Here is a 130,598-nt window from a genome sequence, read left to right on the forward strand (position 1 = left end):
AATATTTATGTGTATTTTGTTTTTATTTTTATACAAATTTCTGCTACTTAATAAAAATTGAAATTCCTATGAAATTCTTCAAAAGCCAAAATGTTGTAAAATGAAAATGTAGTTAGTTACCTTTAATTCATATAGTAAAAATATTTTTAAGCATTCTTAGATCTTCACTAAACAATGTAAAATATCAAAATGCAAGTATATAATAAATACACCGACTACAAGAAGTAATTATAAATAGAATTAACATATGAAGTGTACTTTTAGCTTCTAATATTGGGAAGAGACCGAAACTTCAGGAAGGTATAGAGGTGATGGCCAGTGGTAAAGGGGCAGTAAGTTGAGTCATCAGAGTTTAGTTATCAGGAGATGAGATGAAGGATATAAAGGTTTAGAACAGGGAATGGCAAAAGCTGGCTTGTGGGCCAAGTGTAGCGTTAATATTTAAATCTGGCTCATTATGAAATCCTGTGCAGTGACATTTTGATCTATTTCTTACTTGATTTTACATACAAACTATTAAAAACAGCAGCACAGGTGCACATATATTGTTACAGTGTTTATGCGTGTAAATACGCATAACTAATACTAGCAGTCAGTCTAAACTAAGAATGCTAGATATGCTAGGAAGCATGTGGATTTACTGAAGAATATAGCTATTTCATTTGTAGCAGCTTTAATTTAGAAATTAAATAATGAAATATGTATACTGTTGAAGAAAAGGAAAAGTATCAGAAATGAGAGCTTAGGAAAAATATTTTACTTCTTTAAAAAAAAAAAAAAAAAAAAAAAAAAAAAAAAAACACCTGTTTTCTTTTCCTTTTTTCTTGTTAATGAAATCTTTTTTAATTTCCACACTTTTTCTCTCTTTTTCTCTCTCTTTTTAATCATAAGATATTTTATATATCTTCTTTTACATTTTACTTATTGTTAATGTTTTACATTTACTTTCAAATGTATAATTCAGTAATCATTGTATAGAAAATATTTTAAAAAATTCCATTCATTTTTATTTGACTTCTATTTAAATGTAATGTAATCACGAATGACAACACATATCGTTAATGTTGAAACTAAAAGTAAGTCACGGATTTCATTTTAAATATTTCAAAGATTTGCAAATTTGATTGTTATAATAAAAATCTGACACGTAACGCTTAATTTCAAATAAATATTTAGTCTGATTTTTCTAGATTCGTTTTCCTTACATAAATTCTTATAAAAATAAATTTTAAAATATATGAGTGGAATTTTTTTGAATCTATGTTCTTTGATTCAGGCATATTCATACTTACTAATTAACTCACTGAGCTTAACAGTGGCCAATAACCAATTAATTACTAGGCCACTACAATCATTACTGAGCGCATCTCTGGCCCAATAGTAAAGTCACTGAACGCTGGTAGTTTGACTTGGGTGGGAATTTTAGTGAACGGGTTGGCTGCATGGGCATTTTCTTGGTTCTCGATATTGAAACGGATACGAGCCATTTAAAAGACCTAGTTAGTTAGACGAAGGAAGATAGGTACAGGCAGATCCCTTAGATAGCTCTCAGGTACTTTGCCATAATCAAATAAATCAGACTAAACCAATTGTTAATTACTACATAAGATTAGACGATTAGATTACTAGATAAGATTGTTAATTACTAGATAAGAAAAATATTCTATGAATGTTGTAGTAAAAACGTTTATAGTTGATAATTTTCTTAAAATCCTATTTTTGTATTATAAAAGAATATCAGAAATGTGCTTATATAAAAGTTATTATAATTCCAGTTTAGAGATTATTCTGCCTTGCGAAAGTGAAATAAAAATAAATAAAATCAGCAGAATCAGAATTTATCTGCTGATGGAAAATTTGATTTATGCAAATTGAAATTCTTGAATTAAACTTGCTTAAAATTTGATTGCAGTATAGTATCTTAGTTACACATTTTAAATTTAGCTGTCAAAAAAATTAAATCTTTATTCCCAACTCAAAATTACTCTCTGTAGTAACAGAAATTTTTTTTGAATTTTTATAACTTTTAATTTCAAAATTAACTTCCTTCTGAGATATGATATTTTATTAGTATTGTAAACTTTTAAGAATAATTTTTTCCCCAACATGTTAACCCCAAAAATTTTTAAGAATGCAAATTTCGTAATGATTTAAATAATTTTATAAAATTTATATTCTTAAAAATGCAATATCTCTAAGTAGTCAGATTTTTTAACATAAATAAGAGTATTATTTCAAAAATATTAATGATTGAATCACCATTATGCCAACTGATGAGTACTTTTGGGATATTGTAATACAATGGTAAATAATATGATGAGCATTCAGGGCCAATGGTAGCACATTTTTCTGTTAAGTGCATTAGATGCAGTTTGTAAATTCTGCCACCCATTGCTTCCTTAATTTTTAAAAATTTATTTGCCTCTAAATTCTACAACAGCTACAGCCAGCCTGGTACACTGGCTGTAGCACCGGCCTTTAATGCATTCAGCAATATAAAAGCAGAAAAGCTGAAATAAAAATAACCAAAAGAAATCTGATGTAATCTTTCAGTCAGATATCTTTCAGTCTTGAATTATTAGCATTGTTTATTAATATGTGTCTTCACTGCATGTTAATAATGTTATAATATACATGCATGAGCTAAAATAATATGACCACTTTGCTTTGAATGTTTAGCTTAAAATATTATCATATTATCAGCCAAAAAATTGTATATTATGATTACTGTTTGGTTATCTTTTGTTGGTTCCATTAAAAGTAATGGGTATTTATGAAGGGTTAAATCATAAAGGATAAATTTCAACCACTCTTAGTTACAGCACTTTACCCCCTTAGGTAATCGGTGCAGTTAGCATGCTTTGTTAATGAAACATATTAATAAATGAAAGTTAAAAATATTTTTATTTAGTTGTTGTTTGTGATAACTGTCACTGATGCCTTAGGTGGCTACATATGTTGCTTATGCTTGGAGCTGCCCTCTGCTTAACATTTCAATAATTTATAAAGGTAGTGTCACGGATTGGTAAATGCTGTATTTCAGTTGATCTTGTAAAAGCTCTCTAAGATGACAAATGTAATAGAATGCTAAACTAATGAGAAATGTTTGATAATTTTTTTAACTGTGCTTGCTGAATATGGACTTTATAATGTGGGTCATTATCTTACTAGACTTTACATCCTACAAGCAATATGGCATAAAGTAAATCATAAATCATAGGTATGTGTAGCAATTAAATTTTGTTCTGTAGGAAAGAAAGAAGTTAGTGTGAAACGTGGTGGGTTTTTTTTTTTAATATTTTTTTATGGTATATCAGTTGGTTATTATCTCTTCTCATTTTTTCCCGTCCATCTGTGCTTTTTAATGCAACTTGTATATATGTGTGTGTATGTGTACAAAGTGAAAAAAATAATACATCTGGTGTCATCATAAAATAGAAAATCCATCCACAATCATCATGAAGATAAAAAAAAAAAAAAAAACTTCGGTTCTTTTCCTTTTATTTTTATAATCACCGTCCAGTTATGGTGCTGCTTGCCACTGCTGACATGGTTGTTGATCATTTAAAACATATAATTATAGGATCTATGCGTAAAGGAATATGTTTTTACATTAGTTTATAACTTCATTATCATTTAAAAAAATCATCTGTATAAGTAATTGCTAAATTGTTTTGTATGACATTCATATATCCTTGCCAAGTGTAGTCAGTTCTTTTCTGTATTTACTGCTTTGGCTTTATACGACAATCTGACGCTGATAGTCAATGCATTCTGTTTTACATTATTTTTAGTAATATCACCTTTTGTTGTATGATATATATATATATATATATATATATATATATGAGCAGTAAGTGGTGCATAATATTTTGGCTCGTCATATTGTCATTCTTTTTTATATGTATCTCTATGTATGTAGTTTTTCAATGTGTTTTGAGTTATGCTAATGTAATTTTTAAATTTTAGAGTAGGCAATGAATTTTCATAGTTTAACTGCTTATTGTACAGGGTAGCTATATTTATAAGTTATCCTGTTTAGACCTCCATAGAGCCCATTCTTGCTGACCTATTTCATTGAATCTTGGCAGATATGTTATATGGACCCTGGAGAAAATAAAACTTCAATAAAAAATAACAGTTCGAATTTCAACCACCAGGTGAGTAATGGGTGCATGAAGAACATGAACCACAAATGAGAAACACAGAACTTTATTTAATTTCAGCATTCTTCAATATGCATTCGATTTGCTTCAATCATACGTTCAAAGTGTGTTATAGCATGTTTACCTGTGGTGGGAAAGGTCAACTGCAGCAACAATCTGGAGCAACATTACATGTTATGTTTGCTTTCAGTTCGGGCACAGTCCGTATGCTTCCTCCATAGATATGATCTTTGAGGAATCCCCACAGCCAGAAGTCACAGAGATCCAAGCCTGAGAATGAAGAGGTCATGTAGTCAGAAAACTAATTCGAAATTACCTGATCATCTGTAAAGTGTGTAGGAAATACTGATTTTACTAGTCTGGTAATGTGAGGTGGTGCACGATCCTGCATGAAGACAGTAATGTCTAAATATTTTCATTCTTTTAAGGATGACTTGCTGAAGTTCGCAGTAATCGGCATCGTGCCAGAACATCTTTAAGGGCCTTGAGGAATTTTCTCCTCAAAGGAAAAAAGAGCCAATTATGAAATCATCATTAAAAACCACACCATACAGTAATGAAACAGGATGCAGAGACCATTCATGCACAGCATTAGGACTTGCAGTCGACGTAGAGAACTCTGCGAAGCTACTGGCTAGGATCTGTACCTAGGCAGTCTCGGCCACGGGGGTATAAAATTTATGAACTTGGTGGTTCTGAAGGCTCTGGGAAAGGTCACTTATTGGCCGGCCTCGGAGTCTGGCATGTCCTAGCGCGGCGTGGTGCTAGTAACCCGTGAGGATTTCCCCCGGGGTCGCTGGGTAATGTCCCGCTGCGACGGGCTCGCCCGAGCGACTGGCAGGAGCAATTGACGACCGGTGCCGCCTGGTGACGTATCCAGGTGGTGCGCGGCTCTGCTGGAGGGTAATAGTGGAGGTTGAACCTCCACGACGTGCCCGAAGGCAGAGTCGACCTGTAGTGAGCTAGTTCTCGGAACAGGGAAGCCCAAACCTATAGTACCCCATATGCAACAGTTTTGAGTATTGACTCTTCCATTTGAGGTAAAATGCGACTCTTCTGACCACAAAATGTTCCAGGGCCATGCATTGTCAACAGCTGTTCCTGGTCAAAAGAAAGCTAACAAAATCAGTGCATTTTTTCGGATCTGCATGATGCAGCTGTTGCAGAACTTGTATCTTACATGGATATCACTTTATAGCGAATAACAGAACTTTTCTTACTGTGAACCAAGGGATAGACAAATCATGTGACACTGCTTGAGTGTTTGCTAATGAATACTGGGAACTGAATGCTCTTTTGACCACGGCAAGTGCAATTTCTTCCACAGTTTCATTTGAAATCTCTTCCTTTTCCGCTGTCTCTTTCTTTCCTCTTCCTTCTATCCTTGCAGCACAAACAACTCCTTAGTCTCTTCAAATTTAGTAATTTTTTCAAACCCTGCGGCGTTGACATAGGCCTTTTTTCTAAGCCTTTCAAGTATTAATATTCTCGCAGTGCTGTTGAAAAATTACTGCCGTTCTGATAACAACTTGATCAGTAAAGCTTGATTTTTGTTCTCTAACGACATGGTGAAGAATGATTCTATGGCATAGATTACTGGCTTTTTAAAATGATCCAAATTTGTGTAACATTAGTTTTATATTGCATGAATAGCACCACCTGTCGGCCAAAATTTGAACTATTGATTTTTATTTCAGGTCCATATACACGTTTTGTTTTCCCCATGGTCCATATAATGTATGCACCAAATTTTAGTGAAATAGGTTTGATAGAATGAGTTCTACAAAGTTCTGAATAGGGTAACTTTAATTATAATCATCCTGCATATATGTTCATTTATATGTATGTGTTTTTATCTCTTAAAGATTCAGCAGTATTACAAAAGTTTTCCTTCAGCTTATTACTATAATATCAAAGGATTACAAATTTTAAACATGAGCATATTATTTCACTAATTCATTAAAATACAAGAAATTGTATGTAATTAATAAACAGTAATAAAACATTGTGTAATTTTAATAACTGAACCAATGTTTTTTTATAAGAATTTTTGGTGTCAAAAAATACTCTTTCATAATATGATAATATTATGAATTATTTATATTATGATTTCATAATATAAATAATGGAGTATTTTCAGATATCAACAAATACTCTCATAATTTCAGATTTCGTAGAAGTCTTTTTTTTAATGGCTATTATACTGTAATTACTGTTCATTGGGAAACTATTGCTCATTAATAAGGAGAAAGCTTTCATTTATATTGATTTAATTTTAATAATTTCTGACTAAAATAGTTATCTTTGTTGAAAATTTAAATAAAAAAACATTATTATTTTATGTCATGATTAAAACTGTTATGTGTATGCGTATATTTATTTATAGCTTGTAAAAGAAAAGAAAAAAAAACATAGTTTTGTATATTTTATGGAGAGAGTGAGTGGAAATAGATGTGTATTCTGAAAAGTTTAGAGCAGTGTATGAAATTTCTTGTTATATTGAATTATGAGAAATAAGAAAAACTACTCTTGAGTATTTGTAGGGATTTTGCGGAAAATTCTAATGTAAGAAATATTGGTTCATGGCTGGAAATTCATTTTTTTCACCGCTTCGCTAAAAAATATAATTAACAATTTCTATTAGATTTTTATCAACAACTTTGAGTTGTAGTAATTAATTCTATTTCAATGAAAAGTGTAACATATAGTGTAATTAATTATAAAAGAAAAAATTACACATTAATCTTAAATAAGAAAATAAAATTTATCACATTATCACACAAGTCATTATTATGTTGCAAAACAATTCTTGATTTTTTTAAATTAGATTAAAATCATAATTTGGAAAAAGAAAATTTACCTATCATCCATAAAAGTGTTTTTTTGATTGAATTTATAACTGGAATATTTCATAGTCTCTGTTTTCACTTCTGCTGCTTCTTCTTCTTCTTCTTCTTTTTTTTTTTTTTTTTTTTTTTTTTTTTTTTTTTTTTTCTAGTTTTTTTTTAAGCACTAAAGTAAAGTTTCATTTTGTAAACATCTGTTTTTTTAAAGCATATTTTTATATTATGCATGGCAAGGCATGATTTGGCTTATTTCGAGGTGTGTCAACAAAAGAAATGAGTATTTAAAATTTTACAGTTTTTGAAAGCTAATTTTTTACAATATTAAATCAAATATATTTTTTAATGTGATGTTAAATCAATATAAATGTTTGACTTGTTAATAAATATACTTAGTGAGATGTATGATTTAACTGATACCAGAAAAATATAGTTTTGAATATTTAGTATATTATAAGCTGATACAAAAATTTAAGCATTAAAACAGTTGCATTTGTTTTATTTATGTTAAATTAATTTTTTGTAAAAAAAAGATATCAGTGAAAAATTTAACCTGGAAACATTAAATTAAAAAAAAGTGTGTGAATGCAAGTAAGCATTAAAACATTGCCATTTGTAACCTTTTATCAGCTTGATAGTAAATTAGGATCATATTTGATTATGATTTATTTTTAGTGCTTCATAATATGTAATTCAGTTTAGTTTTTTGAAGGAATGCTTAATGATTCATTCTACCTATTAATCTGTAAAACAAGTAATTTACAGATTTAAATGGAATAGAGTGTGAAAAACATAATTTTATTTAAGCCATTATGCATTACTGTCTCAATGTAAGTACATATATTATTCCATTCTGTGCAAAATTCCAAGCTCTCATAAAGCTTAATTTAGTTCTATTATTATTATCATTATAATTTTACTACTAGTCATGTGATAAATGTCGTGAAATGATGCGTGAAATTTACAATCTTTTTCAATTTAAAGTTTTGTAGAAGCAATCAATAATTAATCTAGAAAATGTCTTCCATGTGCTAGTTTTATAATAAGCTACACTGATTTTTAATCAAATAGAATTAATATGCCCCTATTTATATATGTGTATATAAATGTCCAAAAGTTGTGTGAATGTTTAGAATGTAATTTTTATTTTGAAGTCGTAAAATGTCAGTATACTTATTTCTAATCGGTAAGCTATCTGATTCTAAAGTATGTGTATAACAGAGCTTTCGATCAAAGAAAATCATACCTGAAGTCTACATAACTTAGCATTTTGAATAAGAGCTTTCAGCACAAACTTAGCAAATTATTTTGCATTTTGTACTTTTTAATAATTTACATAAAGATGAAAGTGGCAATTGTTAAGCATTTTTGTACTGTCATGTCTGTAGTGAAACATTTCATGTTAGTTGTAAAGCTGTTTATTATTTTATTATCTGTTGTTGATTTGCACAGGTCTGTAATTGTAGCTCTTATTTATTCAAATATTGCTAATCAAAATAAATAATTGTCTGAAATATCTTAAATGAAGTATTACTCAGTTGCAAATTTTTCTAATTTAAAAATTAATTTTTTTTCAGCATATACTTTTTATGTCAAAATTTAAATTCATCTTTCTCATTCAATCAATATTATATACTAATATAATGTGCTATAAGAGAAACATAATTAACAAGGAAATTTAGATTTACCATATATATTTGTACATAATTTTTGGTACTCTGTTACCTTTTTTCATATTCAATATTTAATGCTGTATAATTTTTAATACAGATTTTATATACTGAAAATATTTTTAAACAATATAAATTTCAACTTATCACTAAAAAATTCCTATTTAAAATGCTAATCTGTGATTGTAACTATTTAATAAAAATGTATCAAGCACAATCACAAATATTTTTTGCTGTTGTGATGCTTCCATGTGCTCAATGTCTTGTCAGCATGTGCCAATAATGTAATGTACAGTGATTATAATAATGTAATGTATTGCTGATGTATAATGCAATATTTATATCTGTTGATATGGACTTTTGTAATTTAACTGTTTCAAATGAGATTTCTGTGATGAACGTAGTTTATAAACAGAATGTATTTAAATTTACTTACATTACTTTATATTACTTAAATTTACTTACTTGTATTGAATTTGTGTTTTGCATTAAAATTATTACATTAAATTTTTAATCAAAATAAAAACTTAAATTCAAATTTTAATGTCTGAATACTTTCATCTAAATACATAATTATAAAATGTATACTAATTGGCTAATATATATATATATATATATACTAGGCTAATTCTATTAATTATATTATTATGAACTGTGCACACTGTACAGAATGTCATTCTTAGTATTGTGGAATACATTACCAATGCATTTAATTAAAAAAACATTTGAAGCATGCTTCATAGACATTGAAAATGATGCTGCAACGTTTAATATTTAATAATTTCTAAGTGGTAACATTTAAAATTTATTACTTTGTAACTTGTGAATGGCAACACTGCTGAATACATGTAAAAATAGAACTATGCTGGTATTGCAGTTCATTGTAATATATAATATTCTATGATTATAAATAAATAGTTTAAAAAGTTAAAAGTGTACCCTCTTTATTTTATATAAGGTCAGGCGTGTTTTACTTTCAAAATGGAAAGTTTAGTCACCAGGACGGATGAAATTTAATGAAAATCTCACTTCAGACTGGCAAAGATGGCTGCAATCTTTCGAAATAATGAAGTAGCCAGTGGATTACATAAAAAAGAAGAGAAAATAAGAGTTAAATACTTTTTTTCATGTAATAGGAATTCGCGGTCTTGGAATATATAATAAATTTTCTATAAGAAAAGGTAATGAAATTAAGACAAAATTTACGGGATGTTGTATATCTAAGAAAAATAGTACATATGAAAGACATTTATTCTTTACTGAAATTAAATCGCGTCAGAAACAGTATAGCGACATGATTTTAACCCTAATAAAGAACGCACTTTGGCAACAACTTGGAATTATACAATATAATTATGTTTCCCATATTGGCAGTTAAGTACCACTTTCCCTATAGTATCCATTTTATTCCCAAAGAATGTAACTAATCTTTTAACTTCGGACTTTCGTATAGGAACATTTTGCAATTTCATATTACTTTTAGAAATAACATTCCACATTGCTCCAGTATATAACTGCAAATTAAGTTTATTTTCATTCACATTAACGTCAATAATTCATTTCTCGTCTTTGTTATCCGAACTAAGGTTTAATTTTATGTAGGTTGTTGCTTGTTACCTACATAAAATTCTAAATCTTCCTCAGAATCATGATTTAGTAATTTAATTTGTTTCTCTTTTTGGTTTACCTTTATAGTTTCATTTTTTTATTTTATAGCTTTTACACTGATTCGCGAAATGATTTGCCTTTTTACACTTATGACAGATTTTTCCATATGCTGGACTTTCGATATTCATAAGATGTTCCACATTTAGAATAAACTTTTGTCCCTTGTTTCTCAATCAATTCTCTTGTTTCTCAATCTCTTTTATGTATTTTTATCATGTTTAGTTAGTTTTTTCCACTAAATTTAAAACAATTTCCTCATCTTTTATTACTTTCATTTGATGTGCACTTATTTCTGCATATATCAAGAATTTTTCCTAATGCTAATTCTGCTTCGTATAATAAATAATCTTGCTCTCAGTACATCATCTTTAATACCGCAAACAATTTTATTCTTTGTTAGACTATTCGTTAATTGTACAAATTCACATGCTGTAGCTTTATTTCAAAAGTCAGTTACATGCTTATCTACGGTTTCCGCTGTCGCTTGATTTCTAGCACAGAATAAATGTCTTTCATATGTAATATTTATCTTAGGTACACAACGTTCCGTAAATTTCGTCTTAATTTCATTTAATTTCTTTACCTTCTTGTATAGGAAATGTATTATATATTTTAAGACCGCAAATTCCTTTTACATGAAAAAAAGTATTGACTCTTACCTTCTCTTCTTTATTTTATGTAATCCACTGGCTACTTCAAATATTTCGAAGGCTTGCAGCCATCTTTGCCAGTCTGCAGCCAGATTTCCATCAAATTGCATCGGCTCTGGTGATTTTAAACTTCCCATTTTGAAAGTAAAACACTTCTGACACCATATAAAATAAAGAAGGCTCACTTTTAACTTTTTAAACTATTTATTTATAATCATAGAATATTATATATTACAGTGAACTGCAATATCAGCATAGTTCTGTTTTTACATATATCCAAGCAAATTAAAATCATGTCTGCAACTAGGTTTGATTCAAAAACTAATGTCTGTTAATACTAAAGTCTTACTGGGGAATACAAAGAGGTATTTGAAGGCTGAGGCGGTTTGAATGTAGAATATGAAATCCAGTTAAAACAAGATTCAACACCCGTAATTCATCCTTCAAGAAAAATACCCATAGTTAAACAAAATAAAGTGAAGAAATAACTATAATGAATTGAAAATTTAAATATTATTGAGAAAGTAAGAGGTTTATCTCTCAAGCAAAGCTTTTCACGAGTTTTCATGGATCTGCCAAATACTTACAGACCCCTTGACGAAAATTACAGAGAACGGTGAAACAACTGAATGGGTAAATTCAAGGGTCAACTGTTGCCAAACCGAAGAAAATAGGTTTAGATCCTAGAGATTTAAATAAAGCGATATGTTTACCATAGATTCTTACTAGAAAGCAAAAAGTAAAAAATATTTTCTGTTTAGATGCTAATAGTGTTTTTTGAAAATCCAGCTTGATGAAGAATGTAGTAATTTGTGTACATACAATTTTTACCTTTTGACAGATACAAATTCAAAAAATTACATGTGCATTCGTCAAGTGGGTGAGTTTTATTTTTCTTATGAATCTCTCATGCTGTAGATCATTTGAACCCAAGTCCTAACATCAATTATTTAGTGCTTCACGTGCCCTGCAAATGCACTCCTGAACTGCATCATTTTATTTTCATCAGTGTTTATTTAAATGTATTTAGTGCTTCACGTGCATTGCGACTGCATTCCTGAACTGCATCATTTTTTCATCTGTGTTTGTATGTATTATTGAAATGGCTACTAGCGATCCCCCAACGGCTGATGACAAGCAAATGGCTCGTGTTGCTGTAAAATCCGACCCCATTTTACCGTAATGATCCCAATCTTTGGTTTTTTTCAGTTAGATGCTCAATTCAAGCTTGGAGGTAAAACACGTGATGACACGAAATTTTATACCGCAACTTCTGCCCTCGACACCGAAATTCTGCAGTCAGTCCGCGAGGTAGTTCTGAAACTACCCTCGAATAACAAATATGAGGAGTTGAAAAATAATTAATTTCAGTATACGAGGAGTCTGAAAATACCAAACTAAAGCAGCTGCTGCAGGATTTGCAACTTGTCGTTATACGCACATCCCAGTTATTGTCAAAAAATGCAGGTACTTGCAGGTGACAATTTTAAATCGAATGTTTTACAATTATTGTGGCTCAACCGTCTCCCCAGCAATATCCACTCTATTCTTACCACTAGTAACTAGAATCTACCCCAGATGGCAGACAAAATTCATGATGGTCTCCAGCCACTAGCAATTAAGCATCCCAGTGTTCATATTTCATCGCTCCAGCAAAAAATTCAGGAATTATCATTTTAGGTCGCAGCTTTACAGACACGATCTCAGTATCACCCGCGCGGCAGATCAAGGTCAAGGAACTGACATAATAGGAATTATCAACGCTCACAGTCCAATGAGAAAAAAGAAATTTGTTTCTATCACTCACGATTTGATTATAAAGCGCGTAAATGTAAGCCTCCATGCACATTCCAACAAATTTAAATTAAGTGGACCGTCACTCGAAACCACAAGTGGCAGTAGCCAGTGCATTAGTCGATTATTTGTAACCGATAATCGACTAATGCATTTGACTTGTCAGGCAGGCGTTTTCTTGTCGATACAGGTGTGAACATTTCAGTTGTACCTCTCTTTTGCCGAATCAAAACGTCCGCCGGGAAAATTAAACTTATTTGCAGCTAATGGATCAAAAATCGCAACTTTTGGAGAGATATTAATGTCTTTAAACTTAGGTTTGCGTCGCAAATTTCAATGACCATTTTTCATAGCCGCCGTTTATAAATCGACGCTTACTCGACTCAGTCACACAATTGTCTGCTGTAGATCGTATTGGAAATGCCGCTAATTTTGGAATTAAATTAATTGCCAGTAATTCTCCTTTCCACAAACTACTTCAGCAGTATCCTAATGTCATCCGCTCGGTAACCGGAAAATGCACAATACCGCCGTGCTGACTGCAGTATTGTGCATCACATAGAGACTACTGGACCACCAATCTTTGCCAAAGCAAGGTGGTTGCTTCCTAAGAAATTAAGGGCCGCAAAAGAAGAATTTAAATATATGCTTGAACAGGGAATTTATCGGCTCTCAAACAGTTCATGGGCCAGTCCACTACACATGCTTCCTAAGAAAAACGGTGACTGGCGTCCTTGTGGAGACTACCGACGTCTTAACGCAGTTACTTTGTCTGACAGATATCCAGTTCCTCATATTCAGGACTGCATGCAAGATTTGGGTGGCAAAAGTGTTTTTTCTACGTTAGATGTGACTTGAAATTATCATCAGATCCCAGTCAATCCACCTGATCTACTAAAATGTGCTGTCATAACTTTTTTTGGATTATTCGAATTTCCTATTATTACTTTTGGGTTGTGTAACACCGCACAAACGTTCAAGCGTTTCATAAAAGAAGTCCTCCGTGACTTAGATTTTTGTGTGCCATATTTGGATGATATTCTTGTAGCTTGACAAATGAAAATGAACACGTTGAACACCTTCGTTTAGTTCTTGACCGATTTCAGTCTTATGGTGTCAATCCATCAAAATGTGTTTTCGGAAAATCACAAGTATCATTCTTTGGTCTCCTCTTTGGTCTCTTTGGAAACAGTCTTTCATTTCCTCGGAGGGTGTTCGCCCACTTAGTGATAGAGTTACTGCAATACAAAATTTCCCAGAACCCAAAACTGTCTAGGATTTGCACCATTTTCTGGCCATGTTGAACTTTTATCATTGTTGCAAAGCAAGCGCCTTTCCATACATATTTAATCGGCAGCAAAAAGAAAGATACGCGGCCAATTATTTGGTCGGCCGAATCTCGCACAGCCTTTGTACAATGTAAGGAGGGCCTAGCGTCGGCAAAAACTCTTAGCTACCCTTCTAAGCATCCGTTGCCATTAATGGTTGACGCGTCTGATTCAGCCATGGTTGCGGTTTTGCAACAGCTTATAGACGGAGCATAGAAGCCACTGGCCTTCTTCTCAAAAAAGTTTTCTGCAGCACATTCGAAAAATAGCACGTATGATCGCGAACTTCTTAGTGCGTGTGAGACAGTTAAACATTTTCGTCATATGGTGGAAGGTCGAGTGTTTTCTATCTATACCGACCACAAGCCTCTGATTTTCGCCTTCCAACAAAATCCTGACAGGGTCTCCCCCAGGCAAATGCGTCATCTCGATTACATAGCGCACTTTACAATTGATATTAGGCATGTTGAAGGCTTTCAAAATACGGTTGCTGATGCTCTGTACAGAATTGAAGAGGTTCAGTTGCCTTCAACAACAGATTTTTCCGCCGCTGCAGAATGACAGAAAAAAATATCCAGATTTACAAAATCTTTTATCTGACAAAGCTTCGCACGGACTTAATTTATTACCTATGCAGCTGGAACCAAATCTTTAGCTGTACTGCGATCTGCGGGACAATGTGGTGCGGCCATACATTCCACTGAAATTTTGACTAGGTATTTTTAGCAGCCTTCACAATTTATCACATCCTGGCATCAGAGCTTCCCGCATGTTAATTCAGCAACGTTTTGTGTGGCTTGGCATGCAGAAGGACATCGCTTTATGGACTAGAGCATGCGCAGACTGTCACAGGTAAAAAAATCCACAGACACACTCGAACTCCATTGGAACACTTTAGTTACCATCTGCTCGCTTTAGCTATAACCATATCGATTTGATTGGAGCCTTACCTCCATCACAAAGTTATAATACCTCCTTACGTGTATCGACAGGTACACGCGTTGGTCAGAGGCTATCCCTATTGTGGATATGTCGGCTGATACAGTATCCAAAACATTTTTTTCCTCGTGGATCTCAAGGTTTGGAGTACCCGAGTGCATTGCCACGGACTAGGGACGACAGTTCGAGTCTCAATTATTTACTGCATTAATGAAATTCTTAGGAACTAAAAAGATCCGCATTTCACCGCACCATCTGAATTCCAATAGACTTGTCGACAGATTTCATCGCTGTCTTAAACATGCCCTTAGATGCCATACTTTTGTTCACTGAGTTGATAATCCAGGCCTCTATAGATATTAATTGTCGCATTCCACACACCGCGACAAAAGAATAAGTGCTGCTTTACTACAAAAAAAATCAACCAATTGTGTATACTTTCAGAGCTGTAACGAAAAGTCAGAAAAATTATGCCCACATTGAGAAAGAACTGTTAGCTACTACTTTTGGATGTCAGTATGTATATGACAAGCGTATTACAGTTGAAACTATTATTAACCGTTAGAAAGCATAACAAAAACACTTCTTTTTAAGGCACCTCAGCGATTGCAAAGAATGCTGTTAAATTTACAAAAATATGATCTAGATGCATGTTACAAAAAGAGGAAAGATTTACTAGCAGACACTTTAAGTAAAGCATATTTGAATACAACAGAAGAAGATAATAATGAAAATACAGAAATTTCTGCGCTGATTCCAGCATCTGATGACAAAATTTATGAGCCGAAAAAAGAAAGTGAATGTGATGCTACACTAGAGTGCTTAAAGAAACATATTCTAAGAGGTTGTAGAGTCATTAGGTTATTTCGAAGCATGAGAGATGAAACGTGAGCAACGCCTTCGCCAGGATTCGAACCACGAACCTCTCGAATACGCGCCGAGCGTGCTAACTACTACACCACGAAGGCATGCTAAGAAGGCGTGAGAAGTACCTTATATACTCCCCCTTTTAAAGGGCGGCTAGGGATTAGGAGACCCAATCGTCAAATCCTGGTGATGGAGAATTATCATCCACCACTTTTTTAAGCTCGTGCGCTACTGTAGAGGCATTAGACTATTTCGAAACAGGATATGTGTAAACAGGATGTTAACGGTGTTTCTGTTCAACACCCGAAGGTAAAACCAGTTATGGTCCAACTTGATACTAAGTATTATGAATTTTTGAAAGTATTAAAAAGAGATACCGAGTATGATGTTGCAGGGAGAGTTACCGGGGACTTCCTGAATGTCTTCTCAAAGTTTGGAGTATGGTCACCGTGTCATTTCAGATTATCTGAATGAGAAGCGAATCTATCACTACGTGATCACTCAAAAATTTGAAGGGACCATTAAAGTAATATTTAAAAGCCTGTATATTGATCTGTCTGCTTACGAAATAGAAGAGAAGTTAAATAATCTTGGATGCGAAGTTAAAAGTGTAATCGAAATGCATAAACTGAAAATGAGGTTTCCAATGCCCCTGTTTCAAATGCAGCTAAAAAAAGAACCGAGTATCTAACAGATATGCTAAATTACTAATTTCTTGTATATTAGTATTAGTGTTGAACCCTGCAGATTAAAGGAGGTGTGTGCAGTGCCACAATTTCCAACACTTCAACCACTCTTCCGAGGTCTACGAGTAAATACCTATATGTGTCAAATGCGCCGCTCTGCATAAAACCGAAAATTGTATTGCAAAGCGGCTCGTAGTTGTGAAGTGCTGCAATTGTGGTCTCACTGGACATACTGTAAACTATAGCGGGTGTTCGAAATTCACTACTAATTATTCTTAAACTATTACTACAAAACATGCTAAAGAAAGTATTTTTTAAAGTCAGCGCTAGGGATAATACTACTGGTGCGTCTTATGCTTGCACTCCTTATGCCAACGTGATCAAAAATGCTAACTTATCTGATTAGGTTACTGAAAAAACTTTTGCAAACAGACCAAACCAATGTTCGGAATACTATTCGGATTTTTTAGACTTTCATTTTTTGAACGAAGTGTAAACCGTGTATAATGGCATTTCCCTATTTGATGTTGTTGAAAAAAAATCAGAATTTCAGCTCGTTTCCTGAAACGAGCTGAAAATTCAATTGATAAGTTGTTTGTCTTATTTTCTGTGTTCGAAGATATTTTTAGTTCTCCCCACATTAATTAATGTTTGGTAATCTATATATATATATAATTTTTTACTGTTATTACACGGAATGCAAATGGATTATCCCGTAAGATCGATGAACTTCGGGACTTTACAAATGAGTATTCCCCTGATATTATGTTCCTAAAAGAGCCCAAGCTTAGTCTTACTAATCCAATTTTTGATGCCAATTATAATATATGCAGATCCTGCAGACCTCCTCAGAGACGAAGGAACTTACGAGGAGGGGGGAACTGCACTTTATCAAAACGATGCATTCCATATCACTCTATTACTATACCACAGCTTTAGTCGTTGAGACCTCAGCTATTACACTTACAACAAACACTTTTATGACATACACATTTGTCTTCACTTATATCTCTCCAAATCGGAACTCCACATCTGTTACAGCAGGTGTGAGAACTTGACTTACACTTGAAAATCGCATTGTTATAGGTTAAGATTTGAATGCATGACACCTCGCGTGGAACTGCTGTAATTCTAATAGCACAGGACGCGTAATTTATGATTTGACCACTTCGGCTGTAGTACGCATAGCAGCTCCAAGAACCCCAGCACAATTTAGTACTGGGTCCAGCGGTATTCTTGACATCTTCCTGCTCATAAATACCAGTTATCCACTGGATATTTCTGTGTTAGATGAATTATCTTATGACCACAACCCGGTCAGAATTATCTTGGAAATCAGCTATTATATTACACCAGACCACCAGACAAGAGCCCTTGTTTCTGACTGGGGAATTACGTCAAAGCTCTAAACAACATTCACTATACTCTTCCACCTGTAAATTCGGAGAATGACATTGATAGTTTGATCAAGGCATTCACGGATGAAGTTATTTGTGCTCATAAAAATGCAAGCAGAACCCCAAACCATAAATAAGTAAAGAATTACAAAAGCTAGTTAAAACGCGGAATGCTGCGAGAAGGATTTTTTTTTTTTTTTTTTTTTTTTTTTTTTTTTTTTTTGAAGAGCTAGATATCTTGATGATTAGAAGTACCGAATAAATCGTCTCAACGACACCATCAGCTCTCTTGCTATGGCTTAGTCTGAATACGAATGGTCTAGCTGCTTAAATTCGCTTTTCACGGATGATGACTCTATTTGGAGAGCTGTTTCTAGCTTTAAAAAGTTCCTCAGTAAAATTCAGCCTCTTAAAGGCCCCAGAAGGAACCACTATACTAAAACTGAAAACGTAGAACTTTTAGCACAGAATATGAAATATCAATGTTGCACAAGCGACATTCAGAAGACAACAACAGGACGTATTGTTTCTGATTTTCACTCCAATTATACAGCAAATTCACACACAAAGAACATTGTTCCAGTTCAACCGTCGGAAGTTTGGTTATGTTAAAAAACTCAAACCCAAGAAACGTCCAGGTGTGGACAAAGTTACCAACAAGATGGTAGAGCTGTTCTCCAGTTGTTAATGTGGTTTTCAAGCTGATGAAGACATTTATCAATCTCAGGAGGCAGTATTTTCCCGTCGCTTGGAAGATAGCTACCATAATTCCAATTTTTAAACCTCACAAACCAGTCACTGTTTCCGAATCTTACCACCTGATCAGTCAACTGCCTCGCCTGAGCAAGCTTATGAAAGCTGTAATTCTGAACAGAATTCAAGACCACTTAGAGAATAACATTATTTTTTCTCAACAGTTTGAGTTCGGTAGGAATCTATCAACATTGAATCAGCTATACAGAGCTGTAGAACTGATGTCGGCAGTGCTTCAAGCCAAAAGATCACTGGAGCACTCTTCATCGACATATCCAAGACTTCCGACCGTATTTGGATGAACGCTCTCTTCTACAAAATACACAATCTGGGCATCCCACATTATATAACTCACATAACTAAATCCTACTTCTCAGGCAGACACTTTGTCGTTCGCATGTCTGTCACATACCCGTGCTGCCGTGCTATCTTAGCCAGTGTACCACAGGTGTCATTATTGAAGCTTACACATTTTAATATTTATTTCGCGTGTACCCAAAACTACACTAGCATTTTATGCTGATGATATAGCGATCCTTTCTCAAAGTGCATTTGTTAGTCCAGTTATCCAACGTTTACAGAAGCACATATAGGCACCTGAGACCTGGCTAAATAAATGGAAGATCCAAGTGAATGTCGACAATGCTGTGGTTATTCTATTCACTCCAAAAAAGAAGATCGACCAAAAGCATTATATGGCTACACTGCCGTGGGTTATGCAAATCCCATATCTTCTGGTGATCCTCACTCTTATCTGGTTATTGCGCGAAACAGTGTTCTATCTATTGATAACAAGTTGCTCATCTATAAATCGATTTTGCTCCCCATGTTATGCTAGTCTGTCCAGTCTGGGTGAGCCTACTCTTATCGCACCAACAGAAACCAGTTGCAAACTGCCCAAAACAATGTTCTCTGGCAGATTTCTGACTCATCTTTATATATCCGTGATAACATTATCTTCGAAGAACTAAAAATTGTTTAACTACGAATATATTATTATTAAAGATTTCATGAAAGGCAGAATAGTCTCAACAATACGGAAATCTGGATTTAGAATTATAACTATAACGATGATACGAACAAAAAACGATCCTTGGACATCTTAAAACCCCTATTATTATGAAAAAAGAAACATACTTGTATATTTGGTTATGGCTTTTATATTTTCTTGTACCTTTATAATGTATTTTGTATTGCTGTAAATGTATTATTTTCATTAATCTTGATAAACCGTTACTTGGGTTTTACTCGTGATATGAGCTTTCTCATTTTGAATGCCCGCACATAACTAGATATTTTTACCCGTGCATCCATGAATTCTAAAATACACAGAGTTTGTTTCTTGAGAGTCTTGTTGTTACACAGTCTTGTTTTCTTATGTAAAGTTGTTTAGGGGTATAATGGATACCCTCCTCCTAATGGACGATAATTCTCGCCCTCATGGAGCAGCAGAATGACTGATTATCTTGAAAGCCGAGGAATCTAGCGGATGGAATTGCCGACATACTCTACGGATTTTAAATTCGATAAAACATACATGTAAAATGCCGACTTGCATCACTGCAGCCTCTCACGTAGCCCTTTTCAGAGCTTCAAGGAGCTATGCATCTGAATGCACTTTGTTATCTAAATCTATTGGGAAACCTAATACGCAGCATGGAAAATTACTGTAAAGCTTGCGCTTCGTTCAGGTGTGATCTCACACCTTATTGATATTTTCCATGTATCTCTAAAAATTTGTAGCATTAACTTTTCCCTTTCTGGCACTTTATACCACATTTCCTATGTTTTTATTTAAATTTAGTTCTTGCAGAAATTAGTAGTTCTGCATTTTGGAAATACGTAAGGCATGACAGAATGAAAATCTTGAGCAAATTCTATGTTCTTATTTGCAAAATCATTCAAGTTGCTTGAGATTTTATCAGCTGCTTTTTTAATTTTTACCCCCCATGCAGTGTCCGAAGAGTGAGCACAGATAAGTTCCATTGCAAAAACGGGTTTCAGAATTCTGTTCTCAATTTTTGAGTTTTCTTTTCGAAACTTTTGTTGATAAGAAAAAATTTTTTTTCAATAACAAAGATTTTTACTTTTCAATTCCTTCGTTTACAGTCCCAATTAATTTTGGTTAGAAGAGGTCAAATTTCTGCCGCAGACTTGTTATTTCCTGCATCTAAAAGACTTCCCCACTAGATAGCAGTTGACCTTCAATAAAGAAGTATTAATGGATTCGATTGTTGTGACAGTCATTTCTTTCATTTCCGCTACTGTACTAAGCGTCCAGTGATATTGACAGCATCCACATAATTATAACTTGCTTGCACTATCCCTTTCCTAATTTAAGGCACAGTCGCAAGCATATCCTTTATATAATGTTGTAAGGATTATGTTAATTTTATTAACAGTTAAATTTTAAGTTCCTTTCCTGTCAAATTGTTAACTTTAACTTACTACTTCCGGTTTGGCCACTCTCTCTCTCTCTCTCAAAGCTGTTATTACGCTCGGCCGTACTCAGGCCCTTGCTAAGCTTCGTAGTCAAATAAGTTAAGGAGCCAATTCGTTTTGAATCTTGATAGTTTCGGCTATATTTCTTTAGTTAATCTTAGTCTCTTAAGTTCAAGACCTAGTGTCGGTACGCGGTAAAAATAAAATGTATTGGCATAATGTTTTGTGTTATTCAAAAGAGAATCTTTCTCTGTACAAGATGGCGTATTTGATTTTTTTGTTTGAGCTAATTTTTATTATTTTTCAGATCATTAAAATGGAGTGTCAAGTCGACAAAAATAAGCATTTTCACCTTCTTCTTTTTGCATTTATTCGACGCGCCAGTGCTGCAGAAGCTGCCCGAGAGATTTGTGAAGTGTATGGAGAAGGTACAATGCTTGAACGAACTGCAAGAAATTGGTTTGCCAAATTCAAAAATGGAAATTTCGACCTAGAAGACGCTGCTTTTTCCGGACGACCGAATGAGTTTGATGAAGAGCGTTTGAATAAATTTCTGCACGAAGACGCGCGTCAAACCACTGTAGAATTATCCGAACGAATGGGTTGTAGCCAAATGACTATAGTTCGACATCTTGGGTCTATGGGGAAAGTTCAAAAGCTCGGATATTATTGACTAATTTAAAGTTTTTTGTTTTGTTAAAATAAAAAAAAATTTAATTTTAATTAAAAAACGGCTATTACTTATGTTTCAACCCAATATTATTCAGTAGTCATTTTTCACCGATTACGGTAATAGTTGTCCTCTTCTTTAGCCAATCTTCCGTATTTCTTTCGAATTCCAAATAGATCTGCCATATCAAACTGAGATCATTATAGTTGTCTTCTTCGTTAGCCAATCTCCCATGCTTCTTTCGAAGTCCAACTAGATCAGCGGTATCAAACTCAAACTGCATGCACAATCTGAAAACGGCTGAAGAAGAATTTTTTTTTAAAGTTTTATTATGAAATAGAAAATACTTTTATAAATAATATGAAATGGTTATGAAATAGTTTATTACGAAATAAAAAATTTCTGTAATATAATGACATAAATTTTTAATTTCGCTAATTAAATTTTATTAAAACATGAATAATAATAATAATAATATTGCAAAGGAAAAAATTCAAATTTATATTTGTTTTCTCACTTATATTTTTTTTTACCTTATATTGTACTTTTTTCTTCTATTTTATTTGTTTACAAGCCATTTTTATAGGTCACACTTTGTAATTCAAATATAGTGGCAGCTAAATATTAAATTCTTAGATTGACGTTTCTTTCAAATAATTCTAACATGTTTAATTAATCATTAAATTACCTACTTTAATTTAAACTAAAACAAATTTAGAAAACTTTCTAGTTTTCATAGAAACTTTGACAAGTGGAGCAATACCTAAACTCCTTCTCTTATTTATTAAATTTTTGTACATATGTGTCAATAATTAGATGCGTCTTTGTTTCTTACTATAGCCTGACACTTAATGGCATTTCGATTCTGATAAAATTAGTAGCCTTGGAGAAATTTTACTAGAAATTATCTTCACCAAGGACTATAGATGCTCATCAGTCAATCGGGTTCTTTTCTTATCAGTTTTCAAATGTGTTTTCAAATGTGTTCAAATGTGTTTACTGTGTAAAATTTTTTACCTAATGTAAAAATTACCTAATGTAATACATTAGGTAATTTTTGGAAGCAGGCAAGAGAGATTGAAAAATTAGCAATGTCTTCGCCGGGAATCGAACCACGGTCCTCTGGAATACCGGCCCAGCGTGCAGAACCACTACACCACGAAGGCACGCTAGAAAAGCGGGAGAAATACCTTATATACTCCCCCTGTTAAGGGGTGACTAGGGTTTTTAGGGGACCCAATCGCCAAATCCTAGGTGCGGAGAGTCATCCTCCACAACCCTTTTAGTTCGGGCGCCACTGTAGAGACATTAGGTATTTTTTGATAGCAGGCAAGATGAAAAATGAGCAACGCCTTCGCCTGGAATCGAACCATGGACCTCTGGAATACCGGCCCAGCGTGAAGAACCACTACACCACGAAGGCACGCTAGAAATCGGGAGGAATACCTTGTAACTGTTCACATAAATGTCCTGCTAAATAAAGCTATTTTTCTTAGCACAAAAAGTCGTAACTAAGCTTGTTTATTTTTTTAAAAGTATGAATAAAAATTAATAAAATCTGTGTCTTCAAATCTTGAATAAGATTTAAATCGCACTGTAAATTAATTAACTTCATTTGTTCATTTGCCGATTTTCTGGTTCGTCATTCGTTTTTGTTTTTAATGGAAACAACAACAACAACAAAAAAAAAAAAAAAAAAAAAAAAAAAACCTCGAACTTCAAATAACTAAATTCTTCGAATCTTTGCACCACTATTTTTTAAACAAATGTATGATTGAAATGCCTTTGCTGGCCACCAGTTTGAGACTATTGAACTAAATCTCAGTTCTGACATCACTTATGTGTAGTTAGGAATCCCTGTTTGAACATCTAAATCAAGCATATCAAACTCATTATTTTAAGTAGGTCAAATAGTCATCACTGTAAAACAATGTGAATCGCAAAGTTAAAAATTACCCTTTTCATATATAATGATGTATTTAAAAAGTGACTCAATCCCTAAAATCCTACCTAATACTGTATATTTTTTTAAAATAGAAAGAATATAAGGAAATCTGCGTAGTTAGATGGATACCTATCCTTTCATTCCTGACTTCTGGTAGCTTTCACCTGCAACCAGCTTTCGAATATCTGGAAACCCTCTGTTCGCATTAGTGATTTTCAGTACACAAGTCAGATGAAAGTCTGTTAACTTGTATCTCGCTGGAGACTTTCTCCTTTTTATTAAGGGAGAAACGTTGTTCACACTGAAACTTGCTACGAACATGGAAATCATGTACAACACAAATTTGGAGTTACCCAGGCAAGCATTTGTAAAATTTAGGGATACCCCCTTCACTGAATTTTTTTTACATCTGAGTCGCACTGAATTTCTATTAATTTTATCTTTAAATGAGTAAGGAATTTTCTCTTTCCTTGTCGTAGGCTTTCGTGATGTACTTGGAATTCACGGCCGGCTAGCAAATGGAAGTACCTGAATTCGAGGTATTGCTGATGAAGGTATTGCTAATGTTTCATGTTTCCTGCTCTGAAACAAGCTTAATAATTTTACAGATAAGCTTGAAGTTTTTCACTGTCAGTTGGAAAAATATTCTTGTAAGAAAAGTTTCAAGAATTTTTTTAGTACCCGAGCTTATATATGCGCCCCATTGTTAGGTGGAATTTCAATTTTTATTAAGATATGATAACTACACATATTTAAAATTTTCGCAAAGTTAACAGACAGTCACAGAAAAATGAGTCAAGGGTTATTTGTTTATCTTTTCTTGAATGATACTTTTCTGTAATTACATTTGAAATTTTTATAATACTTTGGCTGAATGATAAAGTCGTATTTGCAGGAAGGATCAGTAGTTTAATGTTTTTCAGAACACTATCAGAGGGGTGTTCAGTAGAGTTATCCAACAGCAAAGCTACTTCTTTGTTTTTCAGTTCTCTGTCATATCTGAGTTTATTCAGAGCGTGTTTCCGCTAGCCAGCGCACGTTTCATTGCTGTCTTGCTGTTACGCTAGCACGCCCTTTGGCCATTTCGGATTATTGTCTCGCCTGTTAGGTTTTGTTGAGTCAACCTAAGTTAGCTACACTTTAGCGTGCTAATCCAGCACTATTCTAATTATACATTGAATAGATTTATATTCTACGTTTAAGTTTCACCACAAGTTGACAGTGTTATTGTAAAGCATGAAGATCGTGTCTTTCTGTTATTAGTTGGAATTAATAAAGGGTTATTTTCACCCTTCTTCTGTGCTGGTATTTCATTCATGCCTGTGCGAGAATTCGCCAGTTTCACTGTAGGATCTAGTTTAGTTTAAGTGGAATAGAAGAGACAGATCTTACAAACTGAGTTAACCATCCAAATGACAGTGGACTTCGTCCCTAAACCAAACCATATTCTCATCACATTCTTGTTTATCAATCATATCAACAACAGTGTTGGTGAAACAAAAGCCGTTCATTGGCAAGGCATTCAATGGTTGATGAGTTTGAATTTTGTAGCAAAGGCAGGTCTTGGAAAAACAATTGGTAACAAAGTCTCTTGATTGATTCCGACTTGTTATGAAGCTCGTCTGATCGATGCTCTTAAGTGTTTTGAGACACAATTCGTGTTTTCTCGATATTTTCAGGTGTTTTCTCGATTGCTCGATGACCAACATTGTCAGCACTGTCATTACAAGCACTACCAGTTCTCTTGAACTTTTTAATCAGATTTGGATCAGGTGGAGGATAGTATTTCATGTTTCCTTTACGGAAAATTATTTCCGTAGTTTTATCAGTGTTAATTTTAATCCTCCAAAGGGTGAGCCATTTTTCTAGTTTTATGAGATAGTTTTGGAGTTGGTTTCTTACGGCGATAACTGTGCAGGCTTTAGTAAGTATGGCGGTGTCATCGGTAAAGAGTGCAAGATGAACAGAAGGGTCTTTAGGAATGTCTTGTGTATAAATATTAAAAAGGTACGGCGAAAGTGCCGACCCCTGTGGACACCAGCATTGATTACTCTGGTGGTAGAGTAAGCAGTACCGATTTTGATTCTGAATGTTCTGTTGCTGAAAAAAGAGGCTATTAAACGAATAAAATGATCTGGAAAATTGAGAGTGATCAGTTTGTAAATAAGGCCTCGATGCCATACCCTGTTAAAAGCTTTCGCGATATCAAGGAATATAGCTTGCAGTTGTAGCCTTCCGTGATAATGTTGATAACTCTAAGAAGTTGGTGGCAAGTGCTATGATGATTACGAAAAGCGAATTGTTCTTCTGGGAGAAAATTCATGGAAGGGTGAATTTTTTGGATGTGGAAAAGTAGGATTTTCTCAGTAACTTTAGACAGATGGCTAAGTAAACTGATAGGGCGATACTTCTGTGGTAGAGTTGGATTTTGTTACGGTTTAGCAAAAACAATTGCTTCCATGAGTTAGGAAAATGAGCGAATTTGATAATGTTGTTGATTATCTTAGTTAGGCAGGTAAGAGAGTTGATCGGAAGATGCTTCAGTGCTTTAGTCGAGATGCCATGGTGCCCTGGGGCTTTCTTCGTTTGTAAGGCGCTGATGGTGTTGGCAACGACTGTTGGGGTAGTTAGGAAAGTGAAGTTGTACGGAGCAGGGGTATTAAGGAAGTTATTGACCACCTGGTTGACCCGTTCAATATGGTTATTGTCGTACGGAGTGGGATTTAGAGTGAATGTATCTTCCATATAGTCCGCAAAAGATTTAGCTTTATCTTCTTCTGCATATGAAATTCCACTAGGTCCATGGATAGGTGGAATAGGTTTATAAGGTTTTTGGAATTTGCGGGAAATGTCAAATAGGGAATTGTCCTCTATAGCTAGGTTATTTAGGAAATTGGTCCATTTTTGGTTTTTGAAGTTCTTGATTCTTCTGTTGATTTCTTTTTGCATAGAGTTTAGTTCGTGTTTCAGTTGTGGATCCTCGGTGGTTTGCCATCTTTTACGGATCCGGTTTTTCTCTTTAATACTATTTCTTATATCGGCAGGTAGAGGGAGGAAAGGCTTGTTCACATAAAAAGTATTGGTGGCTTCCTTTAAAGCAGAATTGATTCAGTTGGTAAATTTTGGGACTTCGTGTTCTAAATCTCCTTTATTGTTGATGCATGGGTTACCTTGTATGGAGTTATTCAGAATTTCAGAGTATTTGATCCAATTTGTAACTCCTATACTTCTGTCAAGTTAGGGGATGTATTTATTAATGGGGATTTCAAATACAATGGGGTTGTGGTCAGAAGACAGGGCTGAAATTACAGAGATATTGCGTCTGTTAGTAATATTATTTGAGATGAAGAAGTCAATTGTGGTGGTGCTATGGTAATGGGTGGGCTCGTCTGGAGCATGAATGTTATAATTATTTGATTGAATGAGTTTAAATATGTCATTTCCTTTTTTGTTAGCAGGTCCTTGGTTCCAGCAGAGGTGTTTGGCGTTGAAGTCACCTCCGACAATGGTAGAAGTATTAGAATTAAGGAGGTGAATCAATTCTTGTGCGCTGGGATTATTATTTGGTGGGATGTATATATTAGAAATTTTGAATTTTTTATGTTCTATTAAAATTTCTATTGTGTTACTTTCGAAAGTGGTGCTGGGATTAGGAATTTGAGAGTGTTTTATGCTCCTTTTAACAAATGTGATGATGCCACCGCCTCTTCCTGTCTCACGATCCGTACGGTAGGTGTTATAATTAGCATAAAGTACTTTGAGTGCTGGTTTAAGGTGAGTCTCTTGTATGAGTATTACGTCAGGTTCAATTTCAATAATGAGGTTGGATAATTCATCTTTTTTATGGTAAAGACCGTTTGCGTTCCAAGAGAGGATTTTTATGTTGCACCTATTCTTGAATTTATTAGAATTAAAGATGATTTCCTATTTTTTCAATGATTTCGACTATTGCGATTATTTTATCAAGAGGTGATTTCTTGGTTTTAATGTTTTTGAGTCCTTGTATCACTATTGTCCAGATTGTTTTTAGCGAAGAGAAGTCAAAGAGGTCTGACAGGGAGGATTCTGCGGTGCTGGTAGTTTCTTCTGTTGGATTTTCGTTTTGAATGGAGGTTTGAGCGAAATTTTCGTTACTGTTAGATGTCAGCGGAGGAAAGTCTTGTCTTCTGTTAGTCCAGGAATTGATTGCTGGTGGGTTGGAACTGAACTTGTTTGTATTTTGGCCGGACAATTTGAGAAGTTGGCTGGGTGAGGACCTTTGCAGTGATAACATATGGCTGGCTGTTCGCGACTATGGGTGCATTCTATAGGTTTATGATTGTCTCCGCAACGGACGCATACCCAGTCTCTGGTGCAGAGCAGGGAACTGTGAAAAAATCCTTGGCATCTATAGCATTGTGGAGGGCCAGGTTTCTTGCGTAATGATTCTATTGATACGTTCATATAACCTATGCGTTTGATTTTGAATACTTCCTTATTTTCTTCTGATTTTGGTATATGTACTAAGAAAAGCGGCATTGGTTTATTTTCTTTTCTGGTTCTTAATAGTGTAATAAAGTTAACCTTGAATCCTTTGTCAAGTAGTTCTTGTGTGATGGTTTGGGGATCTGTGGTGATGGGTAAGCCTCTTATTATGACTTTTAAAACTCTATCTACGGCCAATAAGTAGGTGTGGGCTTTAACCTTTGTTTCTTCAACTATTTTGCGAATGAATCGATGTGAGTCAGAGTCTGCAGGCTGTATTTCAAGGCGGCGTCCTTTTAAGGTGCCAGTTATCTCTTTTCCGGTTTGCTTGTTTAAGTTTTTTAAGAATTCATCCGCTTTTGGTACGTCATCTACGACAATAATGAACACTTTATCAATTCTGCTTGTTTTGGGGCTGGAGTTTGGTTTTCTATTTGCGGGAATGGTGTCACTTTTGTTTGGTTCGTCTTTTGGGGTGGTAGTGAGCTGAGTGGCTGATTCATCTTCGTTGTCCAAATGCATGTCGTCTATTTGGTTTTCTAATTGTTTATATCGATTGCTGGTTTTGAGGGAAGGCTCCTCATCGGAGTCAGAATCCGTTTGTCTATGGCGCAATTTTCTTTTTCTTTGTTCTTTGAAACCACTAGTGGATTGAAGTATGCCTCAGAATTTTTTAATCTCTTCAAATTGTTTAGCGAGCTTTTCGTTAGAGGTTTGTAATTCGTTTATTTTTGCATTGGCCATCTCGTTTTCCTGCATACGCAGTTGATTAATGGCTTTTACAAGGAGAAAGTTTAGTTCTTTTTTATCACTAGCGAACATAATCACATTTGGGTCGTTACGGATATCTTGGATATCTTCCACCAAGGATCTGGTAGTTTCGACGTCATTGGATAAAGTAATTTTGTGACTTAATATTTGGAGAACGTTGGGTTCATCATTGAGATGTCTCATGTGAGGATTTTCTGAGTTTGGAGGTGAATTTTCCATGTTTGTATTATTATTAGTTACATTTATGTTTGTTGTGTCATATTAATTGATCATGTGAGGCAAATAGGTTGGAAAAAAGGCCTAACTAGAGGCCGTACCCGAAGGTACCCTTATCAGCACGGTGAATAAAGAGAATCAGAAGAAAGAATAAAATACGACCTGTTTTATCCAGCGAAGGATGCAGCAGTGGATGCATAATGTAGTGATATCAAAATGTGGTATTTCAAGGAGGCTTATAAGGGAAGAGAAGGGGTGACTTTAGACATGCAAGTAGACATCAAAGACCAACAGAGAGGCATAACAGGACAGAGCGATGAAATACAATAGTATAGCAATATCCTAAAATAAAGTGGCCTCATAAAATGTTAAGGAAGTAGACTACCAAATGAGTACGTGTAAAAGCAGTGCAGAAGTGAGAGGTGAGTGCATATAAACACCTAAAAATGTGAATCAGGTATGCAGGTAATATGGAAAATAGGAGTGTCAGGTGGCGAAGTTAATCTCGGCTGAGGTGAGCCGCGAGTGGACGATAAATTTGATCTTCTTGAAGTACTTGATAGTTTAGCACTTGTAAATTGCATACATGATTACAATTAAGGACCTTATTAAAGAAATTTTTATTTATGCGGCTCAAGAATTCAGCCACTCTTTCAATCTTAAGATCTTTCTGTAGCGTATCATTGTTTACGAAGAAATGGGGGTCAGTAATGATTCTGAGGTATTTATTCTGAGTGAGCTGCAATTTGGCTATATCCTTTTGAAACGCGGTCAACTCAGGCAGGCGATGCGTTTGAGAATATTGGTCTGATCATAGCAGAGTAAATACGAAGTTTCTTTTGCAAGCTAAGCTTCGAGAAGTTTCCGATGAGCGGTCTTAGGCTATTAATTGCAAATATAGCTTTTCTCCGGGCGTTCTTGATATGATCTGACTACGTCAGCTTATTATTACAAATAATATCTAAGTATGCTTTCATCACGAAGGGAACTTCTTCGTTGAAAAGAGATAATTTCTTCTTAATCGGAGCATTTCTGCCGCTTTTTCAGATAAGCAAGATCTATGACTTCTGCGCATTTATATCAGTTCTCCATAGAAAGCACCAGTCTTCAAGTTTAGGCATGTATTTCTGAAGCTTGTGAACAGCAGGATTCGCATTACTTGATTTGACTTTTACCGCCGTATCATCCGCGTAGCAGCCTAAAAAGTAATTTTGAGTAGATCATCTTTAGGTAAGTCCGGAACATAACAGAACTAGAGAATTGAACCTAAAATCGATCCCTGAGGGACAACAGCACGCAATTTTCTCTTGTACTAAGTATCTGTGGAGAAGTGGCCCTGATAAAATAAAAATCCACTTCGCCGGGTTTAAAATACTACGGTGTTTATTTTTACGCAATGAATACGAAAACGTAGTTAGAACAGACACATCTTTATTACCATTTTCAAACTCAACTGCCAGATAGAATATTCTAAATAAACAAGATAATTTTTGTTGCCATTCCAAAAAGGTAAATATAAAACGATATAACTGTATTCATTTCCAACAGTGTCACTTCCGATAGAAACGTAGAACGTTCTGACAGTAATGAATGAGTGCACAAGAAGAATTAATTCCCTGGTGAAGTTAAAGTCAACAAGCTTGAAGATTAGCCCCTCATACCAGACGTGGTAGAAAGCTTTCGCCACGTCCTTCATGAGCAGGTCAGCATTTAGCTTGTTAGTGTAGGATTTACGTATAAGTTACACAAACTATAGCCTGGGGCCCCACTTTCTTGGAGGTCTCCCCAAACAATTTAAAATATAATATAAATAAACTACAACAGACTTATTAAGGGACCCATATCTCAAATAGCTTAGGGTCTTATCAAGGCTAAATCCGGCTCTGGGATTACCAATAAACTCAGAAAAATTTCTCCGTTCCGTATGTTTTTTCTTTAAAAACCAAATACTTTTTATTTTCTCAGGATGATCCCTATACTGATTGGCCAAATGTAAGGGTATGTTCATGCAAATTGGAAGAAGAATTTATTGTAGCTTCTTAACGTTTACTGTGTTTCCTTGTTAAAATGGCCATCGGGTTAAGTTATCAAAACTCTCAAACTTAAACTGGCAATCCTGAACTGTAACATAAAAATTTCATGTGTCACTAATTTTTAATGAGGTGGTAGCTTTGAATTGGAAGTACCCAAAGATGGCCTAAAAGCAGCATTTGAAATTATTAGTAACAACTACAGGTACTTGCGGATGGGACATCAGAATTTAATCATTAATCATTAGTCCTTCTCTACTAACTGAGTAGCTTTTCCCCAATTTTCATGGACTGCACTCCGGGATATGGGTCTTCTGCCCTTCTTCCCCTACCACACCACCAATCGCTCTAGAGGACTTTTGACTCGCCAGTATTTTGAGTGCCTCCATACCACATAGACACTAAAAACGTTACAAATGGTCACTTCCCCTACACCTGCAAAGCCGTCCTCTGTACTCCCAGTTATGCATTTCCTCACCTAATGTGCTCGAAGAAGCGTCTACCATATGACAGCCTTATGACAGACAGTTGGCATTGCAGCCAGCATTCGCGGCTTACAGCGGAACTTGGAACACAGACACTATATACTTACAAACATCCATGCCTTCTCCGGGATTCCATTCCGGGCTCATTTGTATGGCTGCCAGTGTCAGTAACCTCCATACCGATCAAGGCGCCAGTAATAACCACAAGATAAATTATTTTTGCTTAAAGTATATTTTATTTTCCAATTTAGCACCACCTTTCATTCTTTCTTTATTTATTTTTCCCAGTGAAAGGAAACTGGTCTTATCAACGGTATCTGATCGCAAGCCTGATATCTGTGTTTTAGAAGTTCTATGTAAAAAATTCGAAATTCTTTTAAAAAATTTCCGTAAAAGCGAAACTTTACCGAAGTAATTATAAAATTATGAGAGTACACTTTTAGCTTTTAGAAACTATGTATTTACAATCTTAGAATGTATAATCACAGAGAACTGCAATACCAGCATAATTCTATTTTCAAATCTGTATCCAAAGTGTTGCCAATTACAAGTTACTAAATATTAAATGTTACCATTTACAAATTATTAAATATTACATCTTCCGTTTTTTTAAAGAGTTCAAAAGTTTTAACAGTCTAAAATCAGTCCAAATACCTGGCCGGCTTTCTAATCTGTCTCCCACTTCTAGTTCTTAGCTCACCGTTCCTTGTTTCTGAGTTAGCAGAGTTTGGTAGTTGATCTTCTAAACTTTGCCCTTGAGAATATCTGGAATCATATCCTTTTACATCTGTTTTCTGTGTATTAACTCCTTGTTCTGTTCCTCTGATATTCTCATCAACAGCTGAACTGTTTTCTCTAATATTTTTTCTATTTCTTCTTAATACTGATCCACCTGATCTAAATATATATGATCTAGGTGTCTTATGCACTTCTTCTACAACTGCTGGTTTCCAGCGATTATCTTGATATACCCGAACACAATCTTCTTTATTTAGCAATGGTAATGTTTTTGTATGACGATAATAATATGACTTCTGTTTAGTTCTTTCTTGGTTGATTTTTTCTTTTACATTTCTCACAACTTGAGGTTTAAGTAATTCTTCAGATGTAGGAAGAATCGTTCTTGTTCTTCTACTCATAAGTTGTTGAGCTGGTGATCCTAGCATCTCATTTGTTGGAGTGTTCCTATGAGCTAACAAAGCTAAATAAGGATCAGCATGATCTGCTTGAGCTTTCTTTAACAATTTCTTCGCCGTTTGTACTGAACGCTCTGCTAATCCGTTCGACTGTGGATGGTATGGACTGCTTTTTATATGTTTAAATTGGTATTTCTTTGCAAATTCTGAAAATTCTTTACTTGCAAACTGAGGTCCATTATTAGATATCACTATCAATGGTATACCGTATCTTGCAAAATGAGATTTCATGTAACTGATCACTGTCTGACTTCGAGTATCCGGTAGTTTGGAGATTTCAAAAAAGTTGGAATAGTAATCTACAATTAATAAATATACATCTTTGTTAATCTCAAATAAATCTGTCGCAACTTTATACCAAGGTAAATTGGGAATTTCATGTGGTATCATAGGCTCTCTTATGTTTTTGTTCTGGTATTCATTACATATAGAACATTTTGAAATTTTATCTTCTATCTGCTTGTTCATAAGTGGCCAAAACAAAACATCTCTAGCTCTTTTCTTACATTTTTCTATACCAAAATAACCCTCATAAATTAAATTTAACATTTCCTTTTGCATAGATAAAGGAATAATTACCCTTTCTCCTTTGAAAAATAAGTCATTTTCCATTGTCAACTCATCTCTGTAGTCCCAAAATACTTTGACTTGAGGTTCTACCTGATGTTTCCTTTCTGGCCAGCCTCTCAGAATATATTTCTTTAAGCACTGTAGTGTAGCATCACATTCACTTTCTTTCTTCAATGCATAAATTTTGCCATCAGATGCTGGAATCAGTGTACAAATTTCTGTATCTTCATCATTATCTTCTTCTGCTGTATTCAAATATGCTCTACTCAAAGTGTCTGCTATTAATAAGTCTTTCCCCTTTTTGTATCGTACATCTAGATCATATTTTTGTAAAGTTAACAGCATTCTTTGCAATCGCTGTGGTGCTTTAAAAAGAGGTTTCTTAGTTATGCTTTCTAATGGTCGATGATCAGTTTCAACTGTAATACGTTTGCCATATATATATTGATGAAATTTAGAACATCCAAAAGTAATAGCTAAAAGCTCTTTTTCTATCTGAGCATAATTTTTTTGACTTTTTGTTAGAGTTCTGGAAGCATAAACAATTGGTTGGTTTTCTTGTAGTAAAACAGCACCTAATCCTTCATAACTTGCATCTACTGAAAGAATAACATCCTTATTAACATCATAGAATTTTAATACGGGTGCTTTTGCAATCAATTCTTTAAGTGTTTCAAAAGCTTTTTGATGCTTTTCAGTCCAGTGCCAGAGGACATTTTTCTCAAGTAACTGTCTTAATGGTGCAGTAATAGTAAAGTTAGGAATAAATTTGGCTAAATAATTAATCATTCCCAAAAATCTTTGTAGCGAAGGCACATCTGTAGGTTCTGGCATTTTAACAATTGCTTCCACTTTAGAAAAATCAGGTTTTAGTCCATTTTCACTTAACTCGTGCCCCATATAATTCACACGATTAACTTTTATTTTACATTTAGCCTTATTGAACTTCAAATTATTTTCTCGTGCTCTTTGGAGTACTTTTTTAAGTCGTAGCTCATGTTCCTTTTCATTAGATCCCCATATTAAGATATCATCTATAATACATTCAACGCCTTCTAGACCTTCTATTATTTGGCTTAATTTTCTTTAGCAAATTTCTGGAGCTGAACATATGCCAAAAGGTAATCTTTTAAATTTGTATCTGCCAAAAGATGTATTGAATGTACACAAATTACTACTTTCTTCGTCAAGCTGGATTTGCTAAAAAGCACTATTAGCATCTAAAACAGAAAATATTTTTGCGTTAGGCATTCTAGTGACAACTTCGTCAATGGTTAACATCGGATAATGTTCTCGTTTTATAGCTTTATTTAAATCTCTAGGATCTAAACATATTCTTATTTTGTTCGGTTTGACAACTGTGACCATTGAATTTACCCATTCAGTTAGTTCTCTTACTTTCTCAATAACATGTAAATTTTCCATTCTTTGTAATTCTTTCTTAACTTTATCACGTATAGCTATGGGTATTTTTCTTGGAGGATGAATGACTGGTGTTACATCTTGTTTTAACTGGATTTTATATTCTCCATTCAAACAACCTAAGCCTTCAAATACATCTTTGTATTCCTCCAGTAAGTCTTCAGTGTAAACAGACATTACTTTCTGAATCAAACCTAGTTGCAAACATGATTTTAATCCTAATATAGATGGTACTTCTTTGTCAATAACTTGGAATTCCACAACATAATTATTTTTTCCATATTGGCAGTTAAGTACTACTTTTCCTAAAGTATCCATTTTATTCCCAGAGAATGTAACTAATCTTTTAATTTCAGACTTCTGTATCGGAACATTTAGCAATTTCACTTTGGTTTTAGAAATAACATTGCACATTGCTCCAGTATCTAACTGCAAATTTAGTTTACTTTTATTTACATTAACGTCAACAGTCCATTTCTCTTCCTTGTTATCTGAATTAAGGTTTAATGTGCCAACATAAAATTTTAACTCTTCCTCAGAGTCATGATTTATTAATTTAATTTGTCTATCTTTTTTTTTTACCTTGACTGCTTCATTTTTTATTATATTACTTTTACACTGACTCGCGAAATGATTTGCCTTTTTACATTTATGACAGATTTTTCCATATGCTGGACACATTCGACACTCATGAGATGTTCCACATTTAGAACAAATTTTTGTCTTTTGTTTATCGGTATTTACCTCTTTGTAGGTATTCTTATTATGTTTAATTAGCTTCTTTTTCACTAAGTTTACAGCATTGTCCTCATCTTTTATGATTTTCATTTGATGTGCACTTACTTCAGCAGATCTGCATATATCAAGAGCTTTTTCTAATGTTAATTCTGTTTCATGTAACAATCTTGCTCTCACTATATCATCTTTAATACCACAACCAATTTTATCCTTTATTAAACTATCCGTTAATTGTACAAACTCGCATGTTCCAGCTTTATTTCGAAGGTCAGTTACATATTCATCTATGGTTTCTGACGCGGTTTGATTGCTAGTAAAGAATAAATGTCTTTCATATGTAATATTTTTCTTAGGAATACAATATTCCGTAAATTTTGTTTTAATTTCACTTAATTTAATTTCTTTACCCCGTTCTATAGGAAATGTATTATATATTTCAAGACCACGAATTCCTATTACATGAAGAAAAGTATTAACTCTTACCTTCTCTTCTTTATTATGTAATCCACCAGCTACTTCATATATTTCAAATGATTGCAGCCATCTCTGCCAATTCGAAGCCTGATTTCCATCAAATTTCATCGGCTCTTGTGGTTTTAAACTTTCCATTTTGAAAGCAAAACACTCCTGACACCATATAAAATTATGAGGGTACACTTTTAGCTTTTAGAAACTATGTATTTACAATCTTAGAATGTATAATCACAGAGAACTGCAATACCAGCATAGTTCTATTTTCAAATCTGTATCCAAAGTGTTGCCAATTACAAGTTACTAAATATTAAATGTTACCATTTACAGATTATTAAATATTACAGTAATCATCAAGGTTTTTAGAGTTTGAGAAGTGTCATATTTAGTTTTACTGAAGAATGCTCTTTTTGTAATTGTTCCAAGTGTAATACATTTCTATATTTTTAAATTTCGCCTTACAAATTGTATGAAATACCCCATTGGAAAGATTTCGTGATGCTCTTAAATTAAGTGTATAGTGAATGTTTCATTAGGTAATTATTTACAAATTAAGCACTCTTCTCAAACTATCCCGGTGTTTCCTCTTCGCGAAAGACCGATGTGAAATTAAAGACATTAACTTGAGTTTATTTCCTTAGAGATCGCTTCTCAATCGATCTCAAAAACTGTGTTTTATAATAAGTATGAATAAAGCTTAAGCTTTAATTAGTTTTGCATATGCGGATTCATTGGATTATTCTCGAGTTCAACTTAAGCAGTTCTATAATATTCACAATCGTAAATACTGTCAGTGTTTCTTAAAGACAAAATGTATTGTTGAAAATTCTCATTTGCAAAAGATATACAAATCAAAAGCCAGAGTAGAAAACTCATGTCACCAAGTAGCAGACGATACGATTTTTTTTTTTTTTTTTTTTCTTATTTTCTGCGGTCAAGCGCGATTTTTATCCTGTTGCTCAGCTGTTGACATTGCTCGCAGCTTTCTGCTATCGCGTTGTTTTAGCGATATGAGGGGTGTTTTGCATTTGCTTGTACAAAAAAACTTCTTGTTTATATTTATCAATATTTAATGAATTCACATAGTACATTCCAATATCTTTTACAATATATTGGAATATAAATTACAATATAAGTAAGCGGTTTTACGTTCAGAGACAATTTCTTTTCCAAAAAATTAAAGATGGTTATTGACCGGCTTGGAGATTTGAAAGCAGTAAGTTATATAGTATCAAATTTTACTATAGTTCCGTAAAAAATTTAAGAAATCCAGTGATAGTATTAATAAAGTTTTAAAACTGTAGCATTTTTATCTAATGTCATGCCTATATACATATTTTACTATTTTGTTGATTTTTCCTCTGAATAATCAGTTTGCTAAAATTTCTTTTATTACATTTTCGCCTATCTTTCAAAGAAAATTTTTCTTTGAAGACATCCTTTTTTACTTTTATTTTGAAGTTTTTACCCTTTAAAAATTGTTGTACTGGTCCTTTATATAATATAGCATCTATGTTTATGTAGTGAACAAGCACGGAAAGAAATATAACTTCAAAGTTGTGTTGCATAGAAAAAAGGTTTTATGAAAGTTTTAATTAATATAAAGGCGAAAAAAATTTAATCTATAGTCTCATTAAATTTACCTGTTCTCTATGTGAATATGTTGTGAAATTAACAGAAATTATTATATTAATTAAGATGGCTGTTTATTTTTCCAAGTTAGAGAAAATATTTAGTGTCTTATTGAACATTTTATATACCTTTTTGATAATTTTGCTATTTAAAAACTTTTATCGCTTAAGCTGACAGTATTTTGCGTGATTGGAATGTAATTTAAAATGTGAAGTTATGCACTGTAGACTATTTACACAATCAGTATTTGGACAAATAAATTTTATATGATACAAGAAAGTGGCAAAATTATATAAGTAAACTTCATTATAGATTAATGAAACAAATTTACTTTATATCTATTTATTTTTATTATGTTCTACATATTTATAATTTAGCTAGCAATTATTGTTTTGTTGTTAACAGTTCACTAAATGCAAATTATTTGAATGTACCAGATTTATCTCTCTATTATTTAATTTTTTGCATGCACCCAGAAGCTGCTACACAATTTAAGAAGTTAATTGAAAAAGTATTGCAGGATCTACGAGATCGTTGTACATATAATATACTAGCTACTACTAAATGTGATATTGTTTAAATCTGTAATTTTTGCAAGTGTCAAATTTTTATATTTTTCTTATCTAAAGATGATGAATTTGTCTTTTTGAAATGTTAAAATATTCATTTTCAGGTTTTGAAGGATAACTATGAAGCTTCTAATGAAATTACAATTAACATGGATTACACAGATTCATACCTTTCGGAATTTTTTATGGAGGTAATGTTCGTATATCAGAATTTATGGTATTACAAAAATTTATGTATTTTTTCGTTGCAAGATAGTCTAAAAGCATAATGTGACTTATCATGATGATAATGATAATCTATAAAGCAAACATTTAAGATTATAAGCTGTACATATTTTAAGACAGTAAAACAATATGCTCTTGATTTTCAGATATAAAAAAATACTAGAATACTAAAAAAAAAAAAAAAAAAAAAAAAAAAAAAAAAAAAAAGGGAAAATCAAAAATGAAATGGAGAGTATGTAATAAATGTATTGTAATCTTTTATAATCTGTGGGAATGAGAATATTGTGCATGTTCCATATTCATTTTATATCCTAAAGCACAATCATTAAGAACTATGTACATTTATTTATAATAATTATATCTTATTTTAAGACAAATATAACAATTAAACTGTAATGTCTTGCCAGGATAATGCATTTTGTATTATCAACTGAGTACAGTTAACAAATATCTAACATCTCCTCTTTTATGATGAGGGAAATCAGGAAGTAAAATTGTTTAAACAAGAATGGTTTACAATTCTGGCACTCCTTGTTATGTAAGCAGTTTCCTTGTTACTTGAGCCTTACTGAATCCACTCTTGTGAACCTTGATTAGTATCTTTTGAACTATGTATACTTCTCTGTGTTAGCCATTATAAGATAATTCTGTGGCATAATATCTAGAATAATTTACGTGTGGGTTTTTATGGATACTCTCTGATTATCTGCACACTTCAGCAACTCATTCGCAGTCACAAGTCAGCAACTCATTCACAACTTTAGAATCGGCAAAAAACTTTTTCTTGGCCATTCTTATGACTTGTAGATACTATTCTATAAAAGGAAGCATTTCATAAACAACAAAAAATTTTGTAAGGGAAAGAAAAAGGAGATCTACATAGCCAGTATTTACATTTTAACAGCTGGTGGATGTTGTTCAGTGGCCAAATATTTATGTGTGTGGTATGCAAATGCATGGATTGGCTGTTATCACATGTATGCTTTCAAAAACGTGCCAATTCTACTTGGATTGAAAATGCGAATAGGGATAGTTAGAGAGTACCTTTTTATATTTTCTAATATCTACATGCCTTTAAAACATGCCAGTTGGACTGTATGTTAGATCTGTAGGTTGGGATAATCATAAAGTATCTTTTTATATTTTCTAATAATATGTGTAGTTTCTTTCCCATAAGTAGGGCATTCTCTATTCTTATGTTTCATACACTGAAAGAATCAAACTACAATCTGTTATTTGTGGAACAATATTTTATATACTCAGTGGTGTAGCGAGGGGGGGCAAGGGGGTGTATGATGCGGGCGCCAAATGGTCCCCAAACAAGATTTTCCAGAAATTTTCAGTTTTTATTTCGATCGATTTCTGGAAAATATATTTAAAATTAATAATTATTGTAATATAATTAATTATTTATTTTCTTGGTTTGTCTGATAAAATGTGTAACAAAATGTTTGCAATACATCAACCAAATATCTCCGCATACAAAACGTTCTTTCTGACAGTATAGCTCCCGCTTTTTATTTTAAAACGGTAACACGACCTTGTCCCGAATTTCTCAAACATATCCAGTTTCCAAAAACGATTCCATAGTCTGCAAATGACATTTTCAGAAACTCCTAACACTTCTGCTACAATGGATTTCGTTTGACTCTCCTATAAATGATTGATGGCATTCCTGACTACCGATTCAACTAAGTCATCTTTCTGTGACATCATATATTCACTGCTACAAAGCATTCAACGCGTGTCAATTGTTTTTAATCTACTACGAAGGAATGCTGCAGGTCACTCCTTACTCCTTTACTAATACACATAGTTTTCGACATAAAAGACTAAATTTGCATATTTTGTAAAGGTTATAATTTTCGTGTATAATCTCTTCTATTTCTTTTTGTTAAAATGTTTGTCAATTATATGGTTATTTCATACCGAACTCACACTATCCCCTAATTTCTTTGAGCAGTGAATGTGACCGCACGATATTACTCTGCAGTAGAAAAGAAATTGAATTTAAAACTCCATTACAGATCTATGGAGAAAATGTTTTTCCAAACCTAAGAGTCGCACTTCAAATACTCCTTACCATTTCATTATCAAATGCTAGCTATGTACGTTCGTTCAGCAAATTAAAATAAATTTTGACTATTTATAGTCAACGGTGGGACAAGATCCCTTATGTCATCTAGCATTTTTAAATGTGGAAAGATAAAAATTTGAAATGATCGACTTTGATGAAGTAATTGATAAATTTCCTTCATCTAAGGCAAGAAAAATGTATACATAGTAATTAATTGTATTAATGTATTATAATATTATATTATTATTAATAAATATATCTACTTATCTGTAATATAATATATTAAACTTTTAATTGTTTAAAAATTGTATTTTTTTAAAAGCAATTATATAAATATGTAAAATAAATAATACCTTTTTAACTAATTTCAGATCATCGTATGTTTGATTTTTCAGCCGACACAGAAACATTTCCGAATCCAGTGCTAGTGTAGTTAGGTAGTGACTATACTTAACATGTTTTAGAGTATTTTTATGGCAGATTCAGCATTTTATTACTATTTGCATTATTTTCTTATTACGAATATATTCTATGCATTATATTGCTGTGTTTTTTTTTTGGGGAGGAGGAGCTAGAAACATATTTTGCCCCGGGCGCCAGTTATGCTCGCTACGCCATTGTATATACTGTTATTAACTCCTTGGCGAAAATTGGCGAATTTTATGCCGCTATTTCTTTTTATGTCCAACACCTTCCCCAGTAAAATAGCATCCAAGACATAATGCAATAAAAGATAATTAAAACAAAAAATATATAATCTCACTAAACTGCATTTTAAATCAAACAAGGAAACAACATAAGAAGGGAAATACTTGTTATCTAATCTAGGTGGTACAAAAAGGAAATATCGACTTCTTTAAAAATTTATGTTTCTTTGATATATGTGGCACACAGAATTCCTTAACAGCATCTAAAATCTATTTAAAATTATCTAAACTAGAATCTGTATACTGCCATTGCCACATTAATTCACAAAAGTAAAAATGAAAATATCCTCCATGCTGCCAGTGGCATTTCTTTCGAAAATCCTTTTTTATTACACCCCACATACATTCCATAGTGTTGATATGAGCTCGAGTTTCGAAATCCTTAAATCTCGTTACATAATTTACCGAGAGATGAGCCATTTAAATCTTCATTTGCACATCAGTTGATCAGTGTTTTCTTTCCCAATCGTTCCAAAGTGTACTGGTTAATTGAACCACCAGCAGGCATTTTATGGTGTAAAGCACAAAATAAGCAACATACTTTCTAACCAACATCCATACCTTACAAATATTTTCCCATCAGTCAAAATCGCACATTACAACCAATCGCATCATAATAGTGTTTCCAATACATTCAACTACTCAGGTTAGTGAAACAACAATTTGGTGATAATCCAAGGGGTACCCTAAAATACAGACTAACTTACAGAACTGTTAAAAATGAACTGATAAGAATGTAAGAAAAAACGGCTGTACCTGTGTAAAAGCATGTGAGAATTTATATTTGTTTATGGAAATGTGCCATGTTATCTTCAAAGTGTGGAAAACGAAGAATTTGCAAGAATCTGTCTCTATGCATAGTTTTCTGTAAAAGAGGTGTTTCAAGCATTTCTTCTGTCGACCAATAATCTTTTATCTTGTCTTTTTAAATATGCCCCTTCAGAAATGTCAGTGCCAAAAAAATTAGCAATTCATTTTTATTAACATCCTTCCATGTAACTGTGTTCTTTTTTGTGTCTAATTCAGGGTTAAAACTGGAAATTTCACCTTAGTATTTGTTCTGCAAACTGATTTGTTTCTTTGAAAATTTTTTCAATAATTTTTACCAGGAAAGATTTTTGAAAAATTCAAATCCTTTTATATTGTTTTAGCCAATAAAATTCAAAACATTACCTTGTCGTCTGGTTTTGGTTCAAGTGATTCAAATTTCAAATCTAGAGAGACTTTGTCCACATTATCAGTTTGTTCATCACTGTAAATTACCAAATCAGTCAATAAATATGAAGTTCGGGTTGATCTTTACATTATGGTAACTTGGCGATTTTTTGGCGAAAATTTGGCAACCAATTCTCCTACAGCAACCCTCTATTTTTTTTCCCCGCCGCCATTTTGTCTTCACGAAGTAAAGACATGTTTCTTTTCTTTTTATCTACTGAACACTTCTTCCAACAATCTAGTAGCCGAATTACACTTATGCTAGAAATTTTATCAAACAAAACTACTTAATCATGACAAATATTCACTGCAAAATTGGGAAAAAGTGCACAATACCATACTCCTTACGCGTTTTTCAAAATAAAACATACACATATACCATGTACACGGCGGCATATTTTTACTTAAAAAAACATCCCAGAATTGCACAAAAATGGCATTGCGCACACTCTTCACTATATCCATGTACACTGCTTTTTTCTCATAAATTAGAAAAATTTTACGAAAATACATGACAATTTTCTCAATCTTTAAACCTGGTAAAAAGAACATATATGAAATTACCTGATCGCGAAAAAGTATTTACCCTTTACAAATATGAACATTTCCACATATAAAATAAATAAAATATCCAAAAACTTTTACCTCTAAATCATCTATTACATTATACACGTCACCAACGAATTCATACCGCAAGCATTACAAATACTTACTATCAAATATTTAAATTATTTCCATGCACGTTTATTTCAACTTAAACGTATACCAAATTCCTACAAACATAAAATTCACAAAATAACTATCATTTAATTAAAATATCACTAAACCATGTACACGTCGACTTATTTTTACTTAAAAAAACATCCCAGAATTGCACAAAAATGGCATTGCGCACACTCTTCACTATATCCATGTACACTGCTTTTTTCTCATAAATTAGAAAAATTTCACAAAAATACATTACAATTTTCTCAATCTTTAAACCCGGTAAAAAGAACATATATGAAATTACCTGATCGCGAAAAAGTATTTACCCTTTACAAATATGAACATTTCCGCATATAAAATAAATAAAATATCCAAAAACTTTTACCTTTAAATCATCTATTACATTATACACGTCACCAACGAATTCATACCGCAAGCATTACAAATACTTACTATCAAATATTTAAATTATTTCCATGCACGTTTATTTCAACTTAAACGTATACCAAATTCCTACAAACATAAAATTCACAAAATAACTATCATTTCATTAAAATATAATTAAATTCAAAAACACTACTTAAAATATAAATGAGCACATACATTAAATTAATAAAAATTACCGTACAATCCTAATTACTTTAAACTAAATCATTGCTAATAACAATTTTCCCAATAATACCAAATTCCTTTCCACCTTACATTTAGAACAATGCATAAAAATAATATCCTCAAATAATTAAAAATACTAACTTACCTAATCTTCTTCGGAATCTTGATTACGTGGCGGTTACACTTTTCTAATTCATTCAATAAAATTATTGAAAGATTTTTTCTGCGAATTTTTCCTCCATACTTCCTCCGCTAAATAAAAAGCAAACTTCTCTTTACCACAATGCCTAAATACCCATTTCGAATTCACTTTAGTTAGGGCCATGGGATCCAAAAATTAAACAACACTGTTTCACACAACACAGAATAAAGCTAAATACAAAATTTCCACATTTTTTCCTGATTTCCCCCCTTTTCCGATTAAAGAACCGTAATTCGTCCATTAATATCACATGACATATCCCATGATCTCTCATTTCCCTCACACAAAATAATGCGTAATCGGAACTGAGTACTGCTCACATTATTACCAAAGTCCCAGGTAGTAACCTTTATCGCCTCCAAAATGTCGCCAAACTACCAGTTACCATATTGTAAAGATCAACCAAAGTTCCTTCCACATCCTCATGTTAACTTTCAGATCCATTTTCTATATCCAACTTGCAATCGGATTTGCTATATCCGTAATCGGGCGTAGCTAGAGGGGGGCATCTGTACTCGAGCACAGAATCCAAGGGGCGCCAAACTGATGTTACGATATTTTAGAATTAAATGTTTTCCATTCTTGGCAAGCAGTAGGGGGCACAAAATCTTCAGTTGTCCCTGGGCGCTAAAAACCCTAGCTACGACTCTGTCCGTAGTTTTCATCATCAAGCTCTTGAAGATGTTTCTGAAAGTCTTCTTCAATCAGTCCTCTTTTCCCTTCCAGCATATTGCTACAAAAATTCAGAATAATTCCTAGAAAACTTACAAAAATATGCAATATTGTAAAGCAATGCAAAGCTCTGTTTATAATTTATAAATGCAGTTATCACAAAATCTGTAGCTACAAGAATGAAAAGTGAAAAATTTGAGAATCCGGATGCTTAACACAAAGACCTTTGAAAGAGATAAGTGGTTAAAACACCAGGGGCATTAAATTTGACATTTCATCCCACACTTTATGCCTGGAAAATAGCGAAAAAAGACATGGCCACTAATGTGGACAATTCCGTCCTTTCAAACAGGTCATTCTATGGCCATTATAATAGCCATCCTGTCCTCAAAGGGTTAATCAAAAACTCACAAATGCTTTACAAAATATGAAATAGATAATAAAACAAATTCCAAATTTGGGCTTCCAGATGTCCATATTTAGGCAGAGATGTACATTATTCAAAATTTGATGGCTCTAGGTACCATTGTTTTATCACAGTGCGAGAAACATAGATGCATTCATGCAGATTCTTTCTTATTTAATTTCTTTAAATATAACAAAGGTTGATAATATTTGGTGGCAGATTTGAAAAGCGATTCAGACTTTTACAGTTTTCGACGCAAAATACCAAAATAAAATTAATAGCTCTTCTGGGCTGACGTCCTTTCTACTAGAAATGATAATTATTTTTTCTTTCAGTAAAAAATTTTTTTTAGTTCTCTATACTCACAAAAACTAAAGGAAATGTGAGTTTTGTGTTTAAGTAGGTTTGTTTTGTGTTTGTAATGACTTCAAAATCTAAGTAATAAATCATTAGAAGTATGGTAGAATGTAAAAAATGTCAATATTTTCTGATTATCCTTTATTGAAAAGTACTGATGGTGTATCATGTCACTAAAAGGTATTGGCAACCTATGATGTTGTCAAAAAGTATTTTTGTAACAACATTATTTAGCAACTCAGGTATGCATGTAACTTAATTATATTTGAGTACACATGGATATGCACTTTTGGAATTCTGTTTTAGGTTTTCTGATTAGTATTTCTATTCATTGAATACAATTATATTCATCATAATGGTATTCTGGAATTTGCTGCCTTATTTTCATTACGTTGGGTTATGTATTAAAATTTTGGCTGTTCTAGGAAGATCATCTCCAGAGTGCATTGCTAAGGCTGTACAATTGTCTGATTTATTGTAGCAAAAACAGATCCCTGTATTCATAGAGAGAACACCAGAGCAAAAAATTACAAAAGATTTGTTGAATATTAGAATATAGGCAGCACTGAATGCATCATTGAAATAGTATACATAAAAATATCCAAATAAATGTTTCTCTTCAAAGCCATCAGTGAGTTTGTAACTGTTTGCCAAAATTCACAACGTGGCTAATTAGGAATTCTCTCTGGCTTTAAGAATTTCTTATGATGAATTTTTTTATTCTGTTTAACGACTTTTATTCTTAAAGTCATTTTTAAAATAAAATATTATAATAAAGAAAATGAATTTGCTGTATCTTTTTTAAATGTTATTAATTATAAATTATTTTCAGGTGGAATCAATAACAAATAGCCTTGATAAAATTGTTGCTTCTGTTGAAGAACTAAAAAAGAAACACAATGCTATATTTTCATCACCAACACCAGACGAAAGTAAGATTTTTATTTTGTTGATTTGTATGTGCATGTATTGCTATGAATTGCATTCGTGGATTTAAGAAGTAAATGGAGTGACTATAAGCATCCCACACTGCTCTAAATAGTTGAAATTTTTCACAGTTAAGAGATTTTTTGCTCCACTTTTTTCATTGGCCTTGTCAGATTGCTATTTACATGTAACTAAGCACTTTTCGGTATTCTAAACAGGCCTTGCAAATTAACTTAAAGCTTTTGTTCAACGTGTTAAAATTTTTTTATAAACATATCACTTAAATTTTAGAAGTGTTAATTAATGGCTTGTAATAAGTATAAAATAAACTGCTAATAAATGCACTTTAAATTGTAATGATAGGCATAGGAATGTGATTTCAAAGCTTTTAGTTTTTTTTTAATTAATTTTTTTTATTATTATTTAATGTGGATGGATATTAAGTGATGGTAGTAAAAATGAAATTCTATCCCTATACTGAAATAATTAATACTTTAGTAATAAAAACTTATGGTAAACATAATATAGTTTTTTCAGAAATTTTCTTGCTGTTAAATAATCAAGAGCAAAGTGGAAGAAAATGTCTAATATATTTGATTAAAAATTCCTCCTCTTGCTAAATAATCAAAAATGGCAATTTTTATGATGAATTTTACATTTAAATTACTGTAAGTAAATTAAAGCTCTAAATAATTTTCTTTATGACACTCTACTGTATAAATAATATGTATACAGCATGTCCCTTAAAATTCTTACATACCCTTTATTTTCACTATTTTAATTAAGTGAAAAAGTATTGCTTGAAGGTATTTTATTTAAGGTGTGTTAAATTAAGAATCAAGACTCATCATATGTTTTATTATAAAAAAATATCAAATGTGCATGGATAAAGCATCCAAAAAAAATTCTAAAGGAAAAAAGTTTGCTTGTAGTCCGGAGGTCTGGATTTTAGATCCTTCCGGATATTAGACATCCAAATCTTTGAACTGTACTTTCTATCACAGAAATGTTTCAAATAAGAAAAATATTCATCTTATGTTATTTAAAATTTAAAATAATAATTTTCTAAAACTATGAAACTTAACTTTTAATGTGGTTTCATGGTTAGCATATTTTTTTAATTGAAAGTAAGAAGTATTATTTGAACTTTTATTTTATTTATTTTAAATTTTAGAAGTCAAACAAGAGTTGGAAAGTCTGATGGCTGATATCAAGAGATTATCTTCTTCAGTAAGACAAAAACTGAAGTGTAAGTTACATTGTTTTATATTGTAAGTTATAATTTTTATGCTTCTCTATGGTACTAATCAGGACCAGATTAAAAAATGTATGAATGTACATATGTGTGTATATACATTTGTACACACACACATACATTCATACTTGCATATATATATATGCATACATAAACACATACATACATACATAATTACATTTCTGAATCCGGTCCTGATAACAGAACAGTACCTTTTCTTTATTTTGTATTACAGTTTTCATGTTATTAAAATAAATATTAAGCAATAAATTAGTATGTTTAGTAAAAATTATGTTCCAAATGTTTCTGAATCTTAATTTGATTCTATTTTTGATTTGTATTAATTTAAAAAATTGTTTTAAAATTACATATCTAAAGAAAGATGAAAAAATGTTTTCATATGACGGCTGTGCAGGTGTATTTGTAAAGAATCTTATAATAGAGTGATAATATCTACATTTAAAAGAAAAACTAAAGTAAAAGATACACAGAGTGATTTAGAATGCTTGGCACGAACTTTAAGGAGTGGTGAAATGTACGGCAAAACACATTTTTTGTGCACTAATTTGTGAATACTTTGAGGCACAAACACAAGTCATGAAAGGAAGCATAAATTGTATACTTGCAGCATTACTGATAAGTGTTTTTTTTTTAAACCAATGTTTCCAATTGTTGCTCAAAATTGCATCAACCAGTAATAATGTACAGCATTGATTGAAAGATTAACATAAAATTTCAAAGATGCTAGATATTTCTTTCATATGTTCTAAGGTATTTCTCCCGCCTTCTTACCATACCTTCGTAGTGTAGTGGTCTGCACGTGTATTCCAGAGGTCTGTGGTTCGATTCCTGGTGACAGCGTTGCTCATTTTTCACTACTACTGCTTCCCAAAAAGACCTAATGTCTTTACAGTGGCGCCCGAACTAAAAGGGTTGTGGATGATGATTCTGCACAGCCAGGATTTGGCGATTGGGTCCCCTAAAATCCCCAGTTGCCCTTTAAAAGGGGAAGTATATAAGGTATTTCTCCCACCTTCTTAGCATGCCTTCGTAGTGTAGTGGTCTGCATGCTGGGTGCATATTCCAGTGGTCCGTAGTTCGATTTCCAGTGAAGGCATTGCTCACTTTTCATCTCTCCTGCCTTAAAAATAACCTAAGGACTCTACATTTTGAGTTCTAATGGCTATTCCACCAAGGAGGTCGTCAGCAGGATCATATGGATTCTTATAAACAAGGGCCTACAAATGTCACTATTAAAAGTAATCAATGCTTGATAAATCAGGTGATTAGGATTGCCAGTGGATTAGTTCATCGTTGTGTCTCAAAAGTTGTTCCATTTAGTTATACTAAAATGCAATGCTAAAATGGTCTGGTGTTCCATCATGTCTCAAAAGTCGTTCCATTTAGTTATACTAAAATGCAATGCTAAAATGGGCTGGTGTTCCATCATGTTGAAACACAGTTGATTATATATGGTATGTCCATCTGTAACATCTTGAAGTAGGTAACTATGTTGATATGTGCCCTTAAGTCGCCAAATTTCTCGCCAAACATTTTTGGCGAGAAACTCCATGCTGCCATATTATTACCTAAATTTTTTGTTTACATTTCGAACTTTAAGCCTAAAATGTCTCCAAAAACGCAAAACCAACACATATGCAAAAACCACATTTTGAACGCACAATTTAAGCTAAAGATCCGAAACAAAAACAAAAAATTTAGGTAGCAAAAACAAAGTTTCTAACCAAAAATATTTGACAAGAATCCATGTACACAGCAATATGTTTTAATTAAAAAAAAAATCTACGAATGGCACAATCTAGGCTACGAACAAATCTACGAACTATGCACACCTGGCTTTAAGAAATTAACATAACAACAATAAATTTCAAAGAATACCATGTACACAGCATCCTGTTTAAACTTAAAAAAACATCTACGAATTGCACAATCTAGATAACTAACGAATCTACGAACTGCGCACACCTCACTTTAATAAATTAACATAACAACAATAAATTTCAAAGAATACCATGTACACAGCATTCTGTTTCAACTTTAAAAAACATCTACGAATTGCACAATCTAGACACTACGCACTAATCAATAAAAGAAACTAAAATAAATTTCAAACAATTCAAAAAAACAACAATAACGACAGAAATTCATACAAAAAAAAATGAACATAACATTTTACAAAATAAGAACAAGACTAAAATAAAAGGCATTTACCATGAATTAATGCTTTTTCGAATAGCAGAAATACCAATTTAATACCGCCTTTAACATGCCGCCATTTGATCACTATCGTATTTATATGACAGCCAGACACACTATCCAAAAAATTCATACTATGGTTCACAAATAAATAAAATCACAAATCCCTACTTCTATCATGTACAGCCACTAAAAATACTCTCCCAGACCCTGTTTTCACACCTCCAAATACCCATTGCCCCTCAACAGGATGACCAGGATGATATTTCCTTTTGCCGAGCTTCAATTTAACAACTTCCACCATTTTATCTTTCCTCCCTAACATGACGCAAACCACGAGCTCCAACGAAAGATTTTTCAACGTCAACAGGGTTGCCATATAACACGCAATCACGCCAAAAACCAGCGCAGAACACATATCACCACATTTGGTGAAATTAGGGCATATATCAGAGTTGTTCCTGAAGCAGTTATTGTAGTAGTAGTTCTGGTACTTCAGTGAAATGGACTGATAACATATTTTGCTGAAACCGCAGTTGATTATGAATGGCATATATACTCAGAACATCTTGAAGCAGTTCTGGTAAAATTTGTTCTAGAAAAAGTATAGCATCTGCCATCAAGCCATGTTGATAGTACCAGAAAATCATTCACATTAGCTGCCCAAACATTCACAGAGAATCATTCTTGGCATGCCTATGAATGTGTAGTTTGCACATTTGGGGTTGTCCACACATGACAATTGTGTGCATTGAAATGTTTCTGTGTGTAAGAATCACCTCATTTGTAAATAACACATGGGCTAAATCTAGCTGCAATGCACTTTCAAAAACCATTAGTAGAATCCCAAGCTTAGAAGGTAATCTTCTATTTTCAAAGCTTGTGTTTTGTGATAATGAAATGATTGTAATCATTCTAGCTACATGCCATGAACTCTCATATTTATATTCTGTTCTCCAAAGATTCAAGAGGTGTAATCATTCTAGCTACATGCCATGAACTCTCATATTTATATTCTGTTCTCCAAAGATTCAAGAGGAATTCATTCATATTTAGACATTGTACAGCTCTCAATCAGCCCTTTCTTGCTTGCTACTATCAAAGGAACAAATTCCATAAATTTGCTCAAGCATTTTATTTTTTAACATTCATCTGTTGGGAAAGGATTTCTGATGCATTTTTAGTACTGCTTTGTTATTACCATTTGCAGCTGCATTCACTAAATGTCTCAGCATTTATAAAGTTTCCACCGTGGGTGACGACACAGTCGCAAGTGATGTTTCCCTCTGCTGGCTATAATACAAGCCAATTATACCATTGAAGCTGGGAAGCATGTACTATTACTGTTAGTGTATGTAATTTTCTGCAATCATTTTAAACACTGCTGTAATAAAGCATTTGTCAGTGATGCATAAGTAAGCAATTTCTATTTCCTTTCATGTCTCATTTTTAGTGCATTGTCTCAACACTTCATTTGGTGCCAAAATCCTGTACAAAAAGTGTTTGTTGCATTTTCCTTTCCATCTCTAATGTTCACGTTTTGAGTTCTGAATCACCATGTAGAAGTAATGTTATCATTGTTTTGTTCAGAGCTGGTCATTATTAAATATATTGGTGTAATCTGTCATGATCTTTCCCAAAAAATTCAAGAATCAACTCCACCTAGTGGTTTAATTGAGAAGGGCTATGCTTTAATCTCTGCATCTAGTATATCTCACATGATAAGTTACAGCTTCTGTTCATAGGCCTACCATATCAAATATGATGTGGAAGTAAAGTGTCAGTGTATCATACTTGATATGCTGAACAGAGCATTTTACTTTAAATTTTAGTAGCCTATAAATACTGGGAAACTTAACTGGATAAAATATATTTTTTATTCTTAGAATTATTCATTATTTTAATTCTATAAGTATAAAACTTTTGAGGCTCACAGCATATTGTTGAGAGTTCAGAAATGTTTCACTCAGTGAAAGCAGTTTAAATGTTTGTATAATATAAGGGTAGCAATAGGATATAGTAGGCACTGACAGAGCCAGGATAAGGGTGAGGCAGTTGCCTCAGATGAGGTTAATGGTTAACCTCATCTGAGGCCAAAACAGATGCAAAATTTCAGAAATATATTTTAAAAAATAAATTATGAGTGTTAACTTTCAGTTCCGAAATGTGTCAAGAAACGCCTTATTTAAAGCAATAAAAATGGCTTTATACAGTATTTTTTCCCCTAGCTTTTTAGTGACTGGCTCTGAAGATTAAAAAATATTCACATAACTTTCCCCTTCTTCCATGTACTCAGAGAACTAGCTGCTCTAAGTTTTAAAATTGATTCATCCATATAATGATTATTTTCATCTTACTAAGATAAACCTTGCAAACTGCCCATTAAGGTGATGTTGAACCTTTCCTTTTTAGCTGTTGAATGTTATGTAGGCTTAACACAAGAACTGACCCATCATATCAAAGCAAACACAAACTGATACTCAGTCTGTGATTTTGCTAAGTTGGTCATTCCTTTTCTGTAATACATTGGTTATCATAAATTAAGGAAACATCACAAAAATCACAATTACTGAAAAAGTTACATGTAGAATTTAATGAAACTTACCCACAATATACAACACATAGTAAGGTATCAAATAACATAAAAAGAAATTACCAGACAAATATGGTAGTATAGAAATTAGCACATGTATAAAATGAAGAAGTTGAAGGTGTCAGTTTGCTATAGGAAAAGTACCTTCAATATGGAATATGATCGCCTCTAGAAGCAATACAGCACATACAGCGATGTGTGATGCTTTCAATTATGCAGTCTATCAGTTCCATAGGAAACGAAATTTTAAATTATGAAGTATTACAGGTGTTAAATTGCTGAATACACATACATAATGATTTTATTTAGTTACCTTTGTTGAATAAAGATTTGTGCAGAATATATTTAATTTGATTACCCATAGAGGTGAGCATTTACTTCTTTGCCTGAGGTGATTGGCTGTTAGCACTGATATTTGAATTCTTAAATGTTATATTTCAGTATTGTTTGGAAATGTCTGACTGTTGTCTAAATGTCTAACTGTTATCATTATTATTAATATTGCTCTTTATCTTATTTTTAATTTTTACTTTAATTGTAAGTATTAGGATTTTCTGTTATCTTTAAATAATATATGCAAGAAAACAAATATTTTGATAAAAAGCAAATTTTACAGAAATTATTTTTATCCAATGAGCTTAAATTAAAAGACACACTTGGGTATACATAGACATTCAATCTAAGGCCATTGGCTCTTTAGGGAGCTTTGTTCTGTCTGTGCCAGGAGCAAAGAAATTAAGGTGAAATGTCTTTGTGATTTTCAGGGATGGGTCATCTAGTTGCAAGATACTGCACATGAGGATTGGGAAGTTAGATGCCTTGGAAGGGAAGTTAGAGGACTTTAAAAAAAAATATTTATATGTTCTATAGTTCATTTACTCCATCATTTTCTTTCATCTTTGCTTCACTGAAGGTGCCATCAAAAGTATGACAGTTTTTAACATATGGTGATATGAAAAAGGCTGTATGGAGATTTTGTTTTGCAGCAGACTTTCACCAGAATGAGACCTTGAACCTGTTTTATGAAAGAGATAGCTTAAATAATGCCAGCAGTGATTTCTGTAATTAGAGAACCTGTCATATCATACAACCCTCAAATGGAAATGGCGGCAACAATAACAGAAAGAGAATTAACCTTTTCGCGAGGGCGCACCTTTGTTTAAGATGCTCGTGCGGGACGGAAGGGATTCGAAGGCAGTCACCATACAGGACGGAGGTTTTGGCATCGCTAAGCCTAATTTTATTAAAAAAATCAGAAAAAAAAAGTTTCGCTTCTAGCATCGCAATTTTTGGTATCGTTTTAGATTATTACTTGAGCTCTTATATATATTAAAATTAACACTTAATAACGTTTTTTTCTTTATTTTACATGAAAATATACTTAAAGAATTGTTTATCTTGTAAAATAATTTTCTGAAGCGCTATTCAAATTATTCCAAAGTTTTAATTGATAAAATCCATCAATAAAGTTTAAAATTAATAAACAACACAATAAAGACTATTTACAGTAAGAAGTAACACAATAAAGTTTAAAATTAATAAACAACACAATAAAGACTATTTACAGTAAGAAGTAACAAAATTTAAAATGAAGACTGAGTGTGGTAAATCTGGAAGCACAGAGAAGTATCACTTTATAACTCTTTAGAAAATGAATCATCACTCTCATCTGTGTTAATAAATGGTTCATTGACCATACGAGGGTATATTCTTCCTCTGATAAATAGCGCCTTCCTGCCATAATATACTGGAGGTGAGGCTTTCCGAAATAAAATGAGAAGAAACGGAAATATATCTGAAGGCAATGCAAAACGTAACAGTACTCCACATACTAACCCTAAAAGACTGTACATAGTAAAGGAAAAAATAGAATAAAAAAGGAATTGGATATAAATCAGACACGCGAATGTTTTCATTAGCATGCAGCACTTTAAAGAGCTCACCTTGTAAAGACATTAGGATTTTTTTTTTTTTTTTTTTTTTTTTTTTTTAAAGCCAGAGAGATGAAAAATTAGCAACTGCCTTCGCCAGAAATCGAACCACGGACCTCTGGAATACCGGCTCAGTGTGCAGAACCACTACACCACGAAGGCACTCTAGGGAAGTGGGAGAAATACCTTATATACTCCCCTTTTTAAAGGGCGACTAGGATTTTAGGGGACCTAGTCACCAAATCCTGGGTGCGGAGAATCATCATCCACAACCCTTTTAGTTCCTGCATCACTTGTAGAGACATTAGGATTTTTTTTTGGAAGCCAGAGAGATGAAAAATTGGCAACCGCCTTTGCCGAGAATCGAACCACGGACCTCTGGAATACCGGCTCAGAACCACTACACCACGAAGGCATGCTAAGGAAGTGGGAGAAATATCTTATAATCTCTGTTTACGTTTTCCCCTCCACCTTTTGCAAGAGCTGATGAGTAAAATACCAAAGTCAAGCAGAATATATCAAACTCAAGGTCAGGAACCTAAAACTGTGTTCATTTCAAAAGTAATGGACATAGAATGCCATCTAGTGGCCTTCAGAAAAACATTGCAGCTTAAAATGCATATACGCATCATCCGTCCTCTGAATGCAATCTCTAGCGACGCCCAGCTGTAAAAGACGCTCTTAGGGAATGTGTATATGGGACGCCCGTCCTGAAAGAGTTAAAGAGCTTCCCTCCAAAAGAACTATTTCGCATTAAAATTAATTTTTAATCAAATATTATAATTTAGTAATATTAAATAAATTTTAAATGTCTGACAATGTTGTTAATAAGATTATTTCATTTTTATGTGTGCCTGAATTTAACATTAAAATCAATCATATTTGTTAATTGGTTCCCTGACAAACGCTCACTGGATGAAAGTGCACGTGACAAAAGCCCTCAAAAAAAAAAAAAAAAAAAAAAAAAGTAATAATTGCCCATGCTACAAATACCCACACCAATGAAAGTGTGTATTGATAAAAGCCCACACAGGTAAAAGCACACATTGATAAAAGCCCACATTGATAAAAAAACATGTAATAAAAAGGACATATGGTTTTTATTACTATAAAATGTATTTATAATTTTAATTATTGTAAATGAAGTATTCAGATCTGAATTTTAATGTCTCAAAAATATGTCTGTTTGTATGTTTTATCACTGCTTTATTTGTTTATTTTATTAGTTACAAAACAAACTTTCTGCTGTTTCATTAAGTGATTAGCTATAATGTTTTCATGATAAACTGAAAATGCATTTTATTATTTATTTACTTATTTAACTTGTATGTAAAAATGAACGTGCATGTGAAAATGAAAAATGTCATTGTGAAGTTCCTTACATGCTATTTTTAAGGTAATATGGCTGAGATTAAATATAATTACGTTTCATTTTTAAAATTATTAACTTTTTAATTGAAAAGCACTTGAATTTTATTTTCTTCCTTTTTTTCTTCAGCTTTTGGCAGTACCTATATTTGTGAACAATTATTTTCAAAAATGAAGCATACAAAAACAAAAATAGGACAAAATCACCGAAAAATATCTTGCAAATGCATTAAGAATTGTAACCTCGTCTATTGACCCCAATATCAATTTGCTTGTTCCGCAAAGCAAATTCATCCATCTCATTAATTTAAATTTTTTCCTTCTTTATAAAATCCAAACTAAATGAAACAAAACTTTTACAAATTGATAATAATTATGTACCTATACATACCTAATTCAAATTTTAAAAATTAATAATAAAAAGAAGTTAATTTATTTTAATAAAACAACATAGAGCTAATTTTTATTTCAATTTGTTAAAAAGTATTGTAAAAGTAAAGTATTCTGATATTTGAACTTTTTCTCAGATTTATTTTCAAAGGAAAAATGTCTAGAAAGTTTCGCGATTCAAAAATAAATGATCCAGTCTTAGATGAGATTTGTTTTATCAATCGAAAAAAAAAATGTTTCCTTTTCAAAGTGTAATACGAGGGCTATCCAGAAAGTAGATTACGTTTTGGAATAAAAAAATAAACAAAGTATAGGAAACAAATTTTATTATATACAGATGAAAGCCACACTCAAATACTACTTTTCTACATAGTCACCATACAAATTAAGGCATTTATCGTAGCGATGTACGAGCTTGGAAATTCCTTCGTCGAAAAATTCGGCCGCCTGCGCCTTCAACCACTTCGTTACCTCTTCTTGCAGCTGTGCGTCGTCATCAAAACGCTGCATAGCCAGCCACTTCTTCATTGCTGGGAATAGGTGGAAGTCGCTCGGTGCCAGGTCGGGACTGTACGGCGGATGAGGAAACAACTCCCACTTAAAAGATTCAAGAACTTTACGAGTGACATTTGCCGTGTGGGGCCGGGCGTTGTCGTGAATCAACAAGATCTTAGAGCTCAACATTCCTCTGCGCTTGTTTTGAATTGCTCTTCTGAGTTTTTGGAGAGTTTGGCAATACCTTTGAGAGTATATTGTAGTGCCTCTTTCCAGGAAGTCCACCAAAATTACACCTTTTCTGTCCCAAAAAACAGTCGCCATCATCTTCCTTGCCGACATTGTTTGCATGCATTTCTTGGGTTTTTGGGGAGAACTTGTGTGCCCCCACTGCATTGATTGCAATTTCGTTTCACAGTTCACATGTTTCACCCATGTTTCGTCACCAGTAATGATGCGATCGAGTAAAGAGTCACCATCCTTATGGTAAGCGTCCAAAAAGTTCAACGCTGCAGCCATTCGCTGATTTTTGTGGTCCTCTGTCAAGATTTTTGGAATCCATCTTGCACAAAACTTGTGGTAACCAAGCTTTTCGCTGATGATTTCGTGCAACAAACTTCGCGAAATTTGTGGAAAACTCAAAGAAAGTTCCGTTATTGTGAAATTTCGATTTTCACGGACTTTAGCATCGACTTTTTCGAGAAGTTCGGCGGTCACTATGCTGGGTCTCCCACTTCGATCTTCGTCGTGAACATTGGTTCGGCCATTTTGAAATCTTATGACCCACTGACGCACTCCACCTTCAGTGATAATGTTGTCCCCATACACTTCACGAAGCTGCCGATAGATTTCTATCGGTTTACAGTTTTTTGCAGTCAGAAACCTTATTACTGAGCGCACCTCGCAGCTCACGGGATTTTCAATTAACGCAGACATTTCAAACCGTCACAGTATCTGAACGGAGCACAGCACGAACCTCTCACTAGCACGGCTAGATGCAGACTGAGCTGCGCAACGCTCTGACCCCAAGATGGCCGCGCTAGCCCCGCTCCTAGCGGACACAGACGGAAACGTAATCTACTTCCTGGATGGCCCTCGTATATGTAAGTTGTTATACATACTAGCTTATTTCAACAAATGCTCAAAATTTTTTTCTCTTTTGAAATCAATAGAAATATAGTCTGACATATAGCACTGATAAATAATGATTGTTCCTCTTAAGAGGGCCAGGTACATATAGATATATATAATATGTGAAATTAATTATCTTTCATTTATTTTTGTTACCTATAAAATTTAATTAGTAGGTTATAAAAATATACATAATATTCTTGCAGCATAACAGTATATGTAATATTCAAATCAACAGAATACTTCATATATATTTTTTATGAGTATGTATTTAACGTTAATATGACTTCATATTATTTTGTGATAATTGTGTAGTCTTTGATAAGTGAAAAAATATAACCTTAACAGCAGTCAGCTACATGCTGAAAGAAGGACACAAAAAATTTGTATATTCCTTAGCGCATCCATTATATAAGTAATTTTTTTGCATTGATTATTATCTAACATTTTAATTTGATGTTAAAAATGAAGATATCACATCTTTAAATATGCTTAAAAAGTATATTTAACATTTCTTATTTTTTAATCTGTAAAAATATATAGTGCTATTTCTTAAGTTATATTATGTGAGAATATGTTTTTAGGTTAACTCTATACTTCTTAACAATAACTGTATAGAATGTTGTGTGTTTAATAAAATGCAATAGACTCAACTGATTTTTTTCTCCTGATATTTTTGGTGGAGTAGTAATGGAGCAAAATGTTGAACAACAGGAACATGTAAATAATACATCTGCTGAGCTGCGGATTAAAAGGACTCAGGTTTGTTTCTCTCATTTCTGTTCTCCCTCATTACTATGTATATAATTTCTCTCCTTCAGTGGAACCTTGAATCACAAACTCCTCACTTCACAAACATTTTGGTTCACAAATAAATTACCTGAACAAAAAACAAACAAACAAAAAAAAAAAAAAAAAATGCCTCTGATGACGAACACTTAAATTGAGTCTTGAGTTACAAACACTTAAATTGATAGTATGTGATTTTCAAAGGTGTTATGAGGTAAATTCAGAATTAAATGCATAAATTTATAATAACTCAGGGATTTCTGTAAATATAATTTTAATGTTTTCCATTACTTAACTCTCAAATCTGGAAGCAAGTGACTTACAGGAGTATGAATTCAGTGTGGAGAAAATTGTGGCCAGTCAGGGCTCCAGGCAGAGGCTTTTCAGCACTTTGGCACCTGGAAGTTTTTTGTTGTTTATGATATTGTTTCTTTAGGTAAAATGATAAGTAGGATGTTATCAGCAAAGATGTGGAGAAGTTATTAGAGCACCTTGAAAATAAGCTGAACAATAACTATAACTTTAGAAATAGCAATAAAATGTAACTGTGGATGAAATCTTTTAAAAAAGAAAAAAAAAAAAATATCCTTATTACCTGATGTGTGAAATTTGTGCAAAATGGAGTAAGATGGAAAGTTTTCTCTTAACGATATCCCCCCTGTTAAAGAAGTAGCAAGTTAGAACATTAGCATTTTCAATGGCAATGCAAAGTCTCACCGTAGAAAAATTCTAAAATGAAAGCAGGAACAAATTTCACTGGACAAATTTGAGTCCCAGGAATTCTCAAGTCTCAAGCAGAGTTGGTTGATGCTTAAAGGCAAAGAAAAGATAAAAGTTCCCGCTTAAATATATTTTTATTGGAGTGAATTTCAAATGCAAACAATAACATCTTAATCATTTTCTATTTATGCCATTCATTCTTCTTTGTGCATGGAGAGTGAATATGAATTAAGTTTTCAATCTAGTTTACCTGCTTAATATTGTCTTGTCCTTCTTGTTTTATGTTTACTGATTTCCATTGATTTTGGGTTATTAATTTGTGTGCAAAATATTGTAGAATTTAAATAAGTAATCATCTGTGGTCCAAGAACATATTACTCTATTTTATGTAATTCCTGCAAGAAAAAATGTTATGGAATTGTTTATGAGCATTTTAGTTGATCAACAGACTTCAGGAATAAATTAAATTCATGGAGATTTAACTGTATTTCTAATAATATATTATAAATTATAGTTTGTTGCTTTAAAATAGGTATTTAAGGATATTTTCATCCTTCCTGATTTGTAGTTGTAACATCACCATCATTGCATTTCATTTTCTCCATTTCATGTAAGATTATAGTTCAAGGTAACCCTTTATTTGTGAGGCAAAATATGCTGAATGGAAACTGAATGAGGAAAAAACAATTAGGTCACTCAACCATCAGCTGCAACTGTTGTTACCCTAGTTACAAGTTATGCTGGGTGGGAAATTATGATTCTGAAGTGCTTATTCTAAAGTAACAGACTATAGATTTTACACTACTGATATTTATCCTATGTTATATGCCTCTGTGGACTTTTGCATGCTTTTTGCCTACCTTATACATGACTTTTTTGTTTTCATCATTGTCCACAGGAAGATTCTGTTCCTGCTTTGTTTCTAACTATATTGTTGTGTGCAAACATATCAGTGGTGTAAATAAATCTAATTCTAATCTATCCAAATATAATTCTTGATTTTACTCACATTCGTTCTATGCACTACTTAGTAGTATTTTATTAACATCATCTCTGTGCTATAAAAGTACAAAATTGAGATATAAACTTATTTGATTTTAGTTAAATGATTAGTAAATGAATGATAATTACATTTTACAAAGTATTTTAATATCTTTAATAACATTTCTGTAGTTACATAAGAATTAAAAATCTAAATTCTTAATGAATATTTCTAGATTGATCTGAAGGATGGAGCACCATATACTATATAATATAAATAATTATACTATAAACCAGTAACAACTGACTGTTCCTATCAAAGAAGTGAAGCCAACTTTTAAAACAATTTTGATCTGCAAGTTTTAATTAAAGTGGAATTTTAGTGTTTACAGATTAATCTGATCCCAGAGTTATAAACTGGGATCTTCAACTTATTCTTGTATAAGTGCAAGAGAGGAGTGTTTAAAAAACTAATACTGAATTCAGTAATCTGTATAACATGAGTGGATTTACAGGAGAATTTGTAGTTTTGAAAGTTTAATAAAACCTTCCTCTCCGGCTGTGGCAATTAAAAAGTTTTATATTCCAACATTTATTAATAATATTAACAACAGAAATCTGAGATGAGATTTTTATGTTCCAGCATTTATTAATCACACTAACAAAAACAATAAATAACTTTATTAGCACTCTATGTAGATCTTACTCTTTGAGAGAAAAGGGTATTTTCAATGGCATTGAATTTAAGGCCAAATAATGATCCACTGGTTTAGCTCGTTTAATATTTAGAGTCATTAAAATAAACTTATATTCAAAGAAATAATTAGAACATTTGGAGAAAATAGGGATAGTTTTTTTATTTCGAGAGGCAACTAATATATCACCAAAATACAGAACAGACCTTGGCTTTAACATTTTTGGCATCCTAGGAGATAAGTATGGTTGACCGTCTGTGTTTATTAGCTTTCTGAGCAGGACTGCAGTAGCCTTTTTGCCTTCCAATGCAAACTCTGAAACTCCAAAATTTTTCCACCTGGTTTCTTTCTAAATTAAAAAAAAAAAAAAAAAAAAATTGCCACTGCTAAGTTATGCTATCCGGTGCAGCTGCATTAGTTTACAGTGGCTCTAGTGCTGGACCAGCCCCTGAGCAGCATGACCGCCTTTATAGCTTATAATTAAGAAAAAAATTTTTTTGCTTTCTTTAATGATGTAAATATCATCTTGATGAATGGAAAACTGATTAAAATAAGTTATAGTACAAATTTAGGTAATAGATTATGTTTAAATGCAGATCTTCATGAACAGAAGCCAAAAGGTTTCGCCACTCAGAGGTTAAATATGTAAAAAATTTCAAGTGAAATTTACCTTTTTTCTAGGTTACTTTTGCTCGCAGGTAGCGTTATTTTATGCTTGCAATAAAAATTTAGGTGGTTCCTACTGAAAATTAGCATCCCAGACAGCTTGCCTGTATCACTTGTGCTGAGAACCAACCCTGGTACATAACCACAAAAAGTTAATACAATATCCAAGAAGTGTTTGGTATGTAACATACTAAATTTTGCAACCATTAAGTAAAGTAACATATTTTGATTTACCATAGAATAAGTATTTAGATAGCCCAGTGATATTTTAACTTCTGTTTTTGGAATATCTGTTTTCTGAGGGGGCGTCTGGTGATCTAAAGTGACAGTTCTGTTTACAGGTTTTTTAAATGCACTTTGCAATTTTTGAAAGATTTTTCTATCTTCAATTCGATAAAAAATAAAAGTTTTACTATTTTAACTACCAGTTTTAATGGTATTACTGTCTCCAATGCAATTAAAATTGAGAGTTTAAATGATAAAACTTGCAGTTACAGTTATGGTTTGAACTAATTTTCAAATAATTTATAAAAGTAGTCAAATTTAAACATAATAAGTATTACACGCATGTTGGGGATGGAATATCATCTAGAATAATGGCAATATTAAGATTGCAGCAGAGACCGTCCGGGCATGTGTCTCCATTACTTTCGGGAACATTATCGAAGATTGTTAACTTATTTATGGTTAAGTTATAATTTTTAATAGTTTACTAAAAGGCATAAATTTAAATATTTTAATGAATAATAATTAATAATTTATTTTTATTTATAAAATGATTGCCACTTGTACAGATAAGTTTTATGAAAAAGTAATTTAATTTTGTTTCTTTCAGCATTCAGCATTGTTTAGAAGATTCGTAGATGCTATGACTGAATATAGCAGTATTCAAACAGAATATAGAGAACGCTGTAAAAACAGAATAAAACGTCAGCTTCAAATAAGTTAGTATTGCAAAATATTTTTTTAATTATAAATTAACTAATAAATAAAATATATAATAAGATCACTGTGCTACTTTCTTTCTCAGAGTTTTTATAAATTCCAAAATATTTGTTATGAAGCCAAAAGATAATTTTGTAGCCATGTTTTATAACCTTTGTTAGTATTTATTTAGAGAGAATTAAGCAGATATTTTTAAAACTATTCTTATAATTCCCCTATTCCAAATAGTTTATCTGCATACTATAAAAAATTATTATTATAAGTAAAATTCAAGTTTAATATTATGAAAAATTCACTTGAAGGCTTCAGACTTTTAGCACAGTCACAATATTGGAAGATGGCAAATTTTCAGAAAACAATTTCAGTACTCAAACAATTTTAAGCGAAAAAAAATATGCACCGGCATTGCATGTTGACCTTCATTAAATTGTGTTACACTTAATTCTTATACGGTCAAAATTCATTAATTCGGACACCTATAATCCGGACCTCAAAGCTTCAAACTTTCTGCACATGTGTCGCGTTGACGCATGCGCGTAAGGCCTTTGCGGCTGAGAATTTGCTTGTGCGTGTGCGCAAAATACGTTTACGAGTGCGCGTTTAATTAATAACGGACAGTATATGCTAAGCTAAAATTATTTAATTATCTATTTCAGTTAATGTTGCAGATTTCGTTGTTCCTTAATCTTCGAATTGGATCCGGCTTATTATTTTTTGCAGACTGTTAGAGCAATTTTATAAAAGTAAGCTTGAACTTTCGATTATGTCAAATAGAATTTCTGATATATATTTATTAATATGTAAATGATCTACAAAGTGAAAGTATGTTTCGAAGTTCATTAAACAAAAAGTGGAATTGCTACAAAAAATGGATAAAGGCATATCCTTTGTTTATGTAAACTTTAACGTTTGTTTATCTAAACTTTGTTTATCTTTAACGCTGGGCAATGAATTGGAAGTTGATCTGTCAACACTATCCTTATCTTCAGGGCAGATGTTTTTATTTTATTTGACTTATAATTCCTTATTAAATGTAGTATTTCATCTCAATGTACTCCATCTTTGATATGATTTAACGCCTATCACAAGCGAATTAAATTCCTCATCATTATAATTCGCTTCTGATAGCAAAGAAAGAGACAGAGGTTATTGAAAACAAAAAAATTTCAATTGACAAATTAGTCGGTATTCTCGACACAGCAATTATCGGACTTGAACAGCGGAACTTTGTAACTGAACAAGAAATTATGTCAGTTTAAAGAATTAAAGAGAATGTATTATCACATAAAAAACGAAGCAACTTAAACAATTTACATTGAAAGAAATGTTTAATAAAGTAAACAAATAAATATTAAGCTTTTTTTTTTTTTTTTTTTTTTGTAAATTTTGATACCTTTTAGATCATAATTTTTCTCTATTTCATAAATTACGGTTTCATATTTTTAATTTTATAATTTCTGCATGCCATCTTACCAGATTTAAACTGATGATCTATAATCCGGAAAAATCGATAATCCGGAATCGCCGAAGTCCCGACGAGTCCGGATTAACGACTTTTGACTGTAACTGTGTTCTTATTTTCAAAAGTATTGTCAGTTAAAATTTTTTAAAGTGTATCATTTTTTTCATTCTATGTTTATTGTAACAACTAAGACTAGAGATATAATTTTATAATTAGAGAAAAAAAATATTACAGTTGAAATGCCTGGATTATGAAAATATATTTTCTCACTAGAAACATCAGTTTTTATACATAACCCATAAACTAGATTTTTTATTTGTTAGATTCAAAAGAAATATTTTTAGTTTTACTCATTCCTCTCGTACTTTTTTTTTTTTTTTTTTTTATTCCATTAACTCACATGAACAATCATCAGGATTTTTAGTCAAAGTCTTTTTAGTTACCTAGTGTCTTTCCCAGATCTTAAAAAGCTTTCTAAGTCATTGACTTGACTCAATAGGAAAAGCATTGCTTCATATTTTACTTTAGCTGTGCCTAAGGATTTAAAAGCACACAACTGTGATTCCGAGTTTGTCTCAAAGTTCCAAAATTAGAATATTCTTCGCTTTTAGTAGAACTAGACACATAGAATTCTACTAAAAGCTCTTCCTTCCTATGTCAAGATTTTAAAAGTTTTGGAGCTTTCTCATAATTTTCATTTGAAAGTTGGAAAAGTTTCATTTGATTTCTGTGCTGGTGACCTAGGTTTCATACTAAGTTTCAAATATTTAAATTTATTTTCATTGGATAAAAAATTATCTTTTGAATTTTTGTAAACTGGCCCCAGTAACCAATCCACTTTCTTAAATCTCCATCAGATTTTGTTAACTCCATCATAGGTAATTTTATCTGAGTTTTGAACCCAGTCTGAGATTCATTTTCAACATCTGAATGTAATTGTTTCTTTAATCTTAATTCATGCTTACTGCATTTTGCTGTTCTTTTTCCACCTTAGCTTCTGTCATATTTTTATCTTTCAGAAAGTGTAAATGAGTGGAATTTATTTTCAATGCTTTGCATTGAGTTCCGTTGTATCCCCTCTTCTGGAGATAAGTTCTTCTATCCTATTTCCTTCAACTATAGACAATTTCCGAAGAACTTTTTGTTTTGTTGTATCCATTGTGTATCTTTGATTCAAAACAGTCCCATCAAATGGATGCCACAAATGTAAAGTCAGGCTTTGAATTGAGCAAAATTAAAAGATAAATGTTTATTTACATTATTAAAGAGGTTTAACATAAACAAAGGAAGCTCTAAAAATGGTTAATGGCAATCTAAATATACAAAGCTAAAAATAGAATTACAAATTTGTAAACTCAGTTTCTGTTGCCAAATTTTTATGCTTGAATTAGTGAAGGCTCAGAAATAACATTCCTAATAGGGGAATAAAAATATCTGTCAAAAATGTAGGCAAGTAGAGGGGGCTGAAATAAAGAGATTTTATAATGGAATGTGTTTGCAAAAATGGCATACTGAAGTGGCAGAAGACAGTGTTGAGTATTAGGTGAAGACATTCTACTGGCATGAGTTGTCTTTTTCTGTGCAATTTTTGAATGGTATACATTACTACATGAATGCAGAACCTACCTGCATGCATTTTATCTAAATGAAATAACTACTTAAAGAAGGTCCAGAGAATGAGTCTTAGGTGTTTTCTTTGAGCCGCTGCTCCACTTTCATCCATAGGCAAAATAAATGTCAGAAAACTCCATGTTAATTATGATGCATTCTGCTTTGCATGGAGAATGATGATTTATGCCAACAGAAAGCTTTCACTTACTGCTGAATAGCACCCTGTACCTCTTTACATGCCATTTCTGCACATGCAATATTTTTTAATCATCCTATATATATATATATATATAATCTTGATATAACTGTTTCTGCTGCAATTCTTTTTTCATGTTATTTACAATGAGGTTTTATTCTGAAAACAATTCATAAGCACTTTAATGTGAAACCTCGATTTGCAAACTTAATTCATTCCTGAAGACCATTTGTCAACTGCAGTGTTTTTTAACCGAAATAACTTTTCTCATAGGAATTAATTTGTTCCTGGACCATATATGATTCTTTATTTAAATTTTGCAACAGTAGTGGTGCACAATTTCATAACCCACAAACCGATTAAATCAGTAAATATGAAAACAAAAACAATTTTAAACAGATAAAATAAATGAAAATTTAATTATATTGTACCTTTACAAAGAAGAGTGGATGGCATAGGTATAAGGATGAGTAGAAAATGATTATTTGGATGCAAAATTCCCTTTTATAAATCAGGTTACTTGTCTTTAGGGGTCATCTTCTTTTACTTTTTCTTTGTTTTTAAGCTCTACTTGACTCTACTTGAGACACACTAGGTCTTTGTTTCACTCAAAAATTGTCCAAAGTGATTTTTTTCTTGACTACATATTAGAACATCTCTAAAGTGAGGCTGGTATTTTCACTGATACTGCTGTAGCTTGCTATTACTTATCAGGAAGATATTGATTATTATGATTATTATGAGTTAAATCTCATAACTATCCTCGTGAGCATCATCTCTCCTGCCACTGAGCAACTTCTTAAGTGATATGGTTCTCAGCTTAGGGCACTGATGGGCAAATTTTTTCAGTCGCGGGCCAAAAATCGAGGAAAAAAAAAATTTGGTGGGCCAAGATAAATTTTTCTAAAACTGTAAAAACAATATAGAAGTATTACAATTTAAATATGTTAATGACATGAATGAAACTGTGATTTCATTTTTGAAATTTCCTTATATTGAGGTTCGAAGTAAAATGTACTGATTTTAAGGAACAAGGCTAAATGCTCATATGCCACTCTACTTCTGAAATAATTCTTTCTAAGGTTCATAGTTGAAAACACTTATATAAGATGAAGCAAACATTATACTTATGTTCTGAGTGTGAGATATTTTTATGTGAAATATATATATTATATATGTGAAATTTAGGAAACTTACTTTCGATAATGATTTGTAAAACTCTAACTTTGCCATATTTAGAAACAACTGCTTGAGATGATTGTTAGATTGCAACTCAATTAATTCAAGCTGCGAAATTCAGGGAATGAGACAAGTTGTTCCTAGCCTGCTGCTCAGCAAATAGATTAAGTTTTAGTTTAAAAGCTTTGAGATGCATCCTGATATCGTCAATAAAATTATTTTTCTCTACCATCTTAAAATTCAAGTTGCTCATACAACAAAGAAAATCTGTAAAAAATTCAAAGTCCAAGAGCTGTTCTGTATCTTCTAACATTTCGCACTCTGCAGAACACTGTTTCTCATGAAAGAATGACACAATGTCGTCTTTCAGCTGCCAAACTCGCTCGAAAACACATCCTGCAATAAGTCACCTTACTTTCATGTAATATGCCATCCTCTTGTGAGTAAGCCCACGAAATCAAATATTATTTACAAGCTTCACGACTGCATCAAGAATGGGTTTTATATTCAACGCAGATTTACACAGAGCATCTTGATGTATAACACAGTGTAGAAAAACAACATTGATCCCGGGAAAGTTTTGATTAAAGAGTCCAAGAAATCCTGATATTTTCCCTGTCATATTTGGTGCTCCATTGGTCATAATATTACATATATTTGTTATAGGCACTTTCAAAGTTAAAAGCTCTTCCTGAAATTCGTAGTTCCCTTTAAAGAACACATGCACGCCAGTTTTTCAGTAATTTCAAAGTTCTCATTAACACCTCTTATAAATAACATTAATCATTTAAATCAGTGCTTTCATCCATAAATATGGAGCAAAATTTAAACTTTCCAATCTCTGACTCTAATTGCAATGTCAAATTTTTATCGATGTCTTCGATTCTAGAATTTACCATTTTTCGAGATAAGCTTACAGTCTCAATATTATTTTTCTTGTCTGGACATAAGACATCACAAACTTGGAGCATGCATTGTTTAATGAACTCTCCATTACTGAGAGCTTTATTATTTTTTAGCAATATTGTATATTACAATGTAACTTGTATGTGTAGCTGCTGCTTGGATACTGTTTACCTTCATGAAAACATTTTGTCGGCCTGATTTACTTTCTGCATTTTTTTTTTTTTTTTTTAATATTCAGGCATTGCTTTGTAATTAAAATTCTTATGCTTAGATGTGAAATTACGGAAAATGTTATATTCTTTTAAGACTGCAATAGCTTCATTGAAGATGAGAAACACAGGTTTATCTTTTACAACAGTAAAAAAATATTTCCAGGTCCATTCATCATAAAAAGCATGGCACTCTGAATCAGCTTTACATTTTTTAGTAGCCATTTTGGGGTTGAAATATTTTACGAATAACCCAAACAAGCACCAGCTACGCTATACTTTTAATAATTTCACCACTATTCACAATGATGCTATATGTCCGCAATCTTTCCATAGGCAATCAATAATATTAGAACTCGCACCAAAAGAAAATGCCGCTGACTGGAGCTTAAAATGTGCAGTCTGCTACATGTGAAGTCTAATTCACCTGTATTGGATTCCCATATGTCTGCTCCCCGAGAAAGATATTATGCTTGTTAGCACCAATCTACAGCTAACTAACAAATAACTTCTGCTTTTAACACATAACTAATTGAAAGCTGTCTGTGCTTGCTAGTTCCGTCATTTTGTGTTTTGTAGAATAAAAATAGAGGCAATAAAATTATCATTAGTAAAGAGAAGGGGGAAAAAAGGAAGAAAAATTACCATTTAAACAAAGTAGAAAAAGAGGTAGATATATAATATATAAATATATATTTCTTTTAATTAGCCTCGGACCGACAAATTTAAATTCTATCTGCGGGCTGGATAGAACCTTCCGGCAGGCCAGAGTTGGCCAGCGAGCCATAGTTTGCCCATCCCTGGCCTAGTGGGTACGAGATCTTGTCTGATGGAGTTTCACTTCCAATACAACCTCACAGAAGCAAGCTCCTTCAGCAAGTCTCATCTGACCAGAAAAATATTCATATGTGAAAACTTTGTGTTTTACCCTATTAGTACAAATTTTGAAAATCAGAGAATTAAGATCATTTTGTTTTCTTCTTTTTCTTCTTGTAGACATTTCTTCTATGATTACCTTTTGTTACTACCTCTGAAGTTATTGTAGTTCCTTCCTATTGAGCTCATTTTTTATGATCCTGTAGTAACTTTTCCACTTCTTCATTGTTTACTTCCTAGCCTATGGTTTTGTCTAGAGACTAGAGCTGGATTAACCGTTAAGCAATATAAGCACATGCTTAAGGCATCAAGGAAAGGGTACACCACACAAAAAGGTATTAAGGAAACGGGACACCAAAAAAACTTTCATTGCTAGTTTTACTATGGAATGCACGATGCAGCGAAAAAAAAATTGTGTGAGAAGGCATGGAAAATAAACTGTCATAAATATATGTGAGGCACCAAGATCTAAGTTCTTAGGGCCTCTGAAAGCCTTAATCTGGCCCTGCTAGAAACCCACATTAGATATAGTCACTTGCTGCTAATCTTCATTACTGAGACTTAAGCAACAGAAAATATGTTTTGAGAAGGCCCTTAGTGTTAATTATGTGGCATAGGTTACCACAAAACACTTTTGAAAATCATTTGTTGCCAACTTGAAAGTATGTAACTTGAGAACTGTTCCTCATTTAAAGTGTTTTTTGCTCAGATAATTTGTTCATGAACTGCATGGCTCATGAAGTTAGTCATTTATGATCCACGGTCTCATTAATTTATTGTGTAAAGAAGAAATAATTTTATTTCTTTCTTTAAAATGTATAATTACTTTTGTAACAGCAACTATATATTTTCATACTTTTTTTTCTGTTTTTAAATACAACATTAATAATTTTCATAATTTTATATCAAGGTAAAGTGACCATACATCCTGCATTTTCAATCTCTATCCTGAATTTTTAAAACTCGTTTTTGGTCCCGAATTTACAGCATTTGTCCCAAAAAACAGTATAAGAACATAAAAGTTTAAATGCTATTTAGTTAAGTAATGTAGATTGCAAACTGAGAATACAAGTGTAAATTAAGAGACTCGTGTGAGACCGGAAGCATAAATAAGGGATTCCTCGTCTAACATTTACCTTAAAATTTTACCTTAAAAAAATTGTGGTGAGGGAGTTCTATTTCTCATTTCTCTCTCCAGCCCTTGACATACACAAAGTATTGTCCCGCTGCCTATTATTTTCGATTTCGTAGCTGATATATTTTTTTTCCTTGTTCTGTTGTCTCCAGCTTCAACCTCCTTCTCTTATCTTCAGTGGAACTTCGAAATTTTAGAGAAGTTGACTGAGTTAAAACTTTTTGTGCTTTCCGACTCTTGGCTATATCTTAATGCCTCGATGTAGTCCTCAAAGTCTTCCTTCCAGTGTCTCCAAGCTTCAGAAGGGTTCGATCCAGCGTCAAACAGTGACAACAGGGTCAGGTTATGCACCATTTTTGATTCCAAGTTTTTCAAATGCACGTTATCCTTAAAATATCAATTTATGCATTAAATTCGTGAACATGGTTTACTCTGACACCATGTTATATATGTTGACTCATCAAACATAGATAAATTACTGTTTATTTATAAGATTAAATTAAATTACTTTATACATAAGAGAGACATGGATGCTACATGGTTGGCGGCAAGTGGTGAGAGTGTGACGCAGCACAAATACCATGCACTTGCCTAGCTAGTCAGGTTAGAGGCACTGCCATCTATCGGCAAGCAAAGTAATTAATATCTAACAGTTTCCAACCTATAACTCTGTCAAATAATCGCCGCCCCTTAGAACTATTCACCTCTGAACGAGCAAAACACGTGTTTTCAACCCCCGCGAAAAGAGGAAAATGCAGCTGGGCAGTCTGACCCCTAACCTCCAAAAGAAGCCCACTCGTGAGAAACGGAAATACACTCGCGCCCTTTTAACTGTAACACATATTCTGCCAAACTTCAAAGAACTTTGCCTTAAATGAGCTAAAGTTTAAAAAATACTGAATACTAAACATTAATTTTTAAATAAGAACAATACAAATTCATTAATCACAATAAAAATAATATAATAATTGTACACAACAAATAATGCATAACAAATTTCCATAACACAACGAATAATGCATAACAATTTTCCATAACACAACAAATAATGCATAACAATTTTCCATAACACAACAAATAATGCATAACAATTTTCCATAACAGTATTTGCTCACAGCTTATTTGCAGTTCAGACTTAAAGACATCACTGCAAGTTTTAAATGATGTAATAATTTGATTGTGATTTGAATTCATAATATATATATATATATATATATATTAATTATCAACAATGCATTACATATGTTGGTCGTCATTAGCTGAAATTTCATTGTAGATATATCCATCTAAAATCATCTTCGTTTTGTCACATTTAGATCATAAACTTTTTACTCCATTGTCATTTTGACTTTGCATAATGGTTAAAAAAAATTTATAGAAATCTGCCAATGGAGTGACATTTTCCATTTGGCAATGACATATATCTTTTATTTATCAATGGTGTATTATATATGTGCTAAGGGTTTTTTTTAACTGAAGTTTAATTTATTTTTACCATTAGTTTTCTTAGTAATGGGTTCAAAAAAAAGGGGGGAAGAAAGTGTTCATTAAATGAAGACCTACAGAAGGAATACCCGTTTGTTAAAAAAACAATAAACATTTCCAATGTACAGTGCAATTTATGTTCTTCAAAATTTTTTACAAGCCATAGTGGACATACAGATATTAAACTTCATATAAATTGTAATAAGCATAAAATGTCAAACTCTGCTGCATGTGGCTCATCATTAAAGAATTTCTTCAAACAGGAGAAGATGGAAGATAAGGAAGAAGAATTAGCTGCAGTAGAAGGTACTTTTCTCCATACCATACTGTTTGCCACAACCATAGCTGTCTATGGATAGTATGTCCAAGCTCCTTTAAGTGGCATTTCAGCCTAAATTTACATGTGTGCAATCCAAGGTTGAAGCAATACTACTAAATGTTTTCATCCCTTACACTTTAAGAGCTTTGCACAATAATTTGGAAAAAGGTTCATTTGTTTCAATCTTAACTGATGTTTCCAATCCCAAAGAAATAAAACTTTTTCTAATACTTGTTAGACTTATAGATTTGAGTTATGGATTTAGAGTAAAAATTTTAAGATCCTTACCTGGTGAAACATCCAATATTATCAGCAACTATTTAACTACTTGTCTTGAAGAAAATAATTTAAAAGATAAAGTTATTGGTTTTGTGCTGATAATACGAATTCTAACTTTGGAGGAGCTGATAGACATGGAGAAAATAATGTTTTTGTTAAATTTAAATGAAATCTTAACTATTGTTTAATTGGAGATCAATGTGTAGCGCATATTATCTATAACACTATAAGAACATCAGCTGATGTTTTATCAGTTGATATAGAGATGATTATTTTTAAGATATACTTTAAATATTATATTGTGGGAAACACTGAAAATTCTGCAACTTCGTAGAAACTGATTTTTCAATGATACTATATTAACAAACAAGATGGTTAGCGTTACCTTCGGTCATTGAAAGGGTACTCCAATTTTTTTTACCACTGAAAGCTTGTTTTCAATTTCAAAAGAAGTGCCCCATGCTTATTTTTAAATTCTTTAAAAATCCAGTGACAGAAGCTTGGCTACATTTTATTAACACTCAGGCTTCAATATTTCATAAAGTTATTAAAACAACTGAAAATCACACTGCATCTGTATTTGATGTAATTGCTTCAATGGTTGCTCCGAAAGCTTGAATGAGGAAGATGAGGATATTCCAATAAATGTTTAAAAAAAAAATCTTGAAGAGAATGAAGACTTTTACAATATGAAGTTACTGAGTTTCGAGAAGCTATTACAGTCAAAAGTCGTTAATTCGGACACCCATAATCCGGAATGATCAATAATCCGGACCTCAAAGCTAAAATCTTTCTGCGCATGCGCCGCGTTGACGCATGCGCACAGGCGTTTTACGCGTGCGCGCAAGACATTTATGACTGCACATATGCATCTGCGCAAGCGCAGAATACGTTTTCGCGTGCGCGTTTAATTTATAATGGACGGTATAAGCTAAAATTATCTAATTATCTATTTCAGTTAATGTTGATGATTGCGTTGTTCCTTAATCTTCGAATTGGATCCGGCTTATTATTTTTTACAGACTGTAAGAGCAATTTTATAAAAGTAAGCTTGAACTTTCGATTATGTCAAATAGAATTTCCGATGCTGGAGCTCCCAAAGGATCTAGAAAACGAAAGTATGTTTCGATGTCCATCAAACAAAAAGTGAATTGTTACAAAAAATGGATAAAGGCATATCCTTTGTTTATCTAACCATTCCAAAATCTGTTTATCAATTTCACGCTGCTCTGCGCGCAGGGGGGGGGATGTCGTGGCGCGCAATGAACTGGAAGTTGTTCTGTCAGCACTATCGTTATCTTCAGGGCAGATGATTTTATTTTATTCGGCTTATAATTCCTTACTAAATGTAGTATTTAATCTCATTTACTTCGTCTTTGATATGATTTAAATCAAATTCCTCGTCATTATAAATATCACGAATACAAATCAAATAGTTTTCTGGTTGCAATTTTCTAATTTCGGCTATGCGTAAGGTATGCTTTATGCAATCGCCCGTTGAAAGAAATGTTTAATAAAGTAAACAAATAAATATTAAGCTTCTTTTTTTGTAAATTTTGATACCCTTTAGATCATAATTGCTCATTATTTTATAAATTACGGTTTCATATTTTTAATTTTATAATTTCTGCATGCCATCTTGCCAGATTTAAACTGATGATCACTATCACAGCACTATCGTTATCTTCAGGGCAGATGATTTTATTTTATTCGGCTTATAATTCCTTACTAAATGTAGTATTTAATCTCATTTACTCCGTCTTTGATATGATTTAAATCAAATTCCTCGTCATTATAAATATCACGAATACAAATCAAATAGTTTTCTGGTTGCAATTTTCTAATTTCGGCTATGCGTAAGGTATGCTTTATGCAATCGCCCGTTGAAAGAAATGTTTAATAAAGTAAACAAATAAATATTAAGCTTCTTTTTTTGTAAATTTCGGAAAAATCCGGAAAAATCAATAATCCGGAATCGCCGAAGTCCCGACGAATCCAGATTAAAGACTTTTGACTGTATTTCATTTTTTCAGACTGCTGTTACTTATTTGGTGAAATTGACAAAAAAAGTAAAATGATACCAAATCATAAATTATTGGAAATTGATATGGTATGAGGAATATGTTGACCTTAAACAATACAGGGTAAATCTGAAAAAGGTGGGCAAAACTTTACGGGGTGATAGAATGCAGCTGTACAAGCAGTATCTATCCATCATAAAAATTCTGGGCAGATCGCAAAAGGTGAGTCTGTAGGTCACACTGTAAATGGTATAAAAAGGGTTGATGCTCACACCCAATGGCATTTTCTATTGTGCCTAGAAAATGGCTGGTTATACGAATCATGAAATTTCGTCAACAATGGGTTGGTCAAAGTGGTCCCATAGCTTGGGCACCAAGATCGGATCTCTCATGTTTGGACTTTTTCCTGTGGAGCCATATGAAAATCCTAATCTACTATTGTGCAGTTGGAACCAATGTGGATCTAGTTGCCAGGATTGCTGTTGTGGCTGGAGATACTCAGGAAATACCTGGTGTCTTTGCAAATGTGCGTCAGTCCCTGTCGAGTAGGTGTGAGGGCTGCATTACAGCCAGCAGAATGTCTTTTGAGCATGTACATAAATTACATTCCTGTTAATAAAATTCTTTCCAAAATATCTCCTCTTAGTCTTGTGCTAATTCTTTAAATGTGACAGTGAAAAACTACCTTTTAGCTTCTCATTGCTTGCTCTGCGACCATACATTCCATCTCGAATATTGCTAGTATAGTTGTGTTCTATCACTCCCTAAAGTTTTGCCCACTTTTTCAGATTCACCCTGTAAATCACGGAAGAAAAAATATTGGAGTGGTAAAAAAATAAGATGCTCCCACTTCAGAGGTGAATGGAAATAATATTTTAACGAGAATCAGATCCATTTTCAAGTATATTAAAATTGCAGAGTTTTTCTTCTGTCTTCCTGGCACTAATACTGCAACTGAGAGAGTATTTAACATTATGAATAGTTTTTAGGCTAGTGATGAAACACAGCTTAAAGTAGACACTTTGAAGACTATGTTAATAACCAAATTGAATTCTAATGAAAATTGCATGGAATTTTATAAGATCAAAAAAGAAAAATATGTTCTAAGAAATATTCATGCAGAGGTTACTTCATCAAAATAATTTAGAAGGGTTACAGATTTATTACTTTGTTTAAAAATGAATACTGCATTTTGATTTATTCTTTATTTATTAAAAATATTATATATCACTTAAAAAATAAAACAAAAATTATTTATTTTGATTTAGATATATATTGACCTACGTACCACCTCCACCACAATAATAATAAACTATTTTATTAATAAAAAAATTATTTAAAAAATTATATAGTATATAGCATCTCGAATTTCGAACTTCAAAATTTGGTCACCTTAATTAAGGTCAAGTTAAAATTTATTTTTGACTTTTAAAGCTGTATAAAGCATAACTGATACATTTAAAAATAAAATTTTTTTGCAGAAATTTAGCACATACAATTTTATATTCTATATGTTATACAAATGTTACACTGCAGTTTTTTTTTTTTTTTTTTTACTAGTGTGAGAGATTTGTTAGTTCAAGTTTTAGAAAGTATTTCAATGTCTAGAATTCATCTTGAATCAAGCCAATTCAATATAATACGTTTCTAAAATTTTGGAGTATTAAATTTACATTCCAAGAATGCCAGAATAGTCAAATTTTTCATAAAAATTAAAATTAATCATTCTTTTAATTTCTTATAATATTTGTATAATTTTTATCTTGATTTTAAAAGGAAGATTTTAATCCTTTGCATTCCACAGATACAGCTTCATTGATGTATGTAGGATACTCTTCAGAGGGACATGCATAACTAACTCACTTCATCTCAGAGTACTGATCATGATAAAAGACTATCAGAGTTTATAAATATAATTATTTTGTTAGTGGACAACCCCAGTGAATTACATAATTCTGAAGATTTTTCACATTATGAAATATAAAGCTATTGTTATGTAAGTGACTTTTGTTTTAGAAGGAAAGCTCAGAAATCACTTTTGTGCCTTAAACACAGATTATCTGGCATCACAAATAATTTGTATATGTAGTCTTGATTGAATATATGCCTTAAGTTTCAAGTATTTATGGGACTCTGATAAAATATAAAGTTATTTAGAAGTATATTTTAAAGGATAATTAGTTGATAAGTTAATAATTGCACATCGTCTTCTCCTTTCTCTTCCAAAAATTAAAACAGACAGGAAAGGATTATATTACAAATTCTTTAATATTCTTATAAGCTAAATATTCATTACAAAATTATAATTTATATCTATTCCAAAACATAAGTAATAAATGTTTTTATTATTCCATATTTGATGTATGATAAACTTATGTCATTTTATAATTAGTAGCATAGTAAGGATTTTAAATCTCATCAGTCAACAGGCTAGGTATCCAGTGCATGTGAAATTAAATGATGATTCAGTAGTATAATTATAATGTATGATTGTTAATGATGTCAGTTGAGTTTATTTGATATAAATATATTGTTTTTCATATTTAAAATGGTCTTTTCTGGCATCAAATTTAAATTGAGATTTTTCTTTTTTTGTTGTTTGTTTGTTTTTATTTTATCCCTTTAATAATTTTGTTTTCCAAATACTTAGCTGGTAATGTAAAAACTGATGATGAAATTGAAGAAATGTTGGAAAATGGAAATCCAGAAGTCTTTACCCAAGGGGTAAGTTTGCTGGGTTACATTTGGGATACTTTTACTATTTACAAAACCAGAATTTTCATGGGTATTTTATTAATTATGTATCTATCATTACTATATGAGTATTTTTTCTGTTATAGAATAAGTCCATTCTGGATATTTTACCAATATGCAAATACAGTGGATGGATATTTGTTAAAATCTGATTACATTATGATCAGATTTTTTATTGTTAAAAAAATGTTATTTAACTAGTGGAAATTCTAATTTGTGTTCAATAGATTATATTGTATTTATTTATTTAAATAGTTTTAGTTTCAGTGACTGCTGACAGTTTCAGTGTCATTTTTTCCTGACTTCGAAATTTTCTTGAATTAGCTTTAGTCTTTGCTAGCATGTTTACTTGGATGAGTTGAAGGCCTGAACCGAAATTTGTAGGCAGATGTTTGTTGTATAAATCCCATATTTTGAATATTTAAGAAATTTTACTTTAAATTTTGTGTTTTATTAATCCTGCAAACATTGGATTCTTTCTGTTATTATAAGAGCTGTGTGAATTGTTAGGCTGAATAAAAAGGTTCCTTTTAACCTTTTACATGCCAATGTTCCATAAACGGAACATTAAATTAAAAATTTCATTAAAACACAATTTTATTAATATTGCTTTTATAAATAATTACATGGAGAGTAAATATGGATTGATGTTTTAGTAGAAATATAATTCTTCTAAAAGAAAAATTATCTTGATAAAAAAATTCATTATTTCACCTTTTTTCCTTCTTTTCTAAGAGCAAAATTCAGAAATTCATATGAAATTAAAAATTCAACAAATGTTTTTAAAACTTAATGAAGATATTTTAAAAGTATCATTTGATGTATAGACAGTATATTATCATAGAAAGATGATTATTATTTTTTACTATGAGGGGTAAGAAATGTGCATATTCTAGAAAGGGAACATTGGCATGTAAAGGTATATTTTTTAACATGATGAAATTACTTTGATTGCCATGCATAGAGGCACAGCGAAAGATTTTCCAAATGTGAAAAGTTCCAATAAGTGTGTGTGTGTGAGGGGGGAAACGGGTGTTTATGACTGTTACTCTATTTTCGACTCCCATATATCCCCCTCCTCTCCTTTCACACATTCCCATAAGGATTTGAAGTGAATTACTCACAGCTGCTAGAGAAAAGTGTGTGGCATTTCTTAATAGGCTAGATGCTAGAGGTTGTTTATGACTCAGTGAAAAAGGCATATATTTTGGAGTGTGGATTTCATTATTTTCCCATTGTTTGCATTTTTTCAGTTCGTGAAGATATGATATGCTGATAAGATGGCTCATTCAAAACCATTTCAGACTATTGAAGAAGCATTGGAATATTTTTATACATTATCAAATGATGAAGAGTGTATTGATATTTGTCGACTGTCTCCAGAAGAAACTGGATGTTTGACAGATGAAGAAGATGTAAATGAAAATATTTTTGAGCCTGTTCTGCCAGCGGATGTATGTGGAAAAATCAAAGTTTCTAATAAAATAGATGATGATGAAATATCTCAAATTTCATTCGATCCTCAAGAACCTTCATCTTCAAAGGGAAGGAAGAATTTGAAGTGAAAACTAAATGCGACAGAGAAAAAAATTGAACATCAGTGGCGGAAAAATTTAAATTTTAACAAAATTCTAAAAGCTGGCAGCATTGAAAATATTTGCGAAGTGTTTCCTGAACTAGTTACTTTATCTCCAGTTGAGATTTTTCACAAGTTCCTAACTAGAGAATATTTACTGTATTTAGCAAATATGACAGGTCTTTATGCAATGCAGAAAGGAGAAGTTTTAACTCTAGATGAAAATGATATTGGACACATCGAGTACCCGGTGAAGATTTATACTGGAGCACTCAAGAAGATTTATCTGTCCCAATAGTTTCTTCTGTAATGCCAAAAAATAGATTTCGAAAACTGAAAAAATATCTTAATATTATAGATAATACCAAGTTGTCATTAGGAGATAAAACAGGAAAAGTTTCTCCTTTTTATGAAGAACTGGAAAAAAAAAAAAAAAACACTTTCAACAGCTCGGCATCTTCCATTCTAAATTGAGTATAGATGAATCGATGGTCCCCTTTTATGGTCATCATTCAGCTAAAATGTTCATCCAAGGTAAACGGTAAACCAATTCGGTTTGGTTATAAAATATGCATGTTGTGCTCCAATAAGGGCTATCCATACGCAGTGAAAATCTATAGCAGGAAAAGTTCAGTAACAGAAAACTCCCCTCTGGGATCTAGAGTTGTGTGGGAACTTTTATCAAGTGTTGAAAATCCAAGTAAGCACAATTTTTTTTTTTTTTTTTTTTTGATAACTTTTTTTTCATCCCATAAACTCTTCACGGATTTATCTGAAAAGAACTTTAAAGCAACTGGCACAATTTGAGATTTTCGGACTGAAAGATGCCCTTTCAGATCTCCAAAGGAAGCTTCAAAATGGCAGAGAGGAAATTTCGATTACCGAAGTGACGAACAAGATTATTTGTTACTTATTTCTACAACTCTTTTCCTTGTTTCAGTTTAAACTGCTAACAATTAATGTAAAATTCTTTTATAAATTCTTGCTTATCAACTATGTAATTTTTGTTTTAATTTATTACGAAAGCTTTTTTCTGTGGAAGCTTCATATCTTCTATTAAATTTTGGTGGAGTAGCTTTGCAGTTATAAAGGTGTAGGCTCCCTATGTTTTTGCTTAATCTACGTTACTTCCGAATAACGTTGACAAATTCACTTGCTAATGCTGAAAAAGTGCAGACAAAAATGAAGCTTCGAATTAGAATGTCGATAATCATGTTTTACAAAAATCATGTAAAAAAACTGTTTCCCGCCAATGTTCCATTTATGTTATAAATCATTAAAAAAAATTTTTTCATAATTCGTATATTTGAGTTTTAAATCGATTTTTCATAACAAAATGTTTATTTTACTTTCGCATCATAGTTTGGCGTGTAAAAGTTTAAACTTCCTTCTGAGTACTATACTGAAAAATTAAAACTGGGTTATATGTCACTTAGCTGTCTTGGTTTAGTTTATTTGATTATGGCAAAGCACTTGAGGGCTGTCTGCCTAAAGGGGGAATGCCTTCATGGAGGACTTTCTAAGGGAAACTGGCTCGTATATATGTTACACAAGGAGAAAAACATGAAAAGGTCCATACAGCCAGCTCATTCTCAAGATTTGAACCTCTGATGGAACTACCAGTGTTACTACTCAGCCACTGATGGGCCCTCTATCTGCCTTGATAAAGTCAGATATTAACGTTTTAAGCAGTTAGGTTCTGTATAAAATTACAAAATTTTCAGACTTATTATTTTTATTGCATTTTTTATTTCATATAAGCATTAATGAAGCTTTCTGTTTTCATTCCAGCTTATAATTGAAACTCAGAAAGCTAAACAGTCATTGGCTGATATTGAAGCTCGTTATGCTGATATCATGAAGTTGGAGAAGAGTATCAAAGAGCTTCATGATATGTTTTTGGACATGGCCATCATAGTTGAAAGTCAGGTATTACACATTTTAATGAGATCAATATGGTTCTAGTAGTCCGTAGTGGTTAGCAAATAAAATCACTTTGTGTCAATAGTTACATTCTGTATTTGCTTCCTGTTCGTGATGATTTTCCATGTCTTTTTTTCAAGTCCTCTACAAAATAAATCTGTTTTACTAATTTGAGATCTAACTTGCATTTCAAAAAAAGGCATATATTGGGTGCTAGCTTAACTCTTTCGCATCGAGAGAGGGCAAAATCTCTTTTCCCCAAACATCAAAAACACTCGTGTCTATGAATTTCTCCCGGAATGCTTTTCCTTTCCCCATGACGAATTGAATACTACAGCGCTAACAATAACCTACTTAAGTAAAGCGAGAACTTCTTTCTTGGACGCTTTCACCTTGTGTGAAGTTCCCCCTTGGGACGGGATTGCAACTTCGGGCATCAAAAGCTAAACAGCTGACAGTAAACAAAGGAAAGAAAAGGTGCATTAAAGTAATAGAACTACTTTTAGTAGCTTCAAAAAAATGATTGCTGTGTCATTTAACAGCACCTGAAAGCAATGAGTAATGCAGTAACATGATGGGATAAAGCACTAGGAAGGAAATTATTCAGGCATTTCGGGCGTCCAGCCGATGTCTGAATGCTCGGGCATTTGGGGCGACTTCGATACGAAAGAGTTAATACAGTAAACAAGTATTGCATAAGGACTCAGCGTACCTTCTCTGATAGGTACTGAATGAAGGAAGAAAAAGTAAAAGGGGAAAAAAGTAAAATGCTTTTATAATTTGTAGTTAATAAATATATACCTATTGATATGTAACTAAGGGCAACGGCTTATCAATGCTACCAGTGTGATTGCTGTGCACTTGTTGAATCTAGGGCCAGCAAAATTTTTAAACTTTGGAAAAATAACAAGCAGTAAAAATTTTTAGAATTTAGGGAAAGTACTGGGCAACAAAATTTAGAGACAGCAAAATTTTTAAATTCAAGAAGATACTTGCAACAGGATTTAGACTCCCTCTCCCCCAGAGATAGCACCGCTTGGCAAAATGTCTAGCACTGTCCCTATGTATAACATTCATTAAATGGTGATGTGTGTGAAATTTATTGTAATACGTGTTGCAACTTTTGATAAAATTTAATAAAAACTGCAAGCTGCCTTTTATTATTTGCAATATTGATCAGTAGATATATAAGCTGATGTTCAGAATTAAGGAAATTAACATATTCATTTTAATTTCTCAAAAAATATTGAATTAAAACTTGAATTTGTGCAGTCATGTGATAGTACAATAACATTAGTGTTGAAAAACATAATCATACTGATATATGTAGATGGTTCTAAAACTGAGGTTGGTGTAACAATTGTCATATATTGATCTGCTCATGCTTTTTTGTGCACATCTAAGATATATCATTTATTGTAAAATTTAGTTAAATTTTCATGATTAGTGTGTTACATTGAGTAATCATCAACATATACATGACAGAATGAAGTGGTAAACTGTTGGTAGTTTGAAAGCAGGCCTTTCTCGAGCTCAGTTTGTAGGACAGCACAATATAATGTCTACTATTGTTTGCAATTTGTGGAAACAGGCTCAGGAAATCAATATTCAAATGCATGGCTAAAGCATCAAGAGCCTCAGCACCATTGGTATTCAGCAGATTGTTATTTGGCAGTTCAGGCCAGTACTTTTTTTGCTGAAAGACTGAAGTGTACTTTGAAAAATTAACAGCAAAGTCCTCATTATGATGCAAAGTAATGGAGAACCAAGCTGAAAGTGATCAATAAATACTTACAAACAAAATTTTATGGCAAAAGTACGTAAGTTTATGCACTGATGCTGTGGTTACAATACAATAACAGGAAGGGTCAGAGGCTTGGCATCCGAAGCTCAATCTGAAAATCTTGATGTTCAAATAATAAACTCCTTTACTAATAAAGAAGCTGTCCAGCCAAAGAGTTTATTTCAAGAATTAAAGTCCACATTTAATTGCATTATAAAAAATGGTGAATATAATCAAAAATAGATCAGTTCAATTGCATCTTTTTACAGTTTTATGTGAAGAAACGGAATCACAGTCTCAGTCTTTGTTGTTCTGGTACTGAAGTTTGTTGGCTGTCATGTAGGAGTTCTGTTCAGAGTCCAAGAGTTGAAGAAAAAATTAAAAGTACTTTTTTTGAAGATAACTCTTAGTATGCATCTAGCTTGGAAGATGATTACTGGTTGCAAAAAGTAGCTGCTGAGATGACATATTTAAATACCTAAATGAACTTAATCCAACAAATGCAAAGATCTCTTTAGAATATAGAAACTTGCACTGACAAAATTAATGGATTCAAAACAAAATTCTTATTATGAAATATATGAGGAAAAATGTTTTCTTTGAGCTGTTTAGATGGCATTGTAGTTCAAATCCTGAAAAAAAAAAAAAAAAAAAAAGTGATTAGAACTTGTAGATCAGCACCAAAGTATGCTGAAGTGAAAGCTTTATCATTACTTTGAATTAATGAAAACAAATTCAACTGGGTTCGAAATCCATTTACATTTATCTTTATTAGATCACATTACATTTATGTAGCATGGGAGGAGTTATTAGACTTAAAGTTTGGTTTGTAACCCTTTAACTCATTCACATCAGTAGAGGCTAAAATGCTCATGCGTATATATTTTTGTTGAAATGGATTTCTTCTCCCCATGCCAAGTAGAATGCTACAGCACTAACAATAACCTACTTAAGTAAAGTGAAAACTTCTCTTTTGGGATGTTCATGTGCTTTCACCACTGTGTTCCGTTTTCCCTTAGGACAGGATTGCAACTTTGGGCATCAATAACTATTCATTGATGCTAAACAAAGGAGAAGGAATGTGTATCAAATAATAGAAGTACTTTTAGTTGCTTCAAAAGAATAATTGGCATGTTATTTAAACAACACCCAAAAGCAGTGAGCCCTGCACTAAAATGATGGGGGAAAGCACCAGGTAGAAAATAATTCAGGCATTCAGGGGACCTGGCGATGTCTGAATGGTCGGGCATTTTGGGGGACTTCGATACGAAAGAGTTAAGCAGAGTTTAAGGATATTCCATTATCGAAGTTCTCAATAATTGCAAAAACAGATTTTCTTTGCATCGGTAAAAAAGCTGTAAACATTCTTATGCCATTTGTCATATGCATATGTGAACAAAATTTCTGTTTTATGCTCACTATCAAGAATTAAAAGAGCTCAAAAGGTGTGCTGACAGAAATAAGCCTATGTTTCTCATTAAAATAAGAAGTTTATATACGTATTAATTGTGTGTGGGGGGGGGAAGAATACAGATATTCGTATTAATACTTAAAATGTTAATTTTGCCATTAGTATCAGTAGTACATTTATACATAGTTATACAGCTTCTGCATAATTTTCCTTTTGTATTTTCTCATTATTATTTTTAAAAAAATAAGTGTTCTAATAATTTAATCACAGGCTGATTCAATCAAATCTGATTATTTAGTTCATAGATGCAATATGGAAACCGTGTCAAATATCAGTCACTAAAGATAGTTGTATAAGATATTTCATTCTATTTGTTTCTTTATTTTGTGTTAATAACTGAATTAGAAATTTGAAACAAAACTCTAGCGGGAATATTTATGCATTTTAATATAAAAATATTTGAAAGAAATATCTTTTAATTGAATCCTAAGTATGAAACAGAAGAATTTAACCATATTAATAGAAAAATGTCTCTTCACGGTGTATTGTGATTTTATTTGTACTTGTAAAGTGCACTTTGAAATTATTTATGTTTATTATGTATACCATGATGTGAAAAAGGTTGGAAAGTTCTGCTTTAAGCTAAAGCCAAAGGATTACAGCAGCCATGCTGCTTTCTCATGGTATGTCTGTTGCTCCTGAAAAGCTAGTTTCAAAGTTTTCCAAAGGTTTCATGAGTGAGAGCCTTTACCCAGAAGATCACTCTTTGCATCTCACTTATTTGCATGGATGTGCCAGCACAGATACTGATTCTTGATATCCCTATATCTGCAAAAAAAAAACACATGGTACATTATACAGTTTTTGCAAAAGCAAGAAAAGCTATGGTCCGGGCAGGCATCAAGCTGGATGGTTTCATACCCCTCTGTGTTTGATAGAGCCTCCTTGATTGCTCATATTTATAAAGATGAAATTTTAGAGCCACGTGTGCTATTTACCAGAGATACAGTTTACCTGTAATTTTTTTTCCCATGATGACAACACTTGTCTACATAGGACTCAACTATGTAGACAAATATCTTAAAAGTGAGAATATTTGGAAGATGGATTTGTCAGCCAGATCTCTAGATTTGAACTTGATTGAACATGTCTGGGATGCATTTGGGAGTGCAACTGCACTTCTCCAGCTACCTACAAGAATCATCCAGGAACTAAGATCTGCTCTCATACAAAATTTGTTTAAGTTCTATCTTGAAAATTTTAAGACATTCTTACTTTCATAAATATTGCTTATGATCACAAGTGGGTACGTTCACACAAGAACAGTATGTATTGTATGCAGTGTTTCGCTGTATGTACATATGTCTAAACTGCTGTATTATATTACACTGCATCCATACCAAATCTCATTAAATTCTGCCAAGTAGTTTTTGAAAAAATGTATTGATTCTCTTAATCCTGATCATGTGTGTATTGAAATATTGTATTTCTATATTGAAGAATATACTAATAAGTATTTAAAAGCAAGAATTTGTATTATTTGCTCTCTGATTTTCATTTTGTAAAAAAGCATTAGTTCTGAAAATTCTAATATTAAATATTAAAATATTGGGTTCTTGTTGATATCTAGTACTTGCCTGTACACTGTAATTAATTTATTGGTATCTTTTAATTTCTAATGGGTATTATTTGGAAATTACATTCAAAATGGCATCAAACAGATTGTTATTCTTTGCAGCTTGCCTCAGCCTCATACAAGTTTTAATACGAAGGAAGACAGCTGTACCACATTACCATCTGCTTCTCCATTTTTCATGGTCTTCACACATATTCCATTTTTTTCCATGGGGTTGTCAGTCTCAGGCTTAAAACTGACATTGAAAAAAAAAGTGTTTAAAAAAAAATTAAACCCTTTCCAAAAATTGTTACCTTTCCTTCCAAGAAAGAGAGAGAACATTAACAAGGAAAGAAAAAAGAAAGAAAAATATCTCATCTTAAATAAAGAAACTGATATAGGTGCTGAACGTTTGCGAGAATTAGTCATATATGATATTTTTGCAATGTATGAGAAGGTACTGTATAACTTTAAGTACCAAAGATTGTAATGAAAACTTTAATTGTTTTATGATTTCTCACGAAATGCTAAATGTGGTTTTAAATTTTTGGAGAAAATTCTTAATTAATTGCATTACATTTTTTAAAAAATCTAATGTAAAAAAAAAAAATTTTTTTCCCATAAATTTCTTTTAGGGTGAGCTAGTTGACAGAGTTGAATACAATGTCCGAAATACTACTGATTATATTGCAAAAGGTCTTTCTGACATCAACACTGCAATAACATATCAGAAGAAAGCACGGAAGGTGAGTTAACAAAAATCAATTTCACTTAGCACTGTGGTATAGCCTACATTATTTTGAAAGGAATAGATTTTGGATTAATATGAGCTTTATCAATGTGTTATAGAAATTTGGTTGTAATGTTTTTAAGTGTATGCCTATGTATGCCACTTGATCAATTTGAAAGCAATCAATTAACAATTCTGGTTGAAGATGTATTATCATTGTAAATCTGTATAAATATCTGATTAATATTAATAAATAATATTAAATTTAATTAATTTGTTAATAATAATTGATATTTATTAATATTTGTATTAAATTTATAAATATATATCTTTTGTGTTTTGCTTTTCCCTATGTGTAACGTGTATACGAGCCAGTTTCCCTTAGAAAGTCCTCCACGAAGGCATCCCTCCTCTTAGGCAGATAGCCCTCAAGGCTTTGCCATAATCACACACACACACACACACTTTTATGTTTTGCATGTAATTTATGCATATTTAATGTGTATTTATTTGTAAAATGTGTTTTATTATGTTAGTGTGCATGGATTTTGTATACATATCCCTTTATAGCTTATAAATAGAAATAGAAATATTACTTTAAAAATTTTTCCATTTTTCATGAGGAGTGGATAATTTGGGGAAAATATTGCCGAAATTGGCTGCTTTTGCATGTTATCTTAACCCTTAACCTTTGGTTTTGGAACCTGTTTGTTTCTGGTAGAGCTAAAAGAATATTCTTTTGTTTTAAATCAATAGAAGAAAAGATACAGGAAAGATTTTAGAATTACTATCTCCACCTGTGTGTAAAGTATGTCATAAGAAGAAAGCTGAATGCAGTTAGAGTTAGTTACTCTGTCAATCACTAGAGTAAATCAGAGTGTTTAATCCTTAGCTAATGAAAGAATTTAAAACTGCTGTGCAGCTTTTGATGTGCAGCATTGTTCAACTTTTGTTGTATGCTTTAAAATGTTATAATCTTACCGTACATGTAGTAATTCTGTCTGTATTTTAGAACTGAATTTGTTGCTGTATGACAAAGGGTTTCCAGAAATATCTTCTTCATAGTGTATTGTATATAAATATTAAGTTGTCTTTTACTTCTTTTCACCAATTCAAGCTTTCTGAGTTTTTGTAAAGCTCAGTTTTCTTATAATTGATTATCTATTCAGATCAAATGCAAATCACTTAACATGCAATTGTTGATTTCAAAAATGGAAGTTTAAATACCTTATGAGAAGAATGGGTACAAACTAAAGCTGCTCATAGACATGGTTGCCTGAGAGGACATACCTGCAATTTGGAAATCTTATGCTACTGCTGCAGCTAACGTGATAGTGGGTAGTATTAAAATGGAATTTGTCAAAAACATAATTAGCGGCTATTGGGATAGCAATGTTAAAAGAGCTGACTATAGCAGCAGCTGGGGATAGCAAATGATTTAAGAGCTTTTCTCTTCATGAGATCAAGAAGGATATAAGAGAAATGACCAGTTGGTGAACTAAAGGAATATGCTAGAAATGCAATGAATTAGGACATAGTAGCTGTTGAAAAGAAATTTGTGGCAGAGATTATATAAAAATGGTTATTGCTGTTAATAATTAATTTTCAGTTAATAAAGAGTTACCTCTGTTAATAATTAATTTTCAGTTAATAAAGAGTTACCTCTGTTAATAATTACTTGGGAAAAAGTAATAAAAGAAACACAGAAATTAAAGAGCATAATTCTAAAGCCTGCTTTTACATTATGTACACTAATTGAATTTTCTACTCAATTTTTATTTCCCATTGCCTTATACTTGAAAGTGTTTTAAAATATATATAAGATAAAATTTGAAGTGATAAGATCACAAAAAATTTGAGTGTGTTTAAATGTGTGTGATAGCATTTCATCTGGCTATATCACATTATGGAAAAGTTCCAAGATGTTTCAAGCAGATAAAGCAGCATATGCCAAAGCTCTAATGATGGCTGTGGAGTTAATGTTTGGGAGGTGTTCTTGGGGAACTATTCTAGGCTTAAAGACAATTGTAAATGGTGAGTACCTGCAAGAGCTTGCAGTGAACACTGAAATACAGATGCTAGTTGCCTTTTCATATTGTACTTCTGTGGTATAAGAGAAGCGTTGACCTTAAAGTATTTTGTATGTACTGCAAGGAACAATGATTTGTAACATTTACTCCAATAAGAGAATAAAGATCTTTGAATAGTATTGCTATGAATGGAACCTATTCCTATGAACAAGAAACCGAGTGTTTGTAACAAATTGTCATCTGTATATATATAAACTAGAAAGCCCAGCAGTCATATGAAATGACTGCTGTTCTAAGAATTATAAATTGTAATTAAAATGATTTGTGCAAAGGTGTCTGCTAATTTAGAATAAATTACCCAGGGCAGGTAGCGAGGACACCCCTTCGCTTACTGCCCCACGGGTTTCCCCCTTCTACTTGCTTAATTGCTTAAAGTAGAGTGCAATGAAGGAAACCACTAGTGGTACATTTCTTAAGAGCTATAGCTTGCTCAATAAATAAAGGTGATTTAAATAATAAAATGTTAGTTCACATGTCAAAGATCTCTTTGTACACAACATTTCTTCTGTATATCTTTCCACCATTTTTAAGCTCGCCTTACAGAGGACCATCAATTATTTTTAATTTTACGTCCATTCTTTCACGAACTCATAAACAGGCAACATAAAATTGACCGTGTCCAAATGCAGGCTCAGGTAAAAAATGCCAACACGCTTAAGCGTTTAGCCCTGAGACTAATTGATGGTCATAGCAAAGGCAAGTTTTACAGGAAATTGTCTGCATCTCAATTGAAATGGCAGAGTACTGTATTTTAATTTTTCCGGCTTAGCTTTCTTATAATATTCGTCATGCACTGCACTGCATGGGGAATAAAACAATTTACAGTTACGCAAGCAACCAATAAACTATCGGCAATAAGCAGATGTTAAATTTATTTATTAAATGTTAAATGCACATGCTCTGGTATTTTTAATTTTTCTGTCTTAGCTTTCTCATAATATTTGTCAAGTTCTGCACTGCACGGAGAATAAAACAATTTACAGTTATGCAAGCAACCAATAAACTATCGGCGGCAAACTCTTAAGCCGCATATATATAAGATATACATTCTTTTTAATGTATATAAAAGATACATACATTCTTGGGCTTGATTTTAAATGTTAGAGATAAGGATTTCAGTACTTCTGTTTGAAGTTTATGATAATAAAATAAAATAAAAAAAACAACAAGCAACCAATAAACTAAACAAGAACAAACAAAAAAAAAAAAAAAAAAAAGTAAGAGGTCTGTTCTCTAGGAGATGACAGTAGAGGTTACATTAAGCTATATGAGTAAGGAAAAGTACAATAGTGGCTATTAATAGGGAAATGCCTTCATGAAGGACTTTCTGAGAGAAACTGGTTCATATTCATATTGCCCATGGGGAAAACTATGAAAAGCAGTCATGCAGCCAGCTCATTTGCTGGGTTTCAAACCCTGATCAAACTACCAGTATTCAGTGGTCTTAACCATTTGGCCGTTGGTGAGACTGATGATAGTAGAGATTGACTGAGAAAGATATCATTATTCTAGTAAGTTGGTATCAGACTGGAAAACAAATTATTGTAATACAGTCAAAAGTCGTTAATTCGGACACCCATAATCCGGAATGATCTATAATCCGGACCTCAAAACTAAAAACTTTCTGCGCATGCACATAGGCGTTTATGCGTGCGCATAAGACCTTTACGATTGTGCAGATGCGTGTGCGCAAGTGCAGGATACATTTTCATGTGCGCGTTTAATGTATAACAGACGGTATAAGCTAAAATTATCTATTTCAGTTAATGTTGATGATTGCGTTGTACCTTAATCTTCGAATTGGATGCGGCTTATTATTTTTTGCAGACTGTAAGAACAATTTTATAAAAGTAAACTTGAACTTTCGATTATGTCAAATAGAATTTCCGATGCTGGAGCTCCCAAAGGATCTACAAAACGAAAGTATGTTTCGATGTCCATCAAACAAAAAGTGGAATTGCTGCAAAAAATGGATAAAGACATGAAGAAGGTGACAGAGAGGTTAGTGAAAACGAAAAAATTTCGTTTGACAAGTTAGTCGGTATTCTCGGCAAAGCAATTACGGGACTTGAACAGCGGAACTTTGTAACTGAACAAGAAATTATGTCTGTTTATAGAATTAAAGAGAAAGTATTATCACATAAAACGAAGCAACTTAAATAACTTACATTGAAAGAAATGTTCAATAAAGTAAACAAATAAATATTAAGCTTTTTTTTTGTAAATTTTGATACCCTTTAGATCATAATTGTTCTTTATTTCATAAATTACGGTTTCATGTTTTTAATTTTAGAATTTCTGCATGTCATCTTACGAGATTTAAACTGATGCTCTATTATCCAGAAAAATCGATAATCCGGAATCACCGAAGTCCCGACGAGTCCGGATTAACGACTTTTGACTGTACACTCTTTAATGCAGTATATCTAGGTATCTTGCATTCTTTTATCTTTAATATACTTAAGTTACATATCAAGGTTCTATAGTTTTTCCTTTTGATTAATTGCTGACCAAAAGGAAAGTAAGACAAATTGTCTATAGTAGCAGTCTCAATGGTTTTGATTAATGCATACCACCTAAACAAAATTGAAAAACTTGTAAAATGTAGTACCACCACTACCTTTTACAATGGTCATTTTTCAATTTCTCAGTAGAAATATTAAAAAAATATATTTTGCCATTTGCACAACCTATTGGCTATTTGTATTAAATATGCACACATAAAAAATTAGATTAAAAATTTGTTACCATTTTAATTATCAAAATTTAAGTTATAGTACTTTAATTCTAAATTTAGTGCAAAATTTGGGCCTGTGATCACTTTCTTTAAGTCTGGTCTTAGTTTTAACCATAAATTATAACCCACTTTTAATTTGGTCTGTATATAGTTTTAAAATATAACTTGGAAGAAAAATCTTTTTCACACAAATATGTTATGCAAAAAAGACAACAAAAATGTGTTAGCTTCATTTGAAATGCCTTTAAATTCTTTTTCAGCCAAAAGTTCACAAGTGTATTATTTTTTAAATCTTCCGTTAGAGTTCAATCACAGGAAATTTCTATCAGTTGTTCTTTTTCTTCATGAGATAAAATTTCAGATACATTTGAACAAAATGGATTTCTAATCCAATACTCTTTTTCATGATCCTTGAGTAAACACATGTTGAAATTATTTATCACTCAAAAACAATGATTTTTTAATGTTGAATGCTGATTCTTCTTTTATATTCAAATTTATGTTTGGCTAGAAAACTTTTTTAAAGTAGTAAAAAGTTTTAAATATTATTATCTCTAATTCTTTGGTTATTAGCTCAAATTTATTTTATCATTGCATTTATTTTTTTTTCTAATGATAAACAAATTAATACTTTGTCCTTGTAATCCTAAATTTAATTCATTTAACATTCCAAAAATAGCAGCTAAATATGTTAAACACCCAATCATAATTCACTAAATAAAAAATTTTGCAATTCAAATTTTGAATCAAAGAGGAAAATTTGAATTTCTGGTCGAAGTTCAAAAAATCAATTTAAAACATTGCCTCTGTATAACCACCTTACTTCAGAATGTAACAAATGCATTTCATATTCACTTCTCCTGATAAAAATTGTAAGTATCCTTGAATTTAAAGTTTTTAATTAAATAAATAAATTTCACACTCTGATTCAAAATGATTTTCGGGTATTCGGGGAATGTTTTGGTTACTAAAACTTCATGTTGAATGGAGCAGTGAGTAAATTTAGTTTCAGCTGCTGCTTTTCTTATCTGAGAAATAACACAAGAATGTTTTTATGTTTTTCTGTTAAAGCTCGAACTCTGTCACTGCATACAGCAATACACTTATTCTAAGGAATATCATTCTCAGATGTAAAATTGTCAATTATTTTGAAAACTTCATTTGTAGTTACTCTATTGTGAAGAGATTCACAAAATAAATACTGTTTGGCAGTTTATCTTCTTCAAAAGTTATGTAAACTAATAATTGAACAAAGTTCGTTATATCATTGCTTCCATCCAATTGTAATGCAAAATACTGACTGTGTTATATTTTTTGAAAAAGTTTTTTTTTTTTTTTTTTTTTTTTTTTTTTTTTTTTTATGGAACTTGCCATTTTATGAATTTGTCAACTTACTGTATCATTTGATAATGGAATATTATCAAGTTCATTAGCAGCTTTTTGGTTGAATAGTGTTAAAACGATATCTTTAGTGACTGGTAGTATAAGATTTTCTTCAATAGTGTGAGCCTGCCCAGTTTGGGAAATTCTTAGGCTTACCAGGTAACTAACTAGCTTCTAAAGCTTTTTCACTTGAAGTAACAAAACCTTTTATTACTTGATTACTATTTTTTAACTCTGATAATTTCCTTTTAAAATATTCTTCAGTTTTATCCTTTAAATTGCCATGCTTAGCATCAAGGTGTTTTTTAAGGAACGATGGTTTCATATTTTAATTGGATAATAAATAGTTCACCTCAAACAACACATTAAGGTTGAGGATCCATATCACCTGTATTCCAAGTAAACCCAAACGATAGATAACTTTCATTATATTTTCTATGAACAATTTTTCTTTTCTTTTCAGTATTCTTAGTGCTAGAAGATTGTCCTGGATCCATCATCTGTGAATCACCACTTTTCCACTTAGTCAATCTTAGCCATTTTTTTATTTTGAAAAATCTACGTTTGTTTTATTATTTTTCACAAATATTTAAATGCTCAATGCATTTATGAGTTCTTCAAAAACAAACGATGATATTCTCAAATTGCGTAGAAAGGTAAGGCATACAAAGCAACAAGAAGACAAAATACCTGCTGTTAAAGACAGGAAATTGACATAAAAAATTAGTCTAATTGAAAACAGAGCAATACGAGCCCAAAAATGGTGACGATATTAAGTGTAGACATACTAATAAATTGATCAACCCTAAAACAATTAATGAGGTACTGTTGTATATGTATGTAAGTACATATACAACTAAAACATACATGGGAGAATGTTATAATACCTTTTGTTTCTCATTATCTGAAGAATGATTTGATGAGGTGCAATAAAGCAAGACAGATTTTCTAAATTCCAATTAATATTTATTGAAACTTGCAAAAACACAAAACAAAATAAATTATAATGCATGCTGTGAACTCTGTGCTTGACATCCGCATTACAGCGCTTTTACATCTCAAATATTTGCTGGAAAATTCAGGATACATATGCAAATGTGCATATAATTGCTTATTGCTATATCCAAAAGCAAGTTGACCACGGTGAGGTAGAGATTTTGTCTATTGCATTTTAGTTCAGATACCACTTAGACTACTAGAGAGTTATTAGACTTTCTGGAGCATGAAATGCAAAAAAATAATTTTTTGTTCTAGTTGGGATTTGAATCATGTATCTTCCTTCTATTATCATCTAGCAAAATGCATTAACCACTTATACCAAAGTGTGCATACAGGAGAATGTTATAATTCCTTACTAGTTCAAAATACAGGAACTGTGTCATAAAGAAACATTTATAGAGCTAATGTTTAATACCAGAAATACGAAAGGATAAGAATTATTCACAAAAGCGGGGTGGTAAAAATCCACCATCTGCAGATTGCTGTATGCAGAATGTACTAAATTGAGAATTTTCAATGTATCAGCTTATGTTTGGCTGCAAATTGAAAAAGAAGGTAATGGCTTACGTGTCCATATGGTATTAGATATTGACGTTTTCTCTGTGTATCATGTTTGTTGTTCAAGCTGGTATAAACTTCAGCTTTGATAAGTATGTTCTCTTCCTTGGCACTACAGAGTATAAATGGAGAGAAAAATGTTATGCATCAGAAATTTTACAATAAATTTCCTTCTGTTCATATAAACATATATTTTCTTTTACTGATGTAGGGAATCTATACATTCGTGGTCAGTCTAAAATGTGAGGGATAATGAGCTCCATATATATATGTCTTCTACTCTAATTTTTGCAATTTATGACTAAAATGTTCTTTTTCATCAGATCATAGACAAAGATTATATCATCATATTATTTCAAATAAATTGCATCATAAAGACATAAATAGCAGAAGTATTGGAGTCAGAATAACTGATTTTCTGATTCATAGTCAAGATTTGAATGATTATTAGGAACTGTATTACTGGTGGATGTACCCAAAGAGTTAATTCATATCAAGATTGCTAGCTTTGAATACAATCGTACATTTTGAGGAAAGGAAAGGAAATTGTTTCAGTTACTCATGTTACCTGCATTTCACCGGGTTGTTTGCTCGCATTGAAGAAATTATTACAAGTAGTGTTTGTGCTTGCTTAAAGATATTAGTGCAAAATCTGCTGCAGAATACTTAAGATTTTAAGATTATAATTTCAAATTGCCTAGCAAATGGGGTCAACTTTATAAATATTTCTCCCACCGTCTTAGCATGCTTTCGTAGTGCTTTCTAGAGGTCCGTGGTTCGAGTCCCGGCAAGGGCATTGCTCATTTTTCATCCCACCTTCAAGAAACCTAATGTCTCTAAAGTGGCACCCAAACTAAAAAAGGTGATGGATGATGATTCTCCACCACTAGGATTTGGTGACTGGGTCCCCTAATCACCAGTCTTCCTTTAAAAAGGGGAGTATATAAGGTATTTCTCCCGCCTTCATAGTGTAGTGGTCAGCACGCTCAATGCATATTCGAGAGGTCCATGGTTCGAGTCCCGGCGAGGGCATTGCTCATTTTTCATGTCTCATGCTTCCAAATAACCTAATGTCTCTATAATGGCGCCGGAACTAAAAGGGGTGGTGGATAATGATTCTCCACCACCAGGATTTGGGGACTGGGTCCTCCTAATCCCCTGTTGCCCTTTAAAAGGGGGAGTATATAAGCTCCTGCCTTCTTAGCATGCCTTCGTGGTGTAGTGGTCAGCATGCTCTCAGCAAGGGCATTGCTCATTTTTCGTGTCTCCCAGCATCAAAAAATCCTAATGTCTCTACAACTTGCATACTAAACAACATCGTCAGTGCTGCCTCTTTATTAATCAAGAGTGCTATAAAAATTTCATTCATTTCAGAAGACTCAGGCTAATGACATGCTTTAATCATTCTTTAATCTGTGAGCATCACCTGTTATTGTCATTTGGAAAAAGAACTGTATTTTTAATCATGCTGCACATGAGGTTGGATTGTCTCCCTGAAGTATACATTTCCTCCAGTGAACCCTTATTAAAGTTTCTCATTATTTCATTGTATTTATTCCTTGTTTGCTGTGTTCTTTCATCATTGCAAAACTGTTTGGCTGCATCCTGCTTTAAATTAATATGAATACTTGTGTGTTTGCTGTATTTATTTTTCTTTGTTAGAAATTTGTATGTAACTGTTGTATATTTATATATGTAATTGTGTGTGTTTATACATGTAATGTGTTTTCACATTCTAACACATTATTATGTGTTAGAATGTGAAATATTGTGCATGTAACCATTTACAGCTTGTAAATTGGCAACTTCTGAAATCTTCTCGAACCTTTGATTTGGAATCTCACCGATGAATGAATTAGAAAACATAGTAAATTTCTAGAATTCCATTTTACCAAACCAAAAAATAAAACAGAGACTTGATCGCATTTGGGGTGCAAGTTATTGAAGCAAGTAGCACTTCTGATCTTTAATGAAAGACTATGTGTACATTTTAGTGTTCTTGCTATTCTAGATCCTTTATTTTGCAATGGAATTTTAGTTTGACAAAGCTGTTTCAGTGGTGTCTTATGTACTACTCCTGTCATCTTTTATTTTCCTCGTCTGACTATATTTAGTGGACTTTATTTGGAATTAAGGTTAGGTTTCCCTGCTGACAGAATATTTATTTAAGAAATTAAGTACAAATTGCCTGTGACAAGATGCATGTTCTGTTTGCAAATTTAGAGGTTTGTGTCATTTGATAATTTTAAATGTAACTGTTAATGAGCCCGGTTGCATATATGGTATATTATAATCAACATAAAATTCTTAGATGATTAAGTAACTTGCACAGAAATCAGCAGCAGCCTTAATTTCACTGATGAGGTTTTAATATACTGTGCAGTGCAGTGAGACTTCAGCAGATTAAACAAATGCAGTTTTTTGTTAATAAATTATTGAAATTTGAGTGTCCATGTAATTCAAGAAAGCTTGTGTTTTAAAATACTTCCAAATTCATGTTAAATGTTTAAAAAAAAAAGTACTTTTTGAGAAGATTGGCTTTATTTTTTATTTTTTAAAATAAATATGAAATACATATTAAATAGTTGTGTTAGGAAAAGAAAGTTATAAACATTTCATCATTTTTGTTCTTACACAGAAATATCAAAACAACAAAAATTTGCAAAGATATAGTACAAATGCTTTAGAAATTGTTCTTCTCATTAGTGATATATCTGGCATATTACATCAGTGAAATAATTTTTTACCGCATCAGAAATTAAGTTTACCCTGGATAACTTCTGAACAATTATATGTTTTCTAAAATTTGTTAAGAAACCTTTTCATAAAAAACAGGCTAATGTTCTAATTTCCTGTGTATTCTCAAACTCATTCTGTGCCACTGTTGGTTAAAACTTATAATCATATTTAAAAGAACATTTTGTACAAAACATTGTTATTATTATATAAAAGGGGAAAATCTTTCTTGATCATCACTAAAATTTTGATCAAGTCAGTGTCTAACTTTCGTTACTGCATAAAATTGTCAATTAATTTTGTCTTTAACTGAGATGACTAAAAAATTAGCGAATTTTTTTTGAGATGAAATTGATGAATTGTGCATGTGTGTATATATATCCAATGTTGATCAAGAAGATTTAGGGAATTCATTAATTTATTAATTTTATTTCATTAATTTATTTAAATATTTGTTTTTATTTTGTATGTGTTTATTATTTTATTCTGTTTTAAATAAAAATTCTATGCATTTGTATATTTTTAATGCAAAATGGTTATTTATAATTTAGATAACCTTTTTTCATTTTCAAATGGCTGCAATTGGAGATGCTGAAATCTATCGGTCCTGTGATAAAATTTAATTGAAAGAAAAGTGTTGTAAAGCTAATGGCATTTTACAAAATTTAGTTACTTGATTGGAGAAAATTTGGATTGGAAGTTGTAGCACTGAATTTTTATGATTAGACCAGTTTTCATGGTTTTCCTAGTGAATGAGATAAATGCAGGCCAGTTTCCATTAAAAAGTTTTCCATGAAAATATGCCATCCTTGTTTGGATTTATATGCCTATAAATCTAGTATGCTTTGTCATATTAAATAATCTAACCTATTCCAGTTTTCAGTGAGTGTGATCATGTTAATCTAGCGTTTTTGGAAACCAAATCTATGGTATATGTTTCTGGGTTAATAAAGGTTTGGGGCAGTATCTTTGGTACTGCTAATATTATATTTTGCTCTTTCCCTAAGGTATATTTATTATTATTGAACTGAAATAAATACTGAATTCTCTTTCTATCTGTTGCTTTATTTAACAATGTTGTAAAATCATCTTTTTATTATTTTCATTCTATTTTTATGTTTAATGTTTTGAGAAATGAATGTGCATGACAGGGACAAGATTTTCTCTTTTGTTTAAAGAGTAATCCATAAAAGTGTGAATGTCTTTTTCATATGCATAATATGCAATTAAGTACACATGAAATAATTCGACAGTGGTAAAAATGGACATGAGCATATTTTTTTACACACTTCAGATTTTATTTAAGTATGATGTCACTTTCTGGTTTTTCTGACAATTTTACTCGTATTTGCTCTTAGAACCAACATAATCAATTGCAAAAAGATGTCTGTTGAATTTTTTTCTGTGAGAAGCATGTAAATGCTTTTGTGCTTTATATACATTTAGTAGGAATGTCTTAACAGCTGCTCTGCTAGAAAAAAAAGCAATCTTAGCTTTCTATAGATCTTGAATAAGTTGCATTGATTTTGAGAGCAATCAGACACAGATAGGTCTCCCTTGCCTTTGGGAGCAAAAAAAGCTGCTTTTGCCTAGTTTTAAATATAATTATTTTTATTTGTGCTTTCTTTTTTGTTAATCAATTATATATTATTTCAGTTTTAAAGAGTTTTGTTTCATTAAAAATTCTTTTTTTTTTTTTTTTTTTTTTTTTTTAAATTTGTGTATCTTATATAATTTTTATATTTATTTTTTATTTATGTTTATTCTTAATTTTATTTTATTAGAAAAAGATCATCTTAATCATCGTTTTGATTGTTGTGCTTGCAATTATTGGATTAGTTATAGGACTCACTGTGAAGTAGAAAGGGAAAACAGAAAGAAATGAATTGAAAACAGTGCTCTGTAAAATTGCATGTGGCATTATAGATACATAATTATCTGTATGATTATTCATAGGTGATCTTGAAAAGTTGGATTTTTCTTATCTGAATACCTACATTTAGCAAATTAATTTGTGATGTGAGTTTCCAAGCATAGACTAAAAAAAACCAGTTTTTGTGTAAATCAAGTCACTTACTAATTTTACAGTTTTAAAAAAATAATTGGGTAGTGTGTTAACAATATCTAGAAATGCAATTTCTTATTTGAATTTTGTTATTAATTATTTTTGTTTAAAAGCTATGCGTCTGATTTTTAAAACAACGAAATACAGTGAACCTTCTCATGGTGGCCACTTCTCTTAACCAACCATCTTTTAAAATGACTGGTGTTTCTGAGAACATAAATTATAATCTTAGTGATAATTGCAATACGATTTAAATCAGCTTTCTTAACCCATCCAAGATTATTAATTGCGTAAATATTAATGTAATCACCAAGATATCTGATTTTGCTGTTAAACTATTATATTTTACGTTCTAAACAGGTCAAAGTATAACCTTTTCAATCCTTTCTAGTGGTTTTTATTTAAGTTGTTTTTATTAAAAACTGTGGTTAATCATTTTTGAATCATAACTTCATTTTTTTTTTTCAGCATTGTCTAATTTATCATATAGGCTTGATTCTGTATTTATGCTGCATTATTTTTAAATGAACCATCCTATTCCTAAACTATTTATAATTCATAAGTTATAATATTTCATATGTTGTAAGGACTAATCAAAGATTAAGATATTTCAGGATTTAGGATGCAAACTTTAGGATTTAGCAAAACAAAAAGTTAAAATATTAAATTTAGAAAGAAGATTAAAACTGAAGACATTATTTGTAGTTTCTGTCCCCCCCCCAAAAAAAAAACTAGTAGAAAAATTTGGTAGATGAGTGATTTATTTCTTGATCATATGAAGTTTAAACTATTTTGGAAAAGGTGGTTATTAATGAGAGAAAATTAAGTAGGCAGACTTTGTTGCATAAATATTTTAACAAGAGTATTTTTTAAATTACTTAACAAAATGCATTATGTTAAGAAATAATCAGATAATTTATTTACTTGTGAAGCTCAAACTGTTTGAGAAGAGGAAATGATTAGCTAAAAAGGGAAAATCAAATAGACAGAATTTTGTATGAATGTTTTAACAAGCAGTGAGTGTATTTGAAATTGCTAAATGAAATTTATAATCTAATAAAAAATATGTAATATAATAAAGTGTTTTCCCGACACTTGCTATGTATTAGTTACTTTAATTAATTTATAATCTTATTAATATAACAAAATTAATTAACCAATGTGCCACACACACTACTTATTAATATTTTCTTACTACACATTACTTATTAATATTACTATTTTTCTTAGTTTTTAATTATAGGTGGTTATTTTAAAGAAGGTTCATTGTATGTTGTTTTTATAATTTTCTAATAATCTTTATTAGTTCAAATTTTACTTGATAATATTTTTATTTTTGATGCTTGAAATATATTAAAAATTTAATTTAATGTTTGCTAGTGCATATTTTTAGGAAAAAATTTTAATTCTGTGTAGGTTTGTAAAGCATTTTTTCTGTTTTAATTGATTTATTTTCTTTATTTGTATTTTATGATAATTTGTTAAACTTTTCTCTATATTTTAAAAACATATTAGGACCAAAGACCAAAATCTGCCAACATAAGTTGGCTAAAACCCGAATTTTTTAGTAATTTACTAACCTAAATATGAATATTTTATGCAGCACATTAAAAATAATTTAACAATAATACCACCTCTTAATGCTTACCAAACACTTTGGATTTTAACCAATAGACAATTAAGAGAAAAGTATATATATATATATACTTATTTCTTTATAGGGAATTGGAGAAAACTAACTGTGAAACCATTTCAATTTGTTGTTTTTTAATAACTGTCTTCTAATTATAGATGAAAACAAATACAACTGTGTAAACATGAAAAAAACTGTTTTGTACTCCTTTTAGCAATGAGTAAATGCTCAGTATAGTTTAATATAATAAAAATTCTAGCAAATGACATTCTCTTATAAAGTGATATGTAATAAAAGGTTGCATCCTTCTAGTTACAAAATTCTGAAAATTTGTTAATATAGTTCATTTACATGACATTCGTTCAATGAATTGTTTAAAATATGCAGATTTAGATTTCTAAATTTTAATATTTTATACACTTGATAAAATGTTGATGTAAAATCTTCCATCAGATTCATGAAGTATAGTGAAATATTTATTGTATATTTTGCACTTTGGCTGTGTTTTAGGCTTCACTGTAATGAGTATAATTAGGATATTTATTCAATCTTGAATCTGAATTTGAACAATTTTTTCACTGTATTTCATATGAAGTTCTTATTTCTGTATGTATTAGTTATAATCTTGTTTTTTCAATAGCTTAAACCCCATATGAAATTTAGTTTATTATTTGGATTCCTTAACACTTGAGGTTATTCACTTTTTTTATTTAATATGATCTTTATTTTTTATCTCTTGTTGTATTTATTTAATTATGTGCAGAATTCTTTATTAACTTTTATTCAAGTTTTAATTCATATTTCTAACAATGCTAAGAGTTTTAATGTAACAAAATTATATTCACATGAAAAGTATTGAAATTTAAAAAATAAAGCCTTATTTTCTATATATCTATGTTTAATATTAAATTATTTTATTTATATTGATTTTCATTTATTTAAATATAAAAGGGACTGTAATTTATTTATATAGATTCTGAAATGTATGTATTTAAAAAATAATTATAGTTCATTTGCTTAATAATTCATAAAAAATTATTAAGGATTTGAACTAATATGGTATGTGTGCAGCTTATGTATCTTATGTAAAGCTGTAATTTGTGCACCAGGGTTCTATTTTTTTTAACTATTTAAAATTGTTTAACATAACTTTTTAACATATTTGATTAACAAATCAGTTCTATTCAAAGATTGTATAGTTAGTGTTTTCAAATGTTTTAGAACTGCAATTTAGATGACAGATGTTTTAAGACTTCAGTTTGTTTCATTTTCATTATTTGAACTGATGATCTGAATTTAAATCAATATAAAAAGTATAAGTCATATCAGAAAGCTTCTTTTGTTGAATACTTACTTGTGATTACAGTTTTTCATTTTTAGATATTTTAATTTTTAAATCAAAAAGTACTTTGCTGTGATTGTGAAAAGCATAATTATATTTTATTTCAAATTGTCACTAATAGATGGCACTATAACATTAATATCATGAAAATTTGCAATTTTAAATCCTTGAAAACATCATGGGTAGCTAAAAGCTCATTGTGTCTTTTAATTTTCTCATTCTCTTATTATAAGATGATACTAAAAGCCTAAAATGCACTTTTAAAAAATGGTCTGCTTCTACATGAGTCTCTAGGTGCAAACTACACTCTGATATGTCAGTTTGCTGATTGTATATATGATTTTTTTAATGTATTCACTTTTAAGAGATACCTTATAGTTCTCATAAGAAACTGTAAATGTTGTAAATAATCAGTGAAAGTACACGTTTTACTATCTGAATTAGTTTACATAAAATTAATAATAGTTTTAAACTTGTATTTAAAAAATATTGGATTTATAGTCAGTATTTACCAGTCACTTATATTTAAAGGATATTGGATTATGTGTAAAATTCTGTTGTAAAATATATTTTTCAACATTTTGATATTAACAATTATTATGTATGTTGTAATAATTTTACATTTTCAGTTTGTTAGAGCTCTTGAGTGGTTTTGAGTGAATATTCAGCAGCATATGTGGCAATAAGTCTATTATATTTTTATATTATTTTATGTCACTGCCTTTGAAGAGAATATCTAGTTGTATATATAATATTTGATAGCTGTATATAAAATGGAAATAATGAATATTTCCATATATCTTTGCTCTTATGGTTTACACAATACTTAAAATTCCTGCTTCTGCCAAAAGATGTATAAATTTCTTCTTGGTATTTTAACTTACATTAATTCTGTGTGTTATAAATGATACATTTGCTTATTTTTTAAACTATCTTAACTATTTTTAATTATTTTCATAATTCACACACATTCAACTCCATTAACAGATGGTTCTTAAATCTGCAGATTCTCAGAGGAAGAATAATGCACTTCCATTTAGAAGGCATCCTCTGATCACTGACTAAAATCTTAATCTTATCTGCTGATGAAAGATTTGACTGTATTTGTATTTTGTTTTGTATAAAGTAAGACTTAAATATTATATCTAGTAGATTAACTAACTTTTCTCCACAAATAAAAAATACTTTCTGATTAACTCCTCCCCCCTCATTTCAGTATTCAGTAGAACTGCTGTTGGCTATTTTCAAGAACACATATGAGAAAAGCCAAATTGCATAAAGCATGTGGGTCCCTATACATAGGGATTTACATGCTTTTTATTTGAACATTATTACTGCATAGTATCAACTGGCCATAAAAATGTAAACATTTAGATTTTTGCTTTTTCTCATAAAATTTGTTGTTTCTTATAAAATGCTTTATTTTATTATTATTTATAATAGCACTTATGAGCTTAAATATATCTAAATGTTTTCTGCCATTTCACAAAATCACCAGATTTTTTTTATGGGAGCTGCAGATAATCAGAAAATATCAAAATTAATTTTGAATAAAATTCAAATTTTTCATAGTTTATTTTCCCTTTCAAATTAAACTTTGCATTATGTAATATTATATCACATTTTATTGCCTTTTGTTTTAAAGAAAGTTAATCAGTGTTTATGTAGATCTTAAAAGTCTAAAATTTTCTGTTGTATTAACCTCCAAATTTATGAATGTCCTTTTTTCTGAAAACTTATCAATACGTTTAATGCTTTGAAATAATTCATTCCTATCATTTCTTCAAACTTTACAGGATAAATTTCAGATTTTAATTTTATACTGAGTTTGAGATATATGTTTAAAAGCTGTGAGATTTTAGAGAGGTGTTACTCATATATAACTCATATATTCCTGGGAGGTCGTACATGAGTTTGTTTTATTTTTCTAGAACAATGTGATTTTCAATTACAAAATTAATTTTATTTCTATTTAGATATTTCAGCTAACTAGCTATTAAATAATTATCAGAAATTTCTTTTTAATCTTTCTGTTTCTATGTGTAGATTTTTCAAAATTTTATTTCGTCTTTATGAGTGATATTATTGTAAGCAAATTAATACTTTATTTATTACTAATAAATTTTTCTGTATGCCTATTTATAATTATTTCATAAAATAATAAATTTATATTGTTATAAAAACTAATCTGTTATTTTCAATTTGCTATACCAGTACAAATTTAATATAGGGTGGACAAACGATATGAAGTGGTTGCAAACATAAATAACTTGCTGAGATGTTGAGTTTAATTTTGTAGTTGCATTTCTCTTCAAATTAGTAGTTTATATCATGCATGGAGATATTTATGAATTAAGAATCAAAGATTTATTTAATATTTGTGAGTTAAGTACATTAATATTTGTGATCACCCTTTTTAACCAAATGCAGATGGACTTGTCACAGTGCATTCATTATCCATTATTGTTCTCGAAGTATATCTGGGATTAACCGCAGTATTTCATCTCAAATATACCCTTTAGATTCTAAATAGTTTAAAATTTATGCATTGCCTTCTATTTAAGAAAATGATCAGAGGCTGTTAAATTAGGTGATCGAAAAAGCCACTTGAAGTTGGAATTGCAGGGAATGTACAAACTATTTCTTTTCTTTTTTGGACGCTAAATGATGATGATACAGTAGTAGCTACAATTCAGTTTGAAAAACACATGTATCTTCTTCCTTACAGAAATATGTAGCTTACATTTATTTACCTTATTGACTGGCAGATGCTACCTGATTTAATGGATTTCCGAGGAGAGTAGGAATGTAGTTGCTATCTGCAAAAAAATTTTTAAACGAAGGAACTTATCTTGCTTCTAGAGAATGAATAATTTCATTCGCACCTCAAATTTGAATGTGTGTATAATAGTTAATTTTTATTTTCATAAAATTGTTACTTTATTCATGATTTCTTTTATTTTTTAATTATTTTCTCTACAAGATTTTAAAAATAATCTGTAAATTTAATTTTATTTAAATAAAATTTTCAATTCAGAATTGTTTTTATTACTTCAATTTGCTTATCATACCTTATTTTTTATTTACTGTTTCAGTATATTTACACGTAAGATTGTGTCAGTTATAAAATTTCAAATTTTTATTTATATTGGCCAATAGATAAAATAATAAACTATATCTTTTTAAGAACTAAAAATTTACTAACTCCTTTGGTCTTATGTAAGAGAAAATATGGTTTAAAATATCAACATAAATTTCAGTTTATAGCTAAGTTATCTAATTTAAAAAAACCAGAAATCAGAAACCTGTGATCATAATTACTAAATCAAAAATATAGTGAGCATACTTGGAAATATATTTTGATATTGTGATGTTTCTCTTTCTCCCTTCAGTGTGTACTTAATGTTCTTCTATACATGTGCCATTAACCCTTTTTGATGAGAAAGGAGTTCTGTTTAATATAATTATATATGAGTAGCATGTCACATATACATTGTGGCCATTTACAACTTGTCAATTTTTATGTGTGTTAAGGTGCTGTTCCTAATAAAATATCTGTGATGAAAATAGTCTGTTAATCAGAATGTATTAAAATTCACTCAAGGATTTGTTTTCTATTAAATTTGCATTACTATTTTTTGTCCAAATGAATGCTTAAATGCAGATTTAAACTTTTGAATATTTTTATTTTAAATAAATATGTATGAAAATTATTTTGTATAAAAGTCTCTTGAAAATAAAGCTATCTTTATATGGATGAAAAAAGAATATTACTTGTAAAAATTGTATTGTCATGTTTTGTCTTTTTCTTCATAATTTGAAATATATTTGTAAGAAATTCTTCTACGATTTTTTTATCCCTATAATTTTTAAAAAAGAAATAGGTTATTAAGAAATTGCTTCCCTTTGTATTTTCAGTAAAATAAATTTAATGCTATGAAAAAGCACATCAAAGAAACTGATTTTTGAAAGAAATAAAAATTAGCAATAAGAATTGGCATTTCACTTATTTTATTCCAATTCTTGCTACTAATTTTTTCTTTTTTTTTTTTAAGCTATTAAATAGTATATACTCATACACTGAACAGAGTAATAGTTTACATGTTTCTCACCAATTTAACTGTGAAACCTTTAATGTAGCTCACTCTAATGCATGATCTGTATCAGCAAAGATGAATACATAGAACATTTTTGAAATGTATAAAAAACTTCAAAAAGTTTTTTATGCAATTATGAAAGAGCATGACATTTCATAATTTTGGTTATTCATAATTATGGAATGAATATAAATAATATATTATGAATGAATAACTTTGGAATTCATTCATTTTTGAAATGTGAACCGAATAACTTTAGGACAAATTTCATTGCTCATGCAGGGTATAATTTGAATATTTGAAATGTTTCTTTTCCCAGATGAAATTCATATTGTCCATCTTAAACTGTAATTTCTATACTATTTTGTCAAATGTTCCTGCAATGTATAGTGCTTTTGCATCAGAATCAAAACTGAGATGGGAGTTTTCTTTACTCTGCAAGAAAAGTTTAACGTCCCATAACTAAGTCTTATTTGTATGATGTCATCAGAGCTCATAGAAATTTACTCTGAATGGAAAATGGTGACTCATAGAAGTTAGGGCCTTACTCGCACATTTACAATTTAGCTTTCTGATGTTTGATTTTTGAGTCAGATTTGAGGTTGCCCATGCATGTTTGGAAGTTTGTTGCTACATTACATTTCATGAATGTTTAAGTTTTTGATGATGTTTAATTTTACTATGCTGTCATATATATAAAGAATTTCTTTGTTTAACTCTATTTTATATTCAGAAAGAGATTTACGATTAATCAGGTAAACTAATCCTCCCATTGAAGCACCTTGGATTGTCAAGAATTATTAAATATGATTGCTTTTTATGATTTGATTCCATTTCTTTTATTTTATTTGTTCTAGAGAACTTAATTCAAGTGAATGCTTGTGTTCTAGCTTAAATAAAGTACTCCCACATCACAGCAACTTACATACTCATTCTTTTTCAAATTTTTGAAATATTTATTCTGTTTGATAGCTTTTGAACTGTGTAACTTAAATTTTCAGCAAAAGCTTCTTTTGTATAGGTCCTTATTTAAAGTCATCCATATTTCGAGACTGAAATTTCCATGCACCTCGAATCACTGTCAAACTATGTCATTAGAAACAGCACTTTTTTCATATACGTATAGCAAAAAACTTACAAGCAATCCGACTGGCATTTTTTTACCTTTTTTAAAATAAGAGTATAATATGATGAAAATAAACTCTAGGTTCTCCATTCTTAGTTCTGTATTTAAACATGGGATGACCCCAAATTTTTTTAATTTATATTTGGTTTTGTCGATATTACAGTTTTTTTTAAATAGAAAGTTTGTATCTTTGGAAGAAAAATGTAATCTATTTAAAATTTATATTTAGTTTTCTTGACATTACAGTTTTTCTGAAATAGAAAGTTTGTAGAATGAAATCTTTGGAATAAATGCAAGAAAAAAACATTCCCAATTGTTTTGCTAGTGTTGCTTGTAGATAGTGCTTGTCACTGAACTGTTTTAACTTTGAAAGATGCTTTCATAACATCTTTTTTCAGTTATGTTTTACATGCAACTTTCAGAAGATATTTAACTTCATTAATTTCAGAATTCTTTCTATGAAAAAATATAGCTTTGTTAATATCCATGACCTAATATCACTCTGTTAAAAAGATGTCGAAAAGTCATTTCAGGTCAATAACTGAATTTGTCTGAGAGAGGGCATTAGTGTACACTCTGTTAAAGAAATGTCTAAAGTGATGTCATCTGAGACAGTGTAGTATTGCAAACGGAATTTAAGCACTTCAGCCTTTCCCTATGATGTTGCATTTTGAGCAAAGAAGCTTGGGTTATCTTTGCTTGAACCTGCTTTTAAGCAAAGAAGATACCCAAGCTTTTTTGCTTAAAAGTAGGTTTTACTCAAAATACATCCATCTTATTTGCTAGATTTCTCGCTCCCTGATCCCACTATACTCTCATATCAAGGCAGTTTTGTAGGGACAATATTCTCTATTCAGGCTACCCAAAAAGATACAGAGACCAGTTTATAACAAATGAAAAAGAATAAATCATCCAGTGCTTTAAGCAATGTTGAGAGCACTGGAGTAAGTGTGTCTGATAGACATCATTTCAAAGGTCACCGAGCATTTTTTACCCCCATTTCAAGTAGAATTGTTCCACAAACATTTTGGGTAAACATCTGGAACCTAGGAATATTCAGAATTTAAATCCAGATATTTAGTTTATATGTGTTTACTAATGTTTCCAGAAGAGTATTAAAAGCTGTGTGAGTATTGGCAATCATCAAACTTTGGAATATTTGCCAGCTCTTCGCTGGTTCCAAAGATCATGGTTCAGTCAGTCTTCCTGTTTTTACGTGTTATATACTATGGTTGACACTAACTGATACTGCGTTGCTTATACGTGTAACTGATCGCTATAGTGCTATCCTTGTATTATGCAATTAAGATGTTTTAACTGGAAATAAAATGTTTTTGTAATTATGGGCGAAATGGTTTTTAAGTTTTGCCATAATTTTTGTTTCGTATGACCAGAGATAGTAGCTTCAGTGACTTGTGGAATTAAGTGCAGTTGAGTTTTGTCGTAAAACAATAGTTTATTGAGACTGAATAGAATCTTCTTATGTTTAAAATTGTTGAGAATCGAGCATTTAATTAATATTATGTGCAGTTTCAGTGGCATCATTGTTTTATTATGTTTTATGCATCTGGCATCACTGTTATTTTTGTCATTCTAAAATTTGTCATGCAAAACAGTAAGACGTACCCAAGTTCTTTCTATTTTTTTTTTTTTTTTATTAATAAAGTCCAAAATTCAATTAGCCATCACTCTGCATGTTAATTTCATAACAGGTTATAGGTTTTAGCGACGTTTGACTGCGCAAATAGATTAACGATGGCTATGTTGACGTATCTGAATCACGGATTTTTTTTTTTTTTTTTTTTTTACTTTCGTTTTCGATTTCACCACTTCCACCTGAACAGTGTATAAGTAGACGCTATAATGTACAGATAGCCTTTTATTTTTGCTGCATATTTCCGAGTTAATAACGACGTAATATGGAAGCTAAAAATTTTGTTCAGTGTACCAAATTGGAAGGTTTATCCAACTGGACTGATTGGAAATGTGAAATAAATTCTTTATTTATGCTCAACGATTGTGCGGGCATCTTCGATAATTCCCTTATTGAGCTCCGGCAGAAAGCGCAAATGAAAAAACGATACGCGAGTACAACGAAGCCGCGAATGCGAAAGCTGCTGTGATCATTCGCACAAATGTATTACCGAATGTGTTTAATTTGATCCGTATGCATGGTAATTCTGCACTAGCGATATGGAATGAGTTATTAAGTAATGAAGAAGTCAATTGAGAAGGTGTCAAGCGTGAAATTGGGACACTCTTCTGCAACAGTTTTTCACTTTTCGGATCGAGGAAGACGAAAGTGTAATGCAATCACTGGCACGTGTACGTACACTGTGGGTGGATCTTCAACGTGAGCAAGAGTTTAGCGGCGAAGCAGTGGCGTAGCGAGCATAACTGGCGCCCGGGTCAAAATACCTTTTTGGCGCCCGCCCCTCTCTCCCGAAAAAAAAAAAAAAAACAGTGATATGATGAAAATCCATAGAGGTAGGAAAGGGAGGAGGGTCCAACCCGCGCTAAAAGTGAAACACTGCTTTGGAGTTTGGGTCACCAGATGGGGTGTTCTTTGTTTACATTCAGAAGCTCGCTTGACAAGATTCTGATAGTATTTCGACACACGACAGTTCCATAGAAATCGAAAAAGGGACACTTTCGCATGAAAGAAACATTCATAGTGTGATGGATAATAGCAATTTGTGTAGTTTAGTGACATTTACGCAAAAATCACATCTTGGTTATTTTTCGATAACTAACAACAGCGATTTTGATTATGAATTTGTTTTATAAAATTATAAGCTGTTGCACTACAAAAATATAGATTTTAAGAAAAATGTTATGCTTAAAGAATGAAAAATACCTTACGGTACATTTAAAATTGTATACGTCTTTCGATACCCTTGATAGAGTATTCGCTAGTTTTATTTTATTTTCCAAACGTCAAAATGTTTTAAATAAAACAAATTTTTTTCACATCCATATATTATTGTAACATGTACCTTTTAAAATTTTTTAGAGGAGAGGCTTTACGGCTGCTCATTTTAAACCCATCGTTTTAATTTCATATATCTGAAAAATAATCACTTTGGGCTTACACGTTTTATAAATATAAAATTATGCATGTTAAAATGTTTGTAATTAGGCACATAGGTCAAATTAAGTTTTTATTAAATAGAGTAACGCATGCAAGGGCTATCTGCCTAAAGAGAGAGATGCCATCGTGGAGGAATTTTGAAGAAAAACTGACCTTTGAGTGGGTATTAAAAATAATACTTATAATTTTCATTCAAATTATATTCGTATATATTTTTTATGTAAAACTTTCGGGTGTGTGCTAAATTAGTGTAAATTACTTTACACGAAAAATATAGTGAATGCACAGAAATTAAAGATTTGCACATGCCGGAAATGAAAAATAGGAAATATGTATGGGTATTTATGCATGTGCTTGCAAAAAGCATGTACCTGCCTTTGGCAAAATACTTAAATATTCATTAAATTATTTATAAATGTATTTGAAATGAAGAATTTATTCACTTATAAACAACTGTGAAAGTACTGTGAAGAAATCTAATTATTAAATGTATCTAATTTATAATGATTATAAATGTTATCTAAATATATAATAACCTTAATATTGAATTGTAAACATAAATTGAAATCATGTTGACAAATACGGTATAAAGCTATTTAAGCAAGAATTGTTCGTATTGGAGAGCAATCTGTTATAAGGTATTGTAAAGCAAATGCTATGAGATGCGCACTTAAGAACGTAATAAAGAGTTTTGGAATATGTATTGTTGAAATGAAGGGTAAAAAAAAAAAAATCTGATAAGTATAATTAAAAGAATTATTCCCCTTACATTTTATAATAACTCAGTTACAAGTTTTAAATAATACTTATAAAAAAAAAAAAAAATCTGAAATTTTTCAGATTTTAAATTACGTCCAAAGGGGCGTTTTTTTAACGTTTTGAGTGTTACCTTTATTTATTAAATATCATGTTCTTTGCACTTAAACCATAAAATTCAGTTCAAGAGCAATATCGCAAAATAATGTTAAATTAAGCATATCTTTAGAATTTCCGATATACACAGTCTCGCGAGCTGGAGATAAAAGTTTTTTTTTTTTTTTTTCTATATAACGTTGCCATTTCTCGCTTTTAAAGCATTGAGTTTGTAAATCAAAAATTCGTTAAAGTTTTACAAAATATAAAATCTATAATAAAACAAATTCCAAATTTGGGATTTCAGATGCCCATATTCGCAGTAGGATTTCGTCATTCAAAATTCGATGGCTCTATGTACCATTGTTTTATCACAATGCGAGAAATAGACAATCATTTATGCAGATTTTTCATTATTTAATTTCTTCAAATATAATGCAGGACTCTAACATTTTGTGGCAACAGTTTGAAAAGTGAACCGACGTTTATGAGTCCGACGCAAAATGCCAAAACGAAAGCAATAGTCCTTCGGGACTGAAATCCCTTTGGACTAAAAAAAGAAAAACTTATTTTATTCCCTTTCAGAAATGTTCAGAGAAAGTCAAGACCTATTTAATTATTAGGAATTAGCGAACTAATAATTCTCTAATTTAAAATTAACCGAATATAGCATTAGTTATAAATTGACTTACATTTTTCGATTTAAAAGATGCCTCAGAAGACAAAAAATCATGTCATATTTAAGAAAGTATTTTAGGAAAAGCTCTATAAATAGAAAAGAAATAATGCATAATTTTAATATTAATAATACAATAAACTTTGATCTTAATTTTTGTACCTTAACCGAATAAAATCGAATTACCTTAATTTTTTTCTAATGTAATTAACGAAAACTTGTGAAAATATTTCATTCAAATTAAACTATTCTGAGAAAACTGTCCTGTGAAAAGTATAGCATTTAATTCCGTTCAGAATGAAATGTTGTTTAAAAATATGTTGTTTTCACATACTTAGGACTCTGAAGTGTTGTAGAAAAAGAAAATATATACATTTATATGTATATTTACGACGTAATTACAAAATATTTACATCCGAACGCGTCAAATCCCATAGAACTCAATGGTAAATGACCCAATGTTTTGGTCACCACGTAGGGATCGCCGGTGCTTCAGAGCAGGGTACGGGAGAAACTTGTTTAGGGCGACTCCATCTTACTTCCTACCTCCATGTGAAAATCTTGTTTGGAGACCATTTGGCGCCCCTCTGCGAGCGGCGCCCAGGGCATCATACACCCCCTTGCCACGCCCTCGCTACGCCACTGCGGCGAAGGAAAGTTGCCGCAGAACTTGCTAGCACCGCGAATCTTATATATTCTTCCTGATGACGAATATATAGAGTTCAAGTCACAGTGGAACTGAATGCCAAAGACGGGAAAGTCACCTGAAAAACTGATCGAACAGATCAACATGCGGCTGCAAAGACGAAATTAAGAGCTTAGAAACGAAAGTACGATAACATTTGTGGTAAATGCTAATTATAGCTCAAAATATAGTGGAAAGAAATGGAAGAAGGGTGGTAAGAAACTTTAGATGACTAGCCAATCCCAACCCTTGATAACAAATAATGCCAAAACGATGAGCAGACTTAGTAAGACAAGTGATGGTGTGAAAGGTTTCAATAGCATCTGTTTTCGTTGTAATAAACCCGGGCACATTGGTAAATTTTGCCCAGTTTTCCCTGACAAGCCAACCACGACGAATGGCAAAACTGAGACCTTCTTTGCAAATACTCAATACAGTGCGTTTGCTTGTCAAGAAGATGATTGTGGCCGAAATGTATGGCTTAAAGACGATGGAGCTACAGCACACATTACAAATTCAGCCGAGTATTTCAAGACGTACCGTCACTTTGACAAACAAGGTGAAATCATAGTCGGTAACAAACACAATACCAGCATATGGCTGTGGGGACATTGACATGTGTGCGGTGGTTGTAAACGTAAAAAAATCTATTGAGTTGACTGATGTACTGTACGCACCAGAAATTGGCAAAAATTTGTTATCAGCCTCAAAGGCAATGAAGCGAGGAATCTCGAACTTTGGTGATTCAGACGATATGATTTGTCGTTTCTTTCGCAAGGAGATCGCAGATAATATACTTTTAGAAGTCCGATGTTCATCAAATGAACTCTTTGAAGTACGTGCAAAACCAGTCAAGCCACAAGGGGGTTCGGCTGCTGCAGCCTACTTGGTTGACAACGAAATGACGGCTACTTATCCTGAGACGGCAATGAAGACGACGACAAAATTGCCATTATCAGTTTGGCATTGACGACTTGGGCATCAAGGAATACAGTAATGTGAAACAGTACTTGCGCCAAAATCGTATAGATTTTATCGACGATGGACTGCTTTGTGAGCCATATACGTATGGTAAACAAAGTCGACGAACATTTAAACCAAAACGATTCAAAACACAAAAGTCTGGTGATAATACATGCAGACTTACTCGAATCGCCAGTCTTATTAAGAGGTGGAAAGAAGTACATGTTAGTGATTAAAGACGATTACTCTAAGTTTCGACATGTAGAATTTCTGAGACATAAAGATGAGACTGCGGATAAAATCAAGCAGTTTCTTGTTCGGACCAACAAAGATGGTATAAATGTAAACGAACTGGTCACAGACGGTGGTCGTGAGTTTGATAATGATAAATTGGTGAAACTGACTGATTATACAGACATCAAGCTGCGAATCACTATGCCATATACACCAGAACAAAACGGATTAGTTGAAAGGGAGAATCGTACAATAATGAATGCAGTTCGCACTATGATCAAGGATTCAGGCCTACCACAGTTCCTATGGGCAGAAGCAACATCTACAGCTGTCTACGTTCTCAATCGAACTGGACCAAGTAAGACTACAGGAAAATCTCCGTTTGAGGAATGGTTTGGACGCAAGCCGGCAACCAACAGAATTCGAGTTTTGGGATCAGCTGCATTTGTATATGTACCAAATGTCAACAGAGTTAAATTAGATGACGAGGCTATAAAGGGCTATTTGGTTGGTTATTGTGATGACGATAGGTGAAGCTAAGTGGACGCAGTCCGACCCACCTATCCGTCCGAAGGACGGACTTTATGGTCAAGATGACGATAGGTATCCCATTTTCATACTATCAAGGAATAATACAATAAAAAAGTGCCAATATAGTGTTCAATGAACAGCAAATCGGCCCTACTTCCCAACTTTCAAAATTAGCATCTAACACCGGTCTATCAAGCGGTATGAAGTTTATTTTGGAAGATGCACACGATGATACAGACACACAGGGGGCTGGTGATCTGTGCACTGATGATGAACCAACACAGATGACTGCGCGTACATTGCGAGACCGTTCAACTATCCAACGGCCTGTCAGATTTAATGACTACGACGTGTATAACAGCATTCTGAAGTTGGAAGAGCCTAAAACATATGACGAAGCAACGAAGTCTCCTGAATACGCCGACTGGAAACGAGCCATGGACAAAGAAATGGCTTCGCATGAAATGGCCAAACATGGAACATAGCAACTTGTTAAGCCACCTAACGGACGTAAAATCCTCGACAATCGCTGGGTTTACAGAGTGAAGACAAATGCCGATTGCTCAATCTAGAGATTCAAGGCCCGTTTAGTAGCAAATGGGTACACCCAGACGGTGAATATCGCTACGAAGACACATTTAGCCCGGTGTGTCGCTATGACACTATTCGAGCTCTAATTGCAACGGCAGCAAGAATCTCAATTTATATCAAATTGACGTGGAGACGGCATTCCTTCACGGTGACCTAACTGAGGAGATCTACATGTATCAGCCCGAAGGCTATAACGACGGAAGTATGAGTGTATGCAAGATGCTTCGACCTTTATACGGCTTAAAACAAGCTGGACGATGTTGGAATGCCAAGTTTACTGATGTGCTGAAGAAACGTGGTATGATATTAAATCCGACAACTGCCTGTTCATACGAAATGATTATAGACATAAGATGCTGATGGCGATTTATGTTGATGATGGCATTGTCGCTGTTCAGGACAAAGCAGCATTCTTCATATTTATGGACGAGCTCAAGCAACATTTTAACATTCGAGTAACGACGTTAAATTGTTTCCTTGCTTTATAAGTTGAACGTTTGAAAGACGGCTCACTCTTCCTGCACCAAGAAGCATTTACAAGAAAGATATTAGAGCGATATGGAGATGCTAAGACATCACACATCCCAGTAAAGAATTCGATTCTCAAAGTCGAGCCTCATCTTTGTCTCAGAAATTCTACATGTCGAAACTTAGAGTAATTGTCCTTAATCACTAACATGTACTTCTTTCCACCTCTTAATAAGACTGGTGTTTCGAATAAGTCTGCATGTATTATCTCACCAGACATTTGTGTTTTTGATTATGGTCAACCGAATGACGACGGCATGATCAAGATCAAGGAGGCAAAGCCTCTCAGCAGTGAAATTCCATACCGATCAGTAGTTGGCAGTTTGCTGTACTTGGCGATGTCGACCCGACCGGATATTGCTTACCCAGTGAGTTTGATGTCTCGAAAGCTGAACAATGCTACAGAGATTAATTGGGAAATCGTACAGACAACATTAAGGTACCTTCGCAGTACCATAGAACCCGACATTGTGTACAATAATGAAGATGATAGAAGTTTGATGTTGTTTAGTGATGCAGATAACAACAGCTGTGCAGAAACACGCAAGTCTCGAACAGGTGCTATTTCTTTCTATGGTGGAGGTGCAATTACGTGGCGAAGCAAGCTACAGGAGGCCATATCCAATTCAATGACAGAGGTAGAGAAAATGGCAGCAGCTGATGCTACAAAAGACCTGATATGGTTGAAGAGCTTGTTCAGTGAGATAGCTAATAATGTTTCATTGCCTATCCTACAAATTGATGATCAGAGTACTATCAAGTAATCTTGATAGTACTCTGATCATTAATTCCTTAATAAATTATTAATTATTAATTCCTTAATAAATCCAATGTTCCACCCACGCACAAAGCACATTGACCAAAGGTACAAGTTAGTGCAAGATGAGTTCTCGAAGGGACGTTTTCAATTAGGCTATGTCAGAAATAATGAACAACGAGCAGACATTCTGACGAAGGCGCTTCCAGCACCTCAGTTTCATTTCCAGAAGAAGTTGATTGGTGTAAAAACAGTCAATAAGTAAAGGTTAATCGATATGAACAATGACTATTTTCATGCTCGAAGGAGGCTGTTGAGAATCGAGCATTTAATTAATATTATGTGCAGTTTCAGTGGCATCATTGTTTTATTGTTTTATTACTTTTTATGCATCTGGCATCACTGTTAATTTTGTCATTCTAAAATTTGTCATGTAAACAGTAAGACGTACGTAAGTTCTCTCTATTTTTTTAATTAATAACGTCCAAAATTCAATTAGCCATCATTCTGCATGTTAATTTCGTAACAAGAATAAGTGCTTGAAAACTTACGATGGAAGAAGATATGGAAGTTTTAAACCGGAGGTGAAGAGCTGAGAAGTTCAAAATTACCAGACTTTCAAATAACATTAATGATAAAAACATCAAAAGGGGGGCATAATAGTCATAAATGTGAAGCTTGGTGTTTTAGAATCAGCGAAGAATCAACTGGGTGATGTCAGGTTTTCAGTATTAAGTTTCGTCAGAAAAATGCCTGCCAGAAATAGAATGAAGTGGAAGAGGATTTAGAAAATTTGGAGACATATTTCACAGATAATTTTAATTTAAGTGCTGCAACTGATAGTAATGTAAAAATGAAATTGTATGGTTTTCCCCCTTCCGAAGTTTTCCGGAGGAATCGAAAAGTGGCATAGCTTTAAGATTCAGATTAATTCCTTAATAATCTACTTGATCACTCATATGCATTATTTTATTCGAAATCGGTATTAATTGGTAATACTAAGCAGATTCAAACTAGTGAAAATACTTTTAATTCAATTTTTAAAACATTAGAAAATCGTTATGAGCATAAGAGGCTACTTGGTAACGTTCATATTTTACATGTAAGAATTCTTAAATCTTTAAATTTATCTGATATTATTATAAATATTATGCTTCAAATATCGATACTGAGTCAAGAAACCACTGGTTGAAATAAAATTGAAATCGAAGTAAGTCTCCTTATAGACTCAAATCGTTAGTTTGTATTATTTATAAATCTGAATCGCATCTTGTTTATAAATATCATGAATTTTCAAAATGTACTGTGAAGCAACAATTTTAACTCATAAAAAAATTCCTTATGCCTGGAGCGTTTTTCGCCACTTCATAAAATAAATTAATATAAGTCAAAATATAGTTGCAAGTTTTGCAGAAAAGCGGATAATTCTTACTGCAATGCTTTTTGAAAGCGAAACAAAATAAACATGAAAGTCCTGAATCATCTAGTTATCTGCAGAAAGAAGAAGAGATTAATCCTGAAATTACTGCATCGGATAACCGAAACCACCAAAATACGTGTGGGGTGCTAATTGATTATGTAAAACTCAAAATTTGGGCGGCTGCTGTAATTAGGGAATGACGTTTTGGGAAATAGACAGCCTCTGCGTTTTTCTGTGATTCTGGAAGCATGTTTAATGCTTCCAGAAACTAGAGGAAATGTGAAAATGTTGCAATTAAGGTAAATAAAGTGGTGCCTGCAGATTTCGGAATTAAATGAAGTTCTTATTCCCGTTAAATCGAGGTATGATTTAACTAAGATTTAAAATTAATTTTTCAAATTTAATAATGATTTTCTTAAAGTTTCCGAATTTGTCATACTACCAATAACAAATATTACATCCGCAAGAAATATATACATTCATGTTCCATAAATTAAGGACAATTTAGAATCGCATGAAAATCGAACTCTAAAGTAAAAATTTCACCTGTAGAATTATCACACACATCTTCAAGAATAATATGCAAATTACAGGAAGTCATCAGATGACGCCGATATTACGTCACAATGACGAGAGTGTAAGAGGAGGAATGGTAGCAAAGAAGTAAAATTGCTCCCACCTGATGTGAATACTGTAGTTGCTAACGGATTTTTCTGGAACTTCACAAAATTTTTAAATAATGTAAATATTGTACATAGCTTACCCTTTCTCTTAGTTTGAACTTTCTTGTATTTTGCTTTCGCAATTCAAGAACTATGCAAGATCCTATCACATGACTTCTCCTCATCACGTGACAGTGCACACCAACTTGCAGGCTTCGCGGACCATTCAAATGAAATGCAACAGAACTGCTGCTTCTTACGTGACAATGGTCACGCCCTTAATGCCTACCTTCGACTCTACGCCCAGCCAGTCATTAGTTCGGAGCTTCCATCGTCATGTTTCATCGACATTACATCAGAGAACCGGGACACGTCGTGCTTTCTCGCATGATAATCGCTGCGTACAAGTGGAACAAGGAAGTAAAATTGTTCACAAGCGTTCTGTAAGCTGCTCAGTGTCACAACCGAATAGTTATAATACGGAGGACGCATGTGGATGATTTTGTAAGTGGTAGAATTATCGGCCGCTTGGAATCTGTTGCGTATTTAGATGGAAGTATCCGGAGGAACTTGGAATAGCCTAAAGTGAAATCTCTAGGCTTTCGCAACGATTCCGAAATGATGGAAATGTCAGTAGACGTTACAGTACAGGTCGCCCTCCCCGAGCTGCAACGCCGAATGATGAACGGTATTTTGCAGTAACTGCCAAAAGAAGCAGCATCAGACCTGTCTCGTCAGCTATCTTCGGCGAAGCGTACGACAGTTTCAAGGCAAACCGTTTGGAAACAGATTGATTTATATGCGCGTAGGCCTGTCAGATGTGTTCCGGTCACGGCAACTCATTAATTGCTGACAGTCTGCAAACACAATTCACACCACATAATGAAGGGATTTTTTTCTAATACCGCAAATTCCTACCAATTAGATGTTGAAAGTTTTCAAAACTCTTCATGTCAGAGAGACATACAGTATACAACCATACACGAAGTTAGCGAATATATCGCTAAATTAAATCTTAATAAAGCGCCGGGGTAGGACTCAATTATAAGAGAAAATTCTTTGTTTGAAATTTTCTATTAGTTCAGATTTAAAATATTATTTTCTAAAAGAAGTAGTTGCAAATTTCCATACAGCATAGGAAAAGCTAAAAAATTAGCCAGACCTGAAAGCATGCAACAGCTTTATAATTATTTGGAGCATTAATTATGCTTGATAAATATGCTAAATTTTTAAAAAATCAATCTCAGTTTCAAAAATAAAAATATCTAAAAATTCTAATTTGTGAAATGAGGCGCTACAACCAACGTTTTCTTGACAATTATACACACTGCAATAGCCAACCATTGTAAGTTTCTGCAAGTCGTCCCTACTCCTCCGGATGTGATCAAGGTGACAGCCGGGAATGCGTCAGAAGAGGGAGAAAAGCCATTTGGGTTGGTCTATTTCTTATAAGGTCCATGTTTACAAATCACCTGCTTCTACAGATCTGCAAAAATTTCTCTTCCGACTTCAACTCAGCTGTCTATGACTTTCAATATGCTATTTAATGATCAAAAAGTTATCTACATATTACATTGGGATAGGCAGTCCTTTCAGGAGCCCGCAACCATGACCTCAGTTCACGAAGTGATAGATTAAAATCGGGAAAGATTTGTATTATTGATTCCCGTTTAGTGCTGCAAAAGAGTGTTTTTGGTTATGTAATTAGTAGCTGAACTGCTGCGGTGGATTTGGCTGCTAAATAATAATGCGGATTTTTTGCGAGAACCCACTGATATTGATTGATGCATCTATTAAAAACTTTTGGAAAATAGAATCTGTTAATGATTCTGAGCTTAGTAGTGAAAAAGTAAAATGCGAAAGGCTTTTCTTACAAACACATACTAGAGTACCTAACAGTCGGTATCAGTGCTTAAATTGCGCCGGAGCCCGGCTCCGGTACTTCTCAATTTTTAAGATAAATTACAATTTTAGCCGGAGCACACTGGAGCCCTAAATAATACGAGCTCCGGTACTTCTTTTTATAAAAATGAACCACAATTTAAAGGGAAAAAAATTTAGAATTCTTAACGTTTTAGTTTAACAATAAGCAGACCTTGCAATAATCTATTTCCCTAGAAATACGAACTCATGAGAACGTGAGACGTTCAAGTAAAGTCCCCTCACTCACATGCGGAAACCTTTCCCTTTAAGAAGGGCAATAAATTTGGGAGAGTTTGTTTAGGAAAGCGTAAATTTCTCGCCATGCCATCGTATCTAGTGTATTGTTATCGATGCTTGCTGCTAGTTATCCTCGCAGGAAGGAAAATTTGTGTTCTTAAATGTGCGTTAAGTGACAGCGAGTACAATAAGAGTGAAATACTGTAAACTGCTCAAGCACGTCCTATACATCGTCTTCCCACAGTTTCCACTAATGGGGGAAAGCGTAACCAGCAACTTTACTTTCATCCTTAGGAATCAGATTCAGGACTCATTTTATCCCTGACACACATCTGTTAGATGGCTATAATTATATCAGCAGAGAGCTGCGGTCAAAGAAAACGTTCTTTCTCACCAAGATTCCCCTCATTTTTTGTTTCCACCCACTCATACCCTCATTCTGTTTCGCCCTGGAATTTTCATCAGCTATACTTCAAGTATATTTAATTTTTGTGATGATAAAAGAACTCCCCCCTACGATCAGAGCTAAAATAAAAGCTAGCCGGAACGCACCGGAGCCTTGAATAAGAAGGATGCGGCACTTCTTTTATGTAATTGAATAACAATTTCAGTAGAAATTTTATCTCGAAAATTTTAACAATAAAATTATATTAAAAATTGTTATAAAATTTCACTTTATCTCTTTACATTTTATTTAATTCTAATTATTTAACTACTTCAATCTTTAATTATTTCAATAAATAATAATTATCTAATAATTGTCAATTAAATTATAATTAATTATCTAATAATTATCAATTAAATTATAATTAATTAATTATCAATTAAATTATAATTACTTTTCTAATAATTATCAATTGAATTACACTTAATTATATAATAGTTATTGATTAAATAACAATTTATAAACATTAATTAAATACCTATTTATTAATTTTATAATAATTAACTATTTAATTTTAAAATTATTAATGAGTTTAATGGTCATTTGGTCATTTTTTTTATTTCTTTACTCTTGTTCCTCTTTGCTGACGGTCTTCCCATAGTGCTCCGGCACTTCTAATCTTAGAAATTAAGCCCTGGTCGGTATACATAAAAATGCCGATGTACACGGGTATGAAATTTGGTAAATCAAAATTCATGGTAGCTAATCGATTAAAATTTCTTTGGAGACGGTTTCGGGATCCTAAAACGCAGTATTTTTATAAAGATTTTATTCAGGAATATAAGGATTGAGACACACGGAAGAAAATGCAAGCACAAAAATGTTACTGTTTGCCACACCAATGGTGTTTATATGCCTGATAAGACGCCGATGAAATTGAGCATTAATCAGCTTTATCGCTTTCTGGTGTGTCTTTAAAAACCAGCTTTAGATAAGCGGGAAAGTGCAAGATCTCTTTTCAATAATGCTACGCTTCAGAAAACATGCTTATGTATTTATAGCAGGTATTCGAATTATAGTTATTAATACCTCCATTATAAAGAGACTTACTCGGAATGTTATGGAAGGAAGGCTCAAGTGAATCTGTTAAGAACCTGTTTTTTACTGTTACATATGAATCTACAAGCTTAGCAACAAGGGTATTGAAAGTTATGTGATGATCAGCGAGAATCATTTCCAAAGGGCAGTGGCTGCTGGTAGAAGGGATTTTTACATGAACGGTATTTTTACTGGCTCTCATTGCAGCTTCGCTTGGTCCAGTTGTTGGAACGCGAAAAAATGGTTCTTCATAAGTGGATGTTGAACGATGATTCGCTTTGTAGTCACATTTCTAGCAACAAGCTTTATTCTTTTAATGATTCTAACAGGTAAGAAACGTATTGAAACGTTAGATGAGTCGTGAAACCCTCATCTTCGCTGTTTTCCCTAAGGCGGCAATTCAACCTTGCAACAGTTGTACCTTTCGATTGACTGCCCGTCGGAGGAAATAAGAGAGGAGCTTAATGCGTTAGGATTAAAAACAAAAAAGGTGGCGCAGATGCATCGCTTAAAAACACGAGCTCCCATGTCCCTTTTCCAGGCGCAGGTGGAGAATTTTCCAGGAGTGGATAAGATTTATGAAACTAACTTGTTTATGGTTTTTATGTTAAAATTCATCCCTATGAAACAAAAGGAGGTGTTGTGCAGTGTCACAACTGCCAACACTTCCACCACTCATCAGACTTTTGTAAACTACAGCCGCGCTGTGTTAAGTGCGCTGGCTCACATCGAACTGAAAATTGTTCAGCTAAAAGACTAGATATTGTAAAGTGCTGCAACTGTTTATAGCAAGGACATACTGCAAATTATCGTGGTTGCCCGAAATTCCCGGTGCTAAATAAAAATGGTAAAATTAATGCTGATTTTAATTCTAAGCCACTCCTAAAAAATGTTGCAAATAATGATAAAATTGAAGGTAATAGTAATGTAAACTAGTATGCAAATGTGTCAAAAAATGGTAAAAGTATCCCTAAACAAGTAAGCCTCAAACCGAGAATTATATGAATGTATTAACTGATATAATTAAATTTGTCAAAGAAATTGCAAATGTTTTTAAAGGATTATCTATAATGAGTATTATGAAAAAGTAGCGAGTAAAGTGCCTGAGATACAGGCTACTGACAATGCCATCGATAAGCTGTTTATATTATTTGAAATTTTCGAAGATATATTTGGTTCTCTCAATAATGATAAATAATGCCTGTAAATGTATATAATCATGTCAATATCTTTACATGGAACGGCAATGGACTGGCTCCCAAAATTCCTGAGCTTCAGGACTTCGTAAATAAGTACGTACCCGATCTGTTTTTCCTACAAGAACACAGACTTAGACCTAATCACCCAATTTATGTGCCAAATTACACGGTTTTCAGATCTGACAGGAGGCATGTCTCTGGGCACAGCACGCATGGTGGAACAGCTCTTCTAGTTAAACGCTACATCCCTCACTATGAGATTACAATACCACAGCTTTTAGCCGTAGAGGCCACAGCTATTGCACTCACTACAAACACTTCCACAACATATATTTTTATCCCCACCTATATCCCACCCTCACGTGACTCCTCAGCTGTTAAAGCTGATCTCAACACTCTACTTGCACTTGGACAACATTTCATTATAGGTGGAGACTTAAAAGCTAGACACCGCGCATGGAACTGCTACAACTCAAACACAACTGGACGCGTAATTTATGACTTAGCCAGCTCGGCAGCATTACGCATAGCAGCTCCTAAAACCCCAACACGGTATGCTACTGGTTCTTCTAGCATTATTGCTAAAAATGCTAGCGATCCACTGGATATTACTGTTTTTGACGAGTTCTCATCGGACCATAAGCCGGTGAGAGCCATTATGAATATCAGTAGCTATACCACACCAGACACCAGAGCTTGTAGCACTGACTGGCAATCATACGCCAAAGCTCTCAACAACATTCAGTACACACTACCTACATTCCACTCAGGGGATGATATTGACAGTTACGTGGAAGAGCTCACGAATAAAATTAAAACTGCGTATGATCACGCACAAAAAGAGATTAAATGTAAAAAGTACATCAGATCCAGTGAACTTGATGCCCGTATTAAAAGGAGAAATGCTGCCAGAAGGCATTTCCAACGTACCAGAAGCCGTGAGGATAAGAAGCATTTCAAGCATCTCAATAATGCAGTCAAGTCTCTTACAAAACTTCAAGCACAAAACAATTAGACGAACTACCTGAACTCACTCTCTACAGATGATAATTCACTGTGGAGAGCCTTGTCCAGGTACAAAAAATGCCACAAAATTCCGCCCCTTAAAGGCCTCAACAGGATCCACTACATCGAAACTGAGGAAACAGAACTTTTAGCACAGCATCTGGAATCTCAGTTTTTAATGAACAACATTACTGACATCCCAACAGATCTAATTTCCACTCCAATTTTACAACAGCTCCACACACGGACAACATTAGTCCAGTTATGCCTTCAGAAGTTCTTAGCTACATCAAGAAACTCAAGAAAAAGAAATCTCCAGGCAAGGACAGAATCACTAACTACATGGTGAAGAAATTTCCTACCAAGGTTGTCCTAGTCCTGACTAAGCTCTTCAACGAAGTTCTCCGTATGCAGCACTTCCCAAGTCCCTGGAAAACTGCACTCATCACGCCTATCTTAAAGCCACAGAAGCCTGACAACCGTCCGGATTCGTATAGACCAATCGGCCTACTACCCGGACTTAGCAAGCTGTTTGAAGCCGTGCTATTGACAAGAATTAGCAGGCATCTTGACGATGAGCACATTATAATACCCTATCAGTTTGGTTTCCGGAGGAACTTGTCAAAGATAAACCAACTCTACAGGGTAGTTGAGAGGATTTCGGAAGGCCTGCACCAACGCAAGATTACAGGTGGGATCTTCATCGATGTAGCGAAGGCTTTTGACAGAGTATGGCTGGACGCCCTCACTTACAAAATCCACAGCCTGGGTTTTCCAAGCTACTTCACCAACATTATTAAATCTTACCTTACTGGTAGACACTTTGTCGTTCACATCTCTGGTACACTATCCACCCGCCGGCCCATAAGGGCCGGCGTCCCACAAGGTAGTCTTCTAGGACCTACCCAATTCAATATTTATGTGAACGACATCCCTACAACACCAAACACAACACTAGCTATGTACGCTGATGACACAGCGATCCTAGCACAAAGTGCATTTGTTCTTCCAGTAGTCCAAGTGTACAAGAACACATACAAGCACTTGAGACTTGGCTTAAACAATGGAAAATTGAAGTCAACGTTCAGAAAACTAAAGCTGTGCTTTTCACCAAAAGGAAGAAAATTAATTGGCACCTAAAATTCTATGGCACTGACATCCCTTGATCTAAGCAGGTCCCTTACCTTGGGGTAATCCTCAACAATAGTCTCACATGGGCCCCACACATTACACATATTATTCAAAAGTTTCGAGTGCGTAAAATAAAACTCTACCCCTTAATTGCTCGAAACAGTGCTTTATCCTTAGAAAATAAGTTACTTATTTACAAGTCCATTTTGCGTCCCATGTTGTGTTATGCTTGCCCGATATGGGCATTTGCCGTAAAAACCCAACGTAAATGGCTCCAAACTGCACAAAATGCAGTACTTAGTCAAATAACTGACTCCCCATGGTATGTGAGAAATAACAGAATACACGAAGACCTTAAAATTGTTCAATTGAGATCTTTCTATTATAAACTTGCTAAAAATTTCCACGAAATGCAAAATAGTATTGACAACCCGGCAATTAAAATCTGTACATATGATTATAATGATCTTGATAATTTGAATCGGCCACTTGCCATTCTCAATATATGGAATATGTAACGTTTACTTTTCTTTTCCTGAAGTCGGTGTAGTTTTGTTTATGTAAATGTGATTGTATGTAATTGTATCTCACTTGGCACAGAGAAACTTGCACTGACCTTTCCTGTTACTGATGACTGCATGTATATATCTATGTTAAAAAAATTAGAAAAATAATAATATTTATAAATATTAAAAAAAAGAAAATAGCAAGAATTTTAAAAAAAAGAAAAGAAGAAAATAATAATTGTCATAGTTATGTTATCTTGTAATGTTTTTATATGTATATTTCTCTTTTCAATCAATATTCGAAAGTACTTTTGTTCTACAGGGGGTAGGGTCTTTGAACCCAGGTAACCCGGTGTTTGGACACCATTCTACAGGATCTGGCAACAGTTGTACGAAACGAACTGTCCTCTCGGATATTTCTAGAATATTCACTTTATTACAGTGGCGTAGCAAGCATAACTGGCGCCCGGGGGAAAATACCTTTTTGGCGCCCCCCCCCACAAAAAAACTTTCAGTATATAATGTATAGAATATATTCGTAATAAGACAATAATGCAAATAATAATAAAATGCTGAATCTGCCATAAAATACTCGAAAATATATTAAGAATAGTCACTACCTAACTACACTAGCCTTGGAATCGGAAATACATCTGTGTCGGCGAAAAAAATCAGACATACGATGATCTAGAATTAGTTAAAAAGCTGTTATTTATTTTACATATTTATATAAGTGTTTTTAAAAAGTACAATTTTTAAACAATTAAAAGTTTAATATACATTATAGATAAATAGATATGTGGCAACTTGCCTACTACAACTCAACTTTGCCAGTCTGCTAACCCATAGCAACCAAAAACAAAATAATATTTATTCTATTCAATTGTTATAATTATTTAACGATCTGTCTCAAAGAATTGTACTACCATAATTGGTGACTCGTATTTATTACGAATAGCAATCTTCAATGTTGCACGAATATGGAGTTCATATGTCAAAATTCTGAGCAGTAAGTTATCCAATGTGATGAGATGCAAGTAAGACATTTTACCTGTGATTTCAAGCGTTGTGCCGCATTCCGATGAGTCAACATATTTCTGTCATAATTTCAGCGGATATATGTATCGCCTGCTGCATTTGAGCTACCAATTTCTCTGATTTCAAGTACCAAGAAACTGTGTCACTATATACATATTGATTATTTTTCTATACATATTATTACTGTGCATATTTGATTGATCTAAATTGGTTGACAACGATGCTGCTTCACAACTGGCGCGAGTGGCAGTTAAGCCACCGCCCGAGACCCATCGTTATAGTTCATTCAATTGGATGCGCAATTTAAACTTCACATTTCTGCCGACGAAACTCAATTTTATATAGCGATCGCCGCGTTAGAATCAGAGGTACTGCAAACAGCTCGTGAAATAATTTTGAATTCACCGGCGACGGATAAATACAAATCTTTAAAAAAAAATTAATTTCTGTTTATGAAGAATCCGAGACAGTTCAAATCAAGCAGCTGTTGCACGATTTACAGTTGGGTGATATAAGGCCTTCTTTGTTGCTGTCTAAAATGTCAGACTTAGCCACCGGTAACATAACGGATAACATTCTTAAAACATTATGGATGAATAGACTCCCATTTAACATGCAAACAATTTTAGCGGCCAGTAGCGAGCCACTTAAAAATCTTCCCGAAATCGCTGATAAAATTCACGAACTGGCCATTCCTGCGCAAATATACGCAGTGCAGGCTCCTGGTTCAGGTATTGTGGCGTTACAGGCTCAAATTGATGATTTGTCCAAACAGGTTGTTCAGTTAGTAGCCATCCAAGCTGAATCTTTTCACCGCAACCTCTCCACATCACGTGGTCGAAATACACCTCGTAACCCACTGAGGAAACGTTATGAAAGCCCTCCTCCGGGTATTTGTTTTTTACCACCACAAATTTGGAAACAAGGCAAACAAATGCCACCCACCGTGACCAGGGAAACGAGAAGGGCCGTTGCTCGAAGTCGTGAAATGACAGCGGCCGGAATTTTGCACGCCTTTTCGTCATCGAAAAGAATTCAGGCTTAAGGTTTCTTGTAGACACCTGGGCTGATGTTTCTAGTGTTCCACCACATTTTCACGAACAAAAGCGCCTACTACCCAAGTTACAACTTTATGTAGCAAATGGAACTCCTATTTAAACTTCTGGTGAAAGCCTGATATCTGTTGATTTAGGATTGCGCCGCAACTTCCAATGGCAATTCATTATTGCTACTGTCCTATTATTGGCACTGACTTTTTACATAAATTTTCTTGCTTGTCGATCTTAAGAATCGCCGTTTGATAGATTCCATAACCAACTTAACTTATCCGGGAGTAATTCGCAATAGGGAAGATTTTAGCATTAAACTGATTTCGGGTAACTCCCCATGGCATTACAATCATGCGCCCAGTTATGGGTATTTCCGAACACAAGAAATATTCACTACATTATATTGAAACTAACGGATCTCCAATTGCCGCTAAATCTAGACGCTTACATCCGGACAAGCTTAAAGCCGCCAAAGAGGAATTTTGATACATGATGGAACAGGGAATTTGCCGTCCTTCAAAAAGTTCATGGGTCAGTCCGCTCCATCTAGTTCGGAAACGAAATGGTAAGTGGCGATTATCGCCGGTTAAATGCAGCTACAATTTCTCATCGATACCCAATCGCGCACATTCAAGACTGTATGCATGTTTTAGAGGGAAAAGCTATTTCTACAACCCTTGATCTTGAGCGGGCGTGTCACCAAATGCCCGTTAACCCAGCTGTTAACCCGTTAACCCAGATGAAACTGCGGTTATTACGCCTTTTGGACTATTTGAGTTTCCGGTCATGATTTTCGGCTTATGCAGTGCTGCTCAAACGTTCCGAAGCTCCATGAATTAGGTGTTAATCGGCCTCGACTTTCGTGTACTTTATTTTTGATTACGTCTTAATCGCCTCCTCTTTAGAGCAAGAACACCTATCACATTTGAGAACAGTTTTTGAACGTTTTCAAAGGTACGGTGTCAGGTATCCTTCCAAATGCGTTTTTGGCAACCAATAGTATCCTTTCTTGGTCATGAAATTTCCGTTGATGGCGTTCGACCCCTTCCAGATAGAATCACATGCTATCCGCGATATGCCCGAACCATCTACAGTGAAGGACTTAAGATTTCTTGCTATGCTCAATTTTTATCTACGTTTCTTACCTCATGCAGCAGCCCTACAAGCACCTCTAATTTTTTTTTTTTTTTTTTTTTTTTTTTTGGTTGGAAGCAAGAAAAACGATAAACGTGTTATAAACTGGGCCACAAAATCTCGCGAAGCGTTCCAAAAATGCAAAAAATGATTTAATTTCGGCAACAATTTTGCAGTATCCTTTCGCATCTAAACCATTATCACTCTACGTTTATTTCTCCCGCTTTCCTAGCGTGCCTTCGTGGTGTGGTGGTTCTGCACGCTGGGCTGGTACTCCAGAGGTCTGCGGTTCGATTCCCGGAGAAGGCGGTTGCTAATCTTTCAATCTCTCTTGCTTCCCAATATCCTAATGTCTCTACATTGGCGCACGAACTAAAAGGGGTGTTGGATGAGGATTCTCCACACCCAGGATTTGGCGATTGGGTTCCATAAAACCCCAGTCGCCCTTTAAAAAGGCTTTATGCTTTTCAACAGGATAAAACTTCTCCTCGTCAAATGAGACACCTAGACTTCATAGGACAATTTTCAACAGCTATCCGTTATATTGAGGGTTCGCAGAATATTGTTGCAGACACCTTGTCTCGTATTGAAGAACTAGCCGTTTCTTCGCGAATAAAGTTTGCTGCCTTTGCGGATGAACAACACCGGGATTCAGAACTAAAAACGCTCTTGAAAAGCAAATCTTCCACCAATCTCAACTTGCAGCCTATGCAGCTGTCACCTGGAAAATCACTTTATTGTGATGTTCAGGATTCAAGATTTCGACCTTATATCGACTCTCTGGATTTCATCATGCCATTTTTAGTAAGTTAAATTGTCTGTCACATCCTGGCATCAAGGCTTCGAAAAAACTGATACAGCAACGTTTCGTATGGCCTAGCATGTAAAAGAACATAGCCAACTAGACACGTCCGTGCTTGGAGTCTCAAAAATCTAAAATTGTCAGACACAATACCAGCCATTTTAAAAATTTTAGTTTGCCCTCATCTCGCTTCAATCACGTGCACCTCGACTTGGTCGGGCACTTACTATATTTATTAATAATAATATAATACATAAATACAATTAATTACTATGTATACATTTTTCTTACCTTGGATGAAGCAAATTTATTATTTACTTCATCAAATTCGACCCTTTCATATTTTTCTCTTTCCACACTTAAAAATGCTAGATGACTTAGGGGATCTTGTCCCATCGTTGATTGTAAATATGTGAAAATTTCTTTAATATGCTGAACGAACGTTCATAGTTAGCATTTGATAATGAAATAATAAGTAGTATTTGAAGTGCGACTCTTAGGTTTGGAAAAGCATTTTCTCTATAGATCTGTAGTGGAGTTTTAGGTTCCGTTTCTTTTCTACTGCGGAGTAACGTCATACAGTCACATTCACTGCTCAAAACAATTAGGGGATATTGTGGGTTCGGTATGAAATAACCATATAATCGACAGCCTTTTTGAACAAAAGGAAATAGAAGAGATTATAAAGGAAAAATATAACTTTTACAAACTTGGGAATATGCAAATTTAGTCTGTGACGTCAAAAACTATGCGTTTTAGATAAGGAGTAAGGAGCGACCTGCAGTATTCCTTTTGTAATAGGAGATTAAAAACAATTGACATACGTTGAATGCTTCGTAGCAGTGAATATACAATGTCTCAGCAACAGGGGCGTAGCTAGAGAAGGGCATCTGTCCCCGGGCGCAGAATCCAAGGGGCGCCAAACTTATGTTACGACATTTTAGAATTAAATGTTTTCCATCCTTGGCAAGCAGTAGGGGGCGCGAAATCTTCAATTGTCCCTGGGCGCTGAAAACCCTAGCTACGACTCTGCTTCTCTTAGTTGAATCGGTAGCCAGAAGGCCATCAGTCGTTTACAGGAGAGTCAAACGCAATCCATTGTAGCGGAAGCTTTAGGATTTTCACAAAATGTCATTTCCAGATTATGGAATCGGATTTTGCAAACTGGATATGTTTGAGAAATTCGGGACATGGTCGCG

At 32.7% G+C, this 130,598-nt stretch overlaps 1 protein-coding gene across 3 annotated transcripts; it reads left to right on the forward strand.

The window, feature by feature from the left end:
• The first annotated feature begins 37,101 nt into the window (after positions 1 to 37,101).
• LOC118190709 (syntaxin-1A-like) lies at positions 37,102 to 105,462 on the forward strand. 3 transcript variants are annotated; one of them, XR_015040216.1, is made up of 11 exons: positions 37,105 to 37,397; positions 38,487 to 38,573; positions 46,396 to 46,495; positions 47,665 to 47,739; positions 58,559 to 58,632; positions 62,557 to 62,665; positions 76,995 to 77,068; positions 80,466 to 80,603; positions 86,042 to 86,152; positions 90,520 to 90,656; positions 98,424 to 105,462. XR_015040216.1 is itself a non-coding variant. In XM_085812953.1 (10 exons), exons 1-10 carry the CDS (start codon positions 37,365 to 37,367, stop codon positions 98,499 to 98,501), a joined length of 879 nt encoding a protein of 292 aa, XP_085669079.1. In that variant the 5' UTR covers positions 37,109 to 37,364; the 3' UTR covers positions 98,502 to 105,462. The 3 variants fall into 3 exon arrangements, 1 of the variants encoding a protein (XP_085669079.1); XR_015040217.1 differs by lacking the exons at positions 90,520 to 90,656; positions 98,424 to 105,462 and adding an exon at positions 85,530 to 85,863 and having other exon boundaries at positions 37,102 to 37,397; XM_085812953.1 differs by lacking the exon at positions 90,520 to 90,656 and having other exon boundaries at positions 37,109 to 37,397.
• The last annotated feature ends 25,136 nt before the right edge of the window (positions 105,463 to 130,598 follow it).

The sequence above is a fragment of the Stegodyphus dumicola genome, chromosome 3 (assembly GCF_044657685.1).
Source record: "Stegodyphus dumicola isolate Sdum_Otavi_A_Nest chromosome 3, ASM4465768v1".
NCBI classification, from domain to species: domain Eukaryota; kingdom Metazoa; phylum Arthropoda; class Arachnida; order Araneae; family Eresidae; genus Stegodyphus; species Stegodyphus dumicola.

Excerpts from the sequence above, each read along its gene's own strand:
- LOC118190709 (XM_085812953.1), top strand. The coding sequence starts at position 37,365 with ATGGTTATTGACCGGCTTGGAGATTTGAAAGCA. Across the intron at positions 46,496-47,664 it reads ATCACCAACACCAGACGAAA|AAGTCAAACAAGAGTTGGAA; the intron begins GTAAGATTTTTA and ends TTTAAATTTTAG. Across the intron at positions 62,666-76,994 it reads AAAACGTCAGCTTCAAATAA|CTGGTAATGTAAAAACTGAT; the intron begins GTTAGTATTGCA and ends CCAAATACTTAG.